Raw genomic sequence first — 122,712 nt, 5'->3', positions numbered from 1 at the left:
CCTGGGCTCATCTAAGATTCTTCGAGACTAAACATAGTAGCCAAGGAAAGATTGGGGGTGTGCCTGGTTTCCCTGTTTGTCAGTAGCTGTAAATAGAAGCTGTCTATTTGTATTCCTGTTACAAATGCAGAGGTAGCAGTGGACACACCATCATTTCCTTCTGGGAGGCTAGGTTAGTCGGCTAGGCAGTTATAACAAAATACCACAGAATGGATGACTTAAACAGTAAGTGTTTAAAAATTTTTTTCCACAGTTCTGGAGGCTAGAAATCCAAAATCGAAGTGTCTGCAGTTCTGGTTTTTCCTAAGGCCTCGCTCCTTGGCTTGCAGATGGCCACTGTCTTAATCTATTTGAGCTGCTATAACAAAATACCACAGAGCAGATAGCATATAGACAACAGAAATTATTTTTTCACAGTTCTGGAGGCTGCGAAGTCCAAGATCAAGGTGCCGGCTTAGGTGGGAGAGGATCCTCTTTGGGGTTGCAGACTGCTGACTTCTTACTGTGTACTCACTGGCTGGAAGGGGCTAGGGAGCTCTGGGGGATCTCTTTTGTAAGAACACTAGTCTCATCCATGAAGGCTCCACCCTCATGACTTAATCACCTTCTAAGACTCCACCTTTTAACACCATCACATTAGGTGTTAGGATTCCCGTATGTGCTTAGCATCATTAGTCATTAGAGAAATGCAAGTCAAAACCACCACTGGAGACCATTACTTACTTCTCATGACTTACTGCCTTGCTTCTTTTTGAGTCCTTTCTAATACTACTTCCCTGACAGCTCATATAATTTATCCTCCACTCCAGACTTCTGGTACTATCATCTCAGCCTCTTTTATTTTTCTCATTCTTACTTAGTTTTTATCATTAGTTAGCATTGTATTATAGATTATACATTTGTTTGCTTTTTATCTTTCTCTTCCACTAGAAAAGAAGCAAATTGAGAGTAGATGTCTTCTCATAACTATAGCCCCAGCACCTAGAAAATTGCCTGACAGATAGCAGGTGCTTGGTAAGTATTTGGCAAGTGAATGAGCTTGGACCTACATGAATGGGACCCTTACAGTCACATAGTCATGTTTATTTAATCTCTCATAGTCTTAGTTTCCTCATTCCTACCTTAAAGGGTTGGCAAGAGGATTAAATGAAATAATGCTTTTAAAGCATTTCACACAGTGCTTGGCAGGTGGTTCACACATTCTCTTATTCTTTTTAAAATTTTTTAATTTTTTGTATTTATTTGATTAAACACCTCCCATGTCCTCCTCCCCCCTCCCCCTGACCCTGCCAGTCTTTTTATTTTAACAGATGTTGTATATCCAGGCCTTACCAGGACCATTCCTTTCAAAGGATCCATTCTCATTTGTGATGTTTATGGATATACTGCTACCCTTCGAGTTTAGAAACAAAAGTCATCATTAACATGGTGTCTGGGCCCTTCGTACCTCTTTGAAGAAGACATCTCAGTTGAAACTTTGGAAATTATTAATAAACTTGGCCCAAGATACTGTGGTAACTTCCAAGCTGTGCATGCCCAAGGTTTGGGGTGTTTTGATTTATAATAACTTTGCTGATATTATTTTTAAGGACATCCAGTTATTTATAGCATATTTATAAAGAATAAACTCAGCATAGACCAGTCATTAGAGAAGACCTCTGCACTTGGATCATTATATATTTATAACCCAATAGAAAATGTTGCAGAAAAGGAAATGACAATCTCTTTTAGATTTCAAGTCCAAAGCACATAATGGAGGAAAGTGGGTGGGTGATACCATCATCAAAGAAAGAGGGAAGAGGAGATAAGTTACATTCCTTTTAATGAAGAAGCTTTTTAACTAAAGTATACTGTTGTCTTCAATTATTAAACAGGCAGACAAAACATCCACATTTTCATGATTGATTGTTGGCAGTTCAAACAGGGAGCATTGCTCCCATCTGGGAAAGATGAGAAATGAATCTATGTACCTTCAGTAAACCTTTATGCATGGTGAAAGGCGATTGAGTGCTGCAGAGTGTTTCTGTCTTTATCTTATTCTTTTATATGTTGATATCTGCTCATTTCTGCCATTTTTCTGTGACCTATGACCCTTTCACCCAGTTTAGGCAGCAGGAGCCAGGGAATTATATACTCCCTGCCCTCAGGGAAATGATGACAGAGCAGAACCAAAGAATCTAATTCTTGTCTTTAAAATTTTAAAAGCTCAGATGGAATTATAGTTCAAAAAGATTTGGGAAATTATGCCATCAGGCGGGACTGGTTGCCTCCCAAACCACTGATTGTTCAAAGTGTGCTAAATTGAGGTGAAGTGGAGGGTTTGAGGGGAACAAAGTAGTTAAAGGCAAGTATGTGTTTCTGAGAAGGGGCCCTGGGTCTGTCCAAACCTAGGCTCCCCACTATCACACAAAAGGGGCCCAGGGAAGGATGAAATGACAGAAATATCAGTTGGATTTAAAGAATCCAAGAGCTAAGGACAGGAAAACAGCCAGAAAGCAAAGAGCTGGTCGGCAGAGTTGCCAAAGGCCCTGCAGTAGTGGCACTGAGGTGAGGATAGACAGACAATGGGGACTGAGCAGCCTCGCATCTCCTTGTGTACCCCAGGGCAGCCAAGGCTAGTGGGGTCATGGGAGGGTGCCATACACAGCCCCTCTGGTTTCCCACAGTCCTAGGGGCCCGGAGGGAAAGGAAATAAGCAAACAGCACCGGAAAAGCCTTACAGTCACAAGTAGAAGACTGACCATGGAAAATCAACGGGGAAGACAAACATCTCAGCAGATCCCAGCCTGAAGAGATGACAGACCATATACAGACTCACTTTTCTTCTTTGTGGATTTGCTGAAAGCAAGAGTAATAATCACAACCGGAATTCTAGGGGACATGTTATTTTAATAGAACCCTCGTTATTCATAGGAATTTTAGAGGCCTCAAGGAGAAGTGGGTTCCAGCTGTGGAGATCTCAGAAGACTGCCAGGGACTCACTGGGTACCCCTGACCTCTGCTGATGGTCTGGCCCTTAGGCCCCAGAATGTGCAAAGCCAGGGCATTTAGAGGCTGGCTCTCGGACAGTAAGGTGATGCAAAGATCATAATCAAGTAAATCTTGTAAATCAAGTAAATCTTACTCAAGTAAATCTTACCATTTTAAATGTTTGGACCAGTTTGATGGCTGCTAAAGAAATGGAGAGTTGCTCTCGGAATCATACCATGCATTCATTGATCAACCCACACTTGTGCTAAGAGTGCCCCTCCATTTGCTAGTACCCCATCGTTTGTTAACAGACTGGGAGGAGGGGTGGTCTGTCCCTCAGCCACAGAAAAGCTTGGGGTTGGTGGCTGCGTTTGTGACATTGATTGGTGAATATAACCAGCCCGGGGACAGATATCAAGGCATCATCCAGAGATCTGGAGGAATTCAGAGCAGCCTCCCTGCATTGTTTTCAATCCTGAGCCCCTTCTACATAGCAAGCAATCCTTTGAATTCTCTGCTGAGGGAATTTGACCTCCATGCCTGTGACCTCCATCTTTGACCTCTGTACCTTTCCTCCTTTTCCTGGTAACATACCCAGACCCACTGACCACAGGGTTGAGTGTGCAACGTATATGGATAACCATAGCAAATGCTCATCTGAGCTCCTCTAACCCCCAGTCCCTCACTTAAAAAACTTTTAGGGTCTTTCACATTGTCTTGCTGTTTTAGACTTTTATTTCCATAGTTATTTTATTTACTAATTTAGAAAATATAAAATAAAAACATATTGTTAGTGTTTTAAAAACACGAATGTCTAGAACATCTCTGAGAACCTTCACCCAGGAAACATTTGTTTAAAGGAATAAAATATCCCAGCTCAGAATTTCTTACCAATACATCACCCCAAGTCTTTTTGCAGTTTTCTACTTCAAGAGACTGACTCATTAGGGCAAAAGTCATGGTGGGCCAACCATTCTAGAAGTTTAAAATACCAAATGTTATTAAAGTAGACCTTGTGGATTACTATAGGAACCAAAAGTATATTGGTGTCCAGAACTTGTCCTGGGCTTTAAAAAAAAAAAGGATTAATGATTTTTTTTTAATTGAAGTATAGTTAATTTATAATATTATGTTAATTTCAGGTGTACAGCACAGTGATTCATTTATACATATATATATGTGTATATATATATATTCCTTTTCATTCTTTTTCAGAATGATTCTTAATTTAGAATGTTGGGTAGCAATGGCACCTATGCCTAAGTTGCTACCAAAACTGTCCTCCAGCCATGTTCTCCTAACATCTGTCACCCATGGCCTTGAGAGACTGCCCTGGCACAACCTTCTATTTCTCTACCCAGGGCCTCCACCGAGGCCCAGCCAGGCCAGTGTTGTTTTCCTTTTCTTCCCTTCAGCAGCTCCCATTGCTACCAGCTGTTTGTCTTGGGATTCCTCCCCTAATAAGACTACTGAAGCCAATCTCTAGGCACTCTTAATTTGGAATATATTTGCTCCTAATTACTGTTAGGAAAATAAAACCAACAGGCAGCAGCAGAACATAACAAATACGGGTAACGTCCAAAGGTTACAGATTCTCACAGTTTTCAGAGTAGGGCTGGGCTACGTTTCCCATTTCCTTTGGGAAAGTAAATTTCTCACTGTGCCCAATGCCACACACACACGCACACACACATTTCCATCCCTACCTTTTGACCCAATAAAGCAGAGTTGATGGATTAGATGCCTTCTTTGTTCAGAGACTATTTACATTTCTGGTGACCTCTAAACTGGGTTATGCTGAGGTCAGTTTATGTCTTATTCAAGAGTGCCCTCTTTTGGAATTTCCTTACAGAGAATGGCCCCTACATTCAAATAGCTGGTAGCACCCTCTACTGGGCTAAGTTATTGCTGAAATGGGAAGAAAACCGTTACCTAACTAATAACGGAACTCTCAGATTCAAACATTCTATGTATTTCATCTTTTCTCACACATAAATATATCTATGAGTTAATATTACTTTTCTGTGAACTATTGATAGAATTTTCTATGAACTACCTATATTAATTTTTTAGAAATAAGACTGTGCCTGTCAAACACACATACTTGCAATTACTGGCTTTGCATTGCCTTTGTCATGACAGTCTAAGCCTAAATCTTTTATGAAAGGATTGGTTCTAGAGAGTAATTATATGATGAAAACTGGATTATGGATAAAATAAGTGACATTGCCTTGTTTCTGGGCCAGACAAGTCCTAGTCAAGATAACATATAAAAAGGATATTTTATTTTTTAAAAATCCCATTATACAAAATCTTTCAAATGAGTCTTCTCATTATAGCTATATATTTATTAAGCCAAACGAATAAATAGACAGACAGTTCATGCCGCACAGTGGTTTGCAAACCTGAATATGCATCAGAATCTCTTGGAGGACTTGTTAAAATACATTTTGCTATGCCTTATCCCCCGAGTTTCAGATTCAATAAGTCTAGGGCAGAGTTAGAGAAATTGCATTTCTAACAATGTTAGAATGTGTTGTTGCTGACCTTCAGACCAAACTTTGAGAACCATTCACTAAACTATTTGGTTGGATGAATCTGAACTCTTATTAAAGCCAAAAATTATTTACAATAGTAACTCTATCATAAAATAATTTGATATATAATATATTTTACCAATCACAATATGATTCCTTTTGACATTAAAATAAATCAATGCACAAATATTTACTGAATTTGGAAGAGTACCAAGAGCATTGAGTTGATGGTCAAGACAGACGACTTGCATTTTGATCCCAGTTTTATGACTAATCGTGATCTTGGTGCCAACATTCAGTGTCCTTAAACCTGTGTTTATACATCTGCAGACTGAGGGGAGTGAGCAAGATGATCTCTAAGGTGTCGTCATCTCTAAAATCATCTGATGATTCTTTGATGCTAACATACAAGCCTATGTGCTGAGTGAAGTGAGGTATGAAACAGAGAGCTTGCACTCTACCTGGGGACACAAGATACCTACCCACAAAAAAAGGTACCAGCCCAAACCAGAGGGAAATCCCAAATAATAGTACTGCAGCATTCCATCCGGCAGTATGATTTAAGGAAAACTACCTCTTCACTCAATCTCAGACTAAGGGAATCTGGATCTGTTTTATAATATTAACCGTATCTTTAACAGAAGATAGCCTCTTTCCCATTTTCTTTCCTTCTTCTCTCCTTTCTTTCCCTTTTCTTTCTTTTCCTTTTCTTTCTCTTTTTGATAAATGCTTATTGGTACCCTGATAAGATAGATGGAAATGCCCTGAATGAAATCAGGGGAAAGAGCCTGAGACCAAACTATATCAGCTGAGTAAGTTACCAAGACTGTTTCTTCACCTGCAGTACAATTATGTGAGCCTCATATGAAAATAATACACAGATAGGGCCTGTCACATAGTGAGAAAATAAAGGTCATATCCCTAAATCTCCCCAGAGTCCCCAGTGCTATGTGGTATTAGAAATTTGAGTAATTTAAGAATGAACAATGACCAGAAATGTAGGTCTTGCAGATGAGAGCAGAAAATGAAGGGGAGAGGAGAATGGATGTGAATACTAATGGAAGAAACATAGACCAAGTAGGGAGAAAAGGGGAATTTTTATTGTTTGTGGATTAGGAAGTAGAATAGCATAGTGATTGTGCTCCTGGAGACAGACTGCCTGGATTTGAACCTGGCTCTGCAACTTACTGGCTGTGGTGTATGATCATGGGCAAATTATTTGACCGTTCTGTGCCTCAGTTTCCTCATATGTATAATTTAAATCATGATAGCATCTAACCTCTTATTCTGAAGATTAAATGAGCTAAAGCCTGTTAAGGGTAAGACATGCCTGGAGCATTACGAGAGCTTCACAAGTGAAAGCTGCTATTACTGCCTTTCAGTTTAATTCCCTGACCACTCCAGTGGGGTTCTTGTTCCTGGGAATACTCAGTGGAACAGAGGGTCCATTATTGTCTCCAGTTGGAGCTACATAAAGCATGTTCGTGGAAACCCTTCCCTGAGGACTCCTGTTTTTCTCCTCTGAAGTTGATACACACAAAGTTTAGGTCAGGTTCACAGTCCTTTATTAAAACTGAGAGAAAGGCCTAAGGCTGTGGTTCCCAAATTTTGCTGCACATTAGTAATTTGCTGCACTGGGGAGCTTTTGAAAGTACCAATGTCCACATTTCACCCTTTATCAGTGAAATCAGAATGTCTGGAGGCAGGGGCCAGGCATTAGTGTCTTTTAAAGATTCCAATGTGAAATAAAGTTTCTGAACTTTGGAGGCTTAACAGACTCCTTTTCCTTTTGTGTCTAGAGTTCTGAATAAATCAAAGCCTTTACCTGGGGCACTGTTCCATTTTTATAAATAACGTGTATTGAATTGTGAAAGTAGCAGGGCTGTCCTCAAATAAGCTAAATTGCTCTTTGGACAGATAGTCAATAGTGACCTCTGGTGGTGTGATGAGAACCTAAAATAACAATCTAATTTAGTCCCTGCAGGAATGCTTGTAACACACACAAAAGGTGTCAATGATCACGCTCTACCACTCCTCTGCTCCTCCACCACATACACATATTATTCAGAAAGGGAAACTGGGGCCTAGACAGTAAGACAAGAATCATTGATAGCTGTGGAACTGAAACTTGACTGGTCCCCCAACTTCCCCTTCCTCTCAAGGGTATCCTCCCTCAGAGAGACCTCATCTTCACAGCTTCACAGTATGAGCACCACCAGTGTGCATCAATAGCTTCCAAGTTCTATTTCTAGCTTCTAAGCATGACCTTGATTCCTGCAAATGCCAAACTGAGTCACATGACTGATATGAGCCAGAAGTATCTGGTGAGGGGTGATTTCTCTCCTGTATGCCCTACGGTTTTGATTTCTCCTGTAGGGCAGAAGGCAAATGTCGCACTATTGGCAAGGGAAGTCTGACTGACTGGGCCTTCTGTTAAGGATAATCATTTTACGAATGAGGAGACTAAGGCTCAATGAAATGTATTGCCTAAACCGTCCATCTCAACACACCCCTTCTCCCTGTCCTGAATCCAAGGGGGAAACTGAGGCCCAAGTACAGAACTGTCCTCTCCAGGCAGGTTTCTGAAAGCCCCTGGATGACCTGTAGCCCCAGCACTAATGGGTCACTAGAGGTGTGACATGCTCAATATGAGATAACGATGAGTGGTGCTGGAATACAAGGGCAAAGTATGGGATTGTAGGTTCTGAAAGAATCTAGGATATCACTAGAGGTTGAAGATTTAAGGAACCGGAAGGTGGGGGTGGGGTGGATCCTAGCACCTAGATTGGCAGAGTCCCTGAAGCAGAAATGGAGTGGAATTTGAAACTGAAGATCAGGAGCAAGGGAGAAGGAGAGTCTGGGGCCCCATTCAGGTAGCTTCCCTGGAGACAGAGACTACGAACAGTCAGCGGCTCCACTGCCTCTACCTCTCCTTCCACAGCAGACGCCCAGTGGCCACCAAGGCGTGACTCCCAGGGCACTGGGACCATTGGGACCAACAGACCTTTCCGGCCAGTGTGACTTGGAGAAAAGCCCCACGTCTTCTAGCCACCTGCCTCAGCTTGGCACTTACTACAATCTCCACTCCTTCCACTCCCTCCCCAATCTCCATTTTTCGTAATTTGTGATGACACTATAATCTAACAAACTGTGACAAGTCTAAATGAGGCTTTGCAGGCGCCATCCCGGGGAAGGTAGGGGCTGCCTCGGTTCCCGAGGTAGAGGGAAAGATGCGGGTTAACCTCGCCTTGTTCATTCCCGGTGAAAGAAGAGCTTTCAAACTCTGAGCGAAGCCTTGAGAGGCTTTCTGGGAAATACAGTCCTGGATGAGAAGATGCCTTCCCAGAGAGTTCTGGGAACAGTAGTTTTCGGGCTCTGGATAAGCAGCCCGACTCCGCATGCGCACTGGGCTTTGGCGCCTGGTGCTGGATCTCACGAGATGTAGGCACGTGTGGTCGTGCCCTGAGGCTTGAGTTGGTGCTACCTAAAGGCTGGCTTGTGAGGGAGTGCAGTTCTTGCTCCTTCCTCTTACCTCTTTAAATGGCCCTGCCCTTCCTGCAAGCGTAGGCTTTATTCCTTCTAAAGCTCACACCTGGAAACAGCTAACAAGAAAACGGACAAAACAGTGTAAGTAAAAGAGCACGTGTTTTACTTGTTGCTTTGCGCAGAAGCAAGTGGGAAAGGTTTCCTTAGTGAATGTTTTTTTGGGTGTCTGAGGTTCTGGCTGAAACCTGAAGGACCAGTTGGTAAGAGTCCGGCAAGATATATGGACAGGGCCAAGGTTCCTGGCGGAGGAGTCGCTCACAGGTCCAGAGAACAGAGAGGAAGTAATCAATAGAATGTCACCATTTTGCAGGGAGAGGGATGAGGGTAAGGGAGGGAGAGAATGACCAGACAGAGCTGGGGGCGGGGAGGGGGGCGCAGACTGGGAGGTGACAGGGAAACCAAAAAGAGGCAGGATGGGGCCACAGCCAATACCAGGCTGAGCCAGGGCAGGTAAGGGCCTTCCCTGTTAGGCAGATTCTTGTTGGCCAGGCTGAGGAGAGGCTCCACGGGGCTTGCAGCACTTGTGCTTGGCAGGAGGAAGATACACATAAGGACAGAGAAGTGAAAACCAGGTTAATGATTTTATTCCAGAAAAAAACTAGAAAAGAGTACAGAGGAGACCTCAAGTTGAGCGGAGAGGAGGGGACTTCCATTTAAGAAGACGCCCTAAGTCTCCAGCTCCCTCTGGGCTAGCTCCCTGATGTGAGGGAACTGAAGGAGGCCTGTAGCAGGGCAAATCGCTGCCTCTTGGCTTGGAGGAGAGGGTGTCAGAGGGATGATTTTCCCCTGGGGATGGCATGTGGTTTTTAAGTTCCCGAGGGATTTCCACACCTTGAGAAAATCTTCCCAAATAAAGAAGGTCTTTGTTACTGTTTCTCTGGCCTGTCCAAGGATCCAAGCTGCGTCCTTTCCAGTATCTGGGTGACAGAGAAAGGACAGATAAAGGTGTTTTGTTGTTTAAATGGAATTACTGGGGCTTCAACTGAGGACCTCATAAATGCTAGGCATGCACTCTACCACTGAGCTACACCCTCTCCCATAACTTATATTTTATACTTAGTGGATGTGTGTACTAGTCACTTTTGTTTTTACGTGTATAAGTGTCTAGCACATACAGCCTATAATTCCCAGCCTGAAGCCAGGAACTCCTCCCAAAGGTAATAATACTTATTCACCTATATTTGGAATAAAAAAATTAAACATAGTCCCTCAATTAAAATATACAGCTTTAACAAAGCTTTTAAAAATTAATTTTACTCAAAATATGTCATTTCAAGTTTGTTAAAGTTAGTAAGAAACTCTTGGTTAAAAACCTGAATAAACAAATCAAGTTTTAGACAATCTTTCAATGATAAAGGAGTTCTTGGGAAAAGACTGAAACCTATTCTCTTTGGTACTTAGTAAAAATTTTAAAATATATATATATCTGTTAGTTACTAACACTTCTTTCCTATCTGCAAATTTTCTTTCCAATACTGTTTATTTGAAAACAGTGTATAGTGATTTATCTCTTATCAGAAGTATCAAAAGGAGCTCCTCTTAGAATACCAGGCTGTGTTTTTCATCCTTTAAAAAAAAATCTGCATTTTGTGGGTAAAAAAATGTATGTCTTGTCCTTTTAATTATCTTTCTTTCTACATATTTATAATGTAGCCAACTCTTTATTTTTCCTGATAAGCTCCAGTTTTTGGAATATTTACAGCCAACTTTGTTGCCTTTGGTATGCTAACCTAGGTCCTCAATGCTTTAACGTTCATCTGGGGGTGCATCTTACCTTATTTCTCTTTGACCAAACACCTCACCTAAAAATATTTGAGAAATGAAAATTTTATTTGTAAATATTACAAAGTTAGCAGTGCAAGCAGAATATTTAATACAGTCTGATCCTAAAACTTCATCTGTTTATGAACTTGAATCTCTTGGAGTTTCTAATTCTGTTAGATCAGGAAATTAAATTGCTCTAAAAATCTACTTGAATGCTTTCTTAATTTTTCAAATTTAAGAAATACATTTGATTGTTTTTAAGAGTTTTTTTTTAACTTTCTAAAAGACTATTTGAAATGGCAAGTTAAACCTTAATTTTAGGATTAGCATAGGGCATAGCTGTAAGATACAATAGTTTGGTAAGTTGTGATGCTGACTAAAAACTGATTTGCTAATACAATATAGTTTCTCACATTAAAAAATAGTGTTTTTGATCATATCAAATGTGAATTTTTAAAAATATGCATTTAGATTTAAAAGCTTTTAATTTTCTAGTCATAAAGGAGGCAGAAAAATGTTCATCACTCCTTATAGTATTCATTAAAATAAAAAGCACTTTGACCATGGCCATGACAAGAACCCTAAATAATTTCATGAATCTGTTAAAAAACAAAATTCAGCCCAATAAATGTGAAGATCTAATAGACTTTATTCAACAATTCGTGAATCCAGCAGCATCTCATCTAGCAACCAGAAGAGTGCTCAGAGGGGTTGTACAAAATGGAAGGTTTTTATGGGAAGAATGGTGGGGTGGCAGGGGAGCTAGTAGCAAAAGAAAAGAAAGGATTATTTTTAGGCCAGGACATCATTTTGGGGGGTGGGGTGGGTAGGTAACTGCAGGGTTTTGTCATGCAGATTGCCTCTTCTCCTCTGGGGGAGAGATGGATTGATTTAGAGAGCTTTACTCGTGTTTGACCAGAAAATTCTGGACTGGTCAATTAAGATTATATTTCTGGGAGAGGTTGAAAGATCAGGTATTAAGTCTAAGTTTGGTATCTTGTGCTTTTAGCATGAGTGATGCCATCTTGGGACCGTGGTTTTCTTTTTAACAGCCCAGAGTGGTGCTTTCCTGAAGCTGAGACAAGCATCCTGGACAGGAAACAGAGAAGAGGACAGATCCCAGACAGGCTTAATGCTTCAGCAACTCTGATCTTCTGGCACGTAGGAGCACACAGTGAGCCAAGGCCTAAAGGAGGAGGAAACAGTTATCTCCTGGGAAAGGCCTCTGTAATCTGGAACACTGTAGATTTCTCAGAGTGGGAGTTGGGATCAGAGTGTCTTCTGGTTCTTGATGAAACACTTCAGTCTGTTTCAAGGACTTGCACCTGGGAAAATGACTGGCTTTTGGAAACAGTGTTATTCTGGTATTTAGGAACAAATTGCTGATGAGCACAAGGAAATCAGCCTCAATTAACTATATTCTTTGTTAAATGCTGGAAGACTCATTAGATAATAACTCTATTACAACAATAATAGTAATAATAAGAGCATTTATTGAGTGCGTACTTCAAGGCAGGCACCCGATATGCATTACATTATTAAAAAGAATTTTACTTGGCATTCATTTTACATTACTTCCTCTATCCTGTCAGCTGTTATTCTGCCCATGAATCTGCCCCAGAATCTGTAGGGGTCCCAATTAAGAGTAAGAAAATTCAGTCATAAATAAGTTACAAAAGATTTTATTTTCTATCATTTCCTCTGCCTTGTCTTATTTTTTAAAATGCATCAGAAATACTGTATCAGTGTTAACTTCCTGCTTTTAATACTGTGATTATGTATGTTGTTAAATGGGGTAAGAGATGTGAGGGAACTTTTTCTACTAATTTTGCAACTTTTCTGTAAGTTTAAAATGAAAACAGAAAGTTGGAAAAATGGTAATTTCTTTACTACAATTTAGTTTGTATCTTTTATTATTTTCTTATAGCAAAAAACCAATACATGTTCAATATAGAGAACATTTTACATGCATATAAGCAAAAAGAAGAAAATGTAAATCCCCTAATTCAACCAACTAGAGGCATCTGCTATAAATATCTAGATGTAAATTCATTGAGATGTGTGTGTATATGGATGTATAGCATGTATTAATTTCAACTACTGACTGTTTGCAAAGGTAAAACTTTATTTTATTTTTATTGAATAATTTGTCTTAAACCTTCAGTTTGCCTAGTGGGAGGTATCTTACTTTAGTCACTTCCAGGTAGTTCATTCATTTTAAAACTTCAGTTAAAATCAGGTTTCAAATTCAGTCTTCTTTCTCTTACCTTTTAGGGTCTTAGGTTTGGACTTTACTTCATCTTCTGCAGGCACCCCCTGCTGATATAACTCAACCCACCTCATCTTTAGTCACCAGGCTCCTATTGGGCTTGCTAGAACCATGATCTAGTGAAGATCTGCAGCCTTCACAGTATTGGAGACTCACCAAGGACTCTTGTAGGATTTCCAGAATTGCCCTTGTGCCCTTAACAGAGCCACTTCATTAGCTTTTACTTCTCTACTGCCCTAGCACATTTCTCATCTCTGAGCCTCTCTCTCAGATCTGCAGAATCTAGAGGCCACTCCCTGGAAAACAAGGCACAGCTTCCTTTTCTTATAGGATCTCCAGAAACTTTTGCTAGGCAGTCTATCATCCCTCGCTTTGTGGTGTTTGGCCCAGGGTGATGGCATTCCAGGCCCTTTCTCTAAGACCCACTTAGATATTTACTTTGTGAACTCTCCTAAGTCATTTCAAAAATCTCTTCTATTGAACTTTGTCTCTCTCTCCTTTTGGATGAATGAAGCAAAAAAAAAAAAAAAAAAAAACAAACCCCAAGTTCTTACAACATCATATACTCTTCTAGAATCTATTAGCTATGACATAAACTTAGAAGTTTTTGTATTGAAGCCAGACTTGGAAATTCAGATTCTTATTTTCTTTACCTAGGGCTTCAAAATTTTATTTTGTTAATAACAAACTATAAAAGAACATTTTTTGAGACAGTTGTAAAAATTGGATTACAAACTAGTTACTAAAAGACATCAAGGATTGGTTTATTATTAACTTTGCTGCATGTGAGAATGGCCTTCTTCTTGTGAATGTGGAGGTCATTATAGGAAGGGTGGGTTGGGAAGTGACAGGAATGGGAAGTAGGGGACAGATTATAAAAAGCCACACATGCCATTCTTTGATTTCATACTTAACAGCATCACACAGGGGAGTGACATATTTAATTTGCATGAAGTGGGGGAAAGGATGAGAAAGCTTGTTTGTAAGTGGGTGGCTGGAATAATATTTTATTCTTTCCCCTCCCTTAGCACCCATATCCAAATTCATCAGCAAACACTTTTGGCCATCTTGGTTTCATCACCTCTGCATTCCGAGCTATCATCTTTTACCTGGACACAATGGTTTCCTAATTATCAACTAAGCAGTCTCTCTGTTTCTGTTCTTGTTCCCTTTAATCCAGTCTCCAAAGAGCTGCCAGAATGAATTTTGTAAAAGCCTACTGCAGATCATCATTCTTCTTAAAACATTTGCTGGCTTTCTATTGCATTTAAAATAAAATACAAACTCTACTATAGACCATAAATTTCTATGTACTCTGGCCCTTATCTTCCTCACTACTCTTTGTGACATTCTCCTTACACATCAGCGCAACACACAGGCCACTATACAGTTCCCATTCTCTTCCTTCAGTTACAAATGTTCATTTTTCAGAAAACATCTTGTGTGATAGTTCTGAATTTGTAAGTGTTGTAACATTTAAATCTAACTAGCACAAATTGTACTTTATTTTTCAAAATAAAAATAAGGAATGATTAAAGAGTGTCCAAGTTCAACTGCTAGATCTGAGATGTAAAATATTAACAAGATGGAAAAAATATGACTTTAACAAATGTTTTCTTCATTCAATCCACATTCTTTAACCATGGGATGGTCTTTACTCATAGGTGTCAATTCTTGAAAGGGTCAGGGTTACATTTTGTATTGTCATAGTTGAAATTTTATTTTCCAGTCTGGATGATCATGACTTCTTTATTAACTTTACACACAAAACATTTTCAATTTGGGCATTTTCTGGCATATTTTCCAAGAACTTATTTAGATCTGGCACACCACAAATAGCCATCTGCCTCATAATACTTCCAGAAGAAAGTGAAATAACTACAATAATTTGAAATGCCACACTCTTCATCTTCCTCATCATCTTCCTTCTTTTTAGTGAAGTGAAGTGATAAGTACTGCAAATTCCATTTCTCATTCCACCGCAGGTTCATATTTACAGATCGTGATAGTTTAATATAATGAACAAACAAATGCCTCTTGAAAAATTGTTTCATTGACCCACCTCTCATACTCCGCTGATGGAAGCGTAAAATGGACCGTTCAATGAAGTGCAGGGGTCAATACTGATCACATCCTCAAATACATTTCCTCTTTGAGCCTGCAATTCTCTTGACAGTTACCCTGAGCTTTAAGTGCAGGTCGGGGCCATCACCAGTTTCTCACCCTGGTGCTGCTGCTGCACCAGTTAAAAGGCTCCCAAGGTGCAGAGACCAGCCCTGCCAGCACCTGGGCTGCAGCCGGCCCACTCGTCCCCTCAAAGCCGAATTCTGAGTCTCCTCAGACTCAAAAGCCAGCAACGGAGCACTTAAGCACTTAGGAGGGCCTCCTACAGCTCCCCGAGGGAAACAAGCTTCTTCCCTCCCTGCAGAGACAGCCCCGTGCCCTCAGGGGACTTTGGGAGGGCTTCCAGCGGTCACCAACCGAGTTCTTGTGCTCTCATCACATTTAATGGCTTTCTTCTGGTAGAAATGAAAAATTTCCCTTAAAAAACAGAGGGAGGGGGGACTCCGTAACTCTAAATTGCAATTAAGCCCTCTAAAGCTGGTGTGTCTCGTTGATTCGCTAGTGGAGCTTAAAATGAATATTTTGAGGGCAGCTACCTGGTTTCACCACAGGAAACGAACTAAAGGGTCTCGCTGGTAGTTCCAGGGCTCGTAAAGCGCGTAGTTTATTCAGTGCAAGATCCTACTATACGTCACATCAGATGAAGATTAAATTAGAGGCTGGATGGCGTAGGGTCTCAGGAAAGGGGCTTAGGTTTAGGGCTTGACGGAAACAGTGGAATGGAGAGTCGTTATCCCGTTTGAGGAAGGGAATCTGAGAGAATCGCTGACACAGCGGGCACCGCAGTCGAGCTCGCGGGGCCGCGTGGTTTTCCCGCGCGCCTGTCTCCGGGGCTGGGAAGAACCCGGATGGAACCGCCCCTGCAGCCGGGACCCCCCACAGTCTTTGAATCTCTACGCGGGGAGGAGTTGCGCTCCTCTCAGTGCCCTGATTGGTTCGTCTCCGTAGGCCCTTCATCGGGATTGGACATTCCCAGTGCCAGTCACAAAGCGTCGCTCGTCTCTCAGATTGTTGCTGGAAGGAGACGGCGTCGACGTCTGACTGGCCTCGCGGCGTCTTGCCTTTCAGCAGCGCGTTCTTAGTTCTGCGCTCGGAATCCGTCCCCGGCTTCTCGGCGGTGGTGCCTGGAAGGAGGTGTATCGAGGCGGCTCGATAACGATTCCGGGAGCCCAGGCGTTCCCCTCGTCACCCACTCAGCGCCATGTCCTGGATGTTCAAGAGGTGAAGGGGCGAAGGGGGTGGGGCGCCGGGGATAACGGCCCCGCGGCGTCCCCAAATGAACCTGACCTTCCCCGCGTTTCCTTCGCGTTCCCTCTGCGATCTCTGCAGCTGGTGTTCGTCCGGCTGGCGGCTCCTGTAGCCGCGGGGGAAATAAACGCGTAGTCTTGGCTGGTGCGGGGAGGCTCCTCTCGCTCCTCTGGTGCCAGGGTCTCGGGGAAATCTCTGACAAGGGCTGTGGGGGTCCTGGGGTCAAAGCTCCAACCCTTAGCCAGGATCGCGTCCTTTGCTTTTCCCCACAAAACACGTATTAGATACCCAGTGTGAGCTGGGCGTTGTGCTCGGCATAAAGGGCTGGGTAAGACAGCTCCTGTCCCCAGGTAGCTCACAGTTGATGTGCTTGCGCCGACATGCAAAATAATACATTTGCAGAAAAGCCAAAAGCGGTATGCGAGACGTGCCGGAAAATGCAGGGGAGATAGCTTCTATCCGTCCTTAGGAGAGTAGAAGCTTCCTGGAAGCCCTCCCAGCCGACTTCCTCTTACTTTTCGTTGTCCAAATTGATTCATGTACCCGTTCAGGAAACAGTTATCCATCAGGGGATTGAGGGAGCCCTTAAACAGTTATATGTCGGGATTGAGGGAGTGGGAGGATTGAGGTCAACTTCCCATGGTGGCATGGTTGGGATACCTGAATAAAATATGGGTTTTTCTGTTCGAAGGGAATTAGGGTAATGATGCTAAATTTGTATTTGTAAGGATATAAATGGCTTCATGTTTTAAAAAATTCTATATTTGCAAGTCTCTTCTAGCTCAATGTCTGTTGAAATTTTGGCATATAATTAGTTACACACATCGCATAGCATTTCAGTTTAAGTAGGTGATCATCACTAGGAAAGAGATTTGTAACCCCTTATTGGGGTTTTCACTTTCTGTGGGTAGAAGAGACATTATTCAACAAGTAGGGTTTCTAGAAGCCTCCACTCACTCCATTCTCTGCTTTAATTAAGTAGAGTCTAATAGGAACTCGATTCAAATTTTTACATAATACACCCACATAAGATTTAATTTGTTGAAATGAAGTGTGAGAAAGCAATTGGCTTTAAATATGGTATAGTCTTAGAGAAATACTTGATTAAATATTGTATTGTCTTTCTGTCCCCCTCCCCCCCTTTTTTTAAATTAAATAGAGATCCTGTTTGGAAGTACTTGCAGACTGTCCAGTACGGAATCCATGGAAATTTTCCACGCCTTTCATATCCAACTTTCTTTCCCCGTTTTGAATTCCAAGATATTATTCCTCCAGATGACTTCCTAACTAGTGATGAAGAGCTTGATTCAGTTTTATTTGGAACTTTGAGAGGTCATGTAGTTGGTCTACGCTATTACACAGGAGTAGTGAGTATAACATTAGATATTAAGTTAATGTGATGTGATATGTTACTAGCCTAGAAAATAAGATAATTTATACAGTTAATATTTATTTTACATTAAGTAATTGAAATATATCTGAGCAAGAGATAACAAATGCCTAACTACTCATCTTATTTTACCTTTATATCATGGTTACAATATACAAAGCACTTGTATCTGTATAGTGTCATTTGATCACTCACTACAGTGTCTCTGAGGTAGATAAGACATCTGTTATCCCCTTCTAGAACTGAAGAACTGAAGCTTAGGAAAGTTAAATGATTTGCCCAAAAAACAGATACTGTGTGGTACATTTGCAAAATGACTTCCAAGTCAGTCCATTGCTTTCTCCTCTTATGTCCTTCAGCACATTTCTGCACTTTAATATTTTTAATTTAGGAAGATCAACTCCTGCTAGATAAGAGATTGTCTATTTTTAGGACCTTTTTATTTTCTTTCTATAGGAAGACTGTCTCCCATTTTTTCTTCCCGTATTTATCTTTCTCTGTCTCTGTTCTCCGCAGTGTGTATGTGTGTGCTTGAGTGTGAGAACAGAGACAGAAAGCAGTTGTCTTTGTTAAGGTTGTCTAGTGTGCCTCTGCATTATCTGGATGATACCTCTCTAGTTTTATATTTTTAATTATGAAAAATTTCAAACATGTATAAAAGAATAATATAATAAACTTACATACCCATGATCCAGATTCAGCAGTTAACAAGTTTTTTGCACATTTGCTTCATTACTTTTTCTGCTTTTCTTTTGTACTAAAAATTCCAACTGTATCACTTTATAACATTTAAGTGTGTATCTATAAAAAAATTCAGACATTTTCTTAGGTCATTATTATACTTAACAAAATTAATAATAATTCCCTATTATAGCTGATAGCTTATCCATAATCAGTTTTCTTTCTTTTTTTTAACTAAAGTACAGTCAATAACAGTGTATCAATTTCTGGTGTACAGCACAATGTCCCAGTCATGCATATACATACATGTATTTGATATAATCAGTTTTCTTGATTGTTTAAAAATGTTTTTTTTAGGGAGAGGGTATAGCTTAAGTGGTAGAGCACCTGCTTAGCATGCATGAGGTCCTAGGTTTAGTCCCTAGTACCTCCATGAAAAACAAACAAACAAACCAACCAACCTAATCCCCCCCCAAATCAAACAACAAAAGTGTGTTTTTATAGTTAACTTGTTTTGATCCTGATTCAAAAAAATTAATAATATTACCCTTGGCTGTCAAGTCTCATAAGTCACCCACCTATCCTTTGTTTCTGGTCATTGATTTATTGCAGAAACTAGATATATTCTGTGAAAAGTTGAATTTGTCAGGTCTTCCATTCCCCCATTTTTTTTTTTTTTATGTTGAAGCTTCTCAGATCATTTTTTGGTTTTCTAAAGCATGTTTTGCAGGAGATTCCTTGGGAAAGAATTCCATGATCTAGATTTGTCTAGTCTTCTGTTTTCCTGTGTTTTCTTTATAATATCAGAGCGTCTAAGATTATTTTGTGATTGTCTGAAATGTGTTGAAGTGTGTTGTCTAGGGGATTCCTTTGAAAGGAACAATATTTCCTGAGTTTCTGTGTGTTTGTAATTGTGATATTTATGCTTCAAAGGCAGTTTGGTTGAATATGAAATCCTTGACCCATATTTTCTCTCCATGAAATCTTGATGTTATATGAAATGTTGCTGGTTAAAATTCTGATAGCAATATGATTTCTCTCCAAAATAAGTGAATTGAAATTTTTTGGCTTGGATAACTAAAGAATATTTTTCCTTATCTTAAAAGTATTATAGTTTCATTAGGTTATGTCTCAGTGTTGACTGTTCTGTAACTTAATTTTCTTCTATTTCAGAAAAATTTCTTTAATTATTTTTAAATGTTTGCTTTGTTGTAAAGCTTGTTTTTCTTTTTCAGAGGACTAGATTCTACTCTTTGTTTTAGATCTTCTCTGCATATATGTATGCCATTTTTATATATCTATTAAGTCCTCTGAAATCTTTTAGATCATATTTTTCACTTTTCTATTTTTTATCATATATTTCCCTTACCATGTTTTTTAAAAAATGAGATCTGTTCACTTCTGTGTTCTTTCTACTTTAGTCTTTAATTCTGAAAGTTTTTCTATTCTAATTTTTTCGTGGTGTCTATCAGTTCTTACTGAATTTATATATCCATCTGTTCTCTAGCTCTCATACTCACTTCTGAGCTTTCCTATTTTGGATTTGTGAAATTTTTTCAGAACTTAACATTATTTTTAAATTATTTTAAACTATTGTGAAATATTAGATCATGGTTGTTACTGATTTTAGAACAATCACTATTTGTTGGTCTTAGAATAATTTCCATGGCACTGGTAAGCTAGTAAAAATATGATGGGCTGATTAAAAGTAATCACTTAATTTTTTTATTTTTCAAAATATGTATTACTATTTTATAAGTAATACACATTTATTATTTTAAAATGGCTAAGAGAAAAAGCATTAAGTCTCCCTAAATCCACAACCACAACTTAACGCACTTTGTTATATCTTCTACACTTTACTCTGTGAACATATACATGTGAATTGAAATTATATTATGTATTAATAATAATGAGATTATATTGTGCCTTTTATAGTAGTCACCTTTTTTTAAAGTAAAATATTAGGAATATCTTTTCACGTCAATACAAATCTATATGGTACTTTTAATTTCCTTGTTGATGGGCATTTTGGAGTTGATCACTGATAAAAAGTATTGTAATAAAAATTGAGGTATTTATCTTTGCATACTTACTGTTTGCAACCTTTTCGGCTTTATTGAGATGTGATTGATATATATATTTATAAATGCACACATTTTAAATATGTGATTTTAAGAGTTTTAACAAAGATATATACCTAATAATCAGCACTCCAACCAAGATATAGATCATTTTTATCATCCCTGAAAGTTCTCTTGCATCCTGTTGTAATCATTCATCTTTGCCTTGCCCTAAGAACCACCAGTCTATTTTCTATCACTGTAGATTAGCCTTTCTAGAGTTTCATATACATTGAATCATACACTATGTACTCTTTTAGTCTGGCTTCAAAGAGCTAGAAAGGAATATTTGTCTGATAATCTGGTTTATCAGGCCATAGTCTCTTGAGTCAGTAGACAGATACTGAGATAGGTTTAAAGCAGCTTTCCTGTGTCTTTTTCAGGCAATTAAAAAATTGAAGTAATTCACATACGATAAAAACCATTTTTTGGATGCTTTTTTATTAATGTGTATAAATATATTTTATTGAAGTATAGTCAATTTACACATCAATTCCTGGTATATAGCACAATGCTTCAGTCATATATGAACATACATATATTTGTTTTCATATTCTTTTTCACCATAAGTTACTGTAAGATATTTAATATAGTTCCCTGTGCTGTACAGTATGAACTTGTTGTTTACCTATTTCATGTATATTAGTTAACGTCTGTAAATCTTGAGCTCCTAATTTATCCCTTCACTCCCCTTTCTCCCCTGGTAACCATAAGTTTGTTTTCTATGTCTGTGAGTCTGTTTCTGTTTTGTAAATAAGTTTGTTTCTCTCTCTTTTCTTTTTTTTTAAGATTGCACATATAAGTTATATCATATGGTATTTTTCTTTCTCCTTCTGGCTTACTTCACTTAGAATGACAATCTCCAGGTCCATCCATGTTGCTGCGAACGGCATTATTTTATTATTTTTTATGGCTGAGTAGTATTTCATTGTATAAATATACCACAGCTTCTTTACCCAGTCATCTGTTGATGGACATCTAGGTTGTTGCCATGTCTTGGCTGTTGTAAATAGTGCTACTATGAACATTGGGGTGCATGTATCTTTTTGAAATTCACCATTCATAAGTGTACAATTCAGTAGTTTTTAGATATTCACAAGGTTGTGCAGCCATTTCCGTTGTCTGGTTCTAGAACATTTTCATCACTCCAAAATACCCTGCACCCATTAGTAATCACTCCACATTACTCCCTCCCCTTAGCCCATGACATCCACTAATTTATGTTCTGTTTCTATGGATTTACCTACTCTAGACATTTCGTATAAACGGAATCATGTAATATTTGGCTCTTGGTTCTGGCCTTCGTTACTGTCTTCTTTTGTATTAAATATTTTCTAATGTACCATTATAGTTCCCTGGTTGTTTCTTTTATTATACGTTTTGCATTGTTTTCTTAGTAGTTGCCCTGGGGATTACAGTTAATATCTTAATTCATAAGAATCTAGTTTGGATTAGTGCCAGCTTAATTTCAGTTGTTTACAAAAACTTTGCTTTCAGATAGCTCCATTCTTCCATTCTCTTCCTTGCAGCTCCATTCTCTTCCTCACCACTCCTTTGTGCTGGTGTTATGCAAATTAACTCTTTTATACATTGCATGCATGTTCATCAGCACAGATTTATGATTGCTTTATGTCCCTTTAAATCAGATAGGAAAAAGTTACAACCAAAAATTATGTACTGTGCAATTACCTTTACCTGTACTCTTTATTTCATCATGTAGATTGAAGTTACTGTCTAGTGCATTTGATTTAAGCCTGAAGATCTACTTTTAATGTTTCATGTAGGTCTGGTCAGCTGGTGATGGATTCTCTCAGTTTTTGTTTATCTGGGAATGTCTTAATTTCTAATTTATTTTTGAAGGGTGGTTTTGCCAGATACAGAATTCTTGGTTGAGTTTTTTTTCTCTTAGCACTTTGAAAAGTTGCCTCACTGTGTTTTGGCCTCCGTGGTTTCTGGTGAGAAATCAGATGTTAATGTTATTGAGGATTCCTTGTAAGTCATGAATTGCTTCTCTGTTGCTGTCAGTGTTCTTTCCACAGTTTGATTATGATGTGTCTGGGTTTGGATCTCTTTGAGTTTATTTTACTTGGAGTTTGTTGAGCTGCTTAGATATGTAGATTAATGTTTTTTCATCAAATTTGGGAAGTTTTCAGCTATTATTTCTTCAAATATTCTGTTTCTTTTTCTCCTCCTTCTGAGAATCATAATGTGTGTGTAGGTATGCTAGCAGTTGTCCTACAGGACCTGTTTCTTCATTCTTTTTTCCTTCTGATGCTCAGACTCTGTAACTGTTTCTCAGACATTATAATCTCAATTAACCTGTCTTCAGCTTCACTGATTTTTTTTCTTCCTGCTCATATCTGCTGTTTGAGCCTCTCGTGAATTTTTAACTTTAGTGAACTTTGTACTTTTTTGACACCAGAATTTTTATTTATTGAGAAATAGTTCTCATGCTTTCCTTTAGTTCTTTAGACATGGTTTGCTGTAGGTTTTTGAATATATTTAAGATTAAAATTTAAATTTTTTTCTAATAGTTCAAACATCTGTGCTTCCTTAGGAATAAGTGATTCTGATAGTTTTTTTCCTATGTATGAACTATACTTTCTTGTTTCTTTAGGTCTCATTTTGTTGTTGTTGTTGTTGTTGTTGTTGTTGTTGTTGTTGTTGAAAAGTAGATGTTTTAAATAATGTGGCAACTCCAGAAATCAAATTCTTCCTTCTCCCCAGGGTTCCTTGTTGTTGCTGATTTTGGTAATTGTTTATTTGGTAACTTTTCTAAATTAACTCTGTATGACCTATTCTTTGCTGTGCCCGGCCGCTGATATCTTAGTGGTCAGCTAATGATTGTACTAGAACCAGTACATTTCCCAGTACACATATCCCTAGAGGATCTGTGTGCATTTGGGGCACTCCTTCAACACTCACCTAGGCAGTTGATGACTCTTCCTTAGCCTTTATTTCCTGCCTATTAAGAGCTTCAGGTTCAGCCAGAGGTTAGAGCTTAGGGCCTTCTCAGGTCTTTCCTGAGATGCCTTACAGCCCTGTGCTTGCATTTGGCCTTCTAGATTCCCAGGAATATGTTGGAGCTTTCCAAAGCCCCTATGGACATCTTATTCCCCAGTTTTTCCTTTTAAGCCCTTTGGTTATTATTTTTTTATGCCCCAGCTATTGCTCACTGACTGTAAAATTGCTTTTGACAAACACCCACCCAAGGGAGAGGTTTTTGGTATTGGGAAAGCTCAGAGGTTAAATAGAAACAGCTTCGCAAGTGGGAATCTTCTAGTGAACCACCATGCAGGTCAAATAATGACAAATCTATAGGAATGAATCTTCAAAAGATTCTGCTCCAGTGTGTCCCTCTAACTGCTAGGCTGCACCAAGAATCCCAGCAGGTTGTTATTTTTAAATACTACCATGTAGCTGAGAGCCAGAGATGGGGCTAGGGCACTAACATTCAGCCATTTTCTTGAATTAAGACTCCCTGGGTTTCTGCAATCCTTTGGTTAGTTTCTATCATTCTGAAAAAGTTGATTCTGACAGTTTTTGCTAGTTTTTTCATTGCTTTTACGGAAGAGAGTTTTTAGAAATCCTTAATCTTCCATTTTCAATTATGTCACCCTCAGGTAGTTTTTAATCAAGTGGAATCAGAGAATTGCATGAGTTGAAGGCTGGATGTGTTCCATTCTGACTTATAATTAATGCCTTTTACCCCTTTCAGATTCTGGAGAATTTCGGTTCAGGAACCAGCCTGCTTGGATTCAAATCCTAATTCTCCTGTTTATTAGCTTTATGACTTGGGCAAGTTACTTAACTTTTCAGTGCTTTAGTGTCTTCATATGTAAAATGGAGATAATCATAGTATCTACCAGTAGGGCTGTAACATTTTTAAAAGTCAATCTATGTAATGTACTTAGAACAATGTTTGACATAGAGCGAGCATTCAAGGGATTACTTGTTTTCAGAAGTTATAATGTTGACTGTTGTAGTTAATGTGAATCTGGTAGTTTTGAGTGTATCTTTTATATACCAAGGATTTGTTAACTTCCTAATGAATGTAAATTAGGAAAATAGTGTAAAAGAATTATTGTAAAATATATTCTTTAATATTTTTATAGAAATGAGCCCAAGAACATGTGTTTTCTTACATGCAGTGTGATATAGTAAACATTAAAAAATGAATGGAAATCCCTGATAAAGTGTGATGAAGAAAGCTGTCATATGTTTATTTCTAATAATATCTGTTTATTATTTTTATTAGGTTAATAATAACGAAATGGTTGCATTACAACGAGAGCCCAATAACCCCTATGATAAGAATGCAATTAAAGTAAACAATGTGAATGGAAATCAGGTTGGCCATTTAAAGAAAGATCTTGCAGCTGCTTTGGCTTATATCATGGACAACAAATTGGCACAAATTGAAGGGTAATGCACTTTTGGAGTTGAGTTTTAATAATTTTGAGTTGTAGTGATCTTTGAATTTAAGGGTCTATATAGTAGCCCTGACAACTTTTGTCACTGTACCTTTACTATGTATGCAATAAATGTTTTAGTTCTCCTTTCATTTGTCTCTACTACCTTAGCCATGAAAAGTTATGCCCTCACTTTCCTGGTAGATTGTTATCATGGAGAAAAATAGACTTTGCTTCAATTATTAGAAAGTCCACACCATCTTTTAAGAAAAAGCTTCTTTAAAAAGCCTTTTAGTGCATTTACTTGAGAAGTTTGGAAGTGTTTGTTTAAATCAGGGGTTGTAAACTGATAGCCTGTTATCAGATGTAGGTAGATGAGTTTGATTTTGCCTACATAGTGTTTAAAATGTTTTTCATTTATTTCCAATATTCCAGATATTCTACATTTTATACACACTGATTTTTTTACCTAATTATAAAGAATTATTTACAAAGATTTCTCTTGACAAAGGGAAGATCTAGTGATGCAGGATACTCATCTCCACGTAATGTCAGTTGACCGGAGCTGAGTAACAGCAGTTGTCTTAGTTCTACTACCTGTTCCTTTTTTAAAACTCTCTTGGTTACCTTTTCTCTTTTATGCATTTGTGTTTGTGATCTCAGTTTAAATGCAGGATGTTTAAGATGTTTAGGATATAAAAAGGTAAATTTGAAGATACTCAGCAGTGTCGTCTCATTTGTTTATTTGTTGTCTCCTTTCTCATTTCATCAAGTTTTTCAGATATTGAGAGTGAACTTTTAGTGAATCTTGTATCAGAAGTAGTTCTTGCAAATCATTCCCCATTCTCCCAAAATGGGTTGCTGCACTGAGTGGTTCTGTTCGTGGAAGCTCTACCTTCTTAATTAAACTTACTGTTTCACCTATGTTGCAGTCTTGGTAATAAGTTATCTGTGTATTTAAACACTTTTATCTCATCTCAGTTTCTTCTGACATTCTGATCCTAAAAAACACCCTTTTCTTCTCTGTTGATGGTGATATTCCATGTCCTTTTTAAGCTATCTTTTCTGGCCTTCCCAACTAGTTCCTTTCTGTTTTACTTACATGCAAAATTTGAATGTGACATTTATTTAACAGATTCTTAATGGGACTGAAAATTAAATGTAAAAAATAGCACTTCTAATTTCTCTCTCTTTTTTTTTTTTTCCATCTCAATTATAATAGGGTAGTTCCTTTTGGTGCAAACAATGCTTTTACCATGCCTCTGCATATGACCTTTTGGGGAAAAGAAGAAAATAGAAAAGCAGTTTTAGATCAGTTGAAGAAACATGGATTTAAATTGGGTCCTGCACCAAAAAGTAAGTTTAGGGTTAAACCTACTATTATTTTGATATTGTAAGATAAGGAAATTGTAAAACATTTATTCTCTTGACTGATACTTTGAGTTTGGTTGGCTAAACTATTTTGTGCTGAAGGCTCCAAGTTCTTTCTTTAAACTGTTTTAAAGGAAATCCTTGAATTTTTTTCTTTATTTTGAAATAACTATAGATTCATAAGAGGTTGCACACATACACAGAAAAATGTACAAGGAGGTCCTGGATTTCCGCCCCTAAATTTCCCCCAATGATAATATCTGGAAATCCCTGATTTTAAACATTCTTTTCAATAAATTAGAGATAAAAAGAATCTTCCAATAGAGAATGAAAAAGTATTATTTGTTTTTTAAGAGTTTGTTCAAATAATATGGAATTCTTTTAATGTATTTTTTTGAATGACTTAGGAGATTTAGCTTTAAAATTTTTCTTAAATATATTCAGGGAATTTTAAATTAAGCTTATTATATAAGCTTTAAAAGCTATTTACTAAAAGATAATTTATTTCATTTGGTGATTTTATTCTTTTCGTTTTGTAAATTGTAGCTTTAGGATTCAGTTTGGAAAGTGGTTGGGGCTCTGGAAGAGCTGGACCAAGCTATAGTATGCCAGTTCATGCTGCAGTACAGATGACAACTGAACAGGTGTACTTCTCTTTCATTTTGTTATCTAAAAGTGAATTTTAAATGTTGAAGATTAATGTTTAAAATATAAGATAAATATGTATATGCTAGTATTAGTAATCTTTAGATATATTAAGTTTTGAAACATGCAGAATAAATAAAATATATTGCAAACATTTATGTAGAAAGAAAGCAGTGATAAGGAATATATCCACCGTGCACACTCATTCATACATACATTAAAACACACACATTGCTGTATATGCCTAGGATGTTTTACCATGTTTTGATATTTTTATATTATTTGAAGTTTTTTAAATGTCCATATTTTTTTTTTAAATGAAACTTGAAGCATACTCCTTTCAGTAAGATTGCAAATGCCGTGCTAAAAAAATTTGTTCCAAATCTTTGGCCTTAGTCTGTTTCTTGTCTACTTTGTAATTCAGGCTACTGTTATGTTGGGTTAGTTTGAGGGGGAAAAAGGGTATAAAATAAATTAATGCAGATCAATCTACAAATTACATCAAAGATGTTTTTGTCTCTACTTATCAATGTTAGCCTTTTTATATACTAATTATAGTTACTATGTTTTCCCTGCTCATTGTTAGAAGGGCTTGAGCCTGTGTCTGGTGAGTAAAACCCAGATAACCTCTCCTCACTTTTTAGACTTGGCCTGATTTCTTCTGGGCTGCTGCTATGTATTTATTTGCTAATTTACAAAAGGAATTATAATGCATATATGTTACTATAAAATTGGACTAGATTAATTTAAAGAACCAGCTAAATTAGCATAAGATTGAAGTCATTGTAATATTTTGTAGCACATAGCTAGTTCTTGATTTGTAGTAATTATAAGTGAAATGTCATTTGTTTGAAAAACTTGAAAATACCTGGTATAATCTTGTCAAAATGGTTTGAATACAGCTAATAGAATCACAGAATTTCAGTGACAGAAGGAACCTTAAAGACACTCTAAATCTAGTTCATCCCTTTCATTTTGCAGGAATAAGGTACAGAGCCATAAAGGTTAAGTGTTTTGCCCAAAGTTACATATTAGTTTATTTATGACAGAGCTGTGACTGAAATTCAGGATTTACAATTCTTGTAACAGTTACCTAAAGGACTTACTTATTCTACCTTTATTGAGCAGTGTAGTATCTCAAAGAATTATTTATGTACCTTTTGATATTTGACTTTTATTTAATTAAATGATTTGAAATCTTAATTGACTGCAAATATTATTTTAATTGGTTTGTTTGATAATGTTTCTTCTTGCTATTTGTTGTAGCTTAAAACAGAATTTGACAAATTGTTTGAAGATTTAAAAGAGGATGATAAAACTCATGAAATGGAACCAGCTGAGGTACTGATCCAGCATTTCCTATTTCAAACTATTTGAAATTTTAAAATATGGTGTTAATCTATTCATTTTTTAATCATAAGATCAATTATTTTCCAGATTCCGCATGGGGGAAAAAGAAAGGGCTGATTATATTTCTGTGTATGACATTTCTTTTATTTATAGGCTGTTGAAACACCGTTGCTTCCACATCAAAAACAAGCTCTAGCTTGGATGATTTCACGGGAAAACAGTGAAGAACTTCCACCATTCTGGGAACAACGAAGTGACGTATACTATAACACAATAACAAATTTTTCTGAGAAGGACCGACCAGAAAATGTTCATGGAGGAATTTTAGCTGATGATATGGGTTTGGTAATTATTTTTTTCTCAAGTTAATATTTTATTTTGCAACTAAGATTTTATAGGAAATAATTTTGAAGTAGGTAGAGATAGGGATATGTTGGCACCAGTTGGGGATTAGATTTCACTGTTTATGTAGAACAATTTTCCACAGTTTTAACTTAAAATAATGCTAAGCTTTTTTTTTTTCTTTTGGTTTGTTTGCTTATGGTACAATTAAAATAATTAGCAGTAATGATATAAACATGTTTCTCAGTTTTCTTTTGAAATTCAAGGTAACTTAACTTTCATGAGTCTTCTCAAAGGAAAGATATAATTCCTTATATCAGCAGTTTTTATACTTTTTGGTCTCAGCAGTCCTTTATGTTCTTAGAAATTGAGGATCCCAAAGAGCCTTTGTTTTTGTGGGTTATCTCTATTAATATATTTATTGATATTTATAGTATTAGGTATTAAACTTTTTGATTATTATTTTTAAAATAAGCTCATTACTTGTTAACAGAAATAACATTTTAAAATGAAAAATACTCTGAAACAAAAGCAATTTTGATGAGAAGACTGGCATTGTTGAACATTTTTACAGATCTCTTTAATGTAAAGAAAATTAGTCCTCTCACAGATTTCTAGTTGGAAAAGGAAGGAGTATCTTAATACCCTTTTTAGATAACTAGATCGTCTTTGATACAACAGTAAAATTAGTATTAGTTTATTAAAGGTTAATAGTTATAATGTGGGACTTAGAAATCCTATCAATGAACTTTTTATACCCTGTTCCATTAAAATCCACTGCTGTAGCTTGCACATTGAATGGATATTTTACCTGTGCTTGATTTTGTGACATTACGTATTACTCAGTTGTAAAATACTGGTTCACTGAGTTACACAAATCTGCCAAATATTGATTTATTTCATCAAACAATATAAAAAAAGTACGTTCATTGATAGTACTGCTGATCTTATGAGAAAGGCATTTATATTTGGGAAGCTTCTATGCTTGTAGTATTGGATACAAGTTTTCTAACATTCTCATTTTTGCTTGGAAGCTCAAATTTTATCATTAACAACAGATACTGTCAGTTGTTTCCCTTGAAGTTGATAGCCTCACTTTATTCATTTTTCAAGAAAATGTCTGCCACTTAGTTATAAATAACTAGCTGTCAGTCTTTCAAGTTAAAATGATGGTACTTGAAAAGTGATGATGCATGGTGATGCATAGTAGCTAGTTGAACCTGCAGTTCAGTCTCACAAGTGATTTTTCTCTAAATAACCTTCATATTTTGGCATGCAAAATAAGTATGTTGTGTACTTCCCCTCTTGTTATACAGAATATTAAAAAGGTATGTATTTAAGAGGTGACTTGATAAAATGAATATGTGCTGCTTTATCAAGAACATTCTTAAAGTGAAGCTGTTTGTTTTTACTATATGTGGTGGTTAAAAATGCAGTTGTCCCAGCTGCTTTGTTTCATGCTAAGGTAGGAGCAGTTTTACCACCATTGTTTTTTGTGGAATCACTACAGATACCAACACAAACAAGGTCTTTAGTAGCGTCAAAACAGTTTTGACTGCATATACTCCTGAAAGAGTCCTGAGGAACCTCTAGGACCTGTGGACCATACTTTGAAAACTGCTGCTTTACACTGTTTTAAAACTGACAGATTTATTTCTGTGTTGCGAAGTATAAATTTAGCTATGGAAAATAACGAAAAATTTCATGTTTTCATTTAAGAAAAGATTTTTACACAAGAAATATGTCCTTTATGCTTTATTGGTAAGATATAGCCTAAGTCTTAGAATTATCTTTAAATAAAATTTAATGAAATAATTATCTTATATTCATACTGAAATTAGTAATCATTTTAAGTTAGCTCTGAATTATATGGCAAACAAATAGTTTTGGTTTCATGATAAAGTTTAGTTCAGGGTTAAATGTGAAATCTTAAAATGGCAGTCATTCAATAAAATGAGATTTCTCACAGATGCTTATACTAGTTACGGACTAAATTATTTAATAACTCCTAGTAATTACAGTGTAGTAAAGCATTTCCTAACTTAATCAATTTTCATTAATATGTATATTATTTAATATAATAATTAGCACACTTGAATGCTGTCTGATATTTTCTTACTTGATTTTAAAATCAATTTTGGAATGCTCTCTGGTCAACTGGGTTTCAGAATCTGACAATTTGTCTTTGTAAAACATTTTAAAGGGCAAAACTCTGACAGCCATTGCAGTGATTCTTACCAACTTCCATGATGGCAAATGTCTTCCTGTTGAAAGAACTAAAAAAAATCTGAAGAAGGTAAAGTATTAGTGTGTTTTTTCTAAAGTCTCTGGTTTATTGTATAACCTTTCAATTTTGTCATTAAAAATAATTGTCAAAAAATTGATAATATCCGATTTTTAGAGATGTAATAAATGGCCTTTCTTGTGTGTTGCTGATAAGAGTGAAAGTTTATACCACATTCTGGCAGGCAATTTAGTAACGTGTATCAAAAACCTTAAAAGTGTTTATAATCTTTGACTCAGTAATGCCATTTCAAAGAAACTATCTAAAAAGTTACCAGAAATCCATTTTTCCTAAGAGAAAAATAATGTGAGTCTTTTCCCCCAGCATTATTTTAAAGGCAGAAAAGAAACATCTCTCAGTAAGATAACAGTTAAATTATGATATAGCCATAAAATTCAGTACTATGAAACTACAAAATCCTATTTTTGAAGAATACTTTCATGATATTTTTTAATTAAAAAAAGATGCATACATGTGTGTATAGAATTTGAGTCCTCATTTTGTAAGTACATGTTTATATCTGTCTAAGTTTAATCACACATACTATATGTGCCAAAATATTAATAGTGATAATTATGTCCTAGTGATGAGAGTATGGGTGACTGTTACTGATACTTAGCTTATGTATATTTTTATTTATAGGATATATATACATAATGTATTTATATTTGGTTTCTAAGAGTTAATAGTTAATTTTCTGGGAAAAATAAATGTTACTAGAATGAAACAGTTATTCTTCATTCTCAGCTGAAAATTCAAAGAACTTAAAGTAGGAAATAACTAAGTGAAAAGCATGTGCAAAATATCTCTTTTTTGGAGTTTACTGCTGTTCTTATGATACTTCAGCTTCCAAAGATACTGCACATCATTTTCCAGCCACTATTTATTAAGATTCTACTTTATTGATTTCTGCATTTAGTTGCATTTCCTTCTTTGTACTTTTATTAGGCATTTAACACTGCTATTAACGTCTGAGATTCAATTCCTTACCCCAAATAAATAGTCCAGTTCTTTACATCCTTTTCTTTCTACATTTGATTGTTAAAACTGAAGAATAGCACCTAAGACTATTTATAGCTTCATTGTCAGTTATCAATTTAAAAATTATCTATTATCAGTAAGGCTTTCCCTTTTTTTCCACAAGATCAACCAGGCATTTAAGGTGTTATGTAGTAGAAAGATTTTAGGATAATTTGCTGCATTGGTTGAAATTGAGGCTGAAATGTCATTTCCAACTAAGCATTTATTACAGCAAATATTTCATTAATTCAAATAGATTTGGATATGCTAAACTTACAGAGTGAAATGTTACTGATTTAAATTCCATGAGATTGGAGCATAGTATGATTTAATAGGTTGGACTTTATTACAAATACATATATCTTTGAACTCTATGAAGAAAAGGCTTGCTGAGCAAAATCATTTAATATGAAAAGAATAATGTAGAGGGACACCCTTTATTTGTGGATAAATTCTTAAATTATTTTTACATGCTGTTTAATGTAAATGATTTTACTGCTTATTGGGGAAGGCTGAGTAGAATGTTTGATGAAAGGCATTTTTAACATCAGTTTCTTGGAGCTAATGCTTTAAAACATTAATTATCTAAATCTTCTAGTTACATATCTAAAAATGATGTATCTTTGATTTTTAACTTATTTAGACTCATGCCGTATTTTTTCAACCATATTTTTAGTAAAATGTGAACTCTAATGGGATTTTATAAAACATTTACAATTCTATTTTTTCAGAAACTAAAATCAGATATCCTTTATTAGCCTTAATTCTTAGCAAAACTTACTTTGTACTCCTGCCAACCAATCCCAAACTCCATTCTGAGGTTTTGATTCACAATATGACCTACCTTTTACAATATGACTTACCTTTCTTTTTAAACTGGAAAAATTGATTAAACACAATTTTATTTGTCATTCCTACCTAGGGAATCAAGTCAAGAATTAAAAATAAGATTGGAGGAACCCTGCCCTACTAACTCAGTTGAAAATATTTTCACAAAGAAGTATAAAATTTTACTTTAATAAAAGTTTTTATACTCACTCACATATGCATAGGTCTATTTTGAAACAAGGGAGAACGTATGAAGGGAAAAGGAAAAAGCCAGGGTTGGCAGGAAAATCCCTGATAGAGTAAGGGAGGAGACCCTCTGAAACCTGACTTTTGCGTCTACCCACCCTGGAAATTCCAGAGAAGAAGGATGTCAGTGGCAGCCTCATTAAAGATCTATTATTTACTGAGTAGGGACTTGGTTTAAAAGTTTGTAGTCTTAGAATTCCTTTTAATTCTAGAGTAATGTTTGTCACAGTGACTAATATACCATTTATAATTGAGGTTTCCTTTTTGTATTCCTTTTGAAAAGGTTAAGATGGACTAGTTTTTTTTTTTTTTTTGAGATACCTATGAAAAAATTTTTCATCAATTTGTACATTTTTTTCTCTTAATGCACCTCCCGACATCGCTCCAAAATGAGGTAGCAATTTAAGTAGTATTTATTATGTAAAGTAAAGCAATTATAAAATAGGATGCATTTGAAATTTATTTGAAACTGACAGCAGTACTGTGTAAGAAATATGCCTTTTCATCCAGGAATGTAATGTTTACAATGAATCTATGAAACTTGGAGGGAACAATACCAGTGAAAAGGCTGATGGACTAATTAAAGGTAAACTTTAATTTTGAACATGACCGCATATTTGATTTAGATTTTTCCAGTTTAATGATTGTAATTCCAGCTCTGGCTTTTGTACAATACAGAAATTTCAGATCTCTTTTTTTTTTTTAGAAAATCTCATGAGGACTGGTAGTCAGGATAAATTTCATCAAGGAGACGATAATGGAATTGGATAGTAGTATATTAGAGAAACTGAAGAAGAGTATTTTTGGTTGAGGGAAAAAAATCCCATGAAAAGGCAGCTATAAACAAAACAAAACATAGAACATGTTTTGTGACCTCACAGTAGTGTATAGTATTTATAATGTAATGTGCTTGAAAAACAGCAGATAAGGAAACAAAGATAGGTTAGGGACAAATTCTAAAGTCAGAGGAGAAATGAAAAGGGATCTCTGGATTTAACAGATATTTGGCTAGATTTAGCAGTCAGTGACTTTCACAAAATTAATTTCTGAAGATTAGAAATTAAGTTAGAGCAGAGCAAGACTGAAAATATTTTGAGGTAAGACTAGTAGATGAAGAATTGGAAATAACAACTGTGTGCTTTTATGTATTTTGCTGTGTTTGAGATAGGAGAAAAATAGAAAATTTGTTAGAGAGGACGACAGAGCTGGGAGTTGTTGGGGGCAGTGGTTTAAGAAAGAAATCCATGGGTAGGAAGAGATTTTGGAAACTATGGAGAGAATAATTTGTAAGCCTAATTTGGGAGGAAATGAGATCAAGAAAACAAGTATATGAGTTAGCATTAGAAAGAAAGGAAGTAGGGTTGAGGGAAAATATAGATAATTGAGGGAATAAAAAAGTAGGAAAATTGGTAGTTCATAGAAGATGACATCTGATTTTCTTTGTAAAGTGAAGTAGGTCATCTAACGGGAGTAAGAGGAGTTAAAAATCTAGGCAGAGGATCCAGTGTAGTATAAATCATTCTAGTGAGTGGATAGGGAGGATGTGTGCTAGGTAAAAGAATTGCCAAATGACACATGGTGACAGCTGAGATTGGAAAATGTACTTTTATTTATTGTTCATTTTTTTTCTGGCAGCTCTCAGCTGCCTTGGTATAGCAGGAAGTTCAGCCAGGAAATTTGGCTGGATGACTACAGGGGAAAGACTGAATACAAAACAACTGAAGGTACTTTCTAGTGAAAAAATACTATATTAGGAAGCTGTAGAGAGAACAGCTGGCTGATTGAAAGAATAGGAATGATGGTATTAAGAACGGTGAACTATCAAGTTAGGAAAACCAAGGTTTTAAGAAGGATACTGCTAGTTTAAGACAATTTACTAATACTCTATATTTGTCCTTTTCTTTGAAATGGAAGGATCTAGATGTAGTGGAGAACCCAGTATTTCAGATGACAAGGGAAAGAATAAATATCCCAAGTCAGAATTGTCTAGCTCCCGCCCCAAAAGGTAAAACTCTATTATGGTTTGATTATATGTAATATGTTTAAACTCTTTCTCCATTTTCTTACATATAAGAGAGAGATATGACCATTATCTCAGTTACATAGTTCTTTCAAATATATTCTTTAATTTGAAACTGCTAAAGTCACTGTGACTTAGGCAGGTAGGCTGTTATCATTTTATAGGTGAAAAAAAGTAACATATAAGAGATGAACTGATAATTTTTAAATAATCACTTGTCTTTCAGACATTTTCCTATTTCTTTCACGTAGGAACTAAGATCTAGCTCTTGGGGTTTGGTTTTGTTTTGTTTAGAAGAGTTTTCTTTATGAATTTGAGGAGATGAGAACTGATGAATAATTTATTGGATGGCTTGACAAAAGCATTCTTTGCTCATCTTAGTTCTTTCTCATTTCACCTTTAGTAGAAATAAGACATAATAAAGTTATTTATGGAGAGTATTATATTAATGTAGACTAGAGGGAGAATTTGAATAAAACACATAATGCCCCTCTTATCTCAGCTTGAATCTGTTAAGTTTATGAATTTTATTTACCCTCTGAAGTAGATCTAAATACTAGGCTTTTGTGTTTTATTGTCCCCCATCAATTTCTGCAGGCATAACCTCAAATCTGAATCCCTATTAGCTATTCCACCAATAGAGTCTCAAAACTGGAGTTTTGTTAATTGTTCTCTAGCTCTAATATCTGTCTGAACTGAATATAAAACTAGGACTCATCAGTTTCCCTCTCATTTAGATCTCATATCTTACAACTCTGAACTGACTGTGAGTCTGGGTAATGGCACTGTTAGTGTACCAGATCAGATCAAAGGGCATGGAAATAATGATGACATGGGAAAAACTAACAACAACCAACACATACTATAACTAATACATACATACTTACTGTGCAACACACACTTTTAGGGGTTTTGCATGTAATAACACATTTTATCCTATAAAGTGGATTGTATCTTTATTCCTGTTTTCCAAGAGAGGAAACTGAAGTTTATAAGAATATTAGGTGACTTGCCTAAATAAGGCAGATAAGTGGCGGAATGGAGATTTCAATCGAGGCAGTCTTACTCCAGAGTCCATTGTTCTTAGGCATTTAACTACTATACTGTACTATTTCTACACAAAATTTATAAAAATTTTCATTGTGAAAGATTTATATTTTTGCCTCTTAGCTGCTTATTTCATATATTGGAGGGTTTTCTTTGATCATCAGTTATTTCTTTTTTGTTCCAGTTTTATATAAGCATTTTAATTGAATTACCAAATATTGAAGAAAATGTTGAAGTGATTACTATTTTGGAATGGAGTATTTTTTCAGATTTTTAAAAATGGTAGTAATACTGCATTTTTTATAGTGAATGCATCTGGCTGTGAAAGCAAAATGCTTTTAGCAAATTTGACTGTAATTTGTCAAATAAAAATTTTTTTCCTTCAAATTAAAAAAAAAAAACCAGGACAAAAGCATTCGTATTGTATTTATTAAATGTAAGTTTTTATATCCCATTTTGTTTTGGGTGATAAAAAATTTGTGTATACTTAATTTTAGGAGAAAAACTGTTATACAGTACACTGAAAGCAGTGACTCAGAGGAAATTGAGACAAGTGAATTGCCACAGAAAATGAAAGGTAATATGAAATGAGTTTGATTTAATAATGTGTCCTGTATTTTAATTCCCTAGTATGAGCATTTTATATGTGGTTTTGTTTTTAGGCAAACTGAAAAATACACAATCAGAGATTAAAATCAGAGTAAAAGGTACGTATATATATTTCAATATCCATAATCTACACTTAAAGATTATTAAAGTAAAGGTTCATTGATTTGTATCTGTCTAGCTTGGAATTCTTTAGTAATAGGTCATAGATTTGACTGCTTTTTACATTTGAACTATTTATGGAGCTTACCAAGGGTGTTAAATGAATGAAGCAAATTGAAAGGATAGTTTCGGATTAAAACCTAAGAGAAAATATTTAAACCAATTTTAAACAAAACAAAGTACTTTCTATTACTTACAAAATGACATTAATAAAACCTTTTCCATATACATATAAATTGTAGTTGCAAAAGTAGGGTGAAAGTGCCTTCTTGGCAACATAGTACTATTAATTATGTTAGTTCACACTATACAGATTTATACATATTCAGTGAATATCTTTCTCCATTATCTTTAAAACATTCCTTTTCCTCTTAATCAGATCATATTGTATTCATAATAAGTTAAGAAATTGTATAGCATTTGGAAAATAACTCATCACTGTTGACTGATCTGAAAATTTTGTGTCCTCTTCATAAAAAGTTAACACCTGTTTCCTTGAAAAAAATTCTCCTTCCACCTGGGAGCTGAATCACTATGCATACAGCTGCTTCTACTTTCACATCTCTTCCTCAAGAGAAGCAACAATTTATCGTGAATGACTACAGTTCTTCTCTGAGCTAGAAATATATGCTTAGTGTTAGAAGAGGCAATTTTGGTTACTATATACTATTTTTACTTTATATAAGCTCTTAAGAGAGTGTGGAAGTGGTATTATATTTTCTATCCTTAGAAAATATCTGTACCTAAGTATAGGAGAAAATTAGTTTTCAAATATCTTAATGATTCTTTGTTTTTTTGCTTCAGCAGGTTCTTCTAAAGTTAAAGAAGATGCAGAGTTTGCATGTGCACTTACTTCATCTACCCCTGCAACAAAAAAGAAAATGTTGAAAAAAGGTCAGTAAATCTGCTGAGCTTTTAGCTTTGATTTTTTTCTATTTTTCGGAAAACAATTTCAGTGACAAGTTATAAAACCATATTATAAGAAGTTAAGAAAGTAGAGAAATAAGTAATCTCATTTTTAAAAGTACATTTTGATGAGTCTGTTTTTCTGTTGTATTTGTTTTAGTTAGGTCAAAAATATGGTTGGGAAGAGGTTACTTACTCTTCTGAGTAGCAGAGATATTTCTTCTAATGAAGGCATAGAGCACTTAATGGCTGCTTTAAAATTTAATTTGGATTTATTTGAATTATAATAAAGTTTTAATTCTTGGTATGAGAAGAATTTGCTTTTCAATTAAAAATGTCAATGATCTTTATTATAACTTCATATTTTGTAATTCATAGGAAAATGACACTGTTTAAGAGTCTTAAATATTTGAAGTGGAAAGAGACTGAACTGTGGTTAAGGTGATCTGGGACAAGTTATTAAATATCTCTGCACCTTAGTCTTTTCTGTTTTACATGTTGGGAATACAGCAGATAGACGTATTTTCATGGAGCTTATGTCTAATGATGGAAAAAATGAATAAACATAATTTTCTTTAATTTTAGTTGTTTTATTGAAGTATAGTTCCTGTACAATATTATATGTTATAAGTGTACAGTATAGTGATTTACAATTTTTAAAGGCTATACTCCATTTGTAACTATTATAAAATATTGGCTATATTCCTTGTGTTGTACAGTATATCCTTATAGCTAATATTATACCTAACAGTTTGTACCTCTTAATCCCCTCTCCCCCACTGATAACCACTAATTTGTTCTCTATATCTGTAAGTTCACTTCTTTTTTGTTATATTCACTGGTTTGTTGTATTTTTCAGATTCCACATATAAATGATATTTGTCTTTATTTCTCTGAATTGTTTCACTTAGCATAATGCCCTCTCAAATCCATCCATGTTGCTGCAAATGGCAAGATTTCATTCTTTTTTATGGATGAGTAGTATTCTGGGGTGTGTGTGTGTGTGTGTAACGTCGTCTTTATCCATTCATCTGTTTATGGACACTTAGATTGCTTCCATATCTTGGTAATTGTAAATAATGCTGCTGTAAACATTGGGGTGGATGTATCTTTGAATTAGTGGTTTTATATCTTTAAAATATATGTCCAGGAGTGGAATTGCTGGCTCATATATTCTATTTTTAGTTTTTTGAGAAACCTCCGTATTATTTTCCACAGTGGCTGCAACAATTTTCATTCCTACCAACAGTGTAGGAGAGTTCCCTTTTCTCCATATCCTCACTGACATTTGTTATTTGTGTTCTTTTTGATGATAGTTATCTGACAGATGTGAGGTGATATCTCATGTGGTTTTTATTTGCATTTCCCTGATGATTAGCGATATTGAGCATCTTTTCATGTGCCCATTGGCCATCTGCATGTCTTCTTTGGAAAAATGTTTATTCAGTTCTTCTGCCCATTTTTAAATCTGGTTGTTTGGTTTTTTGATGTTGAGTTGTATGAGCTGTTTATGTATGTTGGTTATTAATCTCTTATCAGTCATATCATTTGCAAATATTTTCTCCCGTTCAGTAGGTTTTGTTGATGGTTTCCTTTCCTGTGCAAAAGCTTTTGAGTTTAATTATGTCCCATTTGTTTATTTTTGCTTTTATTACCTAATTAGGAGACAGATCCAAAAAAAATATGATTGCAATATATGTCAAAGAGTGTTCTGCCTATGTTCTCCTCTAGGAGTTTTAGAGTATCTGGTCTTACATTTAGCTCTTTAATCCATTTTGAATTTATTTTTGTATACGATGTCAGAATGTTTTCATTTCATTATTTTACATGTAGCTGTCCAGTTTTCCTAGTACCACTTATTAAAGAGACTGTCTTCTCTCCATTATATAGTCTTTCCTCCTTTGTCATAGATTAATTAATCATAATTGTGTGGGCTTATTTCTGGGCTCTCTATCCTGTTCCATTGATCTATATGTCTCTTTTTTGTGCCAGTACCATACTGTTTTGATTACTATAGGTTAGTAGTATAATCTGAAGTCAGAGAGCATGATTCCTCTAGCTCTGTGTAAATCACTGCTACTGAACAGAAAAGAATGAAAAGAAATGAGGACAGTTTAAGAGACCTCTTGGACAACGTCAGGTGCTTTAATATTCACATTACAGGGGTCCCAGAAGGAGAAGAGAGAGAGGAAGGGCCTGGGAACATTTTTGAAGACATAATAGCTGACAATGTCCCTAACCTGGGAAAGGAAACAGTCACCCAAGTCCAGGAAGCACAGAGAGTTCCATACAGGATGAATTCTAAGAGGAAGACACCAAGACACATTGTAATTAAAATGACAAAAATTAAAGATAAAGACAGAATAGTAAAAGCAGAAAGGGAAAAGCAACAAATAACATACAAGGGAAATACCAAAAGACCATCAGCTGATTTTTTTCAACAGAAACTTGACAAGCCAGAAGGGAATGGCATGATATATTTAAAGTGATGAAAAGGAAAAATTTAGAACCAAAGAATACTCTACCCATCTGGGCCCTCGTTTAGATTTAATGAAGAAATTAAAAGCTTTACAGACAAGCAAAAGCTAATAGAATTCAGCACCACCAAACCAGCTTTACAATAAATGCTAAAGGAACTTCTCTAGGCAGAAAAGGTCACAACTAGAAACAAGAAAACTACAAAATGAAAGAGCTCACTGGTAAAGGCAAGTAGTCAGTAAAGGTAGGAAATACCCACACACAAAGCTAGTAGGGAAGTTAAAAGATAAAAGTAGTAAAATCACCTATATCTACAATAAGTGGTTAAGGGATACACAGAAAAATTAGACGTAAAATATGATCTCAAAAACTGTTCGTGGGGGAGGAGAGTATAAATGTGGGGTATTTAAGATGCATTTGAGGAGAGAGGGTATAGCTCACTTGTAAAATGCATGCCTAGCACACACAACGTCCTGGGTTCAATCCCCCATACTTCCATTAAAAAAAAAAAAACCACCTAATTACCTCCTCCCCAAACAAACAAGCAAAAACCAAAACAATAAAAATGCTTTATTAAAAAATAAAATAAAATACGTTTGAAATTGAGATCAGCAACTTAAAGCAATCACTTATATAGAGACTGCTATACAAAATCTCACGGTAACTGCAAATCGAAAATCTGTAATAGATATACACACACAAAAAAAGGAATCCAAACATGACACTAAAGATAATCAAGTCACAAGAGAAGAAAACAAAAGAAAGGGAAAAAAAGACCTACAAGAACAGATCCAAAACAATTAACAAAATGGCAATTAAAAGTACATATCAATAATTACCTTAAATGTAAACAGACTAAATGCTCAACCAGAAGACACAGACTGGCTGAATGGATACAAAAACAAGACCCATATATATGCTACCTACAGCAGACTCACTTCAGATATAGAGACACATGCACACTCTGAAAGCAAGGGGATGGAAAAAGGTATTCCATGCAAATGGAAATTAAAGGAAAGCTAGAGTAGCAATACTTACATCAGACAAAATAGACTTTGAAATAAAGACTGTTATAAGAAACAAAGGACACTACATAATGATCAAGGAATCGATCCAAGAAGATACAACAATTCTAAGTAAATATGTACCAACATAGGAGCACCTAAATATATATGGAACAATTTTAATAAGTACTGTTAGGAAAATAAAAGACCATAGTGAAATAAAGATTGATTGAAGGTGCATATTTAAGAAGGTGATATTTGAGCTAACGAAGAATGTTTAGAAAGAACCAACTTTTCATCTGAAAATCAACTAGGAATAGAATATATAGGCATTTCAGATAGATTACTACACTTGATCCTAACTTTAGAAATTTTTAGAAATGTGGAATTTTTAATTGAGAGAGAATTAATTTCACAGAAAAAAAGTCCCTTTCTGTTGCAGACAATAGCTGTAATACAAGAGAGAATCTTGAAAAATCATAGCTATGTTAAACCCAAAAAACCATATTTCTAGAAGAGAAGCAGAATAGAAGCAAAAATGAGTGAGTAGAGATGGAAGCCATGTCTTGTGATGGTGATTTCTTAAACTTAAGACACCAGAAGTCATAAGGAAATTATTGTTTAAATTATGCTGCATTTTAAGTTTCTATGCAAACAAAGGAATGATAAAGCTTAAGAAGAATTTGTGATAACTACAACTTAAAAAAGGATTAATATCTAGAATATGTAAAGAATCTTTTACAAATCAGTTAGAAAACGACAACCCAATAGGAGGCTAGATACTAAGAATATCAATGTACAGTCCATGGAAAGAAAATCCAAATGACCAGTAACCATAGGAAAAGATAGGCAGACTCTGTCATTGGGGAAATACAGATTAAAGGAATAGTGAGATACCATCTCACCCATCATATTTACAAATATTTTAAAATCTCAGTGTCAAGTATAGGCAAGGTTGTGCGTCAACAGGAATACACAGTGGATGTGAATGTAAATTACCACGGAGAGCAAGTAGGCCAAATACAATGAAGCCAAAGATACACTACCTAGAACTCTACAGATATATACAAGTAGATGTGAAAAAATAGTTGTCATTGCCACATTATTTTAGTGAAATATTGGAAATAATGTCCAGTAGGGGAATGGAAAATAAAATTGTAGTATATTCTTCCATAGGCTGCCTGAGTGTCCTCACAGCATGGCAGCTGGCTTCCCCCAGAGGGAGTGATCAGGAGAGAGAGGGAGAGAGCACTCAAGACAGAAGCTGCATCTTTTATAACTTAATCTCAGAAGTAGTATACCATCGTTTCTACCATATCCCCATTGGTCCTGTAAGCCAGTCCTAGTTGAGAGTGGGAGGGGACTACACAAGATTGTGAGTGTCAGAAAGTAAATATCATTGGGGGCCGTCTTGGAGTCTGGCTACCATATTAACTATAATACAAATTTAGAAAACCACATAAAATAAATATTCACCTTAATAACTGAATAACCTAACGAATATCAGGAGATACTCCAAAATTTTCTCCTTGTGCCCCTTCCCAGCCACAATCCTCTACCTCCCCCCATAAATAATCACTGTCTGCATTTTTAGTTGTATAAAGTGGCACAGTAAAATTTAGTTTCTGTTATTTCATTATGGCTAGAAACAGAATCCCTCATTTTAATTCTTCCTAATTCCTTTTATCATCTCCTTATTGATTCCATGTGTATTTGAGGAAAAGAGAGCAGCTAAAGGGTGTGTCACTGATTGATTCTTTCAGGAGCATCTGCAGTGGAGGTTTCAAAGAAAGCTGATGTTGAAGAGAGACCAAGAACAACACTGATCATCTGTCCACTTTCTGTGTTGAGCAACTGGATTGTAAGTCTTCCCAGCTCTTTAAAATGTGATATAATTTATATTTGTTTTACATTATAAAAAGTATTGTGTTACAGAGTCATTCATTGGGAGAAATAAATTTAGTCAGCACTTTGTATCTAAACTCAAATAATTGTTAAGTGAATTGAGATTATATTTGCTCAACGGAAGTGATTTTTCTTTGAGGATTTATGGTAGAGAAACTGTCAGTTGCTATGGTAGGATTTGGTTTGTACTTCTGCCTCTTCCATTTCTGTCCCCCAGAGTAGGAAAAGGGTGTAATTTAAGACCACATCATATTTATGAACTGTTGGGACCTCTTTTCTAAGAATACCACTAAAAATAACATTTGTTTTTGTAACAACTTGTAACATTTAGTGAGCTTCTGTGTGCTCAGTTTTTCCCTAAGCTCTTTTCATAGATTTTCTCATGTAATCCTCACAACTGTTCTCATTCTCCAGGTGACTGAATTGAAACACAGAGAAGTTAAGTAACTTGCCTAAGTCATCTAGTTAATAAATGATGGAGCTAGGATGTAGTCTCCAACGTTCTGACTCTGGAGCCTATGCTTTTAAGGCTGCCCACCAGAAAATTTTGTCTTATTTTTCTTTTATTTTTATGTTTTATTCCACACTGCATTTCTGTTCTAAAACATTACATTGGAATGGAACCTCTATGTGTTATGCGTAAGGAGCAGCTTGGGTTCTGTTTCCTTTCCATTTTGAGCTTCAAGCTGCATGTTATAATGAAATAATGACTGTTGGAAGCATTGTGAACATAAAGACCACTGGATGTGAACTTCCATTCTTGCCACCTCCAAAGTTATCTACATCTCTCTTGGCCTTTCCTCCTCTAATCTCAGAGGTGGAAGAGGTCCTGCTCTTTATAAGATCAATACCTTAGTCTGTACATTAGATTCTCTTTCTGCCTTTGCATTTTGTCTGTTATTTTTCTTCTTCTTGGTCTCCCCCCTGGCTCTTTCATGAAATGTTCTCAGATCTTTTTCATTTTTCAATACTTTCTCTTGATTATGTCTCACCTTTAAGTTACTACTTTTTTTTCCTTCACTGTCATACCTCGGGGTTTAATTTCCACTTTGTGCTCTCCTTTGTGCTTTTACTTACTGACTCCTTAGCTCATTGTAATTTGGCTTCTGCCACCAGTTCTCTAAATTGCATTGGAAAAGGTCAGTAGTTATTGTCTCATTGTCAAATTCCATGGCCTCTTTCCTATCTTCTTGACTTTTATATAGCCTTGCCTTCTTTGGCACTTACCTTTTTATTATAAGTTTTTGGTGTATTTATTTTTTAATTACACCTTCTCCTGATTAGTGTCGTTTTTCCTCTCAGGACTAGGATGAGTTTTAGTTCTTTCTTGCTGTTTTTTTTTAATTCAACAAAATTACTGCTTTTTTTTTTTCCCATGTGTGATCCATTGCCAGAAGGACAATACATGGGTACTTGAATGGCAGTTTCAGGGTGAAGTTTACAAGTACTAATGGAGGTATAAACAAAAGAACAGTGATTCTTTAGATGGTTGGGGGTGTGGATATGTATTTTTTAAAATGAGTAATCACTGTTTCATTATATTTGGAAATAAATATATTTCAATATATTATATTTGGAAAACAACAAGAGTTTAGGTGATACGGAAACAACAAAAGTTTAGATGATATAAACTTCAGAAAGGAAACCTTGGCAAAATCATGCCTACTGAGGTTATGGAAAAACTGATTTTTAAAGAAATGTGATGGTTGAACATATAGGGATAAGAATTCGAATCTTGCAATCTCTCAGTAAGCTGCTCTCTTCCTAGTTCCCAAGTCACATTACCTAGCACTCTAATGAGCAGGCTAGAGCTACCTTATATTCCTTTCCTTGTCTTCAGACATAGAATAGAATTCAGTTAAAACAGTAAGATACCAGTCTCACTTCTACCACATGATTTTTTTGGATATTTTGAGAGTTTACTTTTTCCACCCAATGGAAAAGGAAATAATGACACCTATTTCATTTACACACACATACACATACACACATAACCTAGCACAGTGACTTGAAACTCATTATAATTCTTTCTCCAAAGAGTTAATTTTCTTCTGTTTCAAGTCTAACCTTTCCACAAGTATTCTCTGTTCCATTTCAGGGCAACCCATTGATTAATTTTCTCATTATTTTCTCTCTCCTTTCCTTTTCCACCAGATTTGTTGATAAAAGTCTCTGCATTTTCACCGTAACTCTTGCATGTTTTATCCTGTCTCTGTATTTTTGCCTTTATTGTCTCAGATTACATTCTTTCTTCAGCCCATAGTAAATCCAGTTTTTGCTCCCACCCTCCATAGAAACTTTTGTGAATGCCTTCAGTGACTTAATTGTTGCCATGTCTGGTGAGTTCCCTTTTTCTTTTCCTCTGCCCTGACTTTCTTTTTGCTTTTCTTACCTTTGTTATGTCTGTCTTAGTAGATCATCGTTAGTCCTTTTGGTAAAGAAAGGAAATGAACATAAATTACAAATTAAAAAATCTATTTTATATTTGTTCTTGAAACTTTGATATTCTTTAATCCTCCTCCCAAGATTTTGTTTGCTGTCCCAACTTTCTGACTACTGTTTTTCTCTATTTTCCTTCCATGCTTTCTAATTAATCTGCCTTTTTTCCCCTTAAAGCATGATTTTTTTCTTTTAGTATTATGAAATTTGTAATGAGACCACCATTTAGTCTAGATTCAAGAACCAAAAGTTCACCACATTTGCTTTATTTTTTCTTTGCTGAAGTATTTTAAATCATATCCCAGACATCATGTCATATTTCCCAATAGAAGCTTAAGTCTGCTCTTTAAATACTACTGTTCTATAGGCTCTTCCCCTGGCTCCCTTTTCTCATTGCATTTTCTCTCCTTAGAAAATCTTTTTCATTCCTATAACTTCATGTACTGTCTACTCTTAACCTGAAAGTCCATTTCTACACTTCCATTACAGGCCAGTATTTAAATTTTCCTAGTCTATACTTCTCCGGTCAGATATTCTACAGTGACCAGAAATTTTAAATGTCTTAACTGATAATACTCACTGTCTGTTTCTCATCATTATGCTTCCTTTCCCCTTTTAATTATCCTGAAGTCTCATCAGTCCCTTCTTCTTAGTGTCTTTGTTTCACACCAGTCCTTTCCATTCTGTTCTTACTTCTGCCATTCTGATTTAGGTCTTCATCATATTTCACCTAATAGCTTCTCAGCTGTGTCTCCCTGTTGTCTTCTGTCTCTCATCTAATCATGATTTTATTTTTCCTGCTCAGAATCTCCCAGATTTACTGTTTTCATGATTAGGAAAAAAAACAAAAAAACAGGTATTTTAAATTGAGCATGTTCTCAAGGAGAGCAGGGATCAGGTCTTCTTTTTCTTTTTATCCGTACCACCCTTCTGGTTGATACCTGGCAAACAGTATAATAATAAATTATACTGTATAGGCCTATAATAAATGAATGAGAGTGGATACTGTGCTTGAATCCCTGCCTCCATTCATGAAAATATTGCTTACTTTTCTTTTACTGTTTAATTTTGATACTAGTAAGTCACTAACTGGAAACATTGAAAGATCCTTTTTGTTAAAATACTAAATTAAAAAAAACTAATTACTGTTTTTAAAAAGTGGGGTTGCTTTTTCCTTCTAAAAATGAAGCTGCTGCTCACTGGGAGGGCCAGACAGATTTCTATAATGTATTATTGTTGTGTATATGTCAGTTTCCTTGACAATAAAGTAATTAATAGTGTTACTATCATTATTTTAGTTTAAATTGCATGAAACTTGATTTTTTGCAATTTTAGTAGTTTGATTTGTGACACTACTGCCAAGACAGTACATTTTATACACGTATTGAACTTGACATTAATCTACTTATTATTAAAAATATTTCTAATTTTATTTTAGGATCAGTTTGGACAACATATAAAATCAGATGTGCACTTGAATTTTTATGTTTATTATGGTCCTGATCGTGTTAGAGACCCAGCCTTGCTTTCAAAGCAGGATATTGTTTTAACTACATACAATATTTTAACTCATGACTATGGAGTAAGTATGTTGATACTCAGATTTTCAAAAGTTGAATTTAAGAAATTGCTTCAAGTTTCTAAAGTGTTCTGAAATTCAGATTTTATACTCTTCCCTTTTTTCTTTCTAAATACTTAATATATAGGAAATAAATAGGAAATTGTTTTTTAATCTTGTGCAAAAAAGGTTCGTTGGGCTTCCTTTAGATCATAATTTAGTAATATTTTCCATATAGAACACTTAAAGTTATAATTACATACAGCAGTTTGTAAATGAATTCTGTTTTTTCTAATATTGTGGAATATTTTCTATCACAATGGTTTGATTATTGATTATCTAGTTTAAAAATAAGCTTTTTTGTATCTGAAGTTTGTAAGTTTCCCAGTTCATTTAGACATCTAATTATTGTTTGTCTGTAATTCCAGTTAAGTTAAAATGTTTTCCGAAATACTTAATAGTAAAAATTTTAGTCTTCAAGTTAAGAACATTAACTTTTACATAAAAGAATGTAATTTTGTTATATTCAAATAATTCTTAAAGTTGACAATTTTTATATCATCATATGTTTCTGAGGCAGAATAGCTTAGTGTTTTGAACCAAGGTCTTAGCAGAGAGCTGGACTATCTGGGTTTGAATGCTAACTCTGTACTTCCTAGCTGTGTTACTTTGAGCAACGTACTTCACACCTTGGTGCTTCAATTTTCTCATCTATAAAATAGGGATAATAATACTTCATAAGTTTGTGAACATTCAGTAACTTAATATATGTAGTGCTTAAAGCAGTACCTACCGCATAGTAAATAAGTTAAGAATAATAACTCATATTACTTACCAAATTACATAAAGTACTATTTTACCTTCCTGTGTTTTTAATTCATATGAAACATTTATTTTAGACTAAAGGTGATAGTCCATTACATAGCATAAGGTGGCTAAGAGTGATCCTGGATGAAGGACATGCCATACGAAATCCAAATGCTCAGCAGACAAAAGCTGTACTTGATTTAGAAGCAGAAAGAAGATGGGTATTGACAGGTAATGATAGTGTATATTTTAAATAATTAATTCCCAAATATGTATCATTAAGTAAGTTATTAAGTAACTTTGTAAACTTAAAGTGGATAATAAGGTCTCTCCCAAAATTATTCATAGAATCATGTAATAAAACATCTTGACTTTTTTTTTATAACTGCCCATAATAGAGCAACATTTGAATTATTGTTCATTTATGAAACAGTCACTAGATTTATTTTTGAACCTTGGAAACTCTAGACACTTTAATCTTCCAATCAGAATCATGATTTTTCTACTTCCCATCTTGCTACTCGTGAACCTTTACTTTGGAAGGTGGGGAAGAGACTGTAAACTCACATTAGATCTTTCCTTCTTGCTAGTGCTGCTGATTTAAAAATCAAATAAGCAAATGTTCTTGATAAGGAGAAAATTGAGTTTACGGGGTCTGTGGTCTTTTTGTTAGTATGGCAAGTGAGAGCTCAAAATTAGAGCCAGACTATATTTTGAAATTGTATATATGTTTAACAAAGGATTACAGCTTAATTGTTAGCGGTTGTGCTTAAGTACAAAGTGCCCATTTTCAACTGTTGTCTCAACTGATTGGGCCAAGTGGATATTCTGATTGTGTATTCTGGCCATAGAGTTATAACAGTTTTCTGTTTTTTTAGGCACTCCAATCCAGAATTCTTTAAAGGACTTGTGGTCTCTTCTTTCCTTTTTAAAACTTAAACCATTTCTTGATAGAGAATGGTGGCATAGAACAATACAGCGTCCTGTCACAATGGGAGATGAAGGAGGACTTAGGTAAGTAATTTCATGACAACTGATTAATATTAGCTGCAAATAATTGTTAGCAGCTTGAATCAGTTACCACTTTCATTACTATTTTAACCTGACTGTTGGCTTTCCTCTCCAAAAAGTGATTACATCTTAATGCCTTTGACTCCTAAAATCTAGTGATTCTTATTTGAGGAGACAGAAATTTCTGACTACTATTAAAAGTTAACCCACCTTTCCCAACATGGTGATAGCCATTTATCAAGGTACTAGGCTAATGTTCAAATTTTTTGCCTAGAGTAGTGTAATGCCTTGCACTTAGTAGTAGGTGCTTATTCAGAGTTTGAATGTCAAACATTGGGTGGTGTAGTTGACAGAATTGGGAAATAGAAAGGGTTAGTGATTAGAAAAATGGGGAGAGAAGAGCTTAAGAAAAATGAGGATGAGATAAAAGGTTAAACTAACAGGTATTGAATTGAGAGCAAATTTAAATGTGTTTTGTTGCTATAGTTTTTCTGTCTGTAGAATATGTCTTTCATTATCAGATTGAATAAAAACACCAAAGGATATTTTAAAAGAAAAAAAAAACCTTTACTAAGGTTGTAAAACAGTAATAAATCAAAATATTTTTTGTTCTCATTGAGTTAACTTATAGAAATAAAAAGTTATATAATTACTTGTTTTATTTTGACTAGGCGTTTACAGTCCCTAATTAAAAATATTACACTTAGAAGAACAAAGACAAGCAAAATTAAAGGAAAACCTGTTTTGGAGTTACCAGAACGTAAAGTATTTATTCAGCACATTACACTTTCAGAGGAAGAGAGAAAGATTTATCAGTCTGTGAAAAATGAAGGCAGAGCTACTATTGGAAGGTATGGAGAAAGAAAGTCTTTTTAGAAAACAGTTTTTTTCTTTGTTAACATTTAATTGAATAATATTTTTTAGATATAAAGTCTTAAATACACTGACGTATAAATTGTTTCTTTAGCTACTTAAACTACTTTTTATGAACTAATGGTTGAAGTGAGTGAAATAAATAATTCACCAGGTAAGTAATTCTTAAAGTTAGGAAAAAATATAAAATTTACATGAAATGGCAAGTTTTGAATTACTAGTCAGAAGACCTTGCTTACTTCTGTCCCTGGTTCTGTGTCATGGGAGAAGATTCAAAACATTGAGAAGAGTATATATAGAGAAAATAAACCTATTAAGGACCAAAACTTGGAGGAATGTCCACGTTTCAGACAATAAGGAGGATCCATTGGAAGAGATTCTGTCAAGGGGAGAAGTATGAAGAAAGGAGAGAAAACTCATAGAATCTCGGTAAAGACAGCGTAATCAAGAAAGAGGGAATGGTCAGTAGTGTCACATAGTGCAGAGGCTTAGTAAAGGCTATTTAATTTGGTGATTCAGAAGTTAACTCCCAGAATAGTTTCACGATAATAATGAGACATGTAGCCAAATTGTAGGAGTAAGGGGATTGTGAAGTAGAGCAGCTGTAGGGATAGACCATTTTTCACGATTTGTCTTTAAAAGTGAGGAAAAAACTGAGATTGGTAGATAGGGTAGATAGTTGGCTGCTAGATCAATTTTTTTATGATTTTATTTGTGTCACTACTTTGAGAGGAAGAGAACATGGAAGAGACTACCAGCAGAAAAGAGAATAAAGCAAATTGTTAGAGAAAAATAAAGCCTAGTATGGAGGTAGATAATAGCAAGAGTATAATCAGTGAACTGTGAGACAAGAGTATCTGCAGAGTAAGGTAATGGGAAGTTGAGGAAGGTAGACTGGGTTTGCAGCCATTGCATAAAAGTAAGGTTTTTAGAGTGTTAGGCTTCAGTTGGTGTGGAATATATGTGAAAGTTAAATCAATACTACTTTCCAACCACACATGGAAATCTGGGAATAGGAACTAACGGAGTATAGATTAAAGATATTGGGGATTGGTAGAAGGTGAGACATTCTGGTTCAAGCAAAGAGCATGTTTGATATGCATACCTGTAGGAACCAGAATGAGTAGGAGACAAGTGAAGACAAAGCAGGGCTGAGAATATAGGGGATATTCTGTATCTTGTAGTAGCTTACAGTGAAAAAGAATATGAAAATGAATATATATATGTTCAGGTATGACGGAAGCATTGTGCTGTATACCAGAAATTGATACAACATTGTAAACTGACTATACTTCAATAAAAACAAAAAATCAGGAAAAAAAAGAATATAGAAGAATCTTCAAAAAATAAGAACTTCAGTGACGTACAAAGCAGATTTAATAGGAATTAGAAAGATTGTTCTACGCAGGAGATTTCAGAGCTCAAAATCTTACAGTGGTGATTGAAATTCCCTTCATAGTCATTCTTTCAGCTTAAATGTATTAAGTGTCTGTGTGCTAGACACTGTTACACACATTGGGATACAGTGGAATAAAATAGACAAAAATCTCTACCGTCAAGGAGTTTATATTTCAGTGGGATGAAATAGATGATAAAACAATTAAATTCTATGGGAAAAAAGTAAAACCAAGAAAGGAGATAGGGAGTGCTGAAGCTGTTTTTATAGAGTATTCAGGGAAGACATCACTGAGAAGGTGATATGTGGGAAAAGATCTAATGGAGATTGAGAATGGGGACATTTCTGGCAGAGGGGAACAGCAAGTGTAAAGGCCCTGACTTGGGAGCATACCTGAAGAACTTGAGCACCAAAGAGGCAAGTGTGACTGCATAATATAAGCAAGATGGAAAGCAGTGATATCAGAAAGTTATTGGAGTAGGGGTGGATGACAAAGTATGTAAGGCATTGTGGAATATTTCACGGACCTTGGCTTTTATTTTTTATGAGATTTGGGAACCTTTGAATGGTTTTGGGCCAGGAAAGTGACTTAATTTTATATTTTTAAAAGATCACTGGCTCCTGTGTCAAGACTTAGATTTTAGGCATAAGGCATAAATAAGGAGAACAGTAGCAAAAATCAGAGTAAGAGATGATGGTGTTTTTTACTACAGTAGTAGTGACGAAGGGAGTGAGAAATGCCTGGATTCTGTTATATTTTGAAGGTAGAGCCAACAGAACTTGCTGATTGATAGAATATGGGGTGTGAGAGAGGAGAGAAAGGTAACTCCAAGGTTTTTCACATGAGTGACTAGAAGGGTAGAATGGCCATTTGCAGCATAAGTATGGGAGCAGTAGAGTTTTTTCAGGAAGGATGAGAAACTCAGCTTCGGACACATTGATTATGTGATGCCTATGCATAAATTTCCAAGTGGAGATCTTGCAAAATCACTTGAATATGAGATTAGAGTTCATGAGGATGTTCTTGGTTTGATACAAATTTGAAAGTCATCTGTGTGTAAATGATAGTAATTAAAGCCAGGAGATTGAGTAAGATCACCACGAGAATGCATGAAGTTAGGAAAGAGTTTTAACAATACTGTAAGCTGGTGAAGGTAGGAGGAGGCTTCTGCTTCCATTATGTGGCACTCAAAATAAATTTTTTAAACTGAAATGCTGATTATCATTGTAAGATGTGACCATGCCAGGGAATAATTAGACTGTTGGTAAAACTTAATTAAACTGTGTTCTCAGAGAAAGATGTTATTTTAAAAATATTTAATAGGTAATACATTTACTAATGTTTATTTGGTACTTACCAGATATTATGCATTCATCTAAGTGTGTTATTCATAGTAATCCTATTAAGTCAGCAGAAGGGTTACCTACATTTTACAGAAAAAGGATCTGAAGCACAGAGCAGTTAGGTAACTTGTACTGTGTCACACAGCTAGTGAGTGACAGAGCTGGTATTTAAGTTCAGGCACTTTGATTCTAGAATTTGTAAGTTTAATCTTTATATTGCTTATTTCTTGCATTCCTGAATATTGAGAAGCATTTGTTGTCCTACTACAACTCTTATTAATATCAGCAGATAAACATCATTTACTGTAGTCCAGGCACTATTAAATGTTTTGCAAGTGTTAACTTTTTTAAAACTACAGTCCTATGAGGTATGTGTTATGCCACTGTTAAAGCCGAGGAGGCTCAAGACATGGGTTGAGAAACCTGCCCAGGGTTTCAGTTAAATTGGCAGAGCCAGGTTTTGAATTCAGACAGTCTAGCTCTGGAGGCTGTGTTCCTAACCATTAAGTTATATTTCTTCTATTGTCTTAATATTTAAATGTCAGATTACCTTGATATATAGTTTTTGGATCACCTACTCTTTCTCCAGAGCTGGTGTTATCTTTGTTCTACTATATTTTATATTGAATATTTCTGTGGGAAAACTTTATTCTTTAAAGTCCAGCAATTTGACCAGGACCTCTGTTGGTTTTTTTCTGAAACATATGGTACGATTTAAATCTGTAGATTCTAGGCTTCCCCACCCCCCACTCCTCTTTCTGTAAAGTTTTCTTAAATACTATTTTCTGTCCCATTATTTTATTTTTCTCTCTGTATGTGGGATATTCTTTGTTTTCCATAGGTATCATTTTATTCTAATCCTTTACATCCTTCTGCTTAATTTTGCTTTTCTCATTCTTGTTCCCCATGTTCTTTCCTGTGTTTTTATCAGTAGCCAGTCTCTTTTATGCTGGCTTCACTGTGACTTTCTCTGCATTCACTTTTCTATTTCACACTCTTTAGCTGTATCAGCTCATCTTTCATCTCTGTTCTGTTTTGCTGTACCTTTTCAAAGTTCTTTGTCTCTGCTTTAAGCATTTTTTTTTTTTAGGAGGAACTGTTTTATTGAATGGTGTTAAATCATGGCAGTACTCTTGGTCATAATTTTTATTTGCTATATGGCAACATTTTTCTGGTGTTTTCTTTTGTTGCCGTTTGTTCTCTCCCTTGCTCTTTACTACTGATTATTACTCATATTTGAATGCATTGAGTTCTTTTTGGACTAGTTATTTGCAAGAGATTCATATGAAGGGATAGGGGTCATAGCTGTATCCCTGACTAGCAGGAAATATATCTCTATTTAATTATGGCTCAAGGTTACATGTGAGTTCTTTCAGGTTTTACTTATGCTTATAAAGCGGGATCAGAAGCTTCAGGGTTCCTTGCAATAGGCAGTGCTGTGTCCATTGTCATTTCTGAAAACACAGTAGGTTCGTGTCTTTTCTTATTCAGCTTGCCTCCCTTCTTTCTTGGTATAAACTTGTCCAGGGATGTTCAAGCCATGAACCATGCACTCTGTTTTTATTTCTGCAAATAAGAGATGATGATTTTCTCCTCAGGGCATGCTGTTTATTTTGAAGAATTCTGCTCTGGCAGGTCTGCTTGAGCTCTGCAGTCATATCTCTTGGAATCTTCCTGTTTGACTTTCACCGCAGTTGGCAGCCATTTCTCATATATTTTACTTAATTGTCACAAATCTCTCCTGGTTTCGTTAAAGATAGAGTTTACTTTTCTGTTTTCCATTCTGTTTTGAAGTGATTTCCAGAGAAGAAGAGAACAATGCCATTTTTTCCCACTGTTTTAGAATAGGAAGTATTGTTTAGAGGCCCTCATAATATTTAACGTTTTTACCTCTAGGTATTTTAATGAAGGGACTGTCCTTGCACACTATGCAGATGTCCTGGGTCTTTTGCTTAGATTGCGGCAGATTTGTTGTCATACTCACCTTCTTACAAATGCAGTGTCTTCCAGTGGTCCCTCAGGTAGGTATATGCAATTGGTTTACACATCATATTATTAGAGATATTTAAATCAGAATGAGAAACCTTTCATATGGCCTAAATTTAGTTTATTTGTCAAGTGGACATTGTTTTTAGTATAGGACTCAACTAGAAATGTACTCAAGAATCTCTTAACAATGAAATGGAATATTAATGAGGTCTTTCAGGATTTCCAGTGATAGATGAAAGATCAGATTGGGTCAGCCTTTTATTCTGTGTTACCTGCAGACTGTGTTATAATGATGCTTCTGTGTAATGTATGTTAAGTGGGTTCACTACTATTTTAGCTTCTGGATTTTTCTTAAAATTTCAGATTTAAGTCATGCTTTTTGCCTATGGTTAAAAAAAAAAAGACTAAAGACTACCTAAGCAAAACTTTTTCCTATATAAGAAAGATTAACAACTTGTCTAGTCATATTACAAGTCTTGCTCTGAAATTAATTTTTCAGCCTTTTCTCTAGGAAATGATACACCTGAAGAACTACGGAAGACATTAATAAGGAAGATGAAGTTAATTCTGAGCTCAGGTTCCGATGAGGAATGTGCAATTTGCTTGGATTCTTTAACAGTTCCTGTCATAACATATTGTGCACATGTCTTTTGTAAACCTTGTATTTGCCAAGTCATTCAGAATGAACAGGTTAGTTTTATGCTCAGTACAGATACAGTGTTTGATGGAGTAGTGTTCTAGTGTTGAGTGTAATGGAGACCCAAGTCTAGCAGACTATGAAGAGTTTTGTACTTGGATTTACTAATACACCTTTTATAGTTAATTATGTGTTTTAATAGTTGATATATTTCTTATATTTAAGCCCTTTTAACATAAAAAGACGTGCTTTTGGAGGTATGTTTCAGAGTCAGTATTCTAGTTTCACTAACTCTTTAGATCATCTCTAAGAAATAGATTGATACTGTGAAACAAAGATAATTTAAAATTTTCTAATAAAACGAAGTTAATTCTTACAATACATTTTTATTTATCTAAAATGTAAAAATTGTTGAGATACTTTACATGATTTTTTTTAAACTTAAGTGTTCTAAAATTGGTGGTATTGTATACTTACAACACATCTCAATTTGGCTTTGCCACATTTCAGTGGCTTAATGGCTGCTTGTGGCTGTTAGCTATCAAACTGTATCTAGGTAGGTCTAGACTCATGTAAAGTGGTAATTATACCTCCTTCTGAGGTATAATTTTTTTAAACATTTTTATTGAGATGTACTTACAGGGAAAAGTACACATCATGATTGTTCAGCTCAGTGAATTATGAAGTAATCATATCCATGTAACTACTACTTAGATCTTCCTGTGTTCCCTCCCAATCATTACTCTCTCCCTCCTCCTACTATGCTGACTTCTAACTATGCTGATTCTGTTTTAGTTTCAGAATCTTTTTTATTGTAATGGTATTTGGTATGTAGTTATTTTAGAGATAATCTTATTAGTATGCCTTGATACAAAATGGGCACAATGGATAATTGCTTTGAATGAACCTGATAGGATTGAACAGATCTAGACTCGCTTTATAAGCTATTGAAAAGTTTTTTGTTTTTTTGTTTTTTTGGGGTTTTTTTGCTTCTAAAGAATAGTTCCAACTAATACATTGTAGTTAGAGTCAAGAAACTTTTATTCATGGTTCATGGTTTCTTTACATGCCTGCAAATAGTATAATATTTATTGTTTCAGGCTCTTACTGCTAGCCAAGATCGCATACTTTTCCTCTTTTTTACTCATCCCACTTACCACTTTAGAACATTATATCTGCCTGTATAGATTTATCTTAAATGGATGAATCTAATAAAAGTTTAAATAAAATGCTGGGTATTAGGGATACAGAACTTACCATGCTTTATAAAAATTTTAGACAAATGTATATTTCTATTCCTTTGTTAAGTATCACTCATACTTTGTTTTTTCTTCTATAGCCACATGCTAAATGCCCTTTATGCAGAAATGATATACATGGAGACAATTTATTAGAATGTCCTCCAGAAGAATTGGCATGTGACACTGAGAAAAAGTCTAATATGGAATGGACATCCAGTTCAAAGGTAAAACACACATGCATAAATATTTGAGTATTTGCTTTACATTTATATAAAGAAATACCATATTTAGAAATAATAATTTTGCTTCCAATCATGTAATTGCGAGTATTATACTCTGTTGGTGGTTACTGGCTTTATGTTTATTTCTAGTAGTGAATTTGAGAGGAAAGAGAAAGGGAGGGTTCACATATGATAATATTCTTTTAGTCTTAAATTTTAAAAAAAAATTAGTGGTCTTTTGCATTGTAGGGAGGTAATATGGCAGGACCTTTCTCTTCCAATTCAAAATGGAATTTAATGGGTATTCTAATTTTTTTCAGATTAATGCTCTAATGCATGCATTGATTGACTTAAGAAAGAAGAACCCCAACATAAAAAGTTTAGTTGTTTCTCAGTTTACAACATTCCTGTCTTTAATAGAAACACCACTCAGGTAAGTTCAACAGTGGTTCTCACTTTGAGCAAAAGGATTTTATATAAATGTTTTAATTTGCATTAAACCATTGGATTAAACCAAAAAAATTTTGTTTTACCAGTTTTATTCATTTCATCTATCTAAAATAAGTCAGTCACAATAAAGAATATTCCTAGGAACTTAGGATTCTAATGGTAAAGTGCTGAATTTATAGGGAAAAAGTTGACTCAGAGCTTGACATATTAATAGATGATTGGTAAATACTTGTTTCAGAATAGAAAAGTGAAGTAATTGGTTGAATGAAAAGATTTAAAATTACTTAACATGTCTTTATAGTGTAGCTAAGTATTCCTTGTCTCTTTTGTCCCCTCCATTAGAGCTTCTGGATTTGTATTTACTCGTTTGGATGGTTCCATGGCCCAAAAGAAAAGAGTGGAATCAATTCAGTGTTTTCAAAACACTGAAGCTGGATCTCCAACTATAATGCTTCTATCCTTAAAAGCAGGTGGAGTTGGTTTGAATCTTTCTGCAGCTTCTCGAGTGTTTTTAATGGATCCAGTAAGTAGTTCTGTAGACTTTTTGGTATGTTACTACTTCTTAAAAAAAAAAAAAAAAAACAAACCAAAAACTATATGTTAAGTGCGTTTATAATTATAACTGATTGTGAAAATTCTGAGGCAAACTTGAGAGGTAGATAATCTCATTAAAAATGGAGGGCTCTCGTAAGTGCTTTACATATATCAACTGAAATTCTCACAGCATCTCTGTAAAGTAGATCTTGTTACTATCCTCATTTTTCAGGTGAGGAAACTGAAACATAGAGAAGTGAAATTACTTGCCTCATCACAGAGCTAGTAATATACAAACCAGGATTAGAGTCCATGTTTATAAGTATTGTGCCGTGCTTTTCCGTTCTACATACAGAATAAATTTCTGTGAACTCTAATGCCTTAGGGAACTGTTTTCATTGGCTCAGCTAGTGAATAATGAGATCCTGCTTTGTGTCAGGGAATTTCACAGGCACTAGGAATCTGGCTATAAACAAGATAGACAAAGTAGCCACCATCATGGTGCTAATGGTCTCAAGCTTTAATGTGCATAAGAATTAGGTAAATGCAATTTCTGACCTCTGTCCTCAGACTTAGGAGTTCTTTGATGAGACATAGGAAGCTGCATTTTTATATAGACCATAGGTGATTTAGGTGCAGGTGGTTCAGCATCACATTTTTATAAACAAATACCATTAATGGAATGTTTTGGGTAAATTTTAGTGTCTAATGCAATGCAATTGCTGTGTGCAATACAGGTCTAGGGTAGAATGGGAGCTAGAATTCACTCTAAACTTGATGCACCAAACTGTGTGACTTAGAGCTGCAATCCACATAGGAGCACTTTTTTTCCTAATTGCACAAAGGGGCTTTTTGGACTGGAAGCAATCTGAACTAATTCAGTTTCTAATTTGCACTGGGTACTGTCTGAGCTAGAGGCAACCCTATGCTATTTCTGTGCATTCACAGATCTAAGATTTGTGGTTTTAGCTTGTCTGAAACTCAGAAAATTCATAATATAAAGAAATTTTACTAAGATACGAATTTTGAGTTATTCTGCTTAAAGCTATCCAGTTGAAGCATGTACCTGTTACCAGAGCTTTTTTTCCTCACCTGAGGGTAACCTTTCTGGTAATACTACAACCAGAGCCATGCTTAGGCATTCATGGCTTTCATGTTAATGCCACGAGGGTAGCGGTGGTCTGTCGTATTTTCTTGTCTCAGTTCTATGGATGAAGTTTTAAATCTTTGCTAGAGTTTTAGTTTACGATTGTTATAAAAAATATTCATTGGAACTACAGATTAAGTTACGTGTTAGCTAACCTGATGATAATCCTAGAAGCTGATTTTTGAAACAGATTCCCCAATTTTTTTTTCCTTTGGTTAAAATCTTAGTACTTGATAAGGAAGAGGTTGTTAATACCAAAAACAGTAATTTAATTAGTGTTATAAGGTTGATCAGAGATTAAACTCTTTAACAGTTACACTTTCAGAAAACAGAATGTTTTAGCAATTTCATAGTAAGTTGATCATTTTTCATTGAACATTTCAATCTTTGACATGTTGCTTCTAACTTAAAAAGAAAATCCAGGCCCTAGAAAGAAAATATTCAGTAAAAAAAAATGCTCGTGAAAATATTTTACCTCTTCATGGAATATTATATAAAAGTTAGGGTGTATTTTGATGTTCAATTATGAGTTTTTGATAAAGCTATTGCATTCTTTATCACTGTATGTGAGAATGGGAGCTATCAATTTTATATTATCATGAAATAAGTTGTTTTATACATCTAGTCATACTTGATATGTATTGCCAGCTCACCATAAGGTTCCTAGACTGAATACAGACAACAGAAAGGAACATTGTATCTCAGCTCTTGGTATAATGGTTTCAAAATATGTCCAATCGTAAAATAAAAAATACTCACAGAATATGACTGTTAGTTTTAGAAAATCATAACCGAAATAAGTCTTTTAAATCTAAGTTCTATACTGAAAAACAATCCCACAACCAAATTAGAGCAAGTTAATAGTAAAATCTGCTTTTCTCTTAACTCTCAAGGGAACTTTAAACAGAAGATAACTGCCTAAGTCATACTATACACTTGTTCCATCTACATATGCATTTATGATTTTGTTTCTATTTTCAGGTGGTACTTTGCTGTATAAATGTTCCTTTTCTTCAAAACATCCTGTCTTTAGCTTCAAGAATCACTCAATAGTTTAATTTAACTTTTAATGATCTCTACCCTGACAGTTCATGATAATATTTCAAAACCACTTGACTCCTATCTTTCTAGACCGAAGAGCTCTATATCCTTTTGCTTATTCTTCCCTTTTCATTGCTTCATTGTTTTATTCTTCACCTTAATACAGTCCCGATGATAATGCCTATGTTAATTAGTTAATGTTACTTTTTTAGTTCAATTTTGAAGTCATACTGATTTCAAATATAGATACTGAAAATTGTGTCAATGAAGTCTTAAATAATTTTGGGGACTTTTGATTACTTCTGAAATCTTGTGCTTTTACATAATGAATGGAGGAAAATGAAAGAAAAAGTACCAAAGACCATCAAAAAGGAGAAAACTTTTTCATAAATGGACCTGGTTACCAATCTTTTCTAATGTAAATTAAGTCACTTAAGAGGATGTGTAAATTTGTTTTTCTCTGTTAAACATACATAGTTTGACTTTAAAATGGGGGGGGGGCAGAAAGATATTATTTGATTAATCAACAACCATTTATATGGTGTGTTGTATCAGGCCCTGTATTAGATACTAGGAAGTGGTGGAGTGAAATGACAGTGGAGAGAGAATATCTGCCTGTCATAGTAATGATTGGAGGAGGCTGAGGGGATGTGTGGATTTTTTTCCCCAGAGCATTTATAATGTCAGTGTCTGAATTCATTCAGAAGGATTTCAGTCAATAAAAGGTGAATGAATAATACTGCAACAAAAGAATATGCACAGAACACTCACAGATCAGGGTGGTAATAATGCAGCTCGTGTTCTTATTAGGCCTGGAATCCAGCGGCTGAAGATCAGTGCTTTGACAGATGCCATAGACTTGGCCAGAAGCAAGAAGTTATCATCACAAAAGTGAGTTTTTAAGACATCTATTTTAAAATTAGGTTGATACGGTTTTTAAAATTATATAAATACTGCATTAATATATTATTGTAGAAGATTGAAATAGAATTATGCAGAGCAAAATATTAAGATCTGCTTTTTAGAAGGAAACCACCATCAATAGTTTAACATATGGCATTTAGAGTTTCTTTCTCTGTGTTTATATACATTCATACTTAACATCTGTGTGTAAATTTCAAAAATTTCTTTTCAGGTAAATGGGATCATACTTTATTATTTTGCAGACTTTTTTTTTTATCCCCCTTAACTGTATATGTTGGAGACTACCATATAAGAACATACAGATCAAACCTATTCTTTTTTTCTCCATCATGGTAAAATATACATAATACAATATTTACCATCTCAACTGGGTTTTCTTAAATTTTTTAATTTTACTTTTAAAAAATTTTATTTAAAATAGTTGATTTACACTGTTTTAGTTTCAGATGTACAGCAAAGTGATTCATATATATATATATATACACACGCACACATTCTTTTTCATGTTCTTTCCCATTATAGGTTATTATATTAAATATAGTTCCCTGTGCTATACAGTAGGTATCTGTTGTTTATTTTATATATAGTAGTATAGTAATATGTTAATCCCAAACTCCTGATTTATCCCCACCCTTCTCTAAGTTTCTTTTCTGTCTGTGAGTTTATCTCTGCTTTGTAAATAAGTTCATTTGTATCATTTATTTAGGTTCCACATATAACTAATATATATTTCTCTTTGACTTCACTTAATATGATAATCACTAGGTCCATCCAAATGGCATTTCATTCTTTTCTATGGCTGAATACTATTCCATTATACATGCATATATATACACATGTGTGTATATATGTATGTATACTCACACACACTCACACACACACACACACATATCTTTATCCATTCATCTATTATATTGATGGACGTTTAGGTTATTTCTATGTCCTGGTTATTATAAATAGTGCTGCTGTGAACATTGGGGTGTACGTATATTTTCAAATTGAATTTTCTCCAGATACATGCCCAGGAGTGGGATTGCTGGATCATATGGTAACTTTTTATTTTTTAAGGAACATCCATACTATTCTCCAAGTGGCTGTACCAGTTTACATTTCCACCAATGATGTAGGAGTGTTCCTTTTTCTCCTCACCCTCTCCGGCATTGATTATTTATAGACTTTTTAATAATGGCTGTTCTGAGTGGTGTGAGGTAATACCTCATTGTAGTTTTGATCTGTGTTTCTCTAATAATTAGCGATATTGAACATCTGTTCATGTACCTGTTGGCTATATGTATGTCTTCTTTGGAGAAATGACTATTTAGGTCTTTTGCCCATTTTTGGATTGGGTTGTTTGTTTTTTTGTTATTAAGCTATATGAGCTATTTGTATATTCTGGATATTAAGCTCTTATCAGTCTCATGATTTGCAAATACTTTCTCCCATTCCGTAGGTTGTCTTTTTGTTTTACTTATAGTTTCCTTTGCTGTGCAACAGCTTTTAAGTTTAATTAGGTCCATTTGTTTAGTTATGCTTTTATTTCTATTGCCTGGGTAGACTGCCCTAGGAGAACATTGCTAAGATTTTATGTCAGATGTTTTGCCTATCTTTTCTTCTAGGTGTATTAGTGTCTTGTTTTATATTTAAGTCTTTAAGCTATTTTGAGTATATTTTTCTGTATGGTGTGAGGGACTGTTATAACTTCATTGATTTACATGTGGCTGTCCAGTTTTCCCAACACCACTTGCTGAAGAAACTGTCTTTTCTCCATTGTATATTCTTGCCTCCTTTGTTGAAGATTAATTGATGGTAAGTCTGCATTTATTTCTGGGCTCTCTGTTCTGTTCTATTGATCCATACGGCTGTTTGTGCCAGTATCACACTGTTTTGATTACTGTAGCTCTGTAGTATTATCTGAAGTCTGGGAGGGTTATTCCTCCAGCTTCATTCTTTTCCTTCAGTATTACTTTGTCATGCCTGGGTCTTTTGTGATTCTATATAAATTTTAGGATTATTTGTTCTAGTTCTGTGGAAAATGTCCTGGGTAATTTGATAGGGATCACATTAAATCTATAGATTGCTTTGGGCAGTATGGCCATTTTAACAATATTAATTCTTCTAATTGTAGAGCATGAGATACCTTTCCATTTCTTTAAGTTATCTTTAATTTCCTTAATCAGTGTTTTGCAGTTCTCCATGTATAAGTCTTTCACCTTCTTGGTAAGATTTATTCCTAACTTTTTTTTTTTTTTTTTTGGATGCAATTTTTAAAAGGGATTGTTTCTTTACTTTTCTTTTCTGATATTTCATTGTTTAGTATAAAGAAACGCAACTGATTTCAGTATGTTAATCTTGTATCCTGCCACCTTGCCAGATTCCTTTATCAGCTCTAGTAGTTTTTGTGTGAAGCTTTTAGGGTTTTCTGTATATAGTATCATATCCACATATAGTGATAATTTTACTTCTTCTCTTCCACTTTGGAACCCTTTTATTTCTTTTCCTTGCCTGATTGCTGTGGTTAGGACTTGTAAAACTATGTTGAATAGAAGTGGTGAAAATGGCCTTCCTCGTCTTGTTCCAGATTTTAGTGGAAAGGCTTTCAGTTTTTCATCGTTGAGTATTATGCTGGCTGTGGGTTTGTTGTAAACAGCTTTTATTTTGTTTAGGTATGTCCCCTCTATACCCACTTTGGTAAGAGTTTTTATTATAAATAGGTGTTGAATTTTATCAAATGCTTTTTCTGCATATGTTGAGATGATCATGTGATTTTTGTCCTTTCTTTTGTTGATTTGGTGTATCACATTGATTGATTTGCATATGTTGAACCATCTTTGTGTCCCTGGGATGAGTCCAACTTGATTATGGTGTATGATCTTTTTTATGTGTTGTTCGATTCTGTTTGCTAATAAGGATTTTTACATCTATGTTCATCAGTGATAATGGCCTGCAATTTTATTTTTTGCTAGTGTCTTTCGTTTTGTTGTCAGGGTAATGGTGGCTTCGTAGAATGAAAGAGTTTGAGAAGGATCAGTGTGAGTTCTTCTTTGTATGTTTGGTAGAATTCCCCAGTGAAACCATCTGGTCCTGGCCTTTTGTTTGCAGTTAGGTTTTGTTTGCTGATTCTATTTCACATCTAGTGATTGGTCTGTTCAAGTGATCTGTTTCTTCTTGATTGAGTCTTGGTGGACTGTATGTTTCTAGAAATTTGTCCATTTCTTCTAGGTTGTCCAATTTGTTGCCGTACAGTTGTTCATAATATTCTTTTCTGGTTTTTTGTATTTCTGTGGTGTTGGTGTAATTTCTCCATTTTCCTTTCTTATTTTATCTGTTTCCTCTCTCTCAGCCTTGCGAGAGGTTTGTTGATTTTGTTTACTCTTTCAAAACAGCTCTTGATTTGATTGATTTGTTTCTATTTTTTAAAATCTGTTTTCTTCCTCCCTGATCTTTATTATTTCTTTTCTTCTGCTGACTTTTAAGTTTTATTTGTTCTTCTTTTTCTAACTCTTTTAGGTGGTAGGTTAGGTTGTTTATTTGAGATTGTTCTTGTTTTTTGAGGAAGGCTTGTATTGCTGTCAACTTACCTCTTAGGACTGCTTTTGCTGGATCCCATAGATCTTGTGTGGTTGTGTTTTCATTATCATTTGTCTCGGGTATTTTTTTATTTCTTCTTTGATTTCATCATTGACCCATTGGTTTTTTTAAGTAACATGTTGTTTAGGCTCCATGCAGTCGTTTTTTCCTCATTTTCCCCCTATGGTTGATTTCTAGTTTCATGCCATTGTGGTCAGAAAAGATGCTCAAAATAATTTCTATCCTCTTAAATTTGTTGAGGCTTCTTTTGTGTCTGAGTTGTGGTCTATCGGCTTATATTCTGTTTTGGGGGGATGTAATGTGCTAAAAATATCAATTAAGTCCAGCTGTTCTATTGTGTCATTTAGTATCTCCATTGCCTTATTGATTTTCTGTCTGGAAGATGTGTCCAATGATGTTAGTGGGGTGTTAAAGTCTCCTACTATTGTGTTCCCATCAGTTTCTCTCTTTATGTCTATTTATTTTATATATCTAGATGCTTCTACATTGGGTGCATATATGTTAATTACTATAATATCCTGTTTTATTGCTCCTTTCATCATTATATAGTGTCTTTCTTTATGGCCTTTGTTTTAAAGTCTGTTTTGTGTGATACGAGTATTGCTATCCTCGCTTTCTTGTCATTTCCATGAAATATCATTTTGTATCCTCTTACTTTCAGTCTATGTATGTCCTTTGCTCTAACATGGGTCTCTTGTAGGCAGCATATTGGAGGCTCTTGTTTTATTATCCAATCTGCCATTCTGTGTCTTTTGATTGGAGCACTTAGTCCATTGACATTTATGGTAATTGTTGATAGATGTGTGTTTATTGCCATTTTAATCTTTGTTTTCCAATTGATTTGGTATTTTTTCTTTGTTCCTTTCTTTCCTTTTTTCTTTTTATGTTTTTTTGCTTGTTTGTTTGTTTGTTTACTTTTTAAATTTAATTTTGGGGAGTGGTAATTAGGTTTTTTTTTTAATGGAGATAGTAGGGGGTTGAACCCAGGACCTCGTGCATGCTAAGCACACGCTCTACCACTGAGCTATACCCTCCCCCAGTAATTTTCTTTTGTATTAGCTTGGTTTATTTTTGATTTTTGTGACTCTGTTGTATTGCTTTTAATTTGTGGTTTCCCTGTTTTACAAGTATGTTAACTCATTAACTATATCCGTTTGCTTTAGACTGATAGTCATATAGGCTCAAACACATCCTAAGAAGAACGAAGAGAAAAATCTACATTTTCTTGCTCCCCTCTACCACATTTTATGTTTTGATGTCCTCTTTTATATCTTGTTTATTCTCTTGCAGCTCATTGTAGTTACTGCATTTCCAGTTATGATTTTCTTTTTTCTGTAGCTTCTCTGCTTATTTTCTATTTAGACAAGACTTCTCAGTATTTCTTTTGGGATAGGTTTAGCATTGCTGAGTTCTTTTAGTTTTTGCTTGTCTGTGAAATTCTTTATCTCTCCTTCTATTCTAAAGGATAGTCTTGGTGGGTAGAGTACCTTGGATTGCAGATTTTTCTCATTCAGGACTTTGAATATATCTTGCTTCTCCCTTCTGGCCAGCAGTGTTTGTGCAGATAAATCAGCTGAAAGCCTTATGGGGGTCCCCTTTTAACTAACTTTGTTTTTCTTTTGCTGCCTTTAGAATCTTTTAACTGCAGCCATCTTAATTATATGTCTTGGTGTAGTTCTGTTTGGGTTCATCTTGTTTGGGACCCTCTGTACTTCCTATACTTGGATATCTGTTTCCTTCTTTAGATTTGGGAAGTTTTTAGTCATGATTTCTTCAAATACGTTTTCGATCTCCCTGTCTCTTGCTTCTCCTTTTGGGACCCCTATTATGCATAGATTGACACACTTTATATTATCCCATAGGTCTCTTATATTGCTTTCATCGATTTTCATTTGATTTTCTGCTTGCTATTCTAATTGAGTGATTTCTGTTATCCTGTCTTCTAAATCATTTATTTGTTCTTCTGTATTATTTAGTCTGCTTTTGACTGCCTTTAGCTCAGCTTTTATCTCAGCAATTGAGTTTTCTGATTAATTGGATTCTCTTTATAGTTTCTATTTGGTTTCTTTAGTATTCTGCATTTCTGTTGGTAGTCTCTTATTTCCTTCAGTGCTTTCATCACCTTCTTGAAGTCATGATATAGTAGGCTCTCTTGGTCTATTTCATTGTTTATTCTTTCAGGGGACTTCTCTTGTTCTTTTAATTGGAAGTGATTCCTATACTTCTTCATTTTACTCATATTTCTTTGACTGTGAATTTAGGAGTAAGTTATCTACTGTGGTCTTGAAGGGCTGTTTCATTTATTTGTTTTTTAAGTGTGAGCATTCCTATGTAGACTGTGCATCTAATAATTTTGTCATGAGGGCTGTTTTGACTATGGATGGTTGCCATCTTTCCTCCATGTGTGCTGGCTGTTGTCACCTTGATTGAGGGCATGTTTGGTGGTGTGGTGACCAGAGCCTACCCTGTTTGTTAAGCCAGGTCCTCTTCGTTGCTCTGTGGTTGTCACAGCCCAGATAGGGACTGGTTTTGCTCCGCTGTTGTTGGAATCTGAGCTGTGCTGTGTGGTATGTGGGACTGGAGTGCTTCTGCTAGAAGAGGAGCCACTGAGTATTCCTCTGTAGGAGATGTCCACTGGGGAGTGCCTCTGTGGTGTTGTCTGACACTTGTTATGTGGGCTTACAAAGTACACTTTGTTGACACTGCCCTTGTCCCTGCCTCAGCCTTGGGAATATTGGCAACCCACTCGTGTTTGTCCAGGTTCTGCACCTGCAGAGCCGCCGGTGTAGATCTGCCAACATCAGGCACTAGGACCCACCGTAGTGCACCAGACCCCAGCCCTGAATCTGCATATGATACACAGGCCCACTGTTCACACCAAACCCTCCCCTGCGGTGTGCCAGAACTTGGCTTGTTCACCTTAGAGGCGCAGGTCCACAGAGGCAGATTTGCTCAGCGGAGCAAATCTGCCACCTCTGCCAGGGGCTAGAATCAAATTTCAGTCCTGCTTGTGAAGTTGCAGGACCCTTGGGTGTGGATTCAGGTTTTGGCCCTGCCTCCACCAGGAGTCACACAGCAGTGATTGTGCCCCTCCATAGCAAACCAAGAAGATGGCTAGAAGATGGCTGTGTCTGAATCCCGCCTCTCTCTTCAGGAGAATGTGCACCAACAGTGGTGCTGAGCAAACACCCTCTGAGCTGGTGGAGATGTCTGCTGTGGCTGGGCTGTGGTGTGCCCCTCTCCACTGTGCACACCAGCAGTGGTGCTTTTTATGGGGTGTTCTGTTCTGCACACACTCCCAGCCTCAGCCTGCACCACACTCCAGCCCCCCAAGGCTGCCTCAGTCAGCCCCAGTCCTCTCCCTGGGCTCGACCACTGAAGCCAGTTCTCCTGTAGCCTGGCCAGCCTGCTCCTGCCAACGCCATCTCAGGCTAGGGATCGCAGGGACCCTCTGTGCTGTTTTCTCTCAGTTCTGTCTGCTGAGCGCCTGCTGCTTTCTCCTCTGAGCCTTGGAAGCTCCCTCTTTGTCCCCACTGACCTCCTCGCTGAAGAGGTGGCTTCCCAGAGGGAGGGCACTTTTCCTCCTTTGCTGCTCCCTCCCCAGGGGACAGGTCCCGCACCGATTTCCTTTTGCTTTTTCCTCTATCAGTTTTGTGAGGACTTCCTTGTATTTCCAATGTAAGAGATACTCTGCCAAAGTTCAGTAGGTATTCTGTGTGAATTTTGCTGTATTCATGGAAGAGGGTAAGCTAGGCGTATCCTGCTGCTTCACCATCTTGGCCCAGCCCCCTGTACAGTGTTGAAGGGTAGTGACAGTAATCATTCTTGACTTACTCCTGTCTGTGTTTGGGATACTTGTATTGTTTTACATTAAGTATGTTGTTCTTGGTAAGTTTCTAGTAGATGCCCTTAATCAAGTGATATTTATTTCTTGATTAATTAAGATTTTTTAGTCAGGGTTTTTATCAGCAATAAATGTTGAGTTTTATGAAATGCTTCTTTAGCATCTATTTAGATGATCTTCTTTTTATCTTTAATTTTTAACCTTATGAATTATACCAGATGAAGCCTTATTCTTGGATATCTGTGAAAATCTCATTTGGCTTTTTAAATATAATGCTAAATTTACTTTGCTAATATTCCAGCTACACAATTGCCTATAAAGTTTGGTTTTTGAGTGCTGTTCTTATTTGATGATGAGCTTGTAATATGTAACTTATGTCCTTACAGCTATATTCTTTATACAGGAAAACTGTATTGAATGATAAGGGAAAGCGGTGCTCATCTCTAGTTACTATATCAGGTTCTAAATATTCTCACTGTGTACTGAGGGAAAAAGAAGAGCTAAACTGCTTCTGATAGATTATTATTGACAGTTTTTGAAAGCTGCAGAATACCGTAAAGCAGATTCCTTTATAAGCAGAGCATCATTTTCATCATGTCTCAGTTTTTTTTTACATTGAAGAGTTTAAGTATTGTGACCTAAAAAGTATTTAACCAATTTAACTTTTTTTTTTTTTTTAAAGTTCATTGTGAAGGACTCTGTTGAAGAAAATATGCTGAAAATACAAAACACAAAGAGAGAACTTGCAGCTGGAGCCTTTGGAACTAAAAAAACAAATGCTAGTGACATGAAACAAGCTAAAATTAATGAAATCAAAACTTTGATTGATTTATAATTTGTGGGATTTAGGTAAGGTCAGTGTGATCAGATATATTCAGAATTTTTGGAAATGAGAAAAATACAGTTTTAGAAATGAGATCTAGAGTATGTCTTACGTCTCCTAAAAGGGGCATATCGTTTTATATTAGTGAAGAGGTATTACTGATACATAGTCTGCTTCTATATATGAACCTATTTTTAATGATGTTTCAAATAGCAATAAGTTCTGTTACATACTGTGGCCTAAAACAATTTTTTGAGAAAAAAAGTTAGTTTGTTATTCAAGTTTTCATAGTTTCTATGCTGAGTATTTTCATATATCTTCCAAGTACTCAGCTTTTTCATATTTCAGATTAAGGTCAAACCTTTTATACTTTTGACCAAATAAAAGTTATTTTCTGTGTTGGACACATTTGGTTATTCATCAGAGCCTTCCATTTGTGATGCAGTGGATTCACAGTCCTTGTAGATAACTAATATGTGTACAGACTGTACAGGTAATTGATTTTATTGGACCACGAAAAACCGTATTTGCATTCCAGAACCTTAAATGAGAGACCAAAGTCCAGGTTATAGCAAGTTACTTGGGTTTGTGGGTTTTTTTGTTTTGTTCTTGGGGTTTTTGTGTGGATTTTTTTTTTTTTAACAGTTTCATTGAGCTAAAATTCATATAAGTGACTTGCAATTTTGTGTTCATAAAAAAATTAGGGACTGTGTTAGAGTGCTGTTTTCTCCATTTTAGCCAGGTGGTGTTCTTTGTTTAAATGTAACTCAGTGTGTTAGTGTGTAAATACAGTCTGTAGGGTTAGAAGGAACAGCTTCTCCCAATTTGATTTGAATATTTAAATTATGGAATTGCTGAAGAGGTATTTCTATATATAGATAATTTTTATTTATGTAGCTTTTAAGAAATAACTTTATAAATTTTTATAATTCAGAAGACTACTATATGTGAGAGTCATGATAATTGGGATGGAAGTTGGTCTGGATGACCTCCAAAATTGTTTCAACTCTTAAAGACATCTTAATCTCTGTATGGAAATTTTCTTTGCTATTGTGTTTAGAATCAGAATTTGATTTTGGAACTTCAGTAATTCATCCTTACACCTATCTATAGAACTAGTCATCTTGTTCCTACTTTTTGTTAATAATCAAACGCACAGTAGTTGCCACAGAATTCTGAATGACTATTTCAGTCACATTTAAAACAAGCTATAAATTTAGCAATCAAGTTAGGTAGTCAGTGGCTTTTCTCCTTAAGGGAAACTTTTAACTTGAAAGAAGAAATTAGTTACTTAATAGGAGAAGTGTCATGTTTGAAGATACAGATTTAACACCTTGTATTTTATACTTACAGTGTTAGAAGTGACTTCACTGAAAGATAAGAGGAGATTGGAGGCAGGGTTGTATTCTAGGACACACATCTTAAGATATGTGCTAAATCTATCAGCAGCTAAATCCTTCCCTCTCTGTGCCCTGTACCTTGCTCCAAGGGAACAGTGGATTAGGCAGCAAGAATCTTCCCAGTCCCTTTTCTCTCCGGCAGCAGGTGAGGCAGAGGGCTGAGGGAAGGGACCAACAGACCTTTCTGCAGAGATGAGAGTAGCGTAATAACTTGAAGTTGGTCCACTAGCATAAGGAGCAGTAGGGAAGTTCTTTACCTTGTAGGACTAGCATTACACAAAAAATCAGGTTGATCAGAATCTCACAAAGTATAGTATGTGGGTTCTCTATATATAAATACTGCAGTGAGATTAAGTGTAAAAAGAGTTTGCAGCAAAAAACACCATCTACTTTTGTTTACAAAGGCAAAACCTTGCAAACTCACTGTAAGGGTGAAGACTTTGCTGCTTCCTTACCCAGACATTTATAGACTTGTGTTTTGAAACACATTCATAATGATAAATTTGGCAAGTCATTTAAAACAATATCATTCTGTTTTTGTACAGTTCTATTAAACGGTTTTAAATAAAAAACAACAAATTCATCCTAGGAAAATATGTAAACCACTGGAATGAAAAGTTCACGTTTATGCTGTTAACTCTGTTTCATTATGTAGAGTAATAACTTTAGAAATATCTTTAAAGCATTGTATCCCCACTTGTGGTTCAAACTGCATTTTGTTTTAAATTTAAAATCAATAAAAGTTTTAAAAATTATTAGCTTCCTTGGTGCCATAATTTTAATGAGTACTTTTTCTTTAAAGAACATTTAATCTTTATAAATCATACACTTCTGTTAAGATGTCTATATTATATAATTATTTAATTTTTATTGACAGTACATTAAAAAACAATGAGTGAGAATAAATGACTCATATTCCTGCCCTTTTAAAATTTTACTCAGTTTCAATTTAACTAGTTAACTTTCTTGTTTAGAAATCAGTGTATATATTTTTAAACTTTATGTTAAATATCTTGATCTTCTTAAACATTGGTTTCAATTACTTTTATGTCCCCGTCTGCCAGGAAAAAAAGAGTTGTGATGATAGCTATGTGTAGTGGTATACTAGGTAAACACTCTGTATTGTAGATTTTGCCTTAATTACAGCTCCAGGATTGGAAATAATCAGGAAAATAATCATCTTATATTTAATACTGCTGAGTACCAATAAAATTATATTCACACAGAGTATGTTTTCTCTTGGGGGATATCAAAGGCATTGGTGTATTTTTTCTTCATTTTATTTCTAGTGCTTGCCAAAGTTCTGTTCATTAGTATTTGGAAGGAAGAATCATTAAAAACAGGACAAATTTTATGTTCTTGTTTATTGAACAAGAATTCAAATGCTTAACCTTAAGTTTTCAACTATTTTAACTTTAAAATTCTTGCAAAAGATTTAACACAATAGCTTTCCTTCATTTAATTCACCAGTCTGTATGTAATGACTTTCCTTACAAGTTCTACATTCTGTAATTTGGTACCTCATTTGTGTGATACTTCTGAATAAAAAAAGCCAAAGATACTGATAGCTGTGAATGATGGTTGACATGCTTCCCTGCAGTAACGTCTACTTCAAAGGGGAAACTGTTGATTAGAAACTCAGTAAGCAGACGTAGTGTTTTTTTCTTCCATGTTAATATAGTCATATTTATTGTGTAGTAATAAGGGAGAACAGTCTTCTCGTTGAAGCCATAACAATTTACTGCTTTTGATGGGATAGATGAGATATTTTTCCCGGTCAGATCTTTTAGTGGTTAAAATGGGATTCAGAAAAATCTCTTTTCCAGCTCCCTACTCAACCTTCCTGATCAAGAATTTTCTGACAAATTTAAACCATTTCTACCTTTAAATATGAAAATTAATTTCTACATGAAAATAATACAACTGTAATAATGTATATAATTTAATGTACATGGAACAGGACACCTACATTAACCTCAATCAAGTTATAATAGCTAGGCTACATTGGGACTTCATTTAGGACAAATGTCAAAATGATTTCTTAGATTGGTAGATAAAACAAATTCTAGGGCATGTCTTTGCACATCTGAAACCCAGTTTAGACTATTCTAAGAGGGTATTTAATGTATCAGATGTAATATTACAAGTCATCAAAGAGACTATATACTGTTAAAACATGCTCTATTTGCTAAAGCAGCAATGGGACTAATGTTTTAGGAACATTTTCACTAAGTTTTGCCATCTTTTCAGCATTCTAGCTCATTAAAAAGGCAGATAAAATTAACTAGGATACAGCTTCCTGAATGTTTAAACCAATTTACCCTTTTTGTTAGGATAGGGAAGGGCTATTCCCTAATAGTACATTGTAGGTTTTTTACACAGATTTTTGCACTGGTATCATCAATATATTGATAAAGGTAAATATTTCGTGATAAATTGTTTAGTGAAGGACACTTAATATGCTTCTTGCAGATACAGGGAAAAGCAAGAATTAAGGTAAACATTCACGATATGCGTGAATCATAGACCTTGATCAAGCATGGAGCTCATCTCCAAAGGCATGTTTCTGACCTTTGTGTGGTTAAATTTGTCTTATAGTCAAAGGCTATTATATATCCATCACTGTTTACAAGGGGATTAAAAAAAAAAAAGGCTATATTGATCACCTCCACAAATGTATGTTCTTGTGTCTGAGTAGCTGTTGTCTATTTACACATCTTACTAAATGACCCTTGGTATTTTAGGCTCCCTGGAAAACATTTTGCAATATAATTATGCAGTTCTGCATGGCAAAGTTAATACTTCACCTTAATAAAGGTGTATCTTGGAAGATCAGGGAAGGAAATCTGAGTGACTTCCCAGCCTTTTTTATGCACATTATATGCTTTTTCCTATGCTAAATTTGTCACTTTCTTATTCCAAAAGTTAATAGCCTTCACTAAATAGTATTTAAAATAAATTATGTATGTCTTTTCACTTTAGAGCTTTTATCTCTTATGCTGTGTAAAAAATAGGGAAGAAAAGGGAGTAAGTAAACACAAAGAAGTTACCAGATGATACTTTTTCATTCTCCCTGCCACCCCCTCAGTTTGATGCTTTGATATCTTTTCTCAATTGTTTAAAAAAAAAAAAAGTCTTTGAATCTTGTGATCTCTTACAGTACAGATGGAGTGTTACAAAATAAGGCCCCAAATACCAGTGACACTAAAGAGGTAAACACTATAGAATTTTATCTGTAGATGTTATTTATGGTAATGTTTCCTGTGTCACTCAAGAAGCGGAGCCTGTCTCCTGGGAAGCTTTTACTAATCAGAAGTTGAGTCCCCTGCCATGTAACAACTGCTACACCTTTGCTAAAACATGACTCCTTGTTGTATTTAGTGTAAATACTTTTTTAATGTATCAAGTGGTTCTCAAATGTCATTTGGGCCAGTTACTGTCTGATAGTTACTTGGAGTAGAGATACTGTGGCCTCAACCAAGACCTAGTGAATCAGAATCTGCAGTGATGAGGTCCACAAAACTACTTACAATGAAGTCTCCAGTGTTTTCAGGAACAGCCAAGTTGGAGACTCAGTTGCTCAAGCCTCTAGTTCTCAAGTCCTCCTTTTTTCTCTCCACGGCCAATCCACCAGCTTCACTGCATTCACCCTGGTGAAAGGTATGTTGGATCATCACTGTCTCTCCCCAGGACCACTACAGCAAACAAACTTGCTTTTCCAGCAACTCTTGTCCTCATTTAAGCTATTTTCCACAAGCTGCGGAAGCAATGTTCTTAAAATACTAGTTACAAAGGTAAGACGATCAGACCCTCTGTAAGGACTGCAATGGATTGAAACGAACTATATTAAAATACATTAATTCATGATACTAGAACAGACCCCCACAAAACCACCTCTGGAGGATGCTAGGGAACCAATTCCTTATTTTATGTACTAACTAGTGAATGAAAGGAAATAATCAAGCATTTACCCTGCTTTTTTTTTTTTTAATAGAAACTTAACCTCGGGACAATCAAGTTATTGTTGAATGGAAGTATACGGAAGAGGTTCAGCTAATAACTGAGAGTATCACCATTTTGCAACCCCTAATAATTCAGCCATCGATCATCAATGGCAGTTCATATCATAAGAAGACAACCAGAGACTTGGAAGTACCCAACAACCCTATAAAGTACTGCCAAAAAAAAAAAAAAAAATCACACTTTAATTGGGTCAGTCCTCTAGATCAGTTTACAAGAAATAACAGAATACAAAGAAACATGTCAAATTGCAATCAGTAAAATGCAGACTGTGAGAGACTATACAGGACAAACCCGGTTGCTTCAGTAAGTAAATTGCAAGGAAACAAGAAAGGAGGGGAGGAAACAACTGAATCAGACATACCAACCAGTTGCACTGTGTGAGCCTTAACTTGGATCCTGGTAAGATCAAAGAGGAAAGAAAACACAAATAGAGGACATTTGGAATTAAATGTTTTTTGTGTGATAATTTTCTGGAGTCTTTATGTTTTAAAGATATATATGGCAATACTTCACATGAAATTTTTTATCTGGGGTTTGCTTCCAAATAGTTTGGTAAGGGAAGAGTCAGTGGGGATACAGATGAAACAACTGGTTGAAGCTGGGTTGATGGGGGTTCTTTATACTATGCTGCTTACTTTTGTGTCTATGTTAAGTATAAATTACATTAATAAAACTTCAGTTGATAGCTATTAAATTTAAAATTAAATCAAAGCCCATACCTTGGCCTACGAAGCCACTCTGTACCTCTCCATCTTGTCTTCGAAGCCTTTATGTCCACTAAGTTCTCACCTGCTTCAGGGCCTTTGCTCGCACAGTTCCCTCTGAAGAGAATGTTCCTCCTTCCCCTCACCTCCCGTTGGCCACCTCAGAGCTATGCCCTGAGTATGGAACTGTGTCTGTCTTGTACAGTCCTATGTTTCTAATGCCAGTCACATGTGTGATATGGTCAGTGTTATAATAAGTGCTTGTTGAATGAATTACTGAGTTGTCTGTCTTAAATGTGTATGGCAGCTGACACTGTCTTTGATGTGAAACTAAGATAACTGAATAAATGCTTTGATGTAATTCCTACAGTAAGCTCAAGTACTTCCCCTGAAACCAGACATATCTTTATGACCACTGAGACTGTGAAAGCAGCACAGGGTTGAAATGAACTTTGAAATTAGACACAGATAGACTGTCCAGAACTAAAGGCTCATTTGTATGACTTGCAAATTACATTGTAATGAATTTAATTTCTGTTTAGCTAGATTCTCTATGCACTGGATTCTCACTGGAGGAGTTTAGCTCATACCATTAATGCTGAGATCTCTGGACGAGGAGTATCTTGAGGGGTCTTTGCACCACAGCACCAGACACGTGAAGGCACTTCAGATCTTTGGTAGTGCTTCCTGTACTTGAAGATCATAACTCATTCTCCACCAGTCCAAATAACTGTAGCTTTTTTAATCTTCAGAAATCATTTATCATTTAATAGTTTATACAGTTTTAGGTGAATCCTCAGGTTCTTCCTGAGCTTTGCTGGTAGCCCAGGGTATACCCTATCCATTCTTGCCTCCAGATTTCCATACCCCTGGTATTCACTCACATGCTTATTGAATAGGGCAGACCTGTGTAACCAATAGGCTATCATGGAAATAAAGGAAGGTGACCGTGAAGGTTAGCCTGTAAAAGCCATTGCAGCTGCTGGATATTTAAACCTGAAGTTTCTTCTTGTCATGGTTTTCTCTCTCATTTTCTTCAAGAGAATGATTTCTGACTATTCACTTTAGTTTTAAAAGGTCATTTTAAGATCCTACCCTTCACTAGCTTGCCATCATTGCAACCTAGAATCATCTGTACCTTTAATAAATACGCTTTATTTACACTTCTATCATTTTAAGTCATGGATTAAAACACTAGAAGACATTGGGTCCAGTGCTGATTCTAATAGTCCTGAAAGATTATTGAGTATGTTTAGAGACTGACAATCAACCTATGATGACTTTAAGGTTACAATATTCTAAAATCTGCATACCCAGTTAGTACAGAGATGAAATGTGGGTGACACATTAGATAAGTTTGATCTCCCTTTCCTCCATCTAGCCGATCAGACCCATCACCATCACTGGAGAACACTAGATATAGATTATCTAGAAACCAATTTTTAAAGCATATATTCCAGTGTCAAGTTTTACACTGGTTTTCAAAACACAAATTCTACAAATTATGAAGTTTCCTAATACTTTTTCTTCGAGGGGAGTGGGGGTCCTTAATTTAATTAGACAACCAAGATATGTCAATATATCTTTATTTTTCATACAAGGTGACACTGCAGGTAACCATCAGAGAACACACTGCTGTTTTCAGATATACAGAACTGAACAAAAGCATTTCAGCATGCCGCCTGATTGTACGTAGAAAACTCGTGAACATCTCTGAACATTAGGACTAGGAATAAAATGGGATAGATAACACCATTTGTTGATATGTTCATGAATCACTCAGCAGTGTTGTTATAGGCTGTCTTTATCTGAAAGCATTATTGCAATCGCTCTGCAGCCTCTGGGCAATTGTAAAACGCAGGTCTAGTGAAGGGTACAAGCAAGCGAGACAGATGCCGCGTCCCATTCTGAAGGGAGACTGATTGGAGCCTGGCTTGGCACATTTTAAGAATTGATACAGCCATCTTAACAGCTTAAGATTGAGTTTCCCTTACCACAAATGTTGGCAATCAGCATAACTGAGAATTTCTGAAACATTAGTTGAATAAGCCTAAGGTTAAAAAGCAGAACACTGTTGTTCATGTAGCAGAACTGCCGCTTAACAACTTTTGCCCAGTTCTCACCAGTCCTGCAAAAACCCCTCATCTGATGAATTTTAGTGAAAGCTTCTAGCAACTGTAACAGACCTTTCTTAACCCAGCTCTAGATACTAAGTATCAGAAACAAGTGCTTGTGAAGTGGATGTGTCCACAGGAAAATGGCAGTGTTTCTACTGGAGGTAAGTGTCAAGTTTCCTCTTGATGTTGTCAAAGGAATCTGCTCCCATGTAATCAGCCTGGCCCTGTTCCCACCGCTCCTTCCGTTCTTCTGAGGATACAGAAGGCTGGGCGGCAGCCGGGACCTCCCCAAGGGACAGCTGTGACACGGCTCCTGAGACACTTTCCTAGAAAGGAGAGAATAACCAGAGACTCCTTTAGAGCTGAAAGTCAGACCGTTTTGAAGAATGTGATAAACTGAAGAAGGTGAGAAAAGCCAGGATGAAATATCATGCAAAACAGCAAAAACTGAAAAGTAGTACGTGAAACAAAATGAACAACAACAACAAAAAGACATCAAATTACAAGGATCATATGATTTTTTTTTCCTAACAAAATGAAGACTTCTTGACTCGGTGAAAACATTGGGAGAACAAATTAATTAGGTAGGGTTAATGTTTAAGTTCTGCATACCTTTCTACAGAAGCCACAAGAGAAAGCCAGTGTATAGACCAAGTCTGAAAGCTGCAAACAGTTCATTAGAAAGCGTAAGATGGATGGACAAGGGAACACAAGTCTCACGATAAACTCTTGATCTGTGTGGGCTCAGAAAGGTTGAGAACTTAAACAAAATGATGCCTCATAGGCTAAGCTTCAGAAAAAACCTAAGCAGAGAGCCACACCACACACACAGCTGTCACGCTGTAAAAGTGAAAGCTAAACGGTTGGAGACTGTACGCCAATCTTATCTGCCTGGTCAAGCTTATTACCAAGAAGTATCTATTCCTGTAGCTTCTGTTAATTCAATTTTCTTAGTTTCTAATTAGTTTTCATTTCCCATCTTCACCTTCCCTTGGTCCATAACCCTCAGTCCTTGGGTTGCAGGAGGAACAAAGCAAAAGTGCAGGAAATGGAGCAAACCTCCACTACGTTAAATGTGATTCTCGTTACACACAGGTAGGCAACTAACTTCAATTGTATCACAAAAGAACATCAGTTATCCTTCACCAAGCTCTCAGGTGTGATGATACTGGAAATCTTGGCAGAGAAAAAGTAAGGCAAATGAATACATTCAGGTATTGCTTGTAACAGAGAAAATGGTAGAACAAAATGTTTGATTATCTGTTTCTGTTGCTATGTAGGTGTGTAAGCATAAGTATATATGTATGTATTTAAATCTCCTGGAACTCCAAGGTATTTGGGTAGATCGCATGGGATTGTATTACAGCTGAGGCAACATGAATCCTTCCCTTGGGTTGGCTCTGCCTCTGCCTCCACTTGCAACAGGAGTCATAGGAGCCTCTTCCAGAGTCCTCTGCTCGCAATACTGTTCATAAGGGTAACGGTTCTCAGGCCTGGATGTGAGTCCCATTCTGCTACTGACTAGTCTGTTACATACGTAAGAGAAGTTACATAACTTCTTTAAACCTCAGTTAATTTTAATATATAAAAAGGTGTAACTGACCATAATATTTACTTGAAAGGGTGCTTACAAAGGTTAAATAAGAATAGATAACTTTTCTTAAGCATTTACTATGTCCCAGGCAATGTTTGAAGTACTGTGTAAGTATCATTTCATGATTCACATAAAGCAATTAGTGTTAAGCACACGAGTGTTAGTTATTTTTCCCTTTCTCCCTTTTATATTTTGGCAAAAGTGCTAATAAGTGAAGTGGCTAAATCTATACCATAGCAAAGAGAAGAATCTCTTATAACCTTATACTCTCTTATAAGTATAGCCAGGTAATTAACCGATCTGTTAGACTTGACTACAATTCGCCCATTCAGTTGTATTCTTTATATCATAATATGTAACATAAAAGTTAAATTCTTCCAATTCTTCCATAAGAACAAACCTCAGAGGAAGACTTTTAAAGTCAGAAAAGATGGTAAGTAGGTTGTAACTGTAAATGTTAATATGCCATCTTCCTCTTACAAAGAGATTTTTGAAGATCCTATACAACCATAGGAGTATAACATGGCAAATCAAAATAATCCTAGAAAAGTATTTGTTCTATGTTCATGTTACTGTAATTTTCACTGGAAACACATTCTTCTAAGCAGGTGGCAAAAATAAATAGGTATATTTAAATTTTTTCAGTTTCTAAAACATGAAATGGGACTTTTTTTTTTGTAAACCACTACTTCAGAAATCATCTTAAAATCTTTTCTTGGGACAATGGGTCATGAATTTTATAGTTATAATATGGATATATTATATATCTAATATGGATATATATATTTATATATACAAAAACTTCTAAAAAGCCTTTCTTACATTTTCAGGTCCAATGAAATCTGCTACAAAATCTACTTCTGCTTTTATCTTTGCTGGTAATATTTCTCCCCTCTAAGATGGACATTATTTTCTTTCCACAAAGTTTTAATTATATCTTTGTTCAAAATACCACTAAATACTCCACTTCTGCTAGTGCACCAAGTTTTTAAAAATACAGCATTAAATTACTTGAAAGAAAAAAACGGAACCTACCACATTCACATGTGAGTGGGTATCTTTGACGAGGCCAAACTGCTGAAGCAGAGGTAAAACGCTGGTAGTGAAGATGTCCCACCACAGGCTGAGGAACTCTGGGTGAGTCGTGTTGGGATCGTGGGACTCACTTTTGACACTTTTTGTTTTAGGATCGTAAGTATAATTCCACGGTTTAAATCGTCCTAGGAAATGCACAACTTTGGCATTTGCACCAAATCTGCCAAGTGAACACAAGTTGAAACGGTTAGTGGAGTCTGAGCACTGACACTGCACCTTTCTAGTGGCTGGAAAAGAAGCTGAGCTCACTGAAAACATTTTAGACATACTTCTAAAATTATTTAATTGTATGTTACATATACACAAAAATCCAAAAGCAGCAATGGATCAATGCAATAACCAAACACCGATCCACTGTGCACAGAAACAGGTACAACCACCAGAAAAACCGTTCACTATTACCTAGTAAAGTGGAAAGTCCTCACTCTCTACAACCCAGAAGGAAGCGCAGCTCCTAGGCACGTACCCCAAGGGAACTCTTACACATGTGCAACAGGAGACATAATCAAAATGTTCGCAGCAGCAGCACTGCTTGAAATAGTCATAAACTGGAAACAGCCAAAATGACCACAGGTTAGCTTGGGTTACCGATCAGCAAGCAAGCGTCCACTTCTTTTCTCAATCTCCACATGGGGAGTACACGTTCCTGCCTCACTGATACTGGTGTGTTCATATGATTTGTTTTTGCCAATGAAATGTGGGCAGAAGTGACAGTGTGCCCTGAAAAAGCACCTTCTTTCTGTTCACCCTCCCTGAGAAGCTGCAACTTCTGCCAGCAGAAGGATGTGCCCTGGGTAGCCTGCTGGTTCCAGAATGAGACGATGGCAACAGATGTGGATCAAACCCGTGGGCTGGCTCCAAACTCAGCTGAGATGAGCAGAGCTGTCTGGCCTATCCACCAACACATGAGCAAGAAATACATGCAGACTGCTGAATGTCACTGAGATTTGATGGTTAGTTATCCATCCTGTTCTTTTTTAAAGGGCAACTTCTGGTATATTCATACCATGGAACACAATATAGCAATGAAAATGAACTATAGCTACACACATCATGTCGTAAGTAGGTAATTTTTTAAAATATGCTGGAAAAAAGAAACATATACAAATACAAATTCAAATAGCAATACATACATATAAATCCACTTCCATAAGGACAAAACAAACAAAAGTACTATTTAAAGGGTAGAAAACTAATCAGTACCAATTTCATGATACTGGTTATCTTGGAAGGAGAGGGGAAGCTGTGACAGGAAAGGGACAAAAAGGGGCTTCTAGATACTGGTTGTGTTCCTTTTCTTAACTTGGGTGGTGGAGATTCAAAAACACTTTTTGTATACACTCATACATACTATATTTCACTATACACACACACACACACACACATATATAAAGAGCAAGAGTTAAAGAGTGGTCCTGTTCTGGCTGGGGGCGGGGGCGGAATCTACACATATAAAACAAAATAAGAAAGGTGAATACAAGTGGAATATAAAAGGAAGATGGGACAGTGAGTGCCCCAGAAATTCAGAGGTAGGGAGGTCACTGAAAGCTGGGTTCAGTGAGGCAGGAGGGGCCAAGAGAGTGGACGTGACTTCACACTTGCACAATAGATAGGAACCGGGCAGCTGGTGCTAACAGGGAATTCTCGGCAGGAGGATGCAGGTATCAGGCGAGCATATATGTGCTAGATTAATGTTCTCCAGTTAGAGCCAAAGAAGAAGCTTTGACAGGGAAAGGTAAAATGGGACAGATCCTCGGGTGCTGGGCTCAAATGTTAGATTTTAGTGGACTTATCCTACAGGGAACCAAAGTATCTGAGCATGATGTACAGAAACTCCATTCATGTAACCTTTTCTCTCTCCTAACCTTGTGCTTGGCTGGTTGGTTGGTTGGTTTTTATGTCAGAGACCTGTTAGGTAGCTATCATTATCTGACAGCTTACTATGTGTGGGGCCCACATTCCTTCAGGAAAACATTTGGGAATAATAACAGTCCTACCAGGTAAATTTTACTAATGCATTAATGGAGGTTCCTAGAGGCTAAGTGCGTTGCCCAGAGGCACACAGCTATGTAGTGGCAGAGATGGGATTCAGCACGGTTTTGTCCCTCTCTTAGGCCTAAGCTCTTACCATCCTACCGTGCTGCTACCCCAAAACTATGCGGGAAGAAGAAAGCCTCTGGTAAATTTCCTCCTAAGGGTAACTAACCACCCCCCAGTGCATTTCTTCTGAAGAGGAATGGAAACCTAATATCCCCAGACTTACTCTTTATTTCATATATGCGGTATATTTCACACACACACAAGCACTCTCAATTTTATCCTTAAAAGGATAAATCATAATGCTCAAATGTGTGCACAGATAGGGCTATCAATTAAATAAGCAGCTGTTATGCGTAAGGCACTATACTCTCTCTGCTCAGTGCTTGGGCTCCAGGAGGCTCTGCTGGATAAGGGAGATGAGTCATCTACATAAAAATACGAAACAATAGCACAAGCAGGGCAGCAAGGCAGGGCAGCGCTGACACCGAGGGCCCTGGACATTCCAAAGCAATTACCGCAGGTGGGGGTTTTCCCAAGAGGCTTCATAGCAGAGAGTGGGGCCTGACCAGGCCTGGGAAAGATGAGCGGGATGAAGAGTGCCTTCAACAAATGTCCTAATGATGATAGGGGCGGGGGACGGGCAGGATGACGGGCACCTCCTCATCCTGGCGGTACACTTAAGCCTCAAACCAGAACAGAGCTCACGTGGAAGAGGAGGTGCCCCTCCACCTCCTCGGACACCCACTCTCCTGCACTGACTTCCCTGCCTGGAGCAAGAGGACTTGTTTGTTCCTTCTGGATTAAGTGACTAGCGAGTCTCAAGCCATGATCTGCTGAGCCAAATATAAATATCATAGGCAGTCATTACATGAGTGGTAGTAACGGTAATTAAAATAAATTAGAACGTGAATAGAGCATGAACTCTATTCATTTCTAACCCACTCCCCGGACAGTTCACAAATGCTTAAGCAGTAGTCATCATGACAGCTAACCTATACTGGGTATTCACGTGTGCCAGGCACTGGTTAACATCTGCATGGTTCATCTCAATCTCCAGCACAACTATGTGAGGAAACCAAGGCAGGAAGAAGTTAACTTGTCTAGGATCACATGGCTGCTGAGTGACGGGGCTGGGATTCTGCCCGAGGAGTCTGGCTCCCCAGCTAAGGTTCTTAACCACAGCTAGGCTGCCACTGTAAGACACTGCCAGAACTATAAGGATGTCATCTGAGTGTCATTTTTTACTCCATGGATTAATTTCTTGCCTATCAATATCAAAGTTGGAAAAAGCGTGCCTAATGAGCCCTCGAAATACCCTCAGCGTAGTCAGGGACAGAGCAGCGGAAAGCAACCAACAGGAAAGAAAGCTACAAAGCAAGCAACTTAGCACTGTCTGAAGATGCTCTTTGCACCAAGTCGAGGGAGGAGGGGGAGAACAAGTGCAAGAACCGGGCGGTGTTTCTGAGGACCCAGAACTGGGCTGTGCTGGACAGTGTCAAAGGGCGCTGCGCTCCATGAACACCTAAAACACGAACGTGAGAAATTCTGTCCACTGGACAGTCGTTTCACAGACGGAGCGGTCTTGGTTTTAAGACAGTTCTTGATAAGTCTGTTTGAGGTAGAAACTGAGATTTTAAAGGGTCCTGAGTGTGGGCAGAGCTGCCCTTTATGCTCAAAGGAAAAGAATTCCTTGGGTGCCAGTAACCTGGGGGGGCAAGTGGGGAGGGTGTAGAGGTGAGCAGGGTTACTGAAGACTGCATCTGGGTAGCTCTCCCAACAGCTACCCAGATGCCAGAACAAATCACAAAATGCATGGAGTAAGAGGTTTCCTGGAAAAAAAAAAAAAAAAAAGCTCGGGGCCAGGGTACTGAGGGGCAGACAGGGAAGAGCTCTCGAGGATTCGGGAGTGTGAGGGCAGAGGATGCACAAGAGAGACTAAGAAGGATGCTGGAGCTGACAGGCATCGTGCGGAGGCCTCAGATGTCGCGGGGTCGGGCTTCGGTCAGGCCTGTCTGCACAGCAAGGAGCAGGAAGTCGTTTTTTAGGTGTCGAGGCATTATTTTCCCCTAAGGGCCAGCCACCAGACAGACCCACAGGGATGGGAAAGGGTGGGAGGAAAACAAGTTTTAGAGCAAGGGCGCTTCATGAGAAGAGCAGCCTGGGGAGTCACTGACCGACTGTGAAAGGTTCTGGCCAGCCCAAGGGCCCTCTGATCGGGGCTCAGAGAGAAGTAGGGGGAGAAAGCGACAATGACTCAGCAGCTTTGCAAAAGGGAGCCACACACCAGGATGTTCCTGGAAATCACCGCGGGCCGCCCTGGGCTCCAGACAAGGGGCAGCCTTATATTCAGCCTAACACCGGCTGCCACATGTGAAGCTTTGTGAGTGACTCAGTCGGAACTACCCAACTCCATCCTCTCCATCCTCAAGGCACAAATGGAGCAGTGTTTATTTACACGGCAAAGTAGCATGAAGGGCTTGCTCTCTTCACTTTCACAATAAAACTCTTTGTTCACCAAAAAAGATGACCAGAAGGTCTCCAATTTTTATCTGGAGTTTCAATTAATCTAGAGGTGAACTTCGTGTAATTATTTTTGTCTCAACCATGCTCCCTGAGGAATGTTTTTAAAAATCATATCTTATCCTTTAAGTCAATTTAGTCTTTGGTCATTTATGAACATCCAAAATAACCAGGCTGAACTGAAATAAGAGCACAGATCATAAGTAAAAGGGGAAACTACTTCTTGCTTAAAAGAATAATTAAGCCTAAATCCAAGCTGGGAAGGGCAGGTAACCCAGGATATTTTTCTGGTGTTCTCTTTCCCTCACCAAAGGCAACACACAGGTACAAGAGGCAGGATTTACACCACCTGACTACAGGCAAAATAGCCGATGAATAAGAAGGGGAAATGCTGATGTCAGGAGATCAAGTTCAACCGACCTCAACTCAGAGCAAGGATAATCAGGAGATTCACTGACTCACTGCTTGGTTTATCCACCAAATTTTACCAGCCAGGAAAAAAAAAAAAGTTGGGTACACATCACAATTGTCTCTAAATTACTGAGCGCCATTCATTCTGCCCCACTAATAGGGATTTGTCTCAGCTTGCACACAGCTCTTAAAATAAGTATTCTAATTTTAACTTGATAGAATCTCAAAAGAGACGTCCAGATCACAAGACAGAGTCTGAACCCGAGCCAGCAATAATACTGCTTATGTTAGCCGTTAAAATGATCCCTGTGACCTGGTGTCACCGAAAGATCAGACAGAACTTTCACGACTAGTTTAGCAGTTAGAAATGCAGCCGGTAACGTGTGGATGAGACTCCAGAACCGTTCAGAACAGAGGAGGAACAAAGCGACGGTGGGGCACACGGGAGCCGCGTGGCTCTCACGAAGCCCTGGGTGTGCCCCGTGCACGGGCGGACCAAGAACAGCACCGCAGCACTGCGGGCGCCCCGCTTCCCACCCCACTTGGCCCACGGACACCACTCACGTGCCCTGGGCCGCGGCCACTCACTCTCTGACCTTTTCAGGCTCCCTCTCACACACAAACCTTTCCCCACGACCAAGGAGCCACCTCTCCTGTCTTACCAAAAATTTCCTCCTCACACCCACTCACAGGCTAAACCCCAGTGCCCCAGGGGCCGGCTGCTGGTGCAGCGGAGGAGGGGACCTGGTGAGGTGGGGGCCGTGGAGCCAGCGCGTGTCCCATCACCGGAAGGCAGCTGTTACCCGGCGGCGAACAGTTGTGGCCACCAGGGACCCACCTGAGTTTTCTTTGCTTTCAAGCTATACAACCCTCCCATTTGTGCCCTGGAAATCAGAACAGCAGCAGGACTGAAACCCAGACTTCAATAACCGAAACTTGGACCTCATCAACACCACCACCCACCAGGCTGGTCTCTCTTCACAAAGCAGCGGGGAAAGCCCCAACGCCAGGCCACCAGGAGACTTCCCTGGGGGCAGCATGGCATTCTTAGTCTGTCCTGGCTGACTGCTTGCCCATTCATTCACCCACCAAAAAAATACCCCCACCTACCTGCACCTGTGCCCACACAGCTGTCCAGGCTCTTATCGGAAGCCGGCCTCTCTGCCTGTACCCTAGGACACAACCCCTTTCACCTGCTGAAGTCGCCCTCCAGTTTCTGCAGCATCAGTGCCCCCTCTCTCCTCGATCACTCCCATCGACATACAACACAACGTAACTTCTCCCACCTTTAAAAAACAACCACCACCACCACCGCCCTTTCTTGGTCTTACTTCCCCAACCAGCTACCAACCCATTCCTCTTCTCCCTTTTAAAGAAAATGCTCCAGAAGAGCCCCAACTCTCCCTTCTCTTGGACCCACTGCCATCAGGCTTTGTCCCCCATCTTTCCACCAGATGCGTCTCGCCAGTCACCAGTGACTCCACGTTATAGGTCCAGGGCCACTTCTCATCTGTCCTCTTACCTGACCTCTTGCAGCATCCAACACAGATGGGTCACTCCCTCCTCCTGAAACGTTTTCTTTGCTTGGCTTGGGCAACGCCTCACTTTGCTGGGTTTCCTCCTGCCTTGCTGTTCTCCATCTCTTGTTCCTGTTCCTTCACATTTTCCTGTCTCGGGGCTCAGTCTCCAGGACTCTTTTCTATCATATTCACCCTCTTGGTTATATCATCTTGTCTTCTTGCTATAAATATCACTTATATGCTGACACTCCCACAGTCATGTCTCACCCGACCTCTCTCCTGCACTCCCAACTCCTGTAGCTACTTACCTCGTCCACATTTCCACTAGGATATTTAATACGTGCCTCAAACTTAATACATCTGATACATCTCTGGTTAGCCCCTGCCCCCACGAGCCTGCTTTGCTCACAACCTTCTCCATCTCACGAAATGGCAGCTCCTTTATACCAGCTGCTCAGATCCCATACCCGTAACCATCATCTTTGACAGTTTTTTCTTACATTCCACCAAACATCTGATTTTTTCCAAAAGAGTTGGAAACCTGCATCTGATGTGAAATTCTCCAATTCTTAACCATTAGCAATTGAGAAAATAAAGACAACCATGTAAGGAAGACAGAATATATCTGTGGGACGGATACAGTCTGCAGCCCACCAGGTGGAGAGCTCTGAGGAGGGGGCGTCCTCCACCTAATCCACACGCTCCTCCCTCCCCGGGCTCCCTCTGCTCCCCAGGATGCGCTTCTCAACCAGACTTCTGCCCACGAGATGTCGCTTCTTGTGCCCTCTGTGCCTGCTGTCAGAGCAGCCTCTGAAGGCTGGGACGTGTCTGATGAGGACGTTTCCCCTTCGTGATGAGGACCCAGGTTGGGCGGCGGAATAGGCGGCAGCAGTAAGACCTGAGGACAGATCATCTGATAAACACTTAGTGGTAACCGATGGCCATACTGAGAAATGGGGCGCCTGGGGCCCAACAGGCATTACTAACACCCAGAAAGGAGAAAGAAGACACCAAGCAACCACACTGGAACCACGGCGGTCTGTTCTGTACGACATACAGGATACTGCACACGCAAGCGTTTGCCGCGTTGATGAGGCTATCGCTCCCTCATTCCTTCTCGTGGTTCTCGGTGAGCAGAAGCTGGGGCCCCTCTACATGCTCCAGGCCACCGACTGAGGAGTGGGCCAACAAGTGGCTGAAAAAAAGACTGGCACAAACTGCAACTCCTCGGGGTTTTAGGTAAAGATGGAGAAGTGTGAAAAGAAATGAACACGGACAAAGTGTATGGCATCAGTGACAACATCCCATGGAGAGCTGGAGCCATGGGCGTCTCAGAGGCCAAGGGCAAACAACCAAATCAGGAACACACAAGAGCAACAGAAACGAGGACACTGAAGGTTCAATTTCCCTTCTGGAAAATACTGATTTTGAAGAGGTTTGATAAGGTCTTAGTGAATAAGCCACATTCCTGGAAAAGAAATAATGGGTATGAATACCCTTAGAAAAGTTTAAAGCAGTAAACAAACGAAATAAAGTATTTTGGGTTTCTAGACCTAGTTTCTGGGATTAGACCAGGCCAGGTCTCAGATCATATCTAGACTCAAGTACAAGGGTAAGTGAAAATATTTACTTCTAAATTATTTGGTAAATCTAGCTTTGCAGTCAATCAAGTTGATCCATTAATTTGCATGGCAGTTTAAAGCAATACTAGAGAATTCTTTATCTTTGCTTTAGGCCTACTTTACACAGCACGATATAACAAAAACAGCTTTTAATCAGTCTATTTAATAGAAAGCAAAAATGGGACTAAATGGCTGATTTTAAAGAGACTAATGAGATTTTGCTTCTTACTATGCACAAGCCAAATTCTTTGCTATCTGGATAAAACAGGCCCTCTCGATGGAGAAAACATAAAGAAATGAATATTAACTAGGAGCCTGCTTTTTCCCAAACATGTTGCTAGGCACTCTCAGAAATATTATTCCATTAAGAAATGCATTTATGTTTCCCAATGCACATATTACCAATTAAAAGTTACCAAGCTAAGCATTTTAGTTCTAAATTACGCTGTGCTAAACAGGATCTTCTTTTACAGAAAATATTACTAATTTTGTTTTTCAGAAGCCACGTTTGAGTATCCATTCAAAGTGGTAAACTAGTAAGCATGTTTCCTCTGTCTTGTCTTATCCAAATGGTGTGTAGAGAAAGGCATTAGACATGCTACCTTCGTGGCTCAAATTCACGTTAAGTTTGATTCATGTTAGGCCATCCTTTAGCAGAAACTTCACATATCAGTAAAAGGCTAGGCTGTTCTAAGTTCTCAAGGCCCTAAGATTCAGGGGCATCTAAATACCGCCTTGGTGATCTCATGGCACCTGCTTGCTAGGAGCTGGTGAGACAAATTCTCGACTCCTGCACCCACAAAGCCGCTTAACTACCCTGTGGTCTCATTCTCCCTGTCATCACCTGTGCCGTCCTAGGTGTCCTGTGGCCAGCACACCACAGAGCCACTCGCTCCTGGAGGCCACCAAGGTTATCCTGAGCCCAATAGCAGGGCTTTGAACTCACACAGTTCTCACAGGCCCACAGGGCTCTTGGTCAGGTAGTGATGGTAGCCCAAATATTCAGGGCCGTCTACTTCAGCTTAAAAGATTTGGGCCACAATTTTACATTCACTTGAAACAAACAAAAAATGAAATGTAACTGCCTTCTCAGGCCTTTCCAACTCGAAGAAAAATGTATGGAAAAATGTCTCCAGAGATGGATTATCTGCAAGAAGAACAAAAAGCATTCTCTGGCAAAGGGAAGAGAAAGTGAGTTCTGTGATCTGGTTTTCACATTCCTAAACAGGCAGCAACGGGGTGAGACAAGGCATCACTTTGACAAGTCCCATCACTGAAATGTAGGGCCCGCCCCTCCACCATCTCCCGGCCCAGGGCGAGCTGCACAGAGGCAGCCTTAACTCTGCCAGGCTCCACGCCCACTGACGTCTAGCGAACAACGGAGTTGCTCCTAACCTCCCCAGGGCATCATCTACTCTATGGTTATGGCAACACACCAAGCAGATTTCCAAAATTAGCACTCATTTGTTGAGCCAAGAAAAACCATTTTGGTAATTCAGATCTCAAACTGTTTTTCTGGGAAATTCATTTAGAGGATATAAAAACTGGGTTCCTGAGAGAGCAGGCCAAGGTTCGAGCAGGTAAGTATACCTTCCCCCTCAAAAAACTTAACACTTCTCCACCTGCTTCTTGTTCTTTGTCAAAATAAAATAACCGCAAGCAGTGTCCGTGCAAACCAGGCTGTCACTGTAAGGTACAGTGTGTTCAGTGTTGGAAGTAAGATGAAAACAGATGGAGTTCAAGTGAACCACAGGGGAAATGGGAGCCACATTACATGAAAAACATGAATCTTTAAATGCTGTGTTGACCCTGTTTGGGAACCGAGCCCAACAAGGAGGATGTCAGATTCACATCTTCTGGACCTAGTCATCTTAGGACACATGCTCACTGTGCAGACTTGAGGGGAATAGGGGGCAGAATTGCTCACACGACTAATGATTCTCTCTCCTTTGCATGATCATCTTTTTGCTTGCTCAGCTGAAGCCAGTCAATTAAGTTAAGCAACTGCCCTTGTACAGACCAGTTTTAGAAGGTCAAGCTACCATGATTTGGAGGAACACTGTTCAAACTGGCAGGGTTAGTTATGAGGCAATAAGGACCGTAAAGAATCAGGTCTACAGAGAAAATGATACTTAGTGAAGTCAGACAGAGAAAGACAAATACTTATATATAATATCACTTCTATGTGGAATTGAAAACATGATACAAATGAACCCACATCTGTTTACAAAACAAAAACAGATTCACAGACATAGGAAAGAAATTTATGGGTACCATAGGGAAAAGCAGAGGGGAGAGACAGATCAGGAGTATGGGATTAACAGATATAAACAACTATACATAAAATAGATACGCAACAAATGTTTACTGTACAGCACAGGGAATTATACTCAAAATCTTGTAGTAACCTATTATCTGAAAAAAAAAAATTTGCTGTATACCTGAAACTAAAAAATGAAAAATAAAAGAATCGGTCCACACTTTCAAGCAAGACAGGCTTATACTTTACAAGGCCACAGACTAGAGGCAAAAAATAATGCTTCTCCTGTTCCATCTATTGTTAGTAAATCTTGTTCTGTTTGCTTTATTCAGACTACAGCTGATACGTTTGAGAGTTTGCCTGTTTTGTTCTAGAAAAGGAAGAGTCAAGAGGCTGTACTATGTCCGAGACATACGCCAAGAGAACAGTTCGGGAGGGAAGAACATAGACACTTAGAATCTTTATCTGGGGTGTGTTGACAGAGTCTGCCCAGAAAAGAACAGAAAGGGAAACATTTCTGCCACAAAAAGCCAGACATGCTTGTTACCGAGGTGGGGGTGGGGGACAAGACTTAGAGAGAAGACTCTGGATAATGAAACATGAGAAGTGAAAGGCCCTTTGTTCTCTGCTCACTCAGTAATGCCCGCGCGGGATGGAGACTGGAGAGCCCCGCCCAGCTCCCTGTAGAGCCTCACGGCTCACGGCTCACGGCTCACGGCTGTGTCTCAGGATCAACCTGACAGCTTGGCCTCCACTCAAGAAGCCAGAATCATCTTCTGGGTTCCACACACATGAGTCAGAGGCTGAAGAACAGGGCCTGGGCCCTGCCAGTGACACAAGCGCTGTAACGAGGCGGTATTAGCTGCTGAGTTAGAAACGCACCAGAACAGCGCGGAATAAGCACGCTGCCAAAAACTGCGAACGTCTGTCCAGCAAGCACTTTACGTGTATGAACTCGCTTCATCCTCACGACACGCCGAGGTGGGAGGTGTCCTTTCCCTCCTGGCTCTGCACCGGAGGACCTGCGGCACAGCCTGAGCCCCTGGGAGGGAGCGGCAGAGCCAGGGCGCGCCCGCCCCTCGGCCTGAGACGACTGGCCTGTGGTCCTGCCAGGCCACGTCCCCCCACGGAGGGCGGGCCAGGCCCTCCTCTTACTTCCTCACGCGGCTGCCTCCCTAAGGCTCACAACGACCTTTGGAGGACACTGAGGCAGAGGGCAGCCCAGCCAGGAGCCCGGCGTCTGCAGGGCTGCTGCTGACTGCTCATCGTCCAGGAAGCAGCGCCTCCAGGGCGCTAACCGAGGTGGTCCAGCTCCACACCCACCCCTGACCAGCGCCTTGCTTACCCCCCAGAACTCCCGTGGGGGGAGCCGTCAGCATCCTCGTTTAGAGAACCGAAGCCCAGCAGCAGGCGCCAGGCAGAAGCTAGGTTTGTGCTGCGTCTGTGTTCTAGACTCATCAGAGGGCCAGGCACCCCGGGAGCTGGCGGGAACCTTTCCCCACGGGCAGCAGGTGCCCTCGGGGTCACTGCAAACGTAATGTGACAGACAACAGCCAAGGCTCGGCCCCATGACAGCCAAGCCTCTTATAAGAGAAAGACCTTCCTCAAAGTCCCCACCAGTTTCTGCCCTCGGAATGACAATGAGACACCCCCCAAATCTTAAACCCCACTCCCCTGCCCTCATGGTCCCCCCGCCCCCCACATTTAAACCATTGGCACTTACGCTTTAAATGCTGGGAGGTAGGAGTATATAGAAATGCTGCTTAGGTTATAAATAAATGGCAGGTGTTTTCTGATATCTGTTGTTGCCCAGCTGCTAAAAAATGTGTTCAGTAAACCCTGGTCCCCACCTGAAAGAAAAAAAAAAATTATAGTCACAGACTCCAAGGACAGGTCAGTAACTTTATAGGAATACTTAACTGGACCTTTACAAATAGGTACTAATTCCATTTCTAAAGTAAGAAATTCCATGTTAGACCCACTAAGGACATTTGGGGGGGGGGCATTTCCTTGAGTTAATTAATTAATTCAACAGATATTTACTGGGCAGCTGCTATGTGCCAGACACTGCCTGAGGTGCTGGAGAGTCAATGACGAGCAGAGACACGGCCATTGGGGTGGGGTAGGGGTGGGGGTGGGAGCACTGCTATCAGCAAGTGAAGATTCACGTGGAAGTGGATGGAGGCCTCATGTGATGGGTCGGGGAAGTTGTGTTTAACCGAGATCTGAGGGGTGCACTGGAGGACTTAACAAATGCAGGTGGAGAGAAGGAGGGCAGGTGGTGTCCCGGGCAGAACACCTGTCATGCAGCAAAGACGTGAGTTGGGCAGACATGCAGCTACAGAAAGACCTGGAAGGTGGCCTCTGTGAGTGCACTGCAGAGTGGAGTGGGGGTCGCAGGCCACAAGCAAATCTCCCGAGAGGTAGGCACCAACTAGACCTCACCGGGCTCGGACTTTAGACTTTACTCCCAGGTAAAAATTTTAGACGTTACGTTAACAGCAGTGAGACAGAAAAAGAAGTCAAAAGCAAAAGAGAACAAACCACATAATTGTTTCTGGAGCCCCCAACATGGACAGAAGGCTCAATGACAGAAGGCCACAGTGCCCTGGCACACCTTCTGCCACTGACCAAGCCTCTGGGGTCAGCCAACACCGGGCAATGTCAGCCACAGAGCACAGAGCTTGCTCAGACCTTGGGGGTTCCTGGATGTCAGGCCTCCCTTGGAAAGTGAGGACCATGGCTATCCATTCAAAATAAGTAGAAACAATCAGAATCCAAACAGCTAAGTGTCTGACCTAAATCATAGACACACATGTAACCCAAGAGTCACTAAGACGCCTGAAAATGCATTCTGCCAAGGAGCCCATGCGCTTTCTGCCTTAGGCTCATGAGATTTCAGAAAACAGGCACAGAACCAGAGCCTCCCATGCAGCAGCCCGGGAGTGTGCACGTATGTGTGGGGGGCAGTGGGCAGGGAGGGCCCTGCTCTTTCAGCGGATGAGGCTGGCATACTGTGCAGTTACCTTGCACTTTGCTCTGCTCTGCCCTCAGACCTTCTTTCCTTTCTGACACACATGTCCAACTGGCTGTCATAACTATTTGTTTTTTTTGGTTCTGAAAGAGACTTTAAAAATCTGAAGGTTTATTTAATATTTGGAGCTAAGTAGTAAGATGGGGGCCTTAGGTTTAAAGTCCAAACGTACCTTACCCATCCTCTGTGGATCCCCTCCTTTCCAGATACCCTCAACCAACTCTATGGATCAAAGACAGTCACTGAGCACATGTCTAAGGCGTACCCTCCCTGTACAAAGAGGCCCTGACAGGTCCCCAGTCCTCAAGGGACAAACAGTTCAAAAGCAAATCAAGGTTTCACCCTTGAAAGTTTTGAAGGACAATAAGATGACATCAGGATATGCTTTACTTGTTACATGAACCTTCAGCTATATAGAAGATTTTAACTAAACAGACAAATTAATGTATTCTGAGACACAAAATAGTAAAGCCATGACCCTATACCGTTCATCAGAGGCTTACTCTGGATTCTGGGAAGTGATCTCAAATGTGGGCATAGACAATGATGGCTGAGGTACAGAGGCCTAACGTCTTACTGATTTCCTTTTACACATAAACATCAAAATAAAGGTTGAGGAACTGTTGACAGCAGCTTTATTTGTAATAATACAAAACTGGAAAGAGCCCAGTGTCCTTCAACAGGTGTATGAATGTGACACCTCCATACAACGGCATATTACTCAGCAATAAAAAGGCACAAGTTTTTGATACCACAGCAACTTAGATGGATCTCAAGAGAATGATGCTGAGTGAAAAACTCCCACCCTGCAAGGTTACATACTATTTGATCCATTCATATATCATCCCTCACATGACAGAATTATAAAGACAGAGAACAGATCTGTGGTTGCTGGGGTTAGGGAGGGGAAGAGAGAGACAGGTGGCCACGGTGACAAAAAGATCACACAAGGGATCCTAGTGATAGAACTGTTCTGTCACACCAACCTACACATGTGATAAAACTGTATAGAAAACATACACACACCAAAGAATACACGTGAAGCCTGAATAAGACTGGTGGACTGTATCAGTTCCTGCTGTGGAATTAGTTATGCAAGATGTTACCACGGGGGGAAACTGGGTGAAGAATACATGGGATCTCTCTATATTGTTTTTAACAATTGTGTATAAATCTACAATTCTCTCAAAAAGATTTTTTAAAAGTCTGAGATTACTGTGGCTAAAAAATACAATAAAGAACTTAGTCATTAGATTCTAAATTCCACGAGGACAGAGATGATGGCTCTTTCTGCTTCCTGCTGCATTTCTAACACACAGCAGCATGCTTTACACATGGGCAAGATATTTGTGGAATGAATGCAAGAACCTTGAAGATGTTCTCCCAGAGCAGAAAAGTTGAAATAACTTGAATATTCCACCATAAAGGAAAGGCCAGTACACCGTGATACTAACCACTCATGGAAATACTATTCAGACATTAAAACTAATGGCTTTAAAGACCATCAGTCCACTGTGTAACAGAAAGATACACAGCAACATACATCACGATTCTAACTAAGAACATAAACATTCCTAGTGGAAGAAAATAAACCAAACAACAGTAATTGTGTGAGGGGATTGGTGTTAACAGACATTCCCTCCCCCCGACTCTTCCTTACTATTGTTACATTATTTCTGTAATTCTAAAATATTAATAATATAAATAGGAGCAAGAATGGGAATTGTGCTAACACCTTTTCTTTCTAAACATTTTTGCTTGTTAACTTATTTTCATTATTAAGTATATTATCAAAAGAAAAATATACATGTAGGTTATAAAGTATACCAATAATAGAACTAAATAATACTATATCCAGTGTCCAATTTCAGAACTCTGACATGAACAATACTGTTTAAATTCTCTGTGTGGGCTCCCCATTCTAATCGCACTGCCCCGTTCCCCAGGAGTGACTACTTTTCATGAATTTTGTTTGTAATCATCCCCATTTCCTTTATCACATAGGTGTATACCTCCGGACAATATATGTTTTCACTTATTCTTGAACTTTGTAAAATTGGGTATCATACTATGTATTTTTCTACTACTTGTTTTTTTTACACCACTTTCAAAGACCTTTTTGAGATTAAGCAATTCCACTGCTGACCACATGTAATGCAGTGAAGAAATCTAACTCCATGAAGGTCGGAGCAGCAGCTGTAAAGCAGAGCTTCCCAGTCCAACAGAGTGAGCCTGGGGAACAGGAGTCGGAGCTGTTGATCCCTCAGAGCCCCTGGCTGGCTGCCTCTGGCCACAAAAGGCCACTTCCATTCACCCTCAGGTACCCTACAAATACTATCAGTCCCTCAGCCTTGCCAAAATGCGGCTGAGAAGCACTGGTAGGAAAGGAAACAGGAAAGACGTGGGAAAGGCAGGGCAGGAGACGTGTGAATCAGCGGTGTCCATTCAGGCAGCAAATCCCTAAACACTCAGCAAGGACCCTGCCTCTGGAGGGGACAGGACATACAGACCGTGAAACTCCCATGGCCACTGGCTTCATTATGTGACTACAAAGGGTCACCTTTTAGCCCAAAGTTGTACATTAAAAATAGAATTAAACACCACCTAGAAGTCTGTGGCTTCTTAAATAGTTTTTAAATTCAGCATTCTAACCACCTTTTTACCAAATGCACAATTCCATGTCTCAAGATCAGGCAAATGTTTTAGTTTCACCAGCAAAATCTATGCGTGGTGTTATCAATACCCTCTCTTCCAAAGTCCCTAAATTAGAGCACAATTTAAAGCAAAATGCTAAGTTAAGCACATTTGTGCTACAAAACATACAAAGATGCATTCAAGACTACTGAATCTTCACTACAAAAGCCCCAGGACTTTTGTCTACTACCTTCTAGTCAGACTTCTGGAGCCAGCTTTATTTATTCTGACAGGATAAGACACTTTTAACCTCAATCATCTCAGAACCAACAAGCCTGATTAGCAGAAGTGCCAGCAGCTGTGATCCAGCAGGCTTGGGGTGGCGGCCCAGGTGAGAGATAAGAGAGAAAGGAAATGGAACAAGAGACACACGGCACCTGTTTTGCAACCAAAAGCAAATATCAGATTCTCCATCTTCCTTCCCTCCAGCTGGCCAAGTGCTAGTAACAACCTTACAAACACTCAGTATTTTCCAGGCCTTCTGACTGGAGTCATGAGCCTGGTAACCATGGACACATTACAGCACTGATCAGAAACTGGGCTCATGATTTTATGAGACAGAAATGGAGTTCAGTGCTGTCTTTTAAATTTGTGCACTTGTTCAATGCTTACGTAGTCTGTATGCTTTTCCATAGTTTGTTGGCAGCTGGCTTGCCTTCTGTGGCTAGCAGGGAGGGTGGGTCAATTTTGGCTTAAAACATGAACCCTAGTATCTCAGCCGCAAAAAATGTTCCCTTAAAATCCTACTCAAAGCAAGGTTCAGGTTCCAGTAGCAAGGGATCACCTGGGAGCTTGACAGAAATGCAGAATGCTAAGCCCCACGCCAGAACTCCAGAATCAGAACACATCTGAATCCCCAGATGATTTGTTTACATATTAAAATTTGAAAAGCACTGGTCTAGCGTCTTTTAGAGAATGACTCCTTTTTTTAAAAAAATAGTTTGACTTTGTTTTAATTAAAGATGCATTTATTGTAACGACACAGTCATTTAACCTCTGAAACAAATCCTTACAGAGAATGACTCCTTATTTATTTATTTTATTATATCAGAGAATGTAATTCTGAGAAATGTCATTTCTATATAAAATGCCTGAAGTTATATAAATTAGGTACAGGCATTATACGCTGATGAATAAGATAGATTCCAACTCTCAAAATGGTTCTCAACCTAATAAGGGGACAGAAGAACAGGTATCAAACAAGTAATTCAAAGCAAAAAAATACATATACAATAGAAGTATAAGACAAGTGCTGAAATGAAACTGTGACTCACTCCTTAACACTGACTTGCTTGGCAGGCATCACCATTCCTGCCTAAAGAGCAATGCCAAGGATACTAAGTTACAGTTCACGGACTGCCCAGCTCTTGGGGATATTTCCATGAGGTTTACTAAGGATCATCGGATTAACCCCAGGTGGCTCACGGAAATCCAGGTACTTGGAGCTCTGATCTCAGCATCACTGTATCTCACTGGCCTCAATCCATGTAAGCCGAGAACAATTGATTTATTTTACCATTTCATATTACAGCTTTTATTTTCCACCTTAAAAAAAGATTTTTTAAAAGTAATCAAACTATTAAATAGTTACATAGATGCAAGAAAACATTTATGCATGATTTAAATTTCACTTTCCATTCTAAGGCAGGTCCTCCTAGATTCTCGTTGCACTCTGAATTTATCAGAATCATAATTACATAATTAATTGTGTGATTAGGCTTATATTCTATGGTTCCATAGAATATAAGCTTTATAGAAGTAGGGATAAAACCTGTATCATTTACCAATCTATTCCCTGGCCCTTAAACTTACCATCTTCCCCAGATTAGGAGATGAAATGATTCTTTTTAAAAAAAAAAAAAATACTACGGAGATTATAGAGATATAGGAAAGGGAAATCAATTCTGAGAATACTTCTAGACCCAGAAAACAACTATCAACTGTGCTGATTTAAAAAGACAGATAATGAGAACTAGTGGTTAGGTTACCAGTGGGAAGAAGGAAGAGGGCAGGGTCAGGATAAGGTTAGGGGATTAAGACATACAACCTACTATGTACAAAATAAACAAGCTACAAGTATATATTGTAGAGCAAAGGGAATGTAGCCAATATTTTATAAGAACTATAAATGGAGTATAACCTTTAAAAATTGTGACTCACTATATTGTACACTTGAAACTTTCATAGTATTGTACATTAACTATACCTCATTAATAAAATAAAATGCATTTAATATTTTAACAATACAAAATAAAAAGATAAAGTATTTCTAGATACTCTGGTTCAGAGGGGAGGAACAGTAGCTGCAGACAGAAGACGTGAGCTGCTGTGTCTTCATCTCTAAAATGAGGAAAACACCAGCTGCTTTCTCTACTCAGGGGAACTAATTGTAAGTAATTAATCTGTAATCAGGCCAGTGTGACAGAGGTTTTCCTCCCTCCTGTATCATTCTCAGGATACATTTTTGTAAATGTTGCAGTGTGGGATAAGTGCGAAAGGAGGAAGAAAACTACGCTCACACAACCCAGCCATGCAGTCAAGAAAGACTGTCTGGTTCAGACCTGAGTCTGCCACCAGCTCGGGGACACTGGGCAAGCTGCCGCCCTAACTGTAATGATGGCAGGTGCCCAAAACTAGCTATACAGCGGGCCTTCAGTAAATACCCTCTGAACACATGAATGGATGGATGGCTACTTCCTAGGACTGCTGAGAAATAAGTGAAAAAGTAAGTAGAACAGCCAGCCTAACAGCCTGTACATGTGTAACACTTTAGTCCTTCCCTCTTCTGTTTCTCATGGGACTCATGATCTGTGCTGGTTACAAGGCTAGAAACAGATGGCTAAGTTAAAAAAAAAAACAAAAAACAAAAAAAAAAACTCCTGGGTCATTATAAACATAGCTCTAAAGATAAAATTTGTGTGTGCTCACTGATTTTGCTATTACATACTTTTGCTTGTCATCTTTACTTATTCAAGATACTTACTACCCAACATAGCAATGAAATGACAGAAATGCAGGAGAACAGAGTAATTTTCAAAGCAATTGATAAAATAGCTTAAGGGCCACAAGCAGCCTGAGAAAGCCCAACACAGGCAGCTGTCAGAGTGGAACCTATCAAGTCAGGAAACCAGGTGAGGCACACCTGAATTTCTGAGCTCACTTGGTTTGAACAAGACAAGTACTGTATGAGAATATACCTCTCTCCTTCATTCCTTTTTTGGGCAGGTCCAGCTTGAAGCCTAACAATTATGAATATTAGGGAAGGCAGCACTGGGGTCAATTTTACACTTAACAGAATTTAGCACCAAGTCTTTTCTGATAAAAATTATTTTAAAACTTTATCATACTCTCCTGGTTCACTACATCTCCAAGCACAGAAAAAAGATCTTCAGTGAACACTTAGAACTGGGATATGGAACACATGGGTATAATGACCTCAAAGCAGATCTTGGATTCCGCTGAAATTAAAACCATACCTAGATTCTATCACTAATTTACTCTCTATTTTTTTCTGAAAATACAACCACAGACCAACATTTCATTTCTCTAAAAAAAAAAAAGTTTAGGGTATTTAGTTTACAGTAATGAATTCCAAGATTTTTCAAAAATGGATACTTTAAGTTGAAAAATATGAATCCTTTTCACTTAGGTTTCTGAAACTGACACATACAGATGAAATTTATCAGAAATGTTCAAGCACTACACCTTGTCTTCCACTGTACAAGCACCCCTAATTTAGGATACTTTGGAGCCATGGTGGAAAAGGAAATAAATCTCAGATTGATTTCTTCAGATTAAGAGTCAAGTGCATCAGCTTTGTTGCACACGAGTATGTGGAGACAACATTGCTGGTTAGTAGCTATGAAATCATGATCTCTCTCTTCCCTTCTCACTGCTGAGTCCTGAGGTTGACCTTACTGTGTCACATTCTATCAAATGTTAGTGTATATGTATTTCACAACAGCTATTGTACAACCTTTCAGGAAACATGTAACTTCACCTACGAAGAAAGTGCCAAGATAGTTTGCAAATATTAACAACAGTATAGGAACTTAAACACTTCACTGTGGGAAATTAAATGCCAGCCATGATTAGGTATGAAGTCACTAGTTTTAAATTCTAACACTCTAGATGTTTGGGAAGAAAAGAAAAGTCAGGGTACCTAGCACAATTGCCATATTAGGACGATTCTCTTGGCCAGAGGCATGGGAGGGGTGTGATTAGAGGGCTGGTGATTAGAAGCCCGACAGCCACATTCTTTCCTATTAGAAGGGCTGCGGAAGCAGCTGCAAATGCTCAGCCATCAGCGCCCATGCGGCTTGTCAGTGGACACCAGGCCCCATCAGTTCTTGTTGAATGTATGCAAGAGATTAAGCAGGACTTGCAAGACATTCAGACAGAGATACAGTCATCTGCAAACGGGTGTACTTTAATACCAGTCTAAAAATGCTGGGACTTAAGACTCCCTGCTCAGTAAAACTGGGGGTTTGGGGTTATGGGAGGATACCTGTGGATATTAGAAAAGGTATGGTAAGGTGAAAGGAAACATCTGAAAGTGTTCCTCTTGGTGCCTATGGTGTGACATCTATACAAAATCGGGCACTGCACTGAGAACGTGGAGCAAAGCAAGCAAAGCATTAGAAAAGGATGTAGCTCGCAAAGAAATATTGTGTTAATACAAAGTGTAAGTTCAGTAAGCCTTTAAGTCACACAGGTGTGGATTCAACAGGACAGTAAACCCCTCCAGAGAGGAGCAGGCTCCCATGGCACAGTGAGCTTTCTTTGATGAGTTAAGTAAAGCTTATCTGTAACACACCAAGCCAAAGACCTTTCATTTGAGAGCTGAGGACTTACTCTTCTGTTGAATTTCAATAATGTATTGAGAATAACTGTAAGTTTCCATCTACACAGTTGGATTTTTAACTCCTTCAATTAAGCATTTCTACTGACAGAAAATTCAATCCTTCGCCGCTAACGAGCCAGTAAGCGGAATACCTTACAGAGACGCAGCTCCTGGAGACCCTGCTGCTGAACGATGAGTGTGCTACCAGGCACAGAAAGATCTCTCCGTGGCTTCAGATTCTGGCTGAAAAAGCAGGAAGTGCTTTCCAGTTGAGCACTTTCCACATATTCTTGCTTCTTTACAACTAATTCATCAACTCCTCTAGTACCTCTTGGTTCTAGAACAAGGTAGATGATCCAAGTTGGTCTCTACCAGAGCATTAATAAGTCTGAAATTCTAAAATTGTAACCTGGGTAATTTACCACGGCACACTACTGTCTGGTATCCACACTATGATCTTGCAACAAAGTCTAGTATTCTTCTAGACTAGAAATTAGATTCTCTTTACACTATTACAGTTGTGTGGATTTCAAGCAGCTGGATCTACTTTAGAATGTGATTCACTTACTGGAGTTGAGAATTTACACTGACTTTCTGGAAGGATTACACTACTTCCTTTAACTCAATGAGAGGAGGTGATGAAAGATACCCTGACGGGAAGATGAAGACAAACAGTGGACTTCTGCAAAAAATACTCTCATCTTCCTTTAGTGCAGAGGCAACTGTTTTAGTCTCAGCAGTAGAAATAGGGAATACACAAGTTGGTTCCTCGATTGTACCAAATATGCCACACTGATGAGGGATGTTGAGGGTAGGGGAAGATATATGTGTGGGTGGGGAGGGCTATGTGGGAATTCTGTATTTTCTGCTCAATTCTGTTGTGAACCTGAAACTACTCGAAAAGAATAAAGTCTATAAGAAAGAGAGAGAGGAAGAGAGAGAGAGAAAGGAAGGAAGGAAGGAAGGAAGGAAGAAGGAATCCATGTTCTGAGCTCGAATACTAACACAGCTTTCATTCCTTACATGAAAGGAAAGCAGCAGGAGCTAAAACTGTCAGTGACATGAAGTTACATCTGGCCCTAACCACACTGAACACTCAACACATTCTTACTTAAGGTGCTGAAAATAAGGCTGCACTTCTTGTCGGATGCTGCCATTCACTATGGGTCAGATGTTCCTGCTCACTGTTTTAGAGCACATAATGACTCGGCATAGAGCAGACTTTTTCAGCCTTGGCACTACTGACACCTTGAGCGGGAGAACCCTTTGGTGTGGGGGCTGTCCATGCACTGCAGGATGCTCAGCAGCATCCCTGGCCTCTATCCACTAGATGCCAGTGGCACCCTCCCCGCTCACTTGTGACAACCAAAAATGTCTCCCCAAGGGGCCAAAAGTCCCCTGGGGTGGGGTGGAGGGGGGCCAAATCCGGGCGCTGGCCTGTCCCCACATTTCCAGCCTGGGCTTCTGCCACCGTGTCAAGCATCTGACAGGGAGTCGCTGCTGAGACGGCACTTCTTAGTGCAAATCCTTCTTCCTAGATGCAACTGGGTCTTTTTTTGATTCAAAAGATCCATCAACGTTAATTTTAAAAGGAGCTGCTTTTGCATATTAACTACTAATTTTGTCTTGTGTGCATTTTGTTCCAGTTTTTAAAATTTTTATTATTTTTGGGGGGTAACTAGGTTTACTTATCTATTTATATTTCCTGGAGGTACTAGGGATGGAAGCCAAGACCTCGTGCATCCTAAGCATGTACTCTTATTGTTTTTTTTTTAAAGTCACTATTCATTATTTTAGAGACTGGCCTGAAACAGAAGCATAGTTACTACTTCATTTAATCAAAATTCTCCAAAGGATGTGAGACCCTAAGTTACAGTCAGAAACTTTCTATAGACACACATAGCTACAGATACACTTACACATCGTGGCAAATGGATGCTGGCTTTGCCAATATGCTACTCTTGCAGACATCACTCTATCTGATGTACAGTGTTACAGGGAATGAAAATCTGGAGACAAATATTCACACAGTCTATCTTCTTTTTTCTTTCAAGGCCTCCCAAGAGAATGAGAGCCAAATTATTTGGTTTATTCCTCAAATTTTTATGGAGATAGTGACTGGTCCTCCTGTTAGTTCTTAAGTTTACTCAGGTTTAAAGATAGTTGTTAAAGTTTTTGGTTTGTTTAACAGTCTTTTATTATGTCTTGAATAATCATGGTTCATTGAACATACTCTAATTTAGACACAGGAAAATCAATCAAAGGCAAGTCTGTAAAACAGCCTATGTACCCATAGGAAAAAGATGCATGCGCGCACACAAACACATAACGCTATTTCCCAAAACAACACAGCTTAAAATCTTTGCCACATCTCATGTATCGCTACCTTCCAGGCACAAGGAACCAAGGCAACTCCCTGAGAAGAGCAGTTCCTAGAAGTTACTAACAGCTTATCAGATATGAAGAAAACAGATACATACCATCAAAACTACCTTGCTCGGAAGCAAGGTGCAACAGCTGATTGTATGTTTCAACTGAAGGCCGATAAACAAAGACTCCAGAATTGAAGCAGTCAGGCCACCCTGGGTCTGGTGCCGCCGACAGTTCTTCTCTCTCAAAAAGATCATCGATATTTGCTAGGACCTGATTCAAGGGCAGGGGGTGGGGAGAAGGGAAAGCATTTCAGATCTGTTCTGCTGCAGCACACCCTTCTTAAGTTCTCCCTAAGTTATCCAGTACAAAAGATGCAATCTGTTGCTGGTCTTAACCATCCAGACGACAGCTGTAAGGCAGCCTGGGCCTACCTCCTTCAACACCTGACACTTTTTATGACAGTAGTTTATCTGAACTTTACTGTCAAGTCTTGACAGCATTCTTTAAATGCCTAACTGGTCTCAGTTACTATATCCATCTTTCCAGCCATCAAAGCCATACTCACCAGAGTATCTGCATCCATGAACACACATTTTGAATACTGTGTAAGGGACCAGCAGTGGAGTTTAGTTAATGTGATACCCAATTCAGGCCTCTTCATTAAGGTTAGATGAGCAGAATCACCACTGTCCAAGACATCTACCATGATGACTTCGTCAAAGATTGTCTCTAAAGTTTTCCTGTCAAAATAAAATCCAGAAAACAGCTCTCAGCATCTCTGCAGAACAAGTGACCCTTCTAATGTAAGACTGCATTCTTATTAGCCCAACAATTACTAGAGCAGTCTGTTACTTTGGTATATTACAGTCTCTTAAATATGTCCTAATTTACTTCAGGACAAACTGTGTTAATTTGCATGTGCAGTTGACTTCACTGAAACAGTAAGAACTGCTTATGGTGAGGATGAACTACTTGTCTTAAAATATTATCACAGAAGATGCTTTCTATGCTTCACTGTACCATGAATATCAGACAAATTGTGAAATAGCCTGTGAAAATTTTACTGATGTTTGCTAATACACCTTTGCAACAGCCTATGTCTTTAATAATATTTTACTAGAACTGATTCTTGCTGCCCACTGAATACTTTTACAAATGATGCTGAGTTAAGCACATATAATATCTGCAATGAAGCCTATAGCTGATAATTTTTGCTAAAGCAGTTGACAGAGGCTCCATGTCCTAAAAGAAGTTAAATGACTCAATTATTGGGTTTCCAGTTTTTGGCCTCGGATATAACCAACATTTATTATGTGCTTAGCACTCATAATGAGAGGCTCACTCTAGTCTATGAGGTACAGTACTTCTCTATGCCCAAAATTAACTAAAGATTTATTTTAGAAAGCAAGCCTGAGCTGAAGTAAGCGGGGTGTCCTCAGGTAAGATGCCAAACTCAGCACAGGGAAAAAGATACGGTAAAGACAGAGCATCACTGAGTGTTTATAACCATGTCAAGCATGTAGAACAAAACTGGTATTGCATTATTGCTTTGAAATCTGTGCAAAAATGCATGCTAGTTCACACAGTAAACTTGATCTTTTTGAAAGAAATGGTTGGTGGCACCATTTACCACAGTAAAGGGGGCTGGGTTCTAAGACTGCATCCACCTTCTTACATAATCCTCACGAAAGAGACTATAGATTAGGACATACACATAGGAGACATTTGGGGGGGGGGCATTTTACTAAATTACCCTTTAGGAACAAGGTTGTTAGTGTGAGAAATACATTTATGTATATATAATGGCTCTTTTTCAGAGGTCCTTGGCATGTGCTTACATTAAAAAAAAAAGCCACAAAAGGGCGTTTTCAATTTCTAAAAGGGATAGGAGAACGCAAAAATAAACACAATACAGAGCTGCTAGAGTGCCCAGATATTTTAAAATAAGTTAGCATTAGGATCAAAGTAGTTCATTCAGATACTTCGAAAATTAATTCCAACAAATTGACACAAACTAACCCAACCAACAAGCAGCCTGTGCCCCCCAGGGTGCTCTCCTAGCAGGGCCCCTAATTCAGAGAGCCCTTCTAGTCTCTCAAATTGTAAATAAAGATCTTTATGTTACTAATGTCAACTTGTGGTGGCGAAAACTGCTACTTTCTTTCAAAGTCACCCTAGGTTTCCCTGGTTGGAAATAGGAGCAAACAGCATCTGCTGCATTTGGGGAAGGGCGTGCAAGTGAAGTCTGAGGATGTGCCGGGGGGTGGCTGCACCGAGACACTCACTCGGATTGCCCCAAGAGAGCCTGTCCACAGGAGAGCCCTGCTCCTGGTCGGAATCTCCTGGGCGAGAACACCACCTCCCGGAGGGAGCTTGGTTGGAACATCTCCCGAGGAGGAGGAAGAGGTTTCAGGCCCAGGAATTCTTCACTCAGCAACTCTCATCTCTCTTCACCGGCACTCAACCCATGGAAAGGGTATGGCCTCAATGTCCACTGATGTCAGAAACAGGGGAGAGGGATGTCAGAGCTCCAGCAACAGCTGGCAGTAAGGTCCTCACCTCATGGAGTCTGAGACCTGTGGGGTGATGAGCACAGCCAGCTTCCTGGTGGTCCTGTGCTGTTTAAGAGACGAACCAAGGACCAGGGCTCCTTTGGCGTAGGCATCGTTTGTGGTCAGCGTCACAAAGGCCTGATCTTGATGCAAGGAAAGAAACACATTCATTAAACGTTACCCCAGGACCCTCTTCAGTGAGTATTTGGCAAAATCAATTCCTTTGAGATTAACTAGCTCCCTTAATAAAGGAGCAGCCTCTTGGAGGGTGGCGTGGGAGGGAGAACCCAAATGCCCACTTTAAGAATGGTTCCAGACCGTTCTTTAGCAGGGAATCTCTGGCAACCTCCAAGAGGCTGACTGAGCTATAAAAATTAAATCCAATTTAGAGTCCACACGAGCTAAATTCTCAGACTAAACAGCAGCTTAACACCCAGAGGGTGAACCTCAGACAATTAACAGGTAGTAATGACAAGAGCAAGAAGTGCACTTTCTGTTTCTCCTACAAGGTACCCTAAACAGTATTTTCAGCCAAGCACAAATCCAGCCAACAACCTCAACAGAGAGTATCCTAACGCAGAGGCCATATTCTTCATTCTGGTGCTTCCATCTGCCAAATCTCAGGCTTTTATACTATTTCCTCAACCTGGAGCAAAGACTCTCTCAAACATCACCTTGCCAAATCGATGCTTCTATGTAAATAGTGGCCCATTGCTGTTAAATGGATTTAGGGACAGCCGCACAAGCTCTAGGAAACCTGCCTCTTTTCCCTCGGAGAAACAAGCAGTACCCCCTATCCTGTACCCTAGGGCCCTCCCAACACTCTTTCACACACTCAAAAATCAGTCTCCGATAATCACTAGGGCTGAAAGCAAACACGTGAATTATTTCCTCCTGAACACACCCCAGGCACCCAAGGCCACCAGCACAGCCTTTAGGATTTCTCCAGTCCTTTCCCGGGATGATTCTGGGGCACACGCTGTCTCCGAAGGGGTTTTGACATTAGCAAGCTGGTGGCCATCCAAATGTACAGGATACTTAGGATCAAGCTCTGGCAGGGTTCACTTGGGGCACTGTGGCCCAAGCAGGCAGTTGGGACATTTTGTCATGAAATCATTCTCTGTCTTAGGTTTTGTCATTCTCCCTTGGCCCATTTTCTAAAGTGGAAGCTGGAGACCATGGAAATTCCACTGAGAAGTGAGAGGAAGTTGCAGGTTGTCAAGTGGGCCAACACACACCCCAGCCTCTGATCCCAGGGCCTCCTTTACACATAGTGTTGGACTCTCCCTTAAGTTGTAGAAAGACTGGTGTTCCCCATCCCTGCAGGGCCACTGGCATCCCAGCCAGTCACACCCTAGGGAAGCTCAGAACAGTACCCTCTGTCCCTTGACATGCCCATCAACCTCTGTCAGTACTTGCTCCTTCAGCCCATCATAAGAAGGCATTTCAGTCAGCCTGCCCAAGGTGCATAATGAATGATGTAACGTAAAAGTGGTCCTGATTCCGGGGGATGGTGGAGAAATGTTTAATAAGGTAGTAAGTTTCAAGGATTTGGGGAAGCAAGGATATGGACTGTTTCCAAGATGATGCAAGGGACAGATCAAATGCTTAGGAACATAGGCTAGAGCGCCAGACCTAGCCAACATTATAAAGGAACAGCAGAGACCAATGACAGTTGGCTAGGAGTTCAACCTGGCAGAACTACGGATTGTATCTGCAATCTTTCCGCAGTTCAACTGCTGAAATACCCCTGCTATTCGCCTGAACAGCACGGGAAGGACCAGTTACCTCGGGGCCTCCGGCCCTCGGGGGCAGGTTCGCCGTGCAGCCCCGTCACCTTGCAACAAGTCGGCCGGCGCCCTCACACCGCGCGGGGCCCGCTCCCCGGGCTCCCACTTCCCGCAACCCAGCCCCAAAGGCCTAAAAATAGGCTCGGCGTGGCGGCCAGCGCCGGGGCGGGCGGCCGAAGAGCCGGGCCGGGGCCGCCGGCGTCCTGGCCTCGCGGCCGCCCCTTCCGAGGGTTCCGGCCCGCAGGCGGTGGGGAGAGCGCCGGCGCCCCCGCCGCGCTCCGGGGCTCGGGACCGGCGCCCCCGGGGAGCCGGCTCCCCACCCCCACGCCGCCCGCGCAGCTGCTCCGCCCGCCCTTCACGGTGAGCGCAGGAGGAAGGGCAAGGAGACGGAAGCAGGAACGGGGGCGCCGGCGGAGGGCCCAGGCGCTGCCGGGAGGGCCCCCAGGGCTGCGTCTCCTGGGTCCGGACGGCAGCTCGGGTCCCCGGGGCGGCGGGGCAGCGGCTGACGCAGGAAGCGACACGCCCGGCTGCGGCCAGCCTGCAACTTTGCGCCGGTCCTCGTCCAGCCGGCAGCTCCCCCGGGGCGGACGGGCGGACGTAGGGGGAGAAGGAAGGCGGCGGCGGCGGTGGTGGGCGGCGCGGCGCGGCGCGTACCTGTCATGGTGCTGCCGGGGGCGCGGGCGGCCGCCGCAGCCGCAGGTTGGTGGCTCGGAGAAGCCCGGCGCCGGGAGGGAGCGCGGCCAGCGAGGAGGCGCGGCGGGAGCCGAGAGTCCGCCCGGAGCGCTCTTATAGCTGCCGTCACGTGGCCGCGCACGCTCCCCGCGCCCTCCGGCATCCTCCCCGCCGCGCGGCCGGCCCGGGAGGCTGCCCCGGGGCTGCGGGACCTGGCTGGGTCCTCACTCAGCCCTTCCAGCCCTGGGTCTCGGCTCTGGGTCCATCTCCTCGGCCCCTCTCCTCGGCCCCTCTGGTCCTGGTACTGCTCTCAAGGGGCACCTGCCTGGGACCGCGAGCCTCCGTGTCGTCCCCCCCCCCCCACCCCGAGTCAAAGATTTGGAGGGGGACTTTGGGGCAGAGTGTGGCGTAAGTGGGACAAACTCCCAAAGAAGCCAAGGGTTAGGGAACTTACCAAACAGAAAACCCTAGTTCCTGTTATCACTATAGTTAATAATAATTCATCTGAACTGCCTGAATTAAATTTTAATTCCCCTTTCTTCACCTAGAATTCCAAATCAGCCTCTAGAAGCATTTCTTGGTGGCCTTAACTGAAAAACAGAATGACTCTTCCGTATATTAGATTCTTGGGGTCCTCTGCATCAATTAAGTATTTAGGTGTTTTCATTTAATCTTCACATTAACTCAATGAAGTAGGTTTTGTATCCTCATTTTACAGACGAGGAAACTGAGGCACCGAAAGTTAAATTACTTGTCTATGGTCATATCATATAAGTAGAGAAGGTAGGATTTGAACCATGGCAGTTAGTTTCCTTCCATAAGTGACCTTTTTACTGGCAAGACCATGACATCTCTGGTACGCTGCTATGATAAAAGTCAGAAAATTATGGTAACTGGTTGGGTAATGTAGTTGTTAAGGTTAATCTGTTTCACAAGACATGAAAAGGTGAATTTGTCATTCTTCTAGGAAGTTGAGAAATAGCTCCCTAATGTGATCACACCCTTCTCTCCCCGTCTCTTCCATCCAGCCCAAACACAACCAGAAGAACAGCACAGCAAGCACAAGTCTCTGCTCAGTAAGTGCTGAGTGGAAGCCTAGCAGGAAGCTGACAACACCAGTTGGAAAAATGAAATAGCTGCTTTAGAACAAGTGATTTATTTGTAAAGATGGTATTGCTATTCTCAAACCAATTATACCACCGTTTCCTCTAGTGTAGGCCTCGACCTTGGGACACTTGTTAAAATGCAAATTTGTGGTCCTTAGCCCAGACTGCCACCCTCTGGGAGACTCTCTTGAATCCTTTCCCCCATCCCTACCATGGCAGGGAGACCACTGATGCCCTAGGGAAGACCACCTGGTTACTTGACATTATAAACCTCCTTTGCAGGAAGTGGAAATGTGGGGGCAATGAATGGGTTTCCACTTATTCAAAGTCTTTAGGATTAGAAGAGTCGGAGCTCTTTAAGGAATATAAAGGCCATATGTGAATTGTACCAGCCTGGGGAGAGGGAAAACGGAGTGATGCTTCCGGGTCTGAATTGCTCCTTTTCATACTGATAAATGGACCTGAAAGAATGCAGTTTCCATCTTTCACCCAGGAACCCTCCTGCCATCAGTGGCCCTTGATCACCTTCTTCTTGAAGCCTAACTGTCCAGGCTGGGCTTCTGCAGTTTGTGGTTCTGGGGCCAAAAGGGCCTGGTGACAACCAGAACTGGTAAGCTTCCCTTAGGAACAAGCTCCTCTCTGCCCCATCCCCCAGCAAGTTTCAGTAAAAGTAGTCACTACAGGTGTTTCATGCATATTTGCAGAAACAAAAACTTTACAGCGGTTACCACATTGAACCAAATTGGGACATTTTGAAGTTGCTACAGTCTACTCTTGCATGTTTTCTTAATTGAGGTTACCAACAGTGGCTAGTTTTCCTGGGCCTGTTCTGCATTCAGCTTCAGTAGGTATGAGATCACAGCTTCTCAAAATGTGATGCGACTAAGACATCCATATGGCCACAGGCACATGAAAAATGCCCAATATTTGCTAATTATTAGAGAAATGCAAATCAAAACCACAATGAGGTACCACCTCACACCAGTCAGAATGGCCATCATTAAAAAGTCTACAAATAATAAATGCTGGAGAGGGTGTGGAGAAAAAGGAACCTTCCCATACTGTTGGTGTGACTATAAATTGGTGCAGCCACTATGGAGAACAGTATGGAGGTGCCTTAAAAAACTAACAATAGAGTTATCATATAATCCAGCAATCCCACTCCTGGACACTTATCTAGAGAAAACTCTAATTTAAAAAGATACATGCACCCCAATGTTCATAGCAGCACTATTTATAATAGCTAAGGCATGGAAGTAACCTAAATGATGAATGGATAAAGAAGATGTTATATATATACAGTGGAATATTATTCAGCCATAAAAGAGAATGGAATAATACCATTTGCAGCAACATGGATGGACCTAGTGATTATCATAGTAAGTGAAGTAAATCAGCTAGAGAAGGACAAATATCATCATATGATATCATTTATATGTGGAATCTAAAAAATATATACAAATGAACTTATTTACAAACCAGAAATAGACTCACAGACATAGAAAACAAACTCTGGTTACTAAAGGGGAAGAGGTTGAGGGGAAGGATAATTAGGAGTTTGGGATTAACATATACACACTACTATATATAAAATAAATATATATATAGTATATTTACAGCAAGGATCCATTGTGAAGTAGTTTTGTATCCTCATTTTACAGGATGAAGAAGGTTTTGTATCCCTGTATAGCACAGGGAACTATATTCAATATCTTGTAGTAGTCTGTAATGGAAAAGAACCAGAAAAAGAATGTGTGTGTAAATATATATGTATGTCTATGTGTATATATGTATATATATGTGTATGTATAGCTGAACCACTTTGTTGTACACCTAAAAGTAACACAACATCGTATATCAAATATACTTCAATAAAAAAAATTTTAATGTGCCCACAAATTGCCTGGGGATTTTGTTAAAATATAAAAATGCAGATTCTGACTTAGTGGTCTTGGAGGATTTCAGGTTGTGGACCAACTTTGAATAGCAAGGTATTCGAACATTCTGGACTATAAGGCTTTGCGGTAGTAGATGACATGCACGTTGTAGTGAGACAAATGTTTAAGACTCATTTGTTTATTTTTTCCTGTGAAATTTAAACTGGCAGGATTTCTGATTCCTAAAAGAAAGATTTAATTTAAAAAGAAAATCTGTACTCTGCATGAGTACATATAACTACTAGCCACTTAAATCTATGCTAAATGCGTACATGCAGCCTGGTTGGTTCAAATTAATTTTTAGCTGGCTTTGGAATGCATTACATAATTTTTTGGCAGGATACTTACCTTCCTAATTATGTTTTGCTTAAGATAGTGCTGAAATCAGTTTGCATTCCCTTGAGCACACATACTAATTGGTGGTCGAAGCAACTGACCTAGAAATATATTCCAAAGCAGAGGGCAAGCTGCTGGCCTAAGACACAAATGGTTCCCACAGACTGTCCATGAAATAGATGTCCCACATCTGGCCAGACACAGGAACTAACTAGATAACTAACTACTTAAAACTTTGCCCTTAATTGATAACTCACAAAATTCATACCCAGAATTGTTGTCAGTGACCACAACCCTGTCCATTTCTAATTGGAAGCTTAGTTTCAAGAAAGATTATCCTGTGAGGCCAAAAGTCTACAAATTGCAAAGGCCTGGCGACTAGTTACATTGCCTTCAAAAAAAAATCTTCTGAGATAGGATTCACATACTATGAAAAGTATACAATTTAAAGTGAACCATTTAAAGAACACGATTAAGTGGTTTTTAGTATATTCACAAGAGTTGTGCAAAGATCACCACAGTCTAAGCTTAGACTATTTTCATCACCCAAAAAGAAACCTGTACCCATTAGAACTCCTTGTTCTCTCCTTTTCCCTCAGCCCTTAGCCAACTGCTAATCTTCCTTCTGTCTCTGCAGATTTGTCTATAGAGATTTGCGTATATGTAGTCTTTTGTAACTGGCTTCTTTCACTTGGCAAAATGTTTTCATGGTTCTTCCATGTTGTGGCATGCATCAGTATTTCATTCCTTTTTATGGCTGAATATTTCATTATATGGATATATCACATCTTAGTTATCCATTTCATAGATAAATATGTTGGCAGACTTTTGGATAGTTTCCACTGTTTAGCTATTATGAATAACGCTGCTGTGAATATTAGATTCCAAGTTTTTGCGTGAATATATGTTTTCCTTTCTCCTGGATATATATCAAGAGTAGATTTGCTAGATCATATGGTAACTCTGTGTTTACCATTTCAAGAACTGCCAGGCTGTTTTCCAAAGTTTTAAGTATCACTTTGCATCCCCACTAGTACGAGGGTTCCAATTTCTTTACGTCTTAGCCAATACTTGTTATTGTCTTTTTTATTATAGCTATCCTAATAGGTTTGGAGTGGTATCTCGTTGTGGTTTTGACTTGCATTTCCCTAATGACTAGTGATGTTGAACATTTTTCATGTGCTTATTGGCCATTTGAATATTTTCTTTGGAGAAATGTCTGTTCAAACACTTTACTCATTTTTTAACTGAGTTGGTTTTTTATTACTAAGTTGGAAGAGTTCTTCATATATTCTGGATACAGGTCCCTTATCAGATATACATGATATGCATATAGATATGATTTGCAAATATATCCTCCCATTCTGTGGGTTGACTTTCCACTTAGTGCATTTTGCAGCACAAAAGTTTTACATTTCTTCATAGTCAGATTTATTTATTTTTCTTTTTTATTTATGTTTTTGGTGTTATATCTAAGAAACCATTGCCTAACCCAAAGTCATGAAGATTTACTCTTATGTTTTCTTCTAAGAGTTTTGTACGTTCAATTCTTAAATTTAGGTCTGTAATCCATTTAGAGTTAATTTTTGTGTGTGGTGTGAAATAGAGATACAGCTTCTTTCTTCTGCATGTGAATATTGAGTTGTCCCAGTACCACTTGTTGAAAACACTTTTGTTTCCCCATTGAATTGTCTTGGAACCTTTGTTGAAAATCAGTTGACTATAAATGTGACAATTCTATTTCCGGACTCAATTCTATCCCATTCATATATATGTCTATACTAATGCTAGTTCCACACTGTCTTGATTTCTGCAGTTCTGTATTAATTTGGAATTGCGAAGAGTGAGTTCTCTATTTTTTAATCTTGTTTCAAGATTGTTTTGGCTATTCTGGGTCCCTTATATTTCCATACGAATTTTAGGATCAGTTTACTAATTTCTGCAGTAAAGGAAGCTGAGATTTTGATAGGATTGCATTGAATTTGTAGATCAATTTGAGGAGTATTAATAACTTAACAGTTTAAGCCTTCTGATCCATGAACATGGGATGTCTTTTCATTTACTAAAATCTCTCCTTTCTTTCAACAATGTTTAGTATTTTATTGCCTTTTAAAACACAACAAAACTCAAACAAATCAGGCTTGTTAGCTGCAGAAACCAGACATGACAGCTGATTTTCATATCCACTAGATACTCTAAATCTATATTTTCCATTAAAATCTGAATATCATTGAGCTTTATACATGAACAACATTTTGTCCCATCACAGGACAACCTTTATAAAACTGTACTTTGGCATTATTATTAGTAATAGCTGACACATACCTGATGCTAAGCTTCTTATACATATTAACTCATCTCCCCAACAATCGAATGAAGTACTCTCTAATTCCCACTTTAGAGGTGAGGCACAGAGCTTGCCCAACATTATGCAGGTAGTAAATTTCAGAGCCGGGATTTGAGCCAGGTGACCTACCTCTCCAGTCTGTACACTAACCACTGTTTGGCAATGTGTGAACGTTGTGCCCTACTCAAAAGTTGCAGAATAATTTGTGTATGGTGAAAAGTAACTCTCCCCTGCTACACTGTCCCCCCAGAAACCATGTTCTCCTCCTTAGAGTGGCATTATCTTCTTGACTTTTTCTGTGGCTTTAAGTAAACTCACTAAGGAATTCCACAGAAGACCCACTGTTGTGGCTTTTCCTGTGGACTGTTGAAGATGTCTGCTTTGTTACACAATTTCCTCTTTCAGAGGATCCATGGGGAAATTTTCACATTGGTCTTGGTATCAGAAAGAATGTTGCACTCCTTAGTATTTCGTTTTTTTCTTATAGACATTTTGAGTCTTACCTCAACACGTTTCCCTCTTTTTTCTTTTTAAAGCCACTTAGAGGCTTAGAGCAAAATTTGCAACTGCTTTGAGTAGTTATTTAGGCTCTCCATCCTGCATTTATTTGTGCTTTAACTTTTTTCCCCATTATTATCCTGCCTGACTTGTTTATGAAGTTACTTGAGATCCTTTGGAATTGGGGAAGGAATGTGGAATTAATTAGTAAATAATTAAGTGATCAGAGGTTTCTAGTGGGAGTAGAGCACAGAAGATGAAATTTCAGCTCAATCTGGGTGACTCTGGAGGTTTTTGTAGTGAGTCGTCAGTAAAATGAAAATTTCATAAATTAGAGAGACAGGGCTAACTGATCCAGATGGGAATAACCTTCTGTAATTAGTTTAAAATCTTAAAAAGACAAAGTAATTGCTTGATTTTTCAATCTTACTTTTATTATTTATTCTACCAGTAATATAATATAATAACAATATGAATGTGGCCAAATAGGAGGGATAAAGTTATCCAGGTTCTTCAACTCTTGAACATTTCAAATATTTTCACCTTTCAAGTTTTAGTTATCATATTTGTTATCTTTTAGCTACCATATTTGTTATCTTTTAGCTAGTGAGTTAAATAATTTAAATTAACTATTATAAGACTGAAAATTAAGAGAATCTCTTTGACAATTACCTTTTCCTTAAAATTCCTTATCAGGGCATAATTTATATACAGTGATTTCACTTTTTAAAAGGATATAATTCGATGAACTTTGACAAATATATACAGTTGTATAACTATCACCACAATTATCCCCCACACTTCCCTTCTGTATATTTGTGGTCAATCCCATCCCAGATCTGATTTCTGTTCATATACATTTACCTTTTCTAGAATTTCAAATAAATGCATTCATACGGTATGTATGCTTTCGTGTCTGGCTTCTTTTACTTAGCATAATGCTTCTGAGATTTATTCATGTTGTTGAGTATCAGTGGTTCATTGCTTTCTGTTCCTGAGTAGAATTCTTTTGTATGCATACACCACAATGTATTTATCCATTCAGCAGATGGATATTGGAGTTGCTTCTACTTGGGTTTTATGAATAAAGCTTCCATGAATATTCAAGTACAAGGAGTGAGATTGCTGCGTTGTATAGTATGGTATATTTAACTTTATAGGAATGGCAGTTAACTTTCAAAGTTCACTGCCAATGTTGGCTACAATGATGAAAAATGGAGGTTATTGTTTTTATACAAATTGATTATGTCTTAGGATGACCTTATGTCCACTCATGGTACGGTGAGAGAGAAGGGAACCTAAGTCCCCATGTGTATTACCAGAGAATTACATTTTTTAAGCACATCAGTGCCATCTGCTTCTACTTGTCCAGCATGTGTATACTCAGGGCCTCATTTGAGAAGGATTAGAAAACATGACCCCGTGGTTCATTACAATCTGAAGTCTTTGTGATCTATCAACTACAGGAGTTTTGCCTAAAGAGCAGAAAACATGGAGAAAGAACCTTGTCAAACCACAAGGTCACAACATATATATTATAGGAAGTACTGTCTTGTGAATGGCACAATTCGGTCCTCAAAACAGCCCATCAGGTAACCCAGCTGGATACATGATATTTTCACAAGGCCACTGGGACTCTAGCAACAGTTTAATTCTTCTTTAAAAAAAAAAAAATTAAGCTTCCAGCTTAAATAAAACCCTAAAGGCTGCAACAAGTACCCCTATCCAACCTGAACCCTCTTCACATCACTGAACTACACCCCGTCCCTCAAGCTCTCCGCATCTCTGAGTTCAGTCTCAGCCTCGAACCTCTAAGGTGAGAGTGAGGTTGAGGGATGTCTATTGAGCACAATGTTTGAAAACAAAAAAGAGTTTTATTTTTTGTTTTGTTTTGCACTATTTTTTTCTTTTCCATGAGGTGAAAATGACTTTCTTTAGTTCATGCAGAATTATTGTCCCTATATTTCAGGTGATGTAACTGAGACTTGGAGAAGTTAGAAGATTGCTCAGGGTCATTTTAGTAAAGAGTAGTGAGTCTGGGCCTCTTAAGCTGTGCTGCCTCACTGAAATTTAAGTGGGAGGCAAAACATTCCCCAGAATGTAGGCCCTCAGAGATACTCATTGCCAACGTAGGCAGGCAGTATGTCAATAAGCTCCCACCATCTGCTTCTCCTTTTGATAGAAAGGAAAAAAGGGGGCATTGGATTTTTGAAGAAGAGTCTCTAAGAGAGAAAGAGGCAGAAAGTAGAAGATGGATGAATGTGAGAGGAAGGCTGAGAGAGGCCTCTAGCCCATGGGCAGGCAGAGAAGGAGTGGGGGTGGGAATGAAAAAGTGCAAAGATAGCACCGGGTCCTGAAAAGCTGGTGTCAGAGGACATATGTTACTTCCCTCCCAGAAATTCCCAAGCAGCTCCTAGAATAGATTCGGCCACTTACTCCTGATTCCAGGGAGGGCTCTCTGAACAAAGGCTTGATGATTTCTTGGAATGTCCTAAACTCCTGAAATAGCCCCACCTGTCTAAAAGTCTTCTTATGGAGGACAAAATATTTCACCGACAATGAGAGAGAAAAAGAAGTTCTGGTTGAAGGAAGAGAGACACTTACTTTGAGAGCAAATTGAGTATCAGGCACAGTAAGGGGTAAGAAGTGCACGTATGATCTCAATCTTTCCAACAGCCCTGGGCCGGAGATATTACTAGCTCCCTTTTGCAGACAAAAATGATGAAACTGAGAGGTCAAGAAATTGTTTACCTTCAAGGCGTGAATATGCCTTTTATGAGCCAGTAAATAGACTCTGCCCAGAGGTATTTTTGTCATGCATGAGTACATATCATTTTGCTTGAAATGATTACTGAAGATTTTTGAAAATAGGCTTCTTAATAAAGCAACATGTTTTCAGAAGGCGCATTGATAGATGCATCACTATTTCGCACATAGAGCAATTATAGGAACCTATAATTCTTGAAACCATGAATACCTAGTGCTGTTGTGGCCATTTGTAAATTGAAAAGGTGTTTATGTAGAAGTAGAAATTTCCTCAGTCCTGGTACTTAAGCTTTTTAAGGGAAATTTAAGTTTTTTCCCAAATACATATTTTAAGCACTTTTTTTCCATTAAGGTGAGACCAAGTGACTTTTTACTATTCTGCATAGATCGACATGGTCCTTGAGCTATAAAATACTAACTCACTTCTGGTTCTAATTACATGGCTCTTAAAGACACGTATCTGGTGCTTTCACTTTTCCTTCTGATGAACTTTCAAGTTTGTTATGACCAGATACAATGTTTGTTTCCCCAAATATTTCAGATTTGGCTCTGTTGGATGATGGAGATAATTTTTGATTTGGATTTAAACAGCCTTAACCATTTGCTAAACCACCCACGTTGTTAACCTTTACTGGTAAGGATTTCGGACTCACAGTCTCCTAACATCTCTATTCCGGAAACAACTGCAATCAATAGTTTAAGGATTTGTAGGTACGCTGACTCCATGCAGCATGGACTGACCTTGAGCTGAAGATTTTTCTCTGTCAGTTTGCATCAGGAAAACCCCTTCTGCAGCCCAGGATCTTCCTTGAATACTACAGAGCAAAAAGCCGTCACCAGAATTTGATACTACGTTGCTCCACTGCCAAACAGGGGACTGCAGCCCAAACACTTCTGTCATGGTACATCATTAGGACTCAGCCGGCTGCTGGCCTGGCCAAAAGCTTAGGAGAGGTGATACTATCTAACCTTGCTGGGCCTATCAGGAAATTAGCATGTGAACTCTTTGGCAAGTTCTGCTGGTGTCAGCTGAGGGCAGCCCTTTCTGGAGGCAAGTGGGCTCTCCCAAAGGGAGACGAGGCAGAGCTGCCCAGCCACCTGCCCTGAAGTGATCCTCCCTTATGATTCTGGCGTGTTAAGCTAGAATCAAATTCAAATTCATCAAGAAACTGTGTGGCCACTGTATGTGAAAGTCACAAAGGGATGTCTGTAAGAAAGGGACCAGACCCCCCAGAGACCAGCAGAAGAATAGCTTTTATCAAACGTAACGGTTCTAGTAATCTGTCTGACAGACCTCCTAGACAAATAAGTTCTGAAAGACAAATAGGCTCTGAAAGAAATAGTAACTGTCTAGAAAAGGTGTTTTGATGCTTTTTGAGGTCAGGAGAAAAACTGCTTTAAAGGAACAGAGGCCCTGCGGCTAGCAGTTCCCAAGGAATATACTCAGCTGGTAGGGACAGCTGGGTGTTTCTGACACACCCGTGACACAGACAGCATGAAATGTTCCCTGCCTGCAGAATCTTCTGGATTGGAGACTTAAAAGTTAAGGTCTTAAATGGCAGGTAAATAATCAAGACTACTGGTTAATGTTTAAGGTGAAGTTTAAATAAGGAAAAGAAGAAAAAGGAAGGCAGAGGTTAATACAGGAATCCATATTCTTTAAAGATTTGATTTTTCCATTTTGGAGATTTTATAGGATTTTCTTTATATTTTTATTGATTTCAAAAAGATTGAAAGTTGGGCAGGGCTAAAATAAATAGAACACTGTGTAATTGTCTCAGTTTAAAAAAATATGAAAATAGATAACTAGAGCAGTATTTCAATACTGAAATGGATTTTTTAACTGACTGTAAGAAAGGGACAGAATAGGTTATTTATTATTATAAATGTATTTTTAATTATTTTACTTCACTTTTGAATAGATAATTTTTTTAATAGTCCAAAATAAGCATAAAAAGTTTATGGTGAAAAATCTTCCAACCCCTGTCCTACTTTCTACACGGAACCATTTCATGCACATATAAGAACCACTCCCCATTTTTATGCAAATAGAAATAACCCATGCATCTTGTTAAGTGGTACCCTGCAAGGGAGTGGCCAAGCTGGTGGAGTAGGAAGACTCTGAGCTCACCTCCTAACATGGGCACACCAATATCACAACTATTTATAGAGAAATTATTGAAAAGAAAAACTGGAAGACCAGCAGAAAAGATCTCCTACGACTAAAAAGATAAAGAAGGAACCACAACCAAGTAGGAGGGATGGAGACATGGTATATAGTCCAGATCCACACCCCTGAATGGGCAACCCACAAACAGGAGGGTAATTACAACTGCAGAGGTTCTCCACACAAGGCAACTGATCTGAGCCCCACATTGAGCTTCCCAGCCCAGAGGTTCTGTACCAGGAAGACAAGCAAGCAGAACATTTGGCTTTGAAGGTCAGTGGGACTTACTTACCTTGAGGAGAGCCAGAGGGCTGTGGGAATTAGACCCTACTGTTTAAAAAAAAATTTTTTTTATTGAAGTATAGTCAGTTTACAATGTTGTGTCAATTTCTGGTGTACAGCATAATGTTTCAGTCATACATATACATACAGATATTCCTTTTCATATTCTTCATTATGGGTTACTACAAGATTGAATATAGTTCCCCATGCTATACAGAAGAAACTTGTTCTATATCTATTTTATATACAGTAGTTAGTATCTGCAAATCTCAAACTCCTAATTTATCCCTTCTCACTCCCTTTCCCTACTGGTAACCATAAGTTTGTTTTTTTTTATGTCTGTGAGTCTGTTTCTGTTTTATAAGTAAATTCATTTGTGTCTTTTTTTTTTTTTTTTTAAGATTCCACATATGAGTGATATCACATGGTATTTTTCTTTCTCTTTCTGGCTTACTTCACTTAGAAGGAAGATCTCCAGGCCCATCCATGTTGCTGCAAATGGCATTATTATTCTTTTTTTTAAATGGCTGAGTAGTATTCCATTGTATAAATATACCACCGCTTCTTTATCCAGTCATCTGTCTATGGACATTTAGATTGCTTCCATGTCTTGGCTATTGTAAATAGTGCTGCTATCAACATTGAGGGTACATGTATCTTTGTGAATTAGAGTTTCCTCTGGATATATGCCCAGGATTGCTGGATCATATGGTAAGCCTATTTTTAGTTTTTTGAGGAATCTCCATACTGTTTTCTATAATGGCTGCACCAAACTATATTCCCACCAAGAGTGTAGGAGGGTTCCCTTTTCTGCACACTCTCTCCAGCATTTATTGTTTGTGGACTTTTTAATGATGGCCATTCTGACTGGTGTGAGGTGATTCCTCATTGTTTTGATTTGCATTTCTCTGATAGTGATATTGAGCATTTTTTCATGTGCCTATTGGCCATTTGTATTAGACTCCACACTTAAAGGGTGCACAAAATTTCACATGCTCAGGGACCCAGGCAGGAAGCAGCAATTTGAGAGGAGCCTTGGTCAGATCCACCTGCTGATCTTGGAGACCCTCCTGGAGAGGCAGAAGGCAGCTGAGGCTTGTCCTAGGGACATAGACGCTGGCGGCAGCCATTTGGGGGAGCTGGTTCTACCACAAGGACACTGGTGCTGGCAAGCATCATTTTAGAATCCTCCCTCTAGCTTATTAGTGCTGGGACCCAGCTCCACCAGTCTGAGAGCCCCAGTACCGGGACATCTCAGGCCAAGCAACTAGTCAGGCAGAGAACTAGCCCCAGCCGCTACCAGGCCCCTACCCTAAGACCTCCTAAGCCCACAGCCACTCTGAGACCCAACCCTGTCCAGTAGAGGGCCCAGGACCTGGCCCTGTACACCAATGCACTAGCACTAACCCCTGGACCTCTAGGGTCCTGCAGCCAGGACCTGGTATCACCCACCAGTGGGTGGGCACCAGCCCCAGGAACATCACAGCTCCTCAGTCAGTGGCCCTGGGATCCAGCTCCACATACCAGCAACCAGAAGCTTCCATACAAAGTAGGGTATAGCAACCAACTGGACTGAAGGCCAGCCATGACTTTCAGACTACCCACAGTAGTCAGCCTGCCACAACAGAAAGACGCCAATAAAGGGCACTCCTAGAGCACATAGCTCTGGTGACCAGAGGAGAGTGTTGCTGGGTCACATAGGATGTCTCCTACAAAGGCCACCTCTCCAAGGTTGAGAAATATAACCAACCTACCACATACATATAAATAAAAGCAGCAAATTAGGCAAGATGAGGTGACAGAGGAATATATTCCAAATGAAGGAACAAAATAAACCTCAGAAGAAGAACTAGATGAAGTGGAGATAGGCAATCTACTTGATAAAGAGTTTAAGGTAATGATTGTAAAGATGCTCAAAGAACTTGGGGGAAAAATGAGTGAACACAGTGAGAAGTTTAACAGTGTTAGAAGATATAAAGAAGAACCAAGAGAGATGAAGAATACAATAACTGAAGTACAATGCTCACTGGAAGGAATAAACAGTAGATTAGATGATACTAAGGAATGGATCAGGAAGCTGGAAGACAGAGTAGTGGAAATCACTGAAGCTGAACAGAAAAGAAGGAAAAAGAATAAGAAGAAATGAGGACAGTTTAGGAGATCTCTGGGACAACATCAAGCATACTAACATTCACAATTTAGCAATCCCAAAAGAAGAGAGAAAGACAGGGTCAGAGAACATATTTGAAGACATAATAGCTGAAAACTTCCCTAACCTGGGAAAGGAAATGGACATCCAGGTCCAGGAAACAAAGAAAGTCTCCAACAGGATCAACTCAAAAAGGACCACAACAAGCCATATTGTAATTAAAATGACAAAAATTAAGGATAAAGAGAGAATATTAAAAGCAGTAAGGGAAAAGCAAAAAGTTACGTACAAGGGAACTCCCATAAGGCCATGAGCTGACTTTTCAGTAGAAACTGCAAGCCAGAAGCAGGTGGCATGATATATTTAAAGTGATGAAAGGGAAAAATCTACAACCAAGAATACTCTACCCAGCAAGGCTCTCATTCAGATTTGATGGAGAAATCAAAAGCTTTATAGACAAGCAAAAGCTAATAGAGTTCAGCACCACCAAATCAGCTTTGCAAGAAATGTTAAAGGGATTTCTCTGAGTGAAAAAGGAAAGGCCACAATTAGAAAGATTAAAATTACAAAAGGAAAAAGCAAATATATAGTAAAAGCAGTAAATCAGCCATGTATAAAGCTAATAGGAAGGTTAGAAGACAAAAGTAGTAAAAGCATCTATCTCCACAATAAGTAGTTAAGGGATACACAGAACAAAATGATGTAAAATAAGATA

At 38.2% G+C, this 122,712-nt stretch overlaps 2 protein-coding genes across 7 annotated transcripts; one reads left to right on the top strand and one right to left on the bottom strand.

The window, feature by feature from the left end:
- The first annotated feature begins 16,211 nt into the window (after positions 1-16,211).
- On the top strand, positions 16,212-75,633 carry HLTF (helicase like transcription factor). 6 transcript variants are annotated; one of them, XM_031448948.2, is made up of 26 exons: positions 16,212-16,431; positions 17,618-17,825; positions 24,911-25,077; positions 26,287-26,420; positions 26,982-27,079; positions 28,347-28,421; positions 28,584-28,775; positions 30,976-31,068; positions 33,661-33,736; positions 35,065-35,155; positions 36,715-36,794; positions 36,880-36,924; positions 37,790-37,879; positions 43,137-43,234; positions 47,156-47,299; positions 48,175-48,313; positions 48,961-49,096; positions 49,765-49,944; positions 54,603-54,727; positions 55,195-55,385; positions 56,672-56,797; positions 57,115-57,227; positions 57,587-57,767; positions 60,777-60,857; positions 69,005-69,171; positions 74,540-75,633. In XM_031448948.2, the coding sequence occupies exons 1-25, from the start codon at positions 16,412-16,414 to the stop codon at positions 69,155-69,157; spliced, it is 3,036 nt and encodes a 1,011-aa protein (XP_031304808.2). In that variant the 5' UTR covers positions 16,212-16,411; the 3' UTR covers positions 69,158-69,171; positions 74,540-75,633. The 6 variants fall into 6 exon arrangements, with proteins under 6 accessions (XP_031304808.2, XP_010978869.3, XP_031304815.2 ...); XM_010980567.3 differs by lacking the exon at positions 74,540-75,633 and having other exon boundaries at positions 37,793-37,879; positions 55,207-55,385; positions 69,005-71,300; XM_031448955.2 differs by lacking the exon at positions 74,540-75,633 and having other exon boundaries at positions 37,793-37,879; positions 69,005-71,300.
- A 1,209-nt stretch (positions 75,634-76,842) lies between these two features.
- On the bottom strand, positions 76,843-108,587 carry GYG1 (glycogenin 1). Its single transcript, XM_031448985.2, has 7 exons — positions 108,392-108,587; positions 105,955-106,090; positions 103,961-104,135; positions 103,503-103,665; positions 92,175-92,301; positions 80,019-80,238; positions 76,843-77,715 (listed from the first exon to the last, which is right to left on the bottom strand). The coding sequence occupies exons 1-7, from the start codon at positions 108,570-108,572 to the stop codon at positions 77,542-77,544; spliced, it is 1,176 nt and encodes a 391-aa protein (XP_031304845.2). The 5' UTR covers positions 108,573-108,587; the 3' UTR covers positions 76,843-77,541.
- Positions 108,588-122,712: the final 14,125 nt, after the last annotated feature.

The sequence above is a fragment of the Camelus dromedarius genome, chromosome 2 (genome assembly GCF_036321535.1).
Source record: "Camelus dromedarius isolate mCamDro1 chromosome 2, mCamDro1.pat, whole genome shotgun sequence".
NCBI classification, from domain to species: Eukaryota; Metazoa; Chordata; class Mammalia; order Artiodactyla; family Camelidae; genus Camelus; species Camelus dromedarius.
Note: the sequence above shows the minus strand (reverse complement) of the source record. Positions and strands in the feature narration are given on the sequence as shown.

Excerpts from the sequence above, each read along its gene's own strand:
- HLTF (XM_031448948.2), top strand. The coding sequence starts at position 16,412 with ATGTCCTGGATGTTCAAGAG. Across the intron at positions 16,432-17,617 it reads ATGTCCTGGATGTTCAAGAG|AGATCCTGTTTGGAAGTACT; the intron begins GTGAAGGGGCGA and ends TAAATTAAATAG. Across the intron at positions 26,421-26,981 it reads ATTGGGTCCTGCACCAAAAA|CTTTAGGATTCAGTTTGGAA; the intron begins GTAAGTTTAGGG and ends TGTAAATTGTAG.
- GYG1 (XM_031448985.2), bottom strand. The coding sequence starts at position 108,572 with ATGCCGGAGGGCGCGGGGAGCGTGCGCGGCCACGTGACGGCAGCTATA. Across the intron at positions 92,302-103,502 it reads CGAGCAAGGTAGTTTTGATG|GTGGGGACCAGGGTTTACTG; the intron begins GTATGTATCTGT and ends TTTTTCTTTCAG. Across the intron at positions 80,239-92,174 it reads TACCTCCCAGCATTTAAAGC|ATTTGGTGCAAATGCCAAAG; the intron begins GTAAGTGCCAAT and ends TTCACTTGGCAG.